Here is a 116,778-nt window from a genome sequence, read left to right as displayed (position 1 = left end):
ACATTATACATGGTTGGACGGGAGTTGACAATCATGGGCATGTGTCAATCACAGGACAGGAATATCTGATTATTTCTGTGTTGTCTTGTTATTCTCCCTTATCAGCATGGCGATGGCCGGCCTTTCTGTGCCAGGAGCCTCTGGTCCATCGTTGGGGTTTGAGGACTATTCTATCTACACCAACCTGTCTGATGAGGAGCTGATCCAGATAGCCATCGAACGCAGCCTCTTCAGTGAAGACCACAATACAACTCCATCCACGGATACCAGACAAACTCCATGTCCGCCTAATCCAGAAGTCAGACAGCCCAGCACCCCACATCTTCACAGTACCAGCACTCAACCAGGCACCCCACACCTTCAGGGCACCAGCACTCAACCAGGCACCCCACACCTTCAGGGCACCAGCACTCAACCAGGCACCCCACACCTTCCCAGCACCAGCAGCGCTCAACCAGGCACCCCACACCTTCAGGGCACCAGCAATCAACCAGGCACCCAACACGATACCAGCACCAACGCTGAGCCCAGACCACTAAAAGATTACGTACATACCGCCCACTACAGTCCGCCCAATCCTCCAACCACAATGCGTGCCGACCGGTAGGTGCCTGACAGATACATTAATATGCACAGGGAGGGAAAAGGTGTCAGAGCGTCTGAAGCTCCAAGGGCACTCAGGGGAAAGAGTGGCCAATGGAATGGCAGGACAAATATAGTCTCACTTCAGTCATGCAAGTGTTAAAGATTGACATTTTGTAAGGGGCACTATTGACTCATTATGCACCGTCCATTGTCGAGACCCATACAATACGTACATTTTCACCAGTGATTTATTGGTGCAAGCAGGAATACCCCTTACATTTCAGTAGGGTTTCGCAGTGGCCCAGTGCTTGGGTCCTAACCAAAATAAATAAATACAAAATCTGAGAATCATAAGAGCTTCAGAGCAAGAGATCCATATAATCGTTCCATCGTCGGCATTAAGAGTCAGTGTGATGGTAAAACATTACAGTGTATGTGGTGTATTGTTTTCTAGGGTGGAGGATCCTCTGTTGGAAGCGATAAAGACTGGTGACGCCGACAGAGTCCGAAAGCTAGTTTACGTCGCAGGATGCAACCTGGTGTCCAGTAAGCCTGGCTGGCTGCCAATCCACCAGGCAGCCGCCTATGGCCAGGAAGCCTGTCTCAGAGTGCTGCTGACAGGTAACACAGACACCTGTTTTGTTTTTGTCCTGACAGACGTGGTTCTACTGCATTATCTTATATTAACGGGCGGCTGTGGCTCAGGAGGTAGAGCAGGTCGTCCAATGACCCCTGGGTCTGTTTGAATCCCGGCTCCTCCTGTCCACATGTCGAAGTGTCCTTGGGCAAGACACTGAAACGCTACATTGCCTCCAAAGTCTTGGTCGGTGTTTGCTTGCCACCATTGGTGTGTGAATGTGGGAATTAAGTGAGGGAAGTGAGGACCACCTCCCAACGTATGAATGAATGAACCATTGTAAAGCCAAAACCGCTTTGAGCACTTGAAAAAGCACTATAAAAATGCGATTCATTATCTCCTCTCTGTTTGTATGTCTCGTTTCCTCCAGCCCAGCCTGGTACGTTGAACGAGAAAGCATCAAAGAAACAGACGGCGTTGATGTTAGCGGTCAACGATGATCACGCAAGCTGTGTCCGTCTGCTGCTGGAGAGTGGAGCTGATCCTGAAATTGTGAATGAGGATAAAGATACTCCTCTCTATAGAGGTAAAACGCCATCATTTGTTAGTCATTGATAATGCAGAAATTAGCAGTGTTATGTCTATTCAGTGGTTCCCAACCCAACCCTGTTGGTTTTCTCTCTCCTATCGGGACTATACTACTGGTACGCAGAAACCAGTTGTGTATAACTGAACTGTAAATAACTGTAAATGAACAAGCTACGTGCTCAACTAAAAGTAAAAAGTATAATTCTTGAAGATGATTAGATAGTATATTGACTTCTGAGTAACGTTTTGTCTCGGAAGAAAGGCAGTATTTTCAAAACATTAGCCTCTGCAACGTCTGCATGTGACGCCCTGCAGGATTCGGATTTGGGTCTCCCTTGTGGAAAGCCAACATCCACTAGCTTAAAGGGGAATTCTCCTTTGGATGGGGAGATATATGGCTTTTGGTCATCATAGGCACGAAGCTCTGAGCCACTACTTCTACACATAGTAAGAAAGTATAGAGAGAAGAAAATACCAACATAGACTAATCATCTAATCACAGACAAACTGTACATCCCAATTCAACAGCAGTGTTGTTTTTGGCAGCACATTTCTATTTTAGTTTTAGTCCTATAGTCTCTTGAATAGTTTTCATTTAGTTTTAGTCAAATTTTAGTCACCCGGAATGTTTTAGCGTTAGTCTAATTTAGTTGACTAAATCTACAGTTCATTTAGTCGACTAAAATGTATTTTGGCGGGCCTTGATGCCGTCGTAATGGCTGTTTTTACACTATTTTCACCAGGCAAACAAGTGTAAAATGACTTATACTGGATCTCTTGTCCACTAGTCCCTTCCTGACATTTTAGTCTCAGTTTTTATTTTTTGACGAAATTGTCAGTATATTTAGTCATCGTAGCTTAGTTTTCATTTAGTTTCCATTTAGCTTTCCTCAGTGAAAAAAGGTAGTCGACGAACATTTTTCGACTTAGTTTTAGTCGACGAAATCAAACACTGTTCAACAGAAGCTATACGTTTAACCAAACAGTGTGTGTTCTCCCCAGCATGTGAGAAGAACAACACGGAGCTGGTGGCTATTTTGTTAAGCCACGGCGCAGCAGTCAACACCCCATGTATCAATGCACATACAGCGCTGCATGTAGCTGTTTCTCAGAACAACGTGGAGATCTGTGAGATGTTGGTCGACGCCGGAGCCAAAATCAGTGCGACTAGCAACTTTGGAATGACTCCTCTGTCCACTGCTGCTCTGAGTGGAAGTTTTGATACGCTACGCTTCCTTCTCAAACACGGTAGGTATACATGACACACCCTAGTACTGCTGGTTTTATATCCTCCTAGGATCTACAGTGGGGTTCTTTTCGTCTCTTCCTCAGAGGTTTTGAAAGGTACCTTTGCCTGAAAGGTACTTGTATAGTACTCCTGGTTTTATATCCTACTATAGGACCAGAGGTCGTATCATATAGGTTGTTGGTCAGAGGGGAAGACAGGCAGACCGACAGACTGAATATGTTCTACTGTGTGTCCAGGTGCTGATATTAACGGTGCTGCAGCTGACGGTGCAACGCCGCTCTATGAAGCGTGCAAGAATGGTCATGTGTCCACCGTGGAGGTGCTCCTGTCTCTAAAAGCAGACGTCAACAGATCCACCAAGTCTGGTCTTCTGCCCATCCATGTGGCTGTGCAGAATTCTCACTCATGGTCAGAACACTTCTCTGGTTACAATCAATCCCTATATATGTTCCCCAGGTACTATGTTCCCCGGGTTGTTGTAAGCGTGGAACGAATAACCTTTTTTGCGTGGTGGGATAACATAAAACCTATACATATAGGTACGGTCCCCAATCAATCACTTACCTTCTGCTATGAAGTTGATTTACAGTAATGAAAAACACATGTGTTCCTGTGGTTTTAATGTCTACTTAACGTTCCTTCAGTATCGTGACCCTGCTGATTCCCGTCACCTGCCGGAACAGAATCATGAGAAGCGGCGTCAGTCCGCTGCACATCGCCGCAGAGCACAACCGCAATAACATCATGGAACTTCTCCTGGAGGTGGGATTCGACCCCGACTTCCAGCTTTCTATAAAGCGACGTAAGATGTACGAGGACAAACGCAGCACGGCGCTCTACTTCTCCGTCTACAACAGCAACCTGGAGGCCACTGAGATGCTGCTGGAGGCTGGAGCCAACCCCAACCTGGACCTGTTCAACCCCCTGCTGGTTGCCGTCAGGAGAGGTTCTATAGAGATGGCGTCCCTCCTCCTGAAGTACGGAGCTGACGTGAATGCCTACATGTCCACCCAGCCCTCTGCGTTTGCCTCTGCGGTGCTCCTTAGCATGGACCAGCTCCCCATGCTCAAACTGCTGCTGGACCACGGCTGCAACGCTCGCTCCTGTTTCACCTGCGTTTATGGCAGCAAGCCTCATCCTACACAAACACACAGTGAAGAGCGGAGGAACTGGAACCGTGATGCTCCATGGAGCCGTCTCCAGGTGAGACCACTGTTATGTTTATTATATATTATATGGTGGAGACATTTCTGGCCTCCTTAGAGCTCTGCAAAGCGTGGGCTTCTAGCAACAGGGATCTAGTTTTTTGGCCCAATTATGATTACCTCAGTTTTGTCATTGTTCAACTTCGTCATTGAAAATCTTCGACATCCAAGATTTTATGCCATTTTATGGCAGAGACAATCTATTAGTGGGGTGAGTGAGACTGGGTTTAATGTAATGGGCCAATGGATACATTTGAGCATCATCGGCATAGAAATGAAAAGAGATGTTGATAGAGTAACGGACCAAGAATGGAGGACACATTCCCAACCGCGAAAGTTCTGTCACTTAAATATTACTTAAACTACTTAAGTGCTGGGCTAGTCACACCCACCCAATTTTCCAGACAATCGATTAAAATATTGTGGTCAATTGTGTCAAATGCGGCCGAAAGATCTAACAGCACCAACACTTTTTGTCCAAACAACTTGCTCTCTAAGGGGCCTGAAAAATAATGTGTTGTGCTGTTCCCCCCCCTCTATCTGAAACGTTTTCTAAATATGAAATTAGTCATCGTCATGAATCCCTGACGTTAATTTGTATTTATTTATTTTTGCTCTAAATAGACCACTCTCTCAAGTTTTTCACACCTCCAGACCACCTGGAGAGGATGAATACGATAATTTGCATTTCACTGTCATCTCGGAACCTGGCAAATTGATTTCTACCCTATAAATAAAGATGACAACTGTGTTTATAATAACTAACCTAACCTCTAAATGTTGTGTCAGTCAAAAGATTTAAAAAAAACATTGCTGTCCATCTTTTGTAAACTTTGTGCTGGCAGCGGTCAACAACTTGCTTGCTTTCAACAACAAGGCCTCTCTCGGTAAAATCCTCAATGTTCATGTCTCCAAGTAATAGTTCCAGGCACTTCCGCATAAGCGGAAGTGCCTTTTAGATCAGGTATATTAACTACAGTGTGGTAGTGTGCATGTATAGTCAAAGAAACCTTGTACGAGGGCTCCTGTTAAGGTCTTCAAGGTTTTTTTTGTTGACCAGTGAGGAGATCCAGTAAAGGAATCTTGTTCTTTGGTTGACTTTTTTGATTACGTTGGTGGCCACTTTATCACCGGAAAGATTGGCCTCCAGGTTGGAACCTAGGTACTGTAGGTAATTTCATCTTTACGTGTGGACGAGTGTCCTCACCATAACAGTGTTCTTTCTACTGACTTGTCCCTAGTAAATAGCGGTCCATTATTTATATCAATGAACAGAAGAAACTTCTTGTTTACAGAACATATATCCATACAAACGTCGGAAAGGCATGGTTCTCTGGATACATTCTTCTGACGTTTAAAGAGAGACATAGTTTGTATGCACAGCATGGTCTGGTATCATCATCTCGTCAAACGTCAGTTGTGACTCAGCTTGCTTTTCTATCCTGTGTAGTTCTGTGAGGCTGTGTCCAAGCCGTCCATCAGTCACTTGGTGGGACCTCTCATTTATCTGCTGTTAAACTACGTCAGCCACGTCAGGCTGTGTTCCAGACTGATGGAACATCTGGTCTCTTCTCCACTCTGGACCGAAATCAAGATCAATGCAGGTACGTTTATTATTTGGTCTCCAATGAAACAGCTGGTCCACGTGGTGCTGGAGATGGTCTTGGTCACGTGTGTGTGTGTGTGTGTGTGTGTGTGTGTGTGTGTGTGTGTGTGTGTGTGTGTGTGTGTGTGTGTGTGTGTGTGTGTGTGTGTGTGTGTGTGTGTGTGTGTGTGCGTGCGTGCGTGCGTGCGTGCGTGCGTTACAGTGCCTCCTCATCCTCTCATGCAGCTGTGCAGACTGAGGATCAGACATCTGGTTGGTGCTGGCAGGTTAAAGCTCCTCAGGGATTTAGATCTTCCTTTCAGACTCATCAAGTTTCTCTGCTATGAAGTGGACTGTTCACTGGACCTTGACATGTAAACAGACGGATGGATTAGACCACTGGTTACTCAAAGATCTCTGCCCACTGGAACGTCTGGGGAAATCATTATCTGATGTCATGTGATCATGTGATATGACCTGATGAAGAACCACATCAGGATCAAAACGTTGTCAGCTAAATAAACATGTTTTTGTATAGCGGATTTGAATGTTATCAACCCATATAAAACAGTATGTTACTTATCAAGCCCATTTAATGGAGCCAGTAGGCTCTACTGGAGCAGAGACGTTTTGTTGGTCGCATTGTCCGACTACTACTAACCCTAAATTTAACCCTAACTCTAACCCTAACCTCTGCAGTCTTAACCAGCCACGTAAGAACCCTAACAATATCCTCAGTCTTAAAAGGCCACGTAAGTCAGTTTCACGATGTTTTCTAGTTTTCGGCAGCAGTAATTTCACTTTCCTAATCGCAGGCAGTAGACTCCAGTAGAGCCTACTTGCTCCATTGCATGGTCTTGATGAGTAACCTACTGGCGATTATGGGTTGATACTGATAGCATTCGAAGTGGGTGTTTTGTATTTGCTTTGGTGTGCGGGCTCTACCCTTTTTCAACATTGATCTTTATTGTTAAAATGTATATTTAATAAACATATTTGTACATCTGTGAAAAGAATGAAAAACAAAAAAAACAAGTTAATCCTGGTCCTTTTATTTATTGTCTAATTACAGAGGAGTATAATTACCTACTGTTTTCCATAGAAATGGTCTGTTCTCCGTAATATGGTTGTCTTGTTGTATGGTGGGAAGAAAGAGAGTAATATGTAGCAGAGCTTCAACACCAATAACAGCATAGGAGTCCGTTGCTCTCCCCATGTCCCCCATATATGGGGACTAGGTTGGCGGAGGGTGTGTAGAGCTCAGGATCACATTAGATAATTGACACAGGGGTGAAAAATGGGTTACAAATTCGTGGGATAAAAAAAAGTAAAAAAAAAAAAAAGAAAAAGTATCAATGCTGCAATGTAGCTATAAGTAAGTAGCCTTGCTGAGCCATGGGGCCCATAGGGCAGGAGCATATCTCCTGTTTCTGTAGTGTGAGGCAGCTTGATGTAAAAGTACGTCGCCTGCAGTTGAGATGGACAGACGTGTTTCGTCTCGCTCCTGCGCCAAGTCACAGAATGTTGACAAAAAAGCGCATTTTCTCGCTCATTTTCTTTTCATACTCCTGTGGATTATGGATTTCTACTCCAATTCACCCTGGTTCTACCATCACGTGGATATGAGGAAAAGTGATTACGAGAACAACACCAGCGTAAACAACGAAGAACACAGCACGTTCTATCTCCTCGGCAACAACAACAATGGATCGACCGGTAAACATCTCGGGCACGGCGCGGCTGGAATCCACGCACTGTTAACCTGCAATCCGGCCAAAAGAAACAAACCCCTACTTGGCAAGATCGACAGACGCCTGTTCTGTTGTATATTCTTGTTAATGGCAGGAGACATCCAACCCAATCCTGGTCCTGTACTCACTAGACTTCAGGCGAAGAAACAAACTTGCAGCCTGATGAACACGGACGCAAGGACAACAAAGGAGACGGTCGCGGCCACACAGCCAACTCAAGGTACAGGCACGGAGCCGCCTTGGGGACCCATCGCAAGGACAACACATGAGACGGTCACGGCCACACAGCCAACTCAAGATACGGGCACGGAGCCGCCTTGGGGACCCATCGCAAGGACAACGCATGAGACGGTCACGGCCACACAGCCAACTCAAGGTACGGGCACGGAGCCGTCTTGGGGACCCAACGCAGATCCTCCAAGGCAATCAAACAAAGGAACGGAGCTGAACGTGAATCTTCCCCCCCCCACCCCCACCCCCACCGAGGACGCCCGCTCCCTTCCCCCTATTCAACCCATGGCTACTAACAAAGACAATGGACCTGATCAACTCTTCTCAATTGCTGACATCAACAAATCAATCCTCAACAACAATGGTATTCATCTTTTTCATCTCAATGTAAACAGCCTTTATTCCAAACTGGCCGAAATTAGAGAATTATTCCTTACCGGCAAGGCAAACATTTTGTGTTTTTCTGAGACCAAACTAGATGAATCCATCAGGGACGCTGAGATTGAAATTGAGAACTATTCTTTGATCAGAAACTACAGAAACAGGCATGGTGGTGGCGTGTGTATGTATATTCATAAAGACACTGAATATGTTACTCGTACTGACTTACAGCATGATGAAATTGAAACTGTGTGGGTTGAATTAATTTTCAAAAAGGCTAAATCGGTATTAGTGGGCACCGTCTACAGACCGCCTGACCAACATGGGTTCTATGATATACTTGAGGGGTGCTTAGCTGAGGAGGAATGTGTAGAGAAAATCCTGATTGGCGATTACAACACAGACATGCAACGTAAGGAAGCACCTGTGTTTAAGTCATTCAGTAAGTTCTGTGATCTACATAGTGTCAGTCAGCTAATTACCCAACCCACTAGAGTGTGTAATTCTACTCAAACTGTCATTGATCTCATTCTGTCCTCGGACAAATCCAGAATCTCCAAGAAAGGGGTTATTGTATGTGGGCTTAGTGATCATTTTATGATATTCTGTACCCGCAAAATACAAAAACTTAAGACCGGCTGCCACAAAACAGTCATATCAAGGGACCTCAAAACCTACTCTAGTGAGGTTTTTAACCAAGTATTGGAGAGTCTGGATTGGTCCGATGAGCTTAAAAGCACACTTGTCGAAGAAGCTTGGCTTGGCTTCAAAACCAAATTTACATCAGTACTGAACAACATGGCTCCTTTGAGAACCACCAGGGGCAAAACCCGCTCGGAACCATGGATGAATTCGGACATACTGGCTGCAATGAAAGCCAGAGACAAAAAATGCTCTGAATTTCTAAAATGCAAGTCAAAGCAAGCCAAGCGCTTCGACAGTGTTCGCCAAGCTCGTTTGAACAACCTAAATACCCAACGAATCAAGCTAAGAAACAATGTAACTGCCATGACCAAATCAGCTAAAAGTAACTTCATTAATGATAAAGCTCAGGAAAACAAAAACAATCATCATGAGCTCTGGAAGCTACTAAACAATCAACTAGGCTATGGTCAGAAACTAAAAACCAGATTTTCAAACATAAACATCAAATCGGACAACACTCTCATCACTGACAACCTTGATGTGGCCAACTACTTGAATATCTTCTTTACAAACATAGCAACAACTCTGGTTAACAAACTGCCCTCCCACTCTGGGCTCTTTGGTGTAGAGCACATTACAACCTTCTACAGAAACCTAGGTGTTTGTAAAGACGATTTTAAACTAGTTATGGTAACAACTGATGAGGTAATTAAGAAACTGAGTGCCCTCCAACCCCACAAGGCCACAGGCCATGACAACATTCCCTCCAAATTTCTCAGAGACTCAGCCATCTCTATAGCTCCAATCATCACCCACATAGTAAACCTCTCCATCAAACAGGGACAGGTCCCCCAAGATTTCAAACTGGCCAAAGTAACCCCCTTGCACAAGAAAGGGAGTAAATTAGACCCCGGCAACTACCGCCCTATTTCTATTCTTAGTTCCATCTCGAAAGTGATGGAAAAAATAGTCTATGAACAGGTTGAAAAGTATCTTGCCACTAATAAATTATTGTACGAGTTCCAATCTGGCTTCAGAACATCCCACTCCACTGACACATGCCTTCTCTATTTGAGCGACCACATCAAACAAGAGGTGGACGCTGGCAAATACTGCGGCATGGTCATGCTGGACCTCCAAAAGGCTTTTGACACCGTGAACCACTCCATACTGGTTAACAAGCTAAAAGCAATTGGTTTCGATAGCACATCAGTGAGCTGGATGCAATCCTACCTGGAGGGGAGAGAACAGATGGTGGAAGTGAACGGAACACTGTCCCCCCCCCTCCCAGTGAGCTGTGGCGTTCCACAAGGAAGCATACTAGGACCTCTACTGTTCCTAATATATGTAAACGACATGACTTCAGCTTGTGACTGCAACTTGTTCCTGTTCGCAGATGACTCAGCACTGCTGGTCTCGGACAGGGACAAACTGCAGGTTGAAAATGCCCTCAGCTCTGAACTCGGTAGAATCTGCACCTGGCTCGCTGATAACAAACTATCTTTACACCTGGGAAAAACTGAATCCATTCTCTTTGGCTCTATTAGTAATCTCAGCAAGGCAAATGGCTTCTTGGTTAGAGTGGGTGACAATGTTATCACACGTAAAGAGGAAATTACCTACCTAGGTTCCATCCTGGAGGCTAATCTTTCCGGTGATAAAATGGCCACCAACGTAATCAAAAAAGTCAACCATAGAACAAGATTCCTCTACAGGATCTCCTCACTGGTCAACAAAAACACCTTGAAGACCTTAACAGGAGCCCTTGTACAGGGTTTCTTTGACTATGCATGCACCTCCTGGTACCACAGCACCTCAAAGGCCCTTAAAACCAGGCTCCAGACTTCCCAAAACAAACTGGTCAGGCTCCTACTTGATCTAGCCCCCCGAACCCACCTCACCCCTGCCCACTTCGACAGGCTGGAATGGCTTAGGGTCGACGACAGAGTACAGCATCTTGCAATGGGTCTGGTCCACAAGATTCGATACACCACCAAGATACCCATGTACCTGTCTAGATACTTCCTTAATGTTAACGAAGTCCACACCCACAACACCAGAGGGAGTGCAACGAACCATGTACAACCCAGATTCGGCACAAACAAGGGACTAAATTCTTTTCGCTCCTATGCCACCAAAATGTGGAACACCCTACCAACTGTCATTAAGACATGCGAATCCCTTGACTCCTTCAAAACCGCTCTCAAAGGGCACCTACGGATGGCTGCAATTCGAAACTGGCCCCCGTAAAATCTGAATCCCCCCCCACCGCCCCCCCCTTTTTCCCCTCACTGTATATATTTCTTTTCCCTTTTTACCTCCTTTATGATGAATTCCTGTTCTGTCTATAGAAGTGTCTATTTGTACGTCTCTAAATGTTTTGATGATTTGAACATGGTGGACCCTATTGGAAACAAGTGTAATGCTTAATTGGGTCGTCCACTCACAGTTAACAGCCTTTGTATTGAGTTTGTGCTTGAAATGTACTGTAATTCTGCAAACTGTTAATAAATTCTTCAATCAATCAATCAAACCCCCTGGACATGACACTAGTATGTCACAGGGACTTACCCCCAAACCAACCCTACAAATGTCGGAAAGGCATGGTTCTCTGGATACATTCTTCTAACGTTTAAAGAGAGACATAGTTTGTATGCACAGCATGGTCTGGTATCATCATATCGTCAAACATCAGTTGTGACTCTCTGTCCTGTGTAGTTCTGTGAGGCTGTGTCCAAGCCGTCCATCAGTCACTTGGTGGGACAATGTAGCTATAAGTAAATAGCCTTGCTGAGCCATGGGGCCCATAGGGCAGGAGCCTATCTCCTGTTTCTGTAGTGTGAGGCAGCTTGATGTACAAGTACACCCCCTGGACATGACACTAGTATGTCACAGGGACTTACCCCCAAACCAACCCTTGATGCTGAGTGTCAAGCAGGGAGGCACTGGGTCACATTTTTAGAGTCTTTGGTATGACCCGGCCGGGAATTGAACCCCGACCTCCCAGTCTCAGGGCGGACACTCTAACCACAAGGTCACTGAGTTGGTATAGATATACTATATAAAAATGTACTTAAAGTACCAAAAGTAAAAGTACTCATGTCTCATTTCAAGTTTTCAAATGTATACAAATATTTTGCAGATATACAAGCTCACAATGTGTCGCGATGCAACGCATGCTTGTGAGCTTGTGAAGCTGTTCACAAAATGTTTACCTAACTTTGCTACTAGCATATATACGGGGAACATGAACATATGTTACTTTTGTTTTTACTCTTTCATTGCTCTTTCTTGCACTCTTTATTCTTTGTTTGCTGTGCTTGCTGTGTTTTTGTTGTTTTGAATGTTATGCTATCTATGCTTAGTTTAGTTTAGTTTATTTGATGCTACTGCATTGTCTGATGGAAGCCAAACAAAAATTTGTTCTACTCTTATGTACCTGTGTACACAATATGTAACAATAAAGTACAACCTTGAACCTTGAGCTTGTACTGTAGATCGGCTATTTTAAAATGGCCGAAATGTGCATTGGGCTGAAATGGTTCATGTATGTTTTGTAATAATAACCCACAAATCTACTACAGTAGCAACTAAAGTTTTCAAATAACTGCAATGGAGTATGTGTCTCTGAGATCTAGTGAAGTAGAATTAAAAGTAGGAAAAAATAAAATTGGAAGTATAGGCCTACTTAAGTAAATGTATTTGGTTACTAGGCCGATCCACCACTGGAGATTTCCAACCTTGGCATTTTATTTATTAATTTTGTATCACATGTGGAGTGTTGATCACAGCAGATTTAAGTGCTGGCAGAGGTTGTGTGTGTGTGTGTGTGTGTGTGTGTGCGTGCGTGCGTGCGTGCGTGCGTGCGTGCGTACGTGCGTGCGTGCGTGCGTACAGTGCGTGTGTATGAAGTGGCGATCCCAGCAGATTCCAGCAGTAAAGTATACCTCCCCTGACTGCATGGGAAGCTCATCATATTCATCAGAATGTATACAGCAGCTCTGTGTGGATGGAGAGCAGACTGCTACACTGCTGCATCTACACCAAACACTAGAGGTAGGTTCATCACACTGGGAGCATATTATACTACTACTAAACTAAAGCATGCTGTCGCTGTGTTTCATTCACCAGCGGTGGAGAAATGTACTCATGTCGCCCTGGGGGCGACAGCAATTTTGAATTTGAAAAAAAGTATGTTTTTTTTTGTTTGTTATTTTGTTAAAGCTCTATATTGTGATAGTAATGCTATAGTGTTTGTGTTTGTTCAATAACAGTATTAAATAGCATACTGTGATGGCAATCAGAGTGTTTGTTCAGTAACAGTGTGAAATAGCTCTACGTACATTGTGACAGTAATCATTGCTATGGTGTTCAGTGACAGTGTGAAATAGCTCTACGTACATTGTGACAGTAATCATTGCTATGGTGTTCAGTGACAGTGTGAAATAGCTCTACGTACATTGTGACAGTAATCATTGCTATGGTGTTCAGTGACAGTGTGAAATAGCTCTACGTACATTGTGACAGTAATCATTGCTATGGTGTTCAGTGACAGTGTGAAATAGCTCTACGTACATTGTGACAGTAATCACTGCTATGGTGTTCAGTGACAGTGTGAAATAGCTCTACTGTACATTGTGACAGTAATCATTGCTATGGTGTTCAGTGACAGTGTGAAATAGCTCTACTGTACATTGTGACAGTAATCATTGCTATGGTGTTCAGTGACAGTATGCGTATCTTGTACTAGGACAACACTGTCCTCAGAGGATTCTGTGACACAGTAGCAGGCTATTGCATATAGCAGGATATGTTTTTCTTTTTGTATATAAAGAGTCTATACAAAGTGGTGGCATCCTACAACGGTTCTGGGCCTCTGTTTGACACTTGGTTGAATAGAGATGTCGTAACAAACTTGGCTGTAGTGTGGATGGTTTGGTAGAAGATTTTATCTGAATGTAAAGACAATTGTGCATACTGTCTTTTGTGATTTGAGTCATTGCAGATAATACATAATTATTGTAGGCTTACATTTCTGTGGAGGGAGCATGTACAAAAAACACAAAAATCCCATTGAAAAGCATACCGACCTATTTAATATTAAATTAAGTAAAAACCGACCACTTGGGGGCGAGCCCAACTCTTTTGTGGCGTTTTTTGAAAACGTTATGCCCACCAAATCATGCCGGCCAATCAGAATTTGCGTCCTCACTTTTGTCGTCAATGTTTGTGTTTACACACCTTTGTCTTCAATGTTTGACTGTTTTTTGATTACACAAACACTCAAAGATGGACATAGAAGGGGCTAGCACCCCTCAAAAACTTGAGTCACCAAAGGCCAATTTTTTACGAGTATCTCCCCAGCTAAATCTATGGTGTTGTGGTTGGGGTTGACACACCTGCACTCGACCAGATAAGCGCATGCACTGCTGAATGATGGGTGATCAAGTGGATAACTAAGTATAATAATTAGTTATTATTATTATTAATAGGGCCAAGAGAGTGATTCGCTATATTCTGATTGGTCGGCTTCTGTAATCATACATCTTGATTGGTCATCTGCTATTATACAATGGTGGACACATTATACATGGTTGGACGGCAGTTGACAATCATGGGCATGTGTCAATCACAGGACAGGAATATCTGATTATTTCTGTGTTGTCTTGTTATTCTCCCTTATCAGCATGGCGATGGCCGGCCTTTCTGTGCCAGGAGCCTCTGGTTCATCGTTGGGGTTTGAGGACTATTCTATCTACACCAACCTGTCTGATGAGGAGCTGATCCAGATAGCCATCGAACGCAGCCTCTTCAGTGAAGACCACAATACAACTCCATCCACAGATACCAGACAAACTCCATGTCCGCCTAATCCAGAAGTCAGACAGCCGAGCACCCCACATCTTCACAGTACCAGCACTCAACCAGGCACCCCACACCTTCAGGGCACCAGCACTCAACCAGGCACCCAACACGATACCAGCACCAACGCTGAACTCAGCCCAGCTCACTACAGTTCGCCCAATCCTCCGACTACAATGCGTGCTGACCGGTAGGTGCCTGACAGATAAATGAATATGCACAGGGGGGGAGAAGGTGTCAGAGCTTCTGAAGCTCCAAGTCCAAGGGGACTGAGGGGAGAGAGTGGCCAATGGAATGGCATGACAAAAATAGTCTCACTTCAGTCATGCAAGTGTTAGATTGACATTTTGTAAGGGGCACTATTGTCTCATTTTGCACCGTCCAGTGTCGAGACCCATACAATACATACATTTTCACCAGTGATTTATTGGTGCAAGCAGGAATACCCCTTGCATTTCAGTAGGGTTTCGCAGTGGCCCAGTGCTTGAGTCCTAACCAAAATAAATAAATACAACATTTGAGAATCATAAGAGCTTCAGAGCAAAATATCCATATAATCGTTCCATTGTCGGCATTAAGAGTCAGTGTGATGGTAAAACATTACAGTGTATGTGGTGTATTGTTTTTTAGGGTGGAGGATCCTCTGTTGGAAGCGATAAAGACTGGTGACGCCGACAGAGTCCGAAAGCTAGTTAACGTCCCAGGATGCAACCTGTTGTCCAGTAAGCCTGGCTGGCTGCCAATCCACCAGGCAGCCGCCTATGGCCAGGAAGCCTGTCTCAGAGTGCTGCTGACAGGTAACACAGACACCTGTTTTGTTTTTGTCCTGACAGACGTGGTTCTACTGCATTATCTTATATTAACGGCGGGCGGCTGTGGCTCAGGAGGTAGAGCAGGTCGTCCAATGACCCCTGTGTGGAAATATCCATGATATTGATATTGTTCAATAATGAATAGGTACTATACCAGTGTTGACTCACAAGAAGTCACCATTACTGCTAGCACAGACATACCTAAAAATGGACCCCCGCCTGTGAAGTCCCAAGATAACAATGGGGGTAGGGGTTGAGGTGTGAAAAGGCTCCCTCTCAAGGGAAGAGAGGATGTCAGTGCTTAGTTATAACCTGTTGTATGTATGTATCAATGATTATGTGTTTACTAACCAAGATATCAATTATCCATGAATGTCTAGTCATTGTAAAACAGCAGTTGCCTAATCTGAAAAGGAACCATGAAGCAAACCTCTTAACAATAAGAGAGGGGGCAAACTGCCATGAATAGCTGAAGTCAACAACATAACCACTATTTCCTCCAAACTGCATGGATGGAGAGATAGCACCTCATGGCTCTCCACTCTCATGGTCAGCCGAGCACTTCCTGGTCTTTCGACAGATAGTAAGGTTCCACAGGAAGGACTGATGCCATAGTGCTCAGCAGCCAATTGAATGTAAGCTGGTTTAAACCGGCCCACAAGGCGGTCCTGTAAGAAACAGAGGTCTTATATACCACTTCGGGAGTGTAGAGAGCAGATTCAAACCAACTAAGATGAGTCCACCAGCCTCGTGCATCACTGTACGATGAACCAACACAGCGCACATTGACCAATGGTAAATATTGATGCATATGCTATTAATAAGAAATGAATAATGCGTTACCCATGTTACCTGTCTGTAATTGTGACAAATGTATGTATTCTGTCTCCAATCTGTACAGGTTTTTTACCTAAACGAACCACTAAACGAACCACTAACGAACCACTACTAACTACCAACTAAATAAGCTATAGTCCATGTGTTTAAATGTAAATGTTTGTTGAACGACAATAAAAACTATAAAAGACACAGAGTTATATTATTTAGACCGTTTGAGTAAAGACATACTCGGTGTGCAGCTGATGACCCTTCCGGAGGGGTATAGTCATGACACGATATGCTATCAACTTAGCAAATAAATCGTAGATAGCTATAAATCTGGACACCCTGGGTCGACGGTTTGAATCCCGGCTCCTCCTGTCCACATGTCGAAGTGTCATTGGGCAAGACACTGAACCCTACATTGCCTCCAAAGTCTTGGTCGGTGTTTGCTTGCCACCATTGGTGTGTGAATGTGGGAAGTGAGGGAAGTGAGGACCAACTCCCAACGTATGAATGAATGAACCATTGTAAAGCCAAAACCGCTTTGAGCACTTGGAAAAGTACTATAAAAATGCGATTCATTATCTCCTCTCTGTTTGTATGTCTCGTTTCCTCCAGCCCAGCCTGGTACGTTGAACGAGAAAGCATCAAAGAAACAGACGGCGTTGATGTTAGCGGTCAACGATGATCACGCAAGCTGTGTCCGTCTGCTGCTGGAGAGTGGAGCTGATCCTGAAATTGTGAATGAGGATAAAGATACTCCTCTCTATAGAGGTAAAACGCCATTTGTTAGTCATTGATAATGCAGAAATTAGCAGTGTTATGTCTATTCAGTGGTTCCCAACCCTGTTGGTTTTCTCTCCTATCGGGACTATACTACTGGTATGCAGAAACCAGTTGTGTATAACTGAAATGTAAATAACTGTAAATGAACAAGCAACGTGCTCAACTAAAAAGAAAAAGTATAATTCTTAAAGACGATTAAATAGTATATTGACTTCTGAGTAACGTTTTGTCTCGGAAGAAAGGCAGTATTTTCAAAACATTAGCCTCTTCGGGCTTGGGTCTCCCTTGTGGAAAGCCAACATCCACTAGCCTATTCACTACTCACTAGTAAGAAACCACACCACTGTTCAAGATTAGGAGTATTTATTGCACAAGTAAGATGTGGGTGTAATGATGAGGAGCCCGGGGAGGGCGAGACTCAGGGTGGGGGCGTAGTCTCGGGAGCGTGACGACCGACGTGCTCTGCCCGGGAGCGGTCGGTCACCTATGCTCGGACGCTTAGAAAGTAGCAGAAAGGAAAATACCAACATAGATTAATAATCTAAACGCAGACAAACTGTACATCCTAATTCAGCAGAAGCTATTGTATACGTTTACCAAACAGTGTGTGTTCTCCCCAGCGTGTGAGAAGAACAACACGGAGCTGGTGGCCATTTTGTTAAGCCACGGCGCAGCAGTCAACACCCCATGTATCAATGCACATACAGCGCTGCATGTAGCTGTTTTACAGAACAACGTGGAGATCTGTGAGATGTTGGTCGACGCCGGAGCCAAAATCAGTGCGACCAGCTACTTTGGAATGACTCCTCTGTCCACTGCTGCTCTGAGTGGAAGTTTTGATACGCTACGCTTCCTTCTCAAACACGGTAGGTATACATGACACACCCTAGTACTGCTGGTTTTATATCCTCCTAGGATCTACAGTGGGGTTCTTTTCATCTCTTCCTCAGAGTTACCCTTGCCTGAAAGGTACCTGAAAGGTACTTGTATAGTACTCCTGGTTTTATATCCTACTATAGGACCAGAGGTCGTATCATATAGGTTGTTAGTCAGAAGGGCAGACAGGCAGACCGACAGACTGACTATGTTCTACTGTGTGTCCAGGTGCTGATATTGACGGCGCTGCAGCTGACGGTGCAACGCCGCTCTATGAAGCGTGCAAGAATGGTCATGTGTCCACCGTGGAAGTGCTCCTGTCTCTCAAAGCAAACGTCAACAGATCTACCAAGTCTGGTCTTCTGCCCATCCATGTGGCTGTGCAGAATTCTCACTCATGGTCAGAACACTTCTCTGGTTACAATCAATCCTTATATGTGTTCCCCAGGTTCTATGTTCCCCGGGTTGTTGTAAGCGGGGAACGAATAACCTTTTTTGCGTGGTGGGATAACATAAAACCTGGGGAACATATAGGTACGGTCCCCAATCAATTTACCTTCTGCAATGAAGTTGCTTTACAGAAAAACATGTGATCCTGTGGTTTTGTTTTAATGTCTACTTAACGTTCCTTCAGTATCGTGACCCTGCTGATTCCCGTCACCAGAATCATGAGAAGCGGCGTCAGCCCGCTGCACATCGCCGCAGAGTACAACCGTAATAACATCATGGAACTTCTCCTGGAGGCGGGATTCGACCCCGACTTCCAGCTTTCTATAAAGCGACGTAAGATGTACGAGGACAAACGCAGCACGGCGCTCTACTTCTCCGTCTACAACAGCAACCTGGAAGCCGCTGAGATGCTGCTGGAGGCTGGAGCCAACCCCAACCTGGACCTGTTCAACCCCCTGCTGGTTGCCGTCAGGAGAGGTTCTATAGAGATGGCGTCCCTCCTCCTGAAGTACGGAGCTGACGTGAATGCCTACATGTCCACCCAGCCCTCTGCATTTGCCTCTGCGGTGCTCCTTAGCATGGACCAGCTCCCCATGCTCAAACTGCTGCTGGACCACGGCTGCAACGCTCGCTCCTGTTTCACCTGTGTTTACGGCAGCAAGCCTCATCCCACACAAACACACAGTGAGGAGCGGAGGAACTGGAACCGTGATGCTCCATGGAGCCGTCTCCAGGTGAGACCACTGTTATGTTTATTATATATTATATGGTGGAGAAAGTTCTGGCCTCCTTAGAGCTCTGCAAACCGTGGGCTTCTAGCAACAGGGATAGCGCCGGTCTCTAGTTTTTTGGCCCAAACATGATTACCTCAGTTTTGTCATTGTTCAACATTAGAAAATCTTCAACATCCAAGATTTTATGGCATTTTATGACAGAAGATCTAACAGCACCAACACATTTTGTCCAAACAACTTGCTTATCTCTAGGGGTTGTGAAAAAAACGTGTTGTGCTGTTCCTCCCCTCTATCTGAAACGTTTTCTAAATATGAAATTATAGTCATAGTCATGAATGCCTGACGTTAATTTACGGCTTTGTATTTATTTATTTTTGCTCTAAATAGACCACTCTCACCCTTCCCCTCAGGTTAAGTTTTTCACACCTCCAGACCACCTGGAGAGGATGAATGCGATCATTTGCATTTCACTGTCAGCTCGGAACCTGGCAAATTGATTTCTACCCTATAAATAAAGATGACAACTGTGTTTATAATAACTAACCTAACCTCTAAATGTTGTGTCAGTCAAAAGATAAAAAAAAACATTGCTGTCCATCTATTGTAAACTTTGTGCTGGCAGCGGTCAACAACTTGCTTGCTTTCAACAACAAGGCCTCTCTCAGTAAAATCCTCAATGTTCATGTCTCCAAGTAAAAGTACTTTTAGATCAGGTCAAATTTAGGTCTGTTTGTGGTAGTGTAGGGTCACATAGCTACTTGAAGCTGAAAGCCTTTTCAGTCGCATGATTTCTTTCTACATACGCTTTAAGACATAGACCCGCCCTTGGTGACGCCCCGCGCGGCCCGCCTGCCTCTGATTGGGCGCGAACCCTCTTATTGGCTAGCTATGCTGCTGCTGTCAGAAGAAGAGTAGAGGAAGTAGGGAGAGAAGTAGGGAGAAGCTTAGCGATAATAATACAAACACTGTAGCCTATTCATTAGAAAACCCTACATCGTCGCCGCATGACAATCATAATCATGACATGATTCATGACGGTGAACTTATGTTATGAGTCTTTATGACAAAGTCAATAACAGTATCCATAAGAAAGCACGCTAGAGATGTCATTTATTAGAACACCCAACATTGTGATCAAATCACAATTCAATCAAAGCAAACCGCGTAAACAATATTAGTAAATACGGACACACGCTAATCACCACAAACACTTTATTTATTAGAACACCCAGATCGAATCACAATTCATTCAATCAAAGCAAACCGCATAAACAATATTCGTTTGCCTTTAATTCTGGAGCATCATCTGTGCCTTTAGAATACTACGCCTATCGCCTGTCATCATCTGTCACAGGGCGCCGCCATCTCTGACTGTTTCTGACATTGACAACAACGAGCTCTGGCCAATCAGACACGCGGGGCGTCACCAAGGGCGGGTCTATGTCTTAAAGCGTACGTAGAAAGAAATCACGCACTTCGAGTCAAAAGGCCCAATCGAAATACACCACTTTAGTGATAGTGACACACTAAAATCAGCCCCTCCCCTAACCCCTCCCCCGTTATCATACAACAACAGCTGTGGGCATGGCTTCAGTTCAGGTGGGTAGTGCTACTAAGGTGAAAACCAGATATACGTAATATTGTGGCCACATAAAAACATAATTTTCACCATTTCTGTACAGCACTCCATCTTTAATCTGTAAATATCGTTTACTCGAGAGTATAAATGTAACCATTTTCGAAACCCCATTTGTGTGTCTAATTCAAGCACACCGCTACAGTTTAACATTTTTACATCAATTTACATGTTGGATTTCATACCATTCCCATTCCCAGTTATAGCCTATATTATTACTTTGCTGCCTGTATGTGATCAAATGAAGCCTATAGCCAACATGTGATCAATTTGATCTGAAGTCCATCTGTGTGGTAGTGTCAGCCGTCATGCAAGGGTTAAAGAGCTTGCACAGTGCTCCTGATTTTCACACCTGAGTTGCAGGGGGGAGAGAATACAGTGTGGATGAGTGCACCTCACCATAACAGTGATAAGACTGTTCTTTCTATCAATGAACAGAAGAAACTTCTTGTTACAGAACATAGATCCAATACAAACATCGGAAAGGCATGGTTCTCTAGATATATTCTTCTGACGTTTAAAGAGAGACATACCGGTAGTTTTTATTTATGCACAGCATGGTCTGGTATCATCATCTCGTCAAACGTCAGTTGTGACTCAGCTTGCTTTTCTATCCTTTGTAGTTCTGTGAGGCTGTGTCCAAGCCGTCCATCAGTCACTTGGTGGGACCTCTCATTTCTCTGCTGTTAAACTACGTCAGCCACGTCAGGCTGTGTTCCAGACTGATGGAACATCTGGTCTCTTCTCCACTCTGGACCGAAATCGAGATCAAAGCAGGTACGTTTATTATTTGGTCTCCAATGAAACAGCTGGTCCACGTGGTGCTGGAGATGGTCTTGGTCACGTGTGTGTGTGTGTGTGTGTGTGTGTGTGTGTGTGTGTGTGTGTGTGTGTGTGTGTGTGTGTGTGTGTGTGTGTGTGTGTGTGTGTGTGTGTGTGTGTGTGTGTGCGTGCGTGCGTGCGTGCGTGTGTGCGTGCATGTGTGTTACAGTGCCTCCTCATCCTCTCATGCAGCTGTGCAGACTGAGGATCAGACATCTGGTTGGTGCTGGCAGGTTAAAGCTCCTCAGGGATTTAGATCTTCCTTCCAGACTCATCAAGTTTCTCTGCTATGAAGTGGACTGTTCACTGGACCTGGACACTTAAACAGACCAATGGATTAAACCACTGGTCACTCAAAGATCTCTGCCCACTGGAACGTCTGGGGAAATCATTATTTGATGTATGGGTCATGTGATATGACCTGATGAAGAACCACATCAGGATCAAAACGTTGTCAGCTAAATAAATATGTTTTTGTATAGCGGATTTGAGTGTTATTAACCCACATTAACATTACGTTACTTATCAAGCCCATTTAATGGAGCCAGTACGCTCTACTGGAGCAGAGACGTTTTGTTGGTCGCATTGTCCAACTACTACTAACCCTAACCCTAAATTTAACCCTAACTTTAACCCTAACCTCTGCAGTTTTAACCAGCCACGTAAGAACCCTAACAATATCCTCAGAGATTAACCACAACCAAGTAAGAAACCTGTGGTTTGTTATGAATGCTATTACTTGACATTAGATAGTTCAGAACTTTTTAACTTAAGCTATATGAAATACTTGCCGTTAATATAGGGGTTGCAACTGTATTAATTGATTTCCCGGGTCCCGTGGGGAAATCTTAAAAGGCCACGTAAGTCAGTTTCACAATGTTTTCTCGTTTTCGGCAGCAGTAATTTCACTTCCGCATTTCCTAATTCTAGCCAGTAGGCTCCAGTAGAGCCTACTTGCTCCATTGCATGGATCTTATTGATGAGTAACCTATACTGGCGATTATGGGTTGATAGCATTCGAAGTGGGTGTTTTGTATTTGCTTTGGTGTGCGGGCTCTACCCTTTTTCAACATTGATCTTTATTGTTACAATTAATATTTAATAAACATATTTGTACATCTGTGAAAAGAATGAAAAACAAAAAAGTTAATTGTGGTCCTTTTATTTATTGTCTAATTACGGAGGAGTATAATTACTAACTGTTTTTCATAGCAATGGTCTGTTTTCCGTAATATGGTTGTCTTGTTGTATGGTGGGAAGAAAGAGAGTAATATGTAACAGAGCTTCAACACCAATAACATTCTAATATTATATTATATATTATGTACACGTTTTGAGAATGAGAATGGGCAGAAAGGTCATTTAAGTGACAGCAGACCTACAAGCTCATAGTGTGGTATGAAGTGGCACGCTGTGTGAGCTTGTATATCTGCTATTTTTGAAAAGCCAACCAAAGTGCTGCTATATCTGTAGCTAAAATCTAAAATGACATATATGTTTTGTCTGGGGGGTTAACTGGAAGGAGTGTCAACCGGTGTGGTGATCTGCTGCCATAACTGCCTCAATGTTCAACCCGCTGCGTGCATCCAGAGATGCCCTTCTGCAGTAACTCGGTTGTAACGAGTGGTTAATTGAGTTACTGTTGCCCTTCTTTCAGCATCAACAAGCCATTTCTTTGGCCACAGCACTGCTGCTCACTGGATATTTTCTCTTTTTCGCATCATATCTAAACTAAGATGGCTGTGAGTGAAAGTCACAAACCGCCATACAATGTTGTAGTGCAAGTAAGAAATGCCTAAAAAGTGGTAGGCACAACAGCCGCACAAGGGGCAGCTTGCAAAATAGGGTCCCATGTCTACAGGCCCAAATGCTTTGAGTTGCTGCCATGTGATTTTCTGATCAATGGCACCAAGTTCAGCTGACCTTCCCTGAGATGAGACTCAAGGAAAGGGGGGGGGGGGGGCTTCTCTCTATAGCCCTCAAACTTTGGAACTCCCCCTCCCTCCCGCGTTTTTAACTAGTGTGACTAGTAACTATATTTGTTTTATTGTGCTTTTATTTTATTTATTAAAATAATACAGAACTTGGACCAACTACGTCGTTTTGAAATACAGTTTAGGATTGGACTGGATTGCATAAAGTGTCCGTATCATGTGACAGTCTAAGAATAAAGTCACAGAAACGGAGACAGTCCTGCAAGTCTGACAGAGAAGAGGAGAGAGATTAACCACAACCAAGTAAGAAACCTGTGGTTTGTTATGAATGCTATTACTTGACATTAGATAGTTCAGAACTTTTTAACTTAAGCTGTATGAAATACTTGCCGTTAATATAGGGGTTGCAACTGTATTCATTGATTTCCCGGGTCCCGTGGTGGGAGTTCTGCTCTGGTTTTGGTGAAATATTAAGTAGTTCCGGTCATTTTGTTTGGGGGCACAGATTAAAAGTAAATGAATTCACAAAACTAGCGTCATTTGTATTGTTGGCCTATTTATTTTTTATCATAATAGTGCAACTTTCGTTCATTTTTGATCCCTCTATCACACAGAACTATGTTTGTTGTGTCCATATCACTACGCCCCAAAATCGTTCCATGGGTCAAAGTTGCGCTAATATTTTAGAAATAGGTCAACAATACAAAAGACGCTCATTTTGTAGATTGATTTACTTTTAATGCATGGCCCCAGTGCCCCCCACAAAATAACTTATGTTAAAAAATTGTGAACTATCCCTTTAACGCTGTGGTTAGTCATGAATAGCATGGTTATTTACCATGAGCACTCTTGTTAGTTATGAATACTATAACGTTAGGTTAGTTATTGTTTTAGGGAAGGTTCGAACAGCCTTTTCTGTTAATGACACAGTGATTGATTGATTGATTGATTGATTGATTGAAAAATGTATTAACAGTTTGCAGAATTACAGTACATTTCAAGCACAAACTCAATACAAAGGCTGTTAACTGTGAGTGGACGACCCAATTAAGCATTACACTTGTTTACAATAGGGTCCACCATGTTCAATTCATCAAAACATTTAGAGACGTACAAATAGACACTTCTATGTAGACAAAGAACAGAACAGGAATTCATCATAATGGAGGTAAAAAGGGAAAAGAAACATATACAGTGAGGGAAAAAGGGGGGGGGGGGGGGCGGGGGGCGGTGTGGGGGGATTCAGATTTTACGGGGGCCAGTTTCGAATTGCAGCCATCCGTAGGTGCCCTTTGAGAGCGGTTTTGAAGGAGTCAAGGGATTCGCATGTCTTAATGACTGTTGATAGGGCGTTCCACATTTTGGTGGCATAGGAGCGAAAATAATTTAGTCCCTTGTTTGTGCCGAATCTGGGTTGTACATGGTTCGTTGCACTCCTTCTGGTGTTGTGGGTGTGGACTTCGTTAACAAGTATCTAGACAGGTACATGGGTATCTTGGTGTAGTATCGAATCTTGTGGACCAGACCCATTGCAAGATGCTGTACTCGTCGACCCTAAGCCATTCCAGTCTGTCAAAGTGGGCAGGGGTGAGGTGGGTTTGGGGGGTGAGGCCAAGTAGGAGCCTATTTGCCTTGCTGAGATTACTATTAGATCCAAAGAGAATGGATTCAGTTTTTCCCAGGTGTAAAGATAGTTTGTTATCAGCGAGCCAGGTGAAGATTCTACCGAGTTCAGAGCTGAGGGCATTTTCAACCTGCAGTTTGTCCCTGTCCGAGACCAGCAGTGCCAAGTCATCTGCGAACAGGAACAAGTTGCAGTCACAAGCTGAAGTCATGTCGTTTACATATATTAGGAACAGTAGAGGCCCTAGTATGCTTCCTTGTGGAACGCCACAGCTAACTGGGAGGGGGGGGGGACAGTGTTCCGTTCACTTCCACCATCTGTTCTCTCCCCTCCAGGTAGGATTGCATCCAGCTCACTGATGTGCTATCGAAACCAATTGCTTTAAGCTTGTTAACCAGTATGGAGTGGTTCACGGTGTCAAAAGCCTTTTGGAGGTCCAGCATGACCATGCCGCAGTATTTGCCAGCATCCACCTCTTGTTTGATGTGGTCGCTCAAATAGAGAAGGCATGTGTCAGTGGAGTGGGATGTTCTGAAGCCAGATTGGAACTCGAACATTAATTTATTAGTGGCAAGATACTTTTCAACCTGTTCATAGACTATTTTTTCCATCACTTTCGAGATGGAGCTTAGAATAGAAATAGGGCGGTAGTTGCCGGGGTCTAATTTACTCCCTTTCTTTTGCAGGGGGTTACTTTGGCCAGTTTGAAATCTAGGGGGACCTGTCCCTGTTTGATGGAGAGGTTTACTATGTGGGTGATGATTGGAGCTATAGAGATAGCTGAGTCTCTGAGAAATTTGGAGGGAATATTGTCATGGCCAGTGGCCTTGTGGGGTTTCTTAAGTACCTTATCAGTTGTTACCATAACTAGTTTAAAATCGTCTTTACAAACACCTAGGTTTCTGTAGAAGGTTTTAATGTGCTCTACACCAAAGAGCCCTAAGCTACGGGCTATACGTGCTGATTGGTCATTCTATTCTACTGTTGGTCATCTATTCTATTCTACCGTCTATCTTGTGTTTGGACGGCAGTTGACTCGATCATGTTTTTGGAACAGGTCAGGCATATCAGATTATTTCTGTGTGTCCCCCCCCCCCCCCCCCCCCCCTTATCAGCATCACCATGGAGACAGCTGGACCTTCTGGAGTCTCGTTGGAGGATTATTCTGTCTACACCAACCTGTCCGATGAGGAGCTGATCCAGATAGCCATCGAACGCAGCCTCAGCGAAGACCACAAGTCAACTCCATCCACAGATACCAGACAAACTCCATGTCCACCTGATCCAGTAGTCAGACAGCCGGCCAGCACCCAATGCCTTCGGAGCACCAGCGCTCTACCGGGCACCCAGCGTCTTCACGGTACCAGTGCAAAGCCCAGCAGCGTCACCGCTCACTACAGTTCCCACAATCCTCCGACGACAAGGCCTCCAGATGTGTAGGTGTCGTGTCTGTCAGACAAACTAATGAGCACTTCTATTCATTTCAAATGACATTCCAACAGTAGACACACAAGTATAATCATTAATATTCATTAGCCTAGTCTGGCTAGACTAAGTTGAATACGGACAAAAGGGTCCCTATTAAAACAATATACAAAATAACAAACAACAAAGAAGAAGAAGCGAATTTGGCAGTGGCAGAAACATTCAGAACAACAGATTCATAATCGTTCCATGGTCGGCATGACGATTCTGTGTCTTTGTTAAAGTATAATTGTCTGAAGGAAGCCAAACAAAAATAAGTGTTACGCTTATGTAGCTGGGGGTGCATACTTAGGGCTGTACACAAGATGTACAACAATGACAACAATGAAGTACAACCTTGAACCTTGAACTAATGTGGTGAATTGTTTTCTAGGGTGGAGAACCCTCTGTCTGCTGCGATAAGGACTGGTGACGCTGACCGAGTCAGAGCACTAGTTGACGTCCCAGGTTGCAACCTGGTGTCCAGTGTAAACCCTACCCATGGCTGGCTGTCAATCCACCAGGCAGCTGCCTGTGGCCAGGAAGACTGTCTCAGAGTGCTGCTGACGGGTGACACAAACACTTGTTTTCTTGTTGTCCTGCTTTAAAAACATTTTGACACAGGAGACACGATTAAGTTCAACACTTTTAATCCCTATCCAAGTGGATCAAATTTAGATTGTGGGTGTTAAATACAGTTTTATTTTTTTATGAATCAGAGCTATAAAACTAAATTCTCTAAAAAACTAAAAACTCAATTGGATCCTCAAAGTGTCAGCAACAACATTAAACTTCAAACTCTTATGATCATTCTATGATCACAGGTTGGATATATGATTGTGATCCGAATCCTGTTTTCTTGGTTTGAACGACGCAAACTCCAAATCTGATCCACTTGGATAACAGGGATGAAAGGTTTTGTGGGATTGTTTGATCTTCTTTCAGGTTTGTTTAGTCTGTCTTGTTTTCTTCCAGCCCAGCCTGGTATGTTGAACAAGAGAACCGAGAAGAAGGCGCAGACAGCACTGATGTTAGCGGTCGCTAAACAGCATGCAAGCTGTGTCCGCCTGCTGCTGGAAAGAGGAGCTGATCTTACGATTGTGAACAGCCATCGAGATACTCCCCTCTATAAAGGTATGAAACACCACACTCTGTGCTTCAGTTTGCCTTTGACGATTCAGGAATAGGCCTATGTCACAGCCCCCTTCCGGTAGCTAGTGGTGTCATTTAACATTAGCATTTACAAAAAAAAATTCTCTGGAGAATCTAAGTACATTTCCTAATGTAAAAATGTGACAGACCAATATTATTATGAAGCAAACAAGATTGTAAATCACCTCGAACAGATAGAACAAACCTTACCTTGAGAAAACAAAAGTTGTAGACTTCTTAAATCTATGGAGTGACGTCACGCTATCACCACTAGCTCCGAAAGGGGGGCGTGGAAAGGGGGCGGGGAAATTCTGTGAGATAGGCCTATTAGCAGTGCTATATCAGTAAATTGTCTAGTTTAGTGGTTCAAAACACTGGTCCATAGTGACCTGTAAGAAGGCAGTCTTGTCAAAACATTAGCCTCTGCATTTTAAGAAAGTACCTAAACAAGGTGTCCACCATTGATTTAAGTACTTTAGAAATCAAATAACAGTATGCAGCTTGCTTCAACAGAAGCTATTTCATGTGTCTCTTCTCCCCAGCGTGTGAGAGGGGCAATGTGGAGCTGGTGGCCACACTGTTGAACCATGGTGCATCGGTCCACACCCTGTGTGCCCTGGGATTTACAGCGCTCCACGCAGCTGTGGTACAGAACAACGTGGAGATCTGTGAGATGTTGGTCAAAGCCGGAGCCAAAATCAGTACGGCCAGCATCTACGGCATGACTCCTCTGTCCGAAGCTGCTCAGAGTGGAACTTTAGAAACACTACTCTTTCTTCTAAAACAGGGTAGGTACTAGGCACGTGGCATGCTAGTACTGCTTCTATCCTACCACGACCTCAATTACTGCTGGTTTTATATCATACCAGGACCTCCAAGCTGATAGTTCTTTATATCCTACCAGGGCCTCTAGTACTACAGGTTTTATCAGATAGAAAACCAGCAGTATTAGAGATCCTGGTAGGAACCAAAGTGAGGTCTATCCTAGGACTAGATGTCTATCCTACCAGGTGTTCTATTAGTACTAGAGGTTATATCATAGGTTATTGGACAGATGGGCAGACGGCCGGGCAGACAGACAGTGTTCTACTGTGTGTTCAGGTGCTGATATTAACGGTGCTGCAGCTGACGGTGCAACGCCGCTCTATGAAGCGTGTAAGAAGGGTCATGTGTCCATCGTAGAGGTGCTCCTGTCTCTCAAAGCAGACGTCAACAGATCCTCCAAGTCTGGTCTTCTGGCCATCCATGTGGCTGTGCAGAAAGCTCACACATGGTCAGAACACTTCTCTGTTTACAATCACTTACCATCTACAATGAAGGTGCTTAACAGCAATGTAAAACACCAGTCTCTCTGTGTTTTAACGTCTACTTTTCGTTCCTTCAGCATCGTGACCCTGCTGATTCCCGTCACGTGCCGGAACAGAATCATGATAAGCGGTATCAGTCCGCTACACATCGCCGCAGAGCGCAACCGCAATAACATCATGGAACTTCTCCTGGAGGCGGGATTCGACCCCGACTGCCAGCTTTCTGCAGAGCGACGCAAGAAATACGAGGACAACCGCAGCACGGCGCTCTACTTCTCCGTCTACAACAGCAACCTGGAAGCCGCTGAGATGCTGCTTGAGGCTGGAGCCAACCCCAACCTGGACCTGTTCAACCCCCTGCTGGTTGCTGTCAGGAGAGGTTCTATGGAGATGGCGTCCCTCCTCATGAAGTACGGAGCTGACGTGAATGCCTCCATCTCCACCCAGCCCTCTGCGTTTCCCTCTGCGGTGCTCCTTAGCATGGACGACCTCATCATGCTCAAACTGCTGCTGGACCACGGCTGCAACGCTCACTCCTGTTTCACCTGTGTTTACGGCAGCAAGCCTCATCCCCCACAAACACACAGTGAAGAGCAGAGGAACCGGAACCGTGATGCCCCATGGAGCTGTCTCCAGGTGAGACATGGTAAAAAAATGGTTTTCAATTGTTAGCAAGGTAATAATAATCCAAGGTTCAAGGTTACCTTATTTTGACCCTTGCCATACCTCCGTGGCAAATGATCCAACACGTGCATCGGAACTATATCCAGGTAAATAATCGTGCTGATTGTTGCTAAGAGACAGGGCAAGCTGCACACTGTGCACAGCTGTTATTCATGCATTCAATCCGATCATTGAGTGGGTGCATGGGGCCTGGCTCTCAGGACAAAGAACAGTGCTGAGTGATCATCATGACGTATACGGGACGCTCGTCTGTAAGGTGTGTTTTCTGACAGGCTATCACAAGAACGTTCTTACGTTGGTGGGTAATTTGAAAAGCGCGTAGCTACCTTAATCAGTCTTCTCTGTGAGGTGGTGAGAAGACATTCACTGCTATATTATGTCAGTGTGTGTGTGTCAATTTAACAAAGGTACAGACGATCAGAAATCAGCAGAGAGTGAGCGATGTTTGCGCTACTCTATGCCGAATTAAAGTGGACTCGGACCCAGACTTTTTTTTTCTCCCTGGAAATAAAAACGTATGGGTTTCCGAGGCTAGGCATGCAGTGACGTGCTCCTCAACCTGAGTCACAGAGGGATACGTATACAGTTGAGTGTCATTAGCGTAACAGTGATAGCAGAGCTTGTAAGGTGAAATGCCCCCACCATACATTCTTGTCCTTTTTCGCCTCACATTGTGTTTTCTAGCTATCTAGTTGTGTGTTTATTCTATCCTGTCTAGTTGTGTGTTTTCTATCCTGTGTAGTTCTGCGACGCTGTGTCCAAGCCGTCCATCAGTCACTTGGTGGGACCTCTCATTTCTCTGCTGTTAAACTACGTCAGCCACGTCAGGCTGTGTTCCAGACTGATGGAACATCTGGTCTCTTCTCCACTCTGGACCGAAATCAAGATCAAAGCAGGTAAGTTTATTATCTGATCTTTTTGGAGAACTAGTTACAATATCATATTATATACTCTGTGTGTGTGTGTGTGTGTGTGTGTGTGTGTGTGTGCGTGCGTGCGTGCGTGCGTGCGTGCGTGCGTGCGTGTGTTACAGTGCCTCCTCATCCTCTCATGCAGCTGTGCAGACTGAGGATCAGACATCTGGTTGGTGCTGGCAGGTTAAAGCTCCTCAGGGATTTAGATCTTCCTTCCAGACTCATCAAGTTTCTCTGCTATGAAGTGGACTGTTCACTGGACCTGGACACTTAAACAGACCGATGGATTAAACCACTGGTTACTCAAAGATCTCTGCCCACTGGAACGTCTGGGGAAATCATTATCTGATGTATGGGTCATGTGATATGACCTGATGAAGAACCACATCAGGATCAAAACGTTGTCAGCTAAATAAATATGTTTTTGTATAGCGGATTTGAATGTTATCAACCCATATAAAACAGTATGTTACTTATAAAGCCTGAGACGTTGTTGTTGGTCACTTCGTCCGACTATTACCAACCCTAACCCTAAATTTAACCCTAACCTCAGTCTTAAACGGCCACGTAAGTCAGTTTCACAATGTTTTCACTTCGGCGGCAGTATAATTTCACTTCCGTGTTTCCTAATTCTAGCCAGTAGGCTCCAGTAGAGCCTACTTGCTCCATTGTATGGTCTTCTTGATGAGTAACCTACTGGCGATTATGGGTTGATAGCATTTGAAGTGGGTGTTTTGTATCTGCTTTGGTGTGCGGGCTCTACCCTTTTTCAACATTTAACTTTATTGTCCAAACTAATATTTAATAAACATATTTGTTTATATCTGTGTAGGAGGATAAGACCCGGATACATTTCTACTTGCAAAAAATAGATTTCAACCTTACTACTACTTTGTACTACTAGGACTTATGTTAAAAAAATATGTAAAAAAAATAATAATAATAATAAATTAATAATTTACATTAGGTGGATATCTTTCACAATAATACATGATACATGTTCTAGACATTCTAATGATCACACAAATATATGTATTAGATGCATTTTAGTTACTTTTATCAGGGTTAAAGATTAAAGGTCATAGGTCAATTTTGATTAGAAATTGCACTGAGTCCAGAGATTTTGAAGTTGTGTAAATTTGTGCCTCTGTGGGGGGTATTTATATGCAAATATCATGACCAATGGCATTGCAAGACTAAACAATGAACATCAATGATGATGTTTAGGTAAAAAAAATAAAAAAAATAAGTGATTAATTAAAATAAAAATGTTACTGAGAAGCATCGTTGGGTCTTACAGAACTGTTTTTTTTTTCTCATAGCAATGCAGGTCTGTTTTCCATATTAAGGTTGTCTTCTAATTGCATGCTGGGAAGAGTAATATCATATGTAGCAGAGCCTGAACACCAACATTCTAATATGATGTACATTTTCAGTCAATATGTGAATGAGAATAGGGACGAAAGGTGATTTAAAGAAACAAAAGGTGGAAAATGGAATCTTCAGGAGTACTGTAGCAGCAGAAAAAGTGTTTTGCAAAAATACCTGGCTATTTTTGGCGGAGGTGTTTGGAGGAGATTGTTTCCTGCTGATTGGTCCAGTGGCTATCACCAAAACAGCCAATCTACAAGCTTGTAGATCTGCTATTTTCAAAAGATGTGTACACTTTGAAACCTGAAATGGGACTTTTATGCATAATGAATGAGTACATTTACTGTTGATACTTTAAGTACAATTTGATGCCAATACTTTTGTACTTTCACTCAAGTAAAAGGTGAATACAGAACTTTCATGTGTAACTTGAGTGTGAGTATATTTCTCTAATATTGTGATATTGGTTACTTAAGTTCAAAACGTGCGTACTTCTTCCACCACTGGAAAACAATCCAATCAGCTGGGGTCGTTTGGGCACGGGGCAGTATGTGGCCACAGGGCATATCAGGTTATGAGTGGCGGGGCACAGCGGCAGCCTGCATGGCCTTCGTGAAATCACTGCCCAGCTGGTTCCGTGCATGTGTGCTGTGGGAGGGCCAAACGCAGATCAGGTATCTGCGAAGTCACATGTGTCGGCCTAAGAATAGTCACAAACAGAGACCGTCACCACGTCTGACACAGAAGAGAAGAGAGATTATAAAACCACAACCTTCAGTATACACGTAAGAACATCTAACGTAAATACTGTGGTTATAGTTATGAATAGCATGGTTAACATTGATAATGTGGTTCGTTTTAGCCAGGGTGCTTTAGGGAAGATTTGAACTGAGTGAACACTAGTGAGTGGGATATATGGGTGTGGGTTCGGACCATGTCTAGCCCCGTTTGTAGCCTCATATCTACTCTCCGAGGAGAGGTTTCGTAGCAGGATATCCCTGCATGCACAGGTGGAAATGGGGTCGAGCCGTCCACAAACGGTGGCGAAAACCCCTTTCGCAGCGTAAACGTACGGCACGTACATTTTTATTAACCCGTTTAGGCCTGACATCGAAATTTAAAATATGTCTTCTAAATCCTCACAATATTCTGTTCAATATTTCATGTCAAGGACCCCAAAAATGATATGTAATTGGCCACCGACCCCCATCTGAAAATATGTTATTCCAGGAACCCCTCAGAAGCAAAGATTTGAGTTAAAAACATTTGCTCTGAAAGAATATATATTCAAAGATTTGTGCCGCATTTTCACGATTTTTCAAAAATAGCAGACCTACAAGCTCGTAGCGCGCCACTCGGTGGCGCGCTATGAGCTTGTAGATCTGCTATTTTTCATCAGCTAAAGCACAACATAATGCTTAAAGCACCAAAATGGGTTCCCGCCATAGAGTATATAAAAGGATAGAGACTGAACTGGCGCGAAGCTCCGCCCCCCCAGCTATTCATGTCAGTGGAAGTTGCTCAGTGGTGTTTTGAAGCACCCAGAAGACTTATATATCCTGCCACGAAAGCTCATCTCGGAGCTAAAGCGTAGCAGCGTATATAGATATTGAGGTTCCAAACGGAGCTAGACCATGTCATGGGTTACAGCAGGGGTGTTATGCTTTTCATTTCCTTGTAGGAATTCAGGAGAGCTTTGTACTGCCTGCGGGCAGCAACCAGATATATACATAATGCAGATAGCATGTATATAAAACATTATACAGCATGCATCACATGTTTTCGATCACGTTAAAATGGAAATGGGAAAAATATTTTTTTGTAATGTCTCACTGACAAAGTTCGAATTAAACCATTCATTCATTAATTCATTCATAATGTGATGTCATAAGGCTGATGGGCAACAAAAAGACCAGCCTTGCTGCTTAATTCTGGTTCAATGAGTATGCCGGGAGTTGCACCACTTTATTAGGTACAGGCAGACATGCGCGACAAGTTGAGCCAGCTGGTCGCAAGCCAGCATCTACCATATGTCCGTTCCTTCGGTTTTCTGGAATTGTAGTTTTTTTGACTATTATTTGTAGAAGTGAGGATCAGAGGAATGTATAGACTACCCAACATGAAAATATATGCACGTGCAAAATAAAATATTAATAATATATTATATATATAATATGTTATCCAGTAACATGAAAACATTAGTGCATCATCTTGACAAAATATGAAAACATCATTACATTATGAATAGCATTAACCACATGAACCCCTGCTATGCCTATAGTCTGGGGGTAATAATGAGCCAACAATATCTGATCTACTGTGACACGTGAGCTGGACTATTTTTGGTAAAGAGCTTTGGTGTTGACAGAAAAAAGCAGGCCTAGAATTGTTTTTTTACTGAGAATGGAGGGTTTAAGTAGGCTACAACAGGGGTTCTCAACCCGTGGGTCGCGACCCCTCAGGGGGTCGCCAAATTATTTTAGGGGGTCCCCAAATTATTTTAAAAAAAAAAAGAAGAAAAAAAAAAGATTATTTTTTTAATTTTATTTTCACGATTTTTCAAAAATAGCAGACCTACAAGCTCGTAGCTTGTAGATCTGCTATTTTTCAATAGCTAAATTATAACAATGCTTAAAACACCAAAAGGGGTTCCCGCCCAAAATGGTTTAAGGTTATTGTAGCAGTCAATTTATATTGGGGGTCGGGAGGGGGCGGGGCGGGGGTCCCGAGACATTGCCAAAGCATTTCCGGGGGTCCCCGGCCAAAAACGTTGAGAACCCCTGGGCTACAACATGACCAATAATAGTAGAAGGGTGCAATTTATGACAATAAAGCTAATATTATGTTTTGTATGTGATTATGTGAAACTGGAGAGGAGAGAGGTTAAAAACCTTTTTTTTCTGCTATTCTTTTCACCTAAGCTATTCAGATGGGGGTTAACATGTAGTACAAAGTACTCAGGCCATTAAAGATGTTTACATTTATTGAAATACGAGTGCAAGTGTTGTGTTTGTTCTGGATTATCTGTCTTGCATTTGGAGTGCTGGATAGCCACGGCACCAGCCTTACTCATCAGTGCTGGATCACTGAAGAAATTAAACTACCAAGTGAAAAACCAGCCCAGTAATGTGAACACAGGATGTATTGTATACGATCTGTCCCATTGGCTAGTGCCTATCACTGCCAGGTGATAGTTCAACAATGAACGCGATGCGTCGTTCTTCACGCTAGTGCACTCGCATCAGCTCCGTCAACTTGTCGCATCGGGGCCTTCTTTCTGTTTTTTCCCCATATAATGGGAGTGGGTGGAAGGAACGTCCGACCACTTGTCGTGTGTGTGTGTGTGTGTGTGTGTGTGCACGTACCTTATCCCCTACCTTATGCCCAGTCACCTTAATGTGAATAGTCACTGTAAACACAGTTTTCAGAAGGTGGCAGCTTGCCCGCTTCCTTAATTTCCCTATAGAGGCTACTGTAGCATCATTTGATTGGCTCAGCAGCAGATTTGAACTGGAAACTCGTGTGAAGGGTAAAAACTTGCTGCTGAACCAATCAAACAAATAAAGCTATTGGAAAAATGAACTGGAACAGGAACAGCTAGGTATGCCACCTTGTGAAAAATAAGACTACAGTTATGCAAATATCCTATAGTCAAACCCAAATATGACTGGGATCCTGGATAAAAAGCTGGGCAGACTCCCTGATGAAGAAGGTTCAGATTTAATATGAATTGTATTTATTTTCTGCCTCCTCTGCTTCCTCCGTCATAATGTCTGCCAAAATATGTGACAACAATCGTGTATAGACATCACGTTTCCGAACGTAAATCATTGCTTGTTTGTTTATTATAGCGGAGTTCAACCGAGCGGTATTAGGTCACGTATTTAAGGACCTGGCTCCAAGTTCATGTGAAGTCCACAAGATGAGTTTTTGGCAGGTCACCAATTTCACTGTAACACCGCCATGCTGGAGGACAGATGACGGAGGAGGCAGAAATGTGAGCATTGGAGCTTCCTTTTCACCTCTCTGTGTCTGAAATTCGGTACGGGGGGGGGGGGGGGGGGGGGGGGCAGCAGCAGTATAGGAGCAGTATAGGTCAGGTGAAGAGGGAAGGGGTGGGGTAGAGTCAAGGGGCCAGTGAGGCGCTCTAACGTTGAAGCACTGGGCCCTAGTGGTAAGAGGAAGGACTGCAGGCGGACCCGTGGATTCATGACGAGGAAACCCCGTGCAGCTGGGCTTTAACATTGAGCGCTCGGTTGCACTTCCGCATTTGACCACCAAAATGTGGTGGTCAAATGCGGAAGTAGACGTTCTGAGACGGTCCTTCCGGGTGCTTCAAAACGCCACTGAGCAACTTCCACTGACATGAATAGCGTCTATCTTTTTATATACTCTATAGAAGAGGGGTGGTGGGGAGAGGGGAGGGGTCTGGGAAGGTCAGGTGTGGGAAGTTGTGTGTGTGTGTGTGTGAGAGAGATGAGGTCCATAGGGGGGTTTGTGTGGTGAGTAGAGGGTAGCCTGGAATCAATACCATTTTCGGGTTTCAATTCAGATCCGGTCGGAGTGGAAATAACGTGTGGCCGGAACAAACGACCAGAACCACTGGCGCCGTGCACCGCCAAAATTACTCCCCCTAGTTTAAAGCGTTGTTCAGTTTGGTATAACAGTTTAGTTTAGTTTGTTATAACGATGTTTGTTATAACTTGTAGCGCTTGTGGTATAATCAGGAATATCTCATTGTTCTTGTGGTTCTTGTGGTTGTCAGCCCTGAGATTGGGAGGTTGTGCCAAAGACAATGACCTCCCAATGAAAATGGGAACTAATGCTCCTCCCTGCTGTATACGCTTGTGCGATAATACTAGCATCACGCCCAGCGCACCCTCTGGACGTGATGCTAGTACAGTATGTGTACATAGTGACTGGGTGATGCATACATCAGTATGCCTCACGCAGCTCACGCTACAGAAACAGGAGATGGGCTTCTGGCCTATGGGGTCAACATGACTCGGGACGGCTATACTTACTTGTTGTTTTCCCTTATCAGCATCGTCATGGAGACAGCTGACCTTTCTGTGCCAGGAGCCCCCGGTCCATCGTTGGGGTTTGAGGACTATTCTGTCTACACCAACCTGTCCGACGAGGAGCTGATCCAGATAGCCATCGAACGCAGCCTCTTCAGTGAAGACCACAATACAACTCCATCCACGGGTACCAGACAGACTCCATGTCCGCCCAATGCAGAAGTCTCTCGGCGCAGCACGCCTGCACACCTTCACAGCACCAGCACTCAACCAGGAAGCCAACGTATTGACAGCAGCAGCACTAAGCCCAGCCCCCTACAACAACCCAGTGTCACCACCACCGCTCTCTACAGTTCTCCCAATCCTCCGACTACAAAGCGGGTTCAGCGGTACGTGCCAGACAGACAGACAGACAGACAGACAGACAGACAGACAGACAGACAGACATGCTGACTATAACTCCCGGGCCATGTGACAGGAAGACGTTTAACATGCAGGTGAGTAATGTCACGACGCGTTATGGAAGACAATTGGTGGCGTGTCGCAACCCTAATGGATTCTTTTTACACAGAAACAATCGACAAAATATCACTAACAAATCAATAAACATCAACACATCAGTAACACATCAATAACAATGCACAGAAGTAACACAGCAGTGCATCATGTATATGAAACTGTGCAAATTATGTAGGAGGGAGGGAGGGCGGGACACTATTGAGTCCCACCGATTTTCGAGACCCATAACATTCGTAAACCTTTACCCGTTCAGAAAACAAAACAAAACAATGTTGCTTTTTGAGCATGTTTAGAAAATATGATTTATTTGTGCAAAGGACAATTCCTTCCATTTCTATTTGGCTTCGGACTGGTCCAGTGCTCAGGCCCTAATAAACAATAATACAATAAAATAAACCTAAATAAGAAGAAGACTTTGAAAAACATATGGATTTCAACAATCAAACCCTAGTCAAACACACAGACTTCATTATTTTTCTGGCCATAGGTCTCTTTAAGCCTCTCCAATTGATCCAAAATGCTGCAGCTCGCTTGGTCTGGACCAGCCAAAAATCTTGTGTCCCCACTTAATCTGCTCCCGGTTGCTGCCCGCACAGAGTACAAAACTCTGATGCTGGCCTTCAAAGCAACCAAAGGTATGTCACCCCCATATCTTCAAAGTCTGATCGGAGCCTATATACAAGATTTTTCTGGTAACGCCCTTTGTCCAAAAGGAAAGGAGACACCATACCACTGTGACTGAATGGCGGCAGCAGGCTGGCGTGGGGGAGCCAGCTCCTCCAGCCGTACTAAACCTGAAGTCTATCGAACCACTGATAATAAGGTGATTGTGGAGGATGAACTTTTAAACTTCCTTGTTATTAAAATGCGAACTCTGAATCATGACGACATTGTTTTATTGGCCGCAAACAATTTCAACTCCGAGTGGATCGAAGCCTCGAAGAAGCTGCTGTTTGAGTTGTGCCCTCAAACAACGCAGCGATGTGTTGCACACAAAGGGGCTCAGAGGGATGCTAACAATATCAAAGCGTGCCTGAAGCTGTTAAATGAATGTGGGGAGAATATTCCAAGATTTGTATCCCACTATCTGGATGATCTCCCCCCGGTCTCATACGATCACATCGATGTCTCCGCGTTACTGGGACGGATGGAACAGCTGAACAAGGACATGTGTTGTGTAAAAATGACGCTTGAAGCCCAGACGGATGCATGTGAAGGCTTACGGGCAACAACCATGGCTATTGACGACCGGTTGACAGCAATTGAGAGGCCCCCTGGCGTGGACCTAGGGGCTGGGAGTGAGCCGCCAGGCAAGAGAGCGAGGACAGCGGCCGTGAGCGCTGATCAGGAGGCGGTGGCTGGTGGAGGCTTCGGCAACGCTACGGGTTCAGCGTCCACACCAGTGACACCACATACACTAAAGTCTCCTACATGGTCTCGTGTCGTGAAGGAAGGACGCCGACGCAGGGCGACACCTGAGCACAAGTCTGCACCGCGACAACGGGGTGGGCTAGCCCCACAGCCACAGCAACGGGAGAGGAAGAAGACTGGCATTGTGGGCACAGGCACAGTGAGCGCCAACATCCAAGTTGTGAACACGAAAATGGTGAGTGTGTTTGCCACTAAGTTTGCCCCTCAGCTGGAAGCTAACACGCTAACTATCTATCTCAATGAGAAACTTGGCCGAGAAGTAACCTGTCGGAAGATTGACTCGGCACAAAGTCGGTTTAGTTCATTTCACATCACTGCCGAATGCAAGGATGTGTCAGAAATGTATGACCCAGAGCTGTGGCCAGCGGGCACTTATGTCCGACGCTACTATGAGCCAAGACGGCCCATTAGTGGGTCGCATGCCGGAGTCAACATAGCTACTACGGTAGTCGCTCCTGTACAACTGGGGAATCATTCATCTGCGGATGGACATGACGGCAGTCATAACCCCAAATAGAAATATGCGGGTGGTGTCATATAACACGCGTGGCCTACGTGTGGGGCACAGTGACGGGGACAAAGCAAGGCGGATCGTTGTTGACAAACTTTTGGAGGAATGCGACATTTTGTGCTTACAAGAGACATGGTTACCTAAACAAGACCTGGAAAGACTTAACTCATTACATTCATATTTTCATGGGGCTGGAGAGTCCACCACTGATCTTCGGGATAAAATAGTGCAAGGTAGAATCCCGGGTGGTGTAGCAATTCTCTGGCACAGTAAATATGATTCGGTGGTTACAGTGATAAGATTGGAGGTTGACTGGGCCATTGGTATAGAGATAAAATATGACAATAGATATTTTATTATTTTAAATGTATACACACCTTACGAGTCATATCAAAATGAAGATGAATTTCGCAACAGATTGGCATTTATTAATGCTTTCATTAAGGATAATACTACAACCTGTGTCTATGTAATGGGGGACTTGAATTCTGATATATCAGATAAGAAATCCCTGTTTGGTAAATGTTTACTGCACTTTTGTAATGATAATAATCTAATCTTGTCAAGTAAATCTCTACTACCTGAGAAAAGCTACACATACATCAGTGAAGCATGGCATACTGTGTCATGGTTAGATCACTGTATATGCACAGCGGACGCCCATGCTTCTCTTGACAACATTAATATCTGCTATGAGTTGGCCACTTCTGACCATATTCCATAGGCTGGATTGGTTAAAACTGAGTGAGAATGATATTGATCACTATACCTTGCTTACTGACCAAGCTTTAGCCTCTGTTGTAATACCAAGAGATGCAATGCTCTGCAGAGACACCAACTGTAAAAATGAGCAACATGCTAGAGACTTATGCCTTACTTATGATATTATTGTTGATGTCTTAAATGCTTCTAGCAAGTCCTTATGTAAGAGTAAGAAAAAGGTGCACACCATAAAACCGGGATGGAATGAGCATGTGACTGAGCTACATACTGCTGCTAGATGTGCTTTTAAAGTATGGGCAGATTCAGGTAGGCCCAGGCAGGGGACCCTATTTGAACATAAACAAGCCACAAATGGTAAATATAAATATGCGGTCCGCTTCATTAAAAAAAATGAGGATAAAATGAGGGCAGACTCTCTGGCCAGAAAGCTGCGCAACAACAGCTGCTTTGATTTCTGGCAAGAGGTCAAGGTGCTAAACAACAGTAAAACACCCTTACCGTCCTCCATTGATGGAGTGAGTGGATCAGTTAATATTGCTGAATTGTGGCGACAACACTATCATGATCTGTTCAACTGTATTAAAAGTGAAGCATTTGAGGTTGATATGGTTGACTCCACTGAGAACCTGGCAGTTAGATCGGAGGACGTATACAATACGATATTGAGTCTAGAACATAATAAATCATGCGGCCCGGATCACATCTCAGCTGAACATTTAAAATATGCCAGTCTTAAACTTTCCCCTTACTGGGTTCCTGTACCATGGTGTTTTACCAGTTTCCATGTTATCTGTGCTGCTCATACCTGTCATAAAAGATAAAGCTGGGAAAATTAATAATATGGATAACTACAGACCTATTGCTTTAGCTAGCATACTGTCCAAAGTGCTGGAGAAGATCCTGTTGAACAGACTGGAAAAGTATATAACCACAGCTGACAACCAGTTTGGTTTTAAAAGAAAACACGGAACAGATATGTGTATCTTTGCGTTAAAGGACATTATAGCAAAATATAGGAGTCATAACTCCACTATGTTTTTATGTTTTATTGATGCTTCCAAGGCTTTTGATAGACTTAACCATTTTAAGTTATTTGTTAAATTGAGCCAAAGAGGGGTACCCAAGTACATTATCAGGATTTTAGCCTTTTGGTATTCACATCAGCTGATGCAGGTGAAGTGGGGCAATACTGCATCGGAACCATTTCATGTTGGGAATGGGGTCAGACAGGGGGGGATTTTATCTCCTTTTTTATTTAATTTGTACATGGATGATCTATCTTGTAACCTGAACCTCTGTAAAACTGGCTGTGTTATTGGTAATACTGTTGTGAACCATCTTATGTACGCGGACGATTTGGTTATCATTTCCCCGTACAGTGCAGGCTTACAGCAGCTTTTGAGGATTTGTTCCCAGTATGGTGTGGACTTTAATATTAAGTATAATGCCAAGAAGAGTAGCATCCTGTTTGTGCGAAGTAAAGAGGATAAAAAGGCAGTTTTTCCTAACTTTATTCTCAGTGATAACATTCTCCTGGTCTGCAGTGAGATTAAGTACCTTGGGCACTATATCTCTGATGACCTCACAGATGATAAAGACATTCATAGACAAAGGTGCAAACTGTATGCCCAGGCAAACATTTTAATGAGGAAATTTCATAATTGCTCTTCAGATGTCAAGGTATCACTGTTTAAAGCTTTCTGTACACCGTTGTATACTGCTCACCTGTGGAGTAACTACAAGATGAGTAGCATGCAGAAACTTAAGGTTGCATATAATGATGCATTACGTTTACTAATGAGGGTACCAAGATGGCACAGTGCCAGTCAGCTATTTGTGAACTTGGGGGTGCCTACCTGTCAAGCCCTTCTGAGAAACCTAATGTACAAATTCATGTGTCGACTAGAGGAGTCTGACAACTGTGTCATCAGGTTGTTAACCAACCCTGTGAAGAGCTCTAATAGGTACTCTTCCATGATTTGGAGACATTGGCGTAACTGCCTCTACAGGCTGTGAGCTTATGTACTGTGTATGTATATATGTATATTTTATTTTTTCTATTTCTTTAATTTGTTTTATTATTTACTGTCCTTTGTTCCTCTGTATGTGTTCTGGACCGTGAGTCTGCAATAAAGATTGAATTGAATACAAACCTCCCGCACCTTCCTCAGATCATCCACCGCAGGGAAGCTGGAAGAATATCCACGAAAAACGCTGGGACAACACTCCACACATCCCAAACTATTCTCCCTTCTGGCTCCAAAACTATGGTTGCACTTCCCATTGCAATCAGAACTGCAGACTCACTCCCAATCTTCCACCGTAGGCTGAATTAGGGATGTGCCGATGAGACATTTTGGCAGATATCGATATCCGATATAATGAATTGCTGTTCTAATAATTTTGTCCATTCTGAAAAATACATTTAACAGGGTATCTGCACTGCAGGCTTAGGCAAGTCAGATTTAACTTAAAATACCTTTATATTTAATATTGTGAGCTTGTAGATCTGTTCAAGCTGTTACTTTGGGCTTGTTTATTTGTAAAGACAGACTGATTAATCGGACCGATTCATTAATCGGTCTGATTGATTAATCGAACCGATACCGATTAATCTAAAAACAACTAAAATCGTGTTTGCCGATTAATCTCCCATCACTAGTCTGAATACCCACCTCTTCAGACTCCTAGCCTCGACGACCTTACAGCCGTATGCAAAGGCTCAACTTAATTTAGAATATAATTTAGATAGCATGTTATGTAGACATATAGCACTCTATAGTGTATACACATATAGTTTCATATTCCACTGTTAGACGGATGTTAGGTTCTTAGCTTACATATGATTCTTGATGAATATTTGTATGTATTTGAAGTATTACCATGTGTTATTCCTGCTTACTGTAAATCGCTCTGGATTAAGAGTGTCTGCTAAATGCCTAAATTGTAAATTGTATATGTCCCTATACTGTTTGGGGTATGAACAGCTGCAATACCACTGGGTGACCTGAAGTGGCACCGTTGAGCAGCCTACAGGCCCAATCACACTGAGCACTAACAAGTATAAAACTGTACCGCACAGTACAGAGTACAATACAGTACAGTAACTGTCCCAATAAAAGTTGCACCGCTCAGTTCACACGGGTATGATTTGTTTCTCTTCTAGGGTGGAGGATCCTCTGTTTGTTGCCATAAGAGCGGGCGATGTTAACAGAGTCAGAAAGCTAGTTAACGTCCCAGGATGGAAGCAGGTGTCCAGTATAAACCCTGATTGGCTGGCCATCCACCAGGCAGCCGCCTATGGCCAGGAAGCCTGTCTCAGACTGCTGCTGTCAGGTAACCCAAATACTTGTTTACTTGTTGTCCCGCTGAAGAACACTTTGACAAGAGACGTGGTTCTTCTGGAAATGGGCTCTATGCACGCGGAATAACTCTTCCTACTTCCGGGCCGCTTATTTACTTCCTTCACAGGTGTTACCAATTAAGGTTCTGTTCCATTTAGTGTGCAGTGGTTCTCAAACTTTTTTCATTTCAAGGACCATAACTCTGAGACTGCACAAATGGAAACAAATGGACCTGTACACTCTCAGAGTTACCCACCCGTACGGGGCCATTTTGAACCCACTCAAGGACACTTTGACACCCACTGGTGTAGCAGAGTGTTTCCAGTGAGCCAACACGAACAATAGCAACACCCTGAATCTGTTTGACCAGAATGGAACAGAGCCTTGCGTGTGTGCATTATTAGTTTGTGTCTTGTTTATTTCTTCCAGCCCAGCCTGGCATGGTGAACAAGAAAGCAGAGAAGGAACAGACAGCGTTGATGCTAGCGGTCGATAATGAGCACGTAGACTGTGTCCGCCTGCTGCTGGAGAGTGGAGCTAATCCTGAAATTGTGAATGAGGATCGAGAGACTCCGCTCTATAAAGGTATAGAAAACACCACAGGTGGTGCTGCAGTTTGTCCTCTAGTACTGTTGGTTTTCTATTTTACAATCCCCCGTATTGCTGGTTTTCTTTTGGGCCATGATTATTGCTGCATGGTTTTCTGTCCAACCATGATGCCTTGAGCTGGTTTTGAATCCTATAGCCTACCAGGATACCATTATACTACTGTTTGTATACAACCAATATGTTCATGTACTGGACTGCCAAGGGACTAGGTAGACCTGGAGCAAAAAAATTATGCAATTAACTAGCTGGTTTGCAGGAACCACTTGCAGACTATGGTCGAAAACCACTGGTGAATCTTCCTTTACTTCATCTGTATACACCTTATCACCCTCTTAAGATCAACATTACTCTGCATATCAATTAAGTAGCAGAAATTGTCAGCCCACCTCAGTCAACCGTAGCTATGGCATAAGTTACCAAACAGTGTGTGTTCTCCCCAGCATGTGAGAGGAACAATGCGAAGCTGGTGGCCACATTGATAAGCCACGGCGCAGAACTCAACACTCCGTGTATCCTGGGATTCAGAGCACTGCATGAAGCTGTCGTCCAGAACAACGTGGAGATCTGTGAGCTCTTGGTGAAAGCCGGAGCCAAACTCAGTCCGGTCAACAACTACGGCATGACTCCTCTGTGCGAAGCTGCCCAGAGTGGGAAGTTAGAAACGCTACGCTTCCTTGTCACACACGGTAGGTGATAATGACCCCCTAGTATGGCTGCTTTCTAATATCCTAGCAGAACCTCTACTACTGCTGGTTTCTCATCCCAATACAGGACCTATACTGCTTGTTTTCAATCCTACCAGCAGGTCTTCTAAGATGACTAAAAGGTTTATATCTGACCAAAATTTAAATTGCATTCACCCTTGTATTCTACAGTTTAGCTTTTGAATAGACAGACAATAGTCCCGCGGACCATTAGGAATATATCTAGTTTAATGTGTCCATATTTGTATATTATGTTTGTATTTTATTTTTTGGTTCGATGTAGGTAATGGGTATGTTTATAACCGTGTCCTTTGTTCCACAACGTGTCTGAGCTGAGCTGTCTGTTTTGTTTTTTGTTTGTTTTGTTTTTGTTTATTTTTTCCTGTCTTGTCTTTTGTCATAAAATGGAAAAATTAATAAAAATATTATTGAAAAAAAAAGAAGAAAGATATCTAGTGACTATTGAATAGGTTTAGAGCCGCCCCTTAACCCTATACTAAACCCACATTTTGTCACACCATCACCAACATAATATTAGTTACAACAATAGGCTACATGGGGGAAAAAAAGAAAAACAGATATCACATGGGACAAAATTGGTGAAAAATTTGGATATATATTTTTTTAATATTCCTTAAAAATAATACTAATGGAGCTGGGATGATCTTCTCCTTTCCTGGGAAATGTGAGAATGGTCCAGTGGGGGAATAAAAAGCCTGTCGTGGGAGTATGGGATTTTTTTGAATTTAACAAAGTTATAACAACATTATAAGCTTATAAGACTAATTATGTTTTATGTGCAGTGAAACGCATCTTCATCAATGTGCTGGTGTGTGGCTCCGATGTTAATGTTGTTGCATTCTAATGATCCAGGTGCTGACATAGACAAACAAGCATCCGATGAATCGACAGCCCTTTACGAAGCAGCAAAGAACGACCATGAAAACATCGTAGAGCTTCTTCTGTCGCTGGATGCTGACGCTAGCATACCAGGAAGGAGAGGCCTGTTGCCACTTCATATTGCTGCCCAGAAAGGAAGTTATAGGTGCGTACTACACTCACATGCGCAACTGCTGAATCGCCTTCGTGTTTGACCCCCACCCAGGGACGTGCATACATAGACATCAAAGGGGGCTTCAGCCCCTTCCCATTTACCCGTCTGTAAAACAACTGCCCTTTCCAGACCACGAATGCAGCATTTACTATGGTGTAAGAAATGCAAATGCCACTCCTTTCCATGCCATGCCGGAAGGCAGCATTCAGGAGAATTGCTTTTTTTCCGAAGTCTCCTGAACTTGAACGCAGCATTTTGCATTGAGCTGTAAGAGGACTGGGATTTGGACATGGAATCTCTGTGCTGAGAGTCGTACAAACACTAACACACCACCACCACGACTGCTACACTCAAAACACATTGCCAATTGTACACTTTCTCCAATGCTGATTTGTGTATCGCATCGTTGCTTTTGTCATTATTCATTTCCAGCATGGTGTCCATGCTGATGTCGGCCACCAGTAAAACGAGGGTCCGTCGAACCGGGATCAGTCCTCTCCACCTGGCGGCGGAAAACGACCACGACGACGTTCTGGAGCTCCTGATCTCGGCCGGCTTCGACCCCAACGCCCAGCTGTCGACGGAGTGGACGAAACTCTACGAGGACCGCCGCAGCACGGCACTCTACTCCTCCGTCTTCAACAACAACCTGGAAGCCATCACCATGCTGCTGGAGGCGGGAGCCAACCCCAACCTGGACTTCTTCTGCCCTCTGCTGGTGGCTGTGAGGCAGGGCTGCGTGCAGACGCTCAGACTGCTGTTGGAACACGGAGCCAACGTCAACGCCTACGTCCCCTTACATCGCACCAGCTTTCCGGCCTCCATCCTCTTCAGCTTGAAGCAGCTCCACGTGCTCAAGTTGTTGTTGGACAACGGCTGCGACGCCCGGTCCTGTTTCACCTGTGACTACGGCAGCGGGCCTCATCCGCCAATCAAAGTCACCCGCTTTGAGAGATTCGGGTCGGACGACACGCGCGACCATTATACCCAGGTAAGACCACGCGCGCGCCTGTGTGTGTGTGTGTGTGTGTGTGTGTGTGTGTGTTTTAAACATTCCAGAAAGTCCTTCATATCCACTCAAAGCTGTAGGGATATCTATCTATAAATTCACAGTCACGTACACTGTACATACGCGTGTACGTGCGTGTTTAATCCACGCAACTCGAGAACCGTTCGCCCCACCGTTCGCCCCACCGACTTCAAATTTGACGCACACGTTCCACACCGTCACAGGTAGTGCAGTGCCTGGTGCCGAGTCCGTTGGATAGCCGGTTGTCGAGAACCAGCACAACCGCCTCTGTCCGGGATCCGGACAATTGCTATAGACGAATAACAGTCTAAGTCCAAAATGTATTCTGACCCCTCCACGAAAAGGCCTAGTTGTCCTGACCCCTTATCCATCATTTATACATTATGGATAATTAGTGTGGACTTAGACTGTCATCGTCTATAGTAGGCCTACTCATTGATCACACCTGATCACCCCTAGATCTCCATATATGGAGCTGGCCTGTTCTGACATCACAATGATGTTCTGTCTGTCATTTGCATAGACTCCATATTTGAGCATGCCTGACAAAGAACTCCATATATGGACATAAAAGGGACACAGAATAAAATAAAACAGCGCACATCCTCCGACCTTGGTGCTGAGCCAAACTGTTAAACTAACAGATATCATGAAGAAAAGCAAAGGGCTCGCAACTCACTTTGTAATGCTCCAAATGCGACATATCTTGCCTGCCCAAAATGTAATTCCTATAGAAACTGTGAAACCGACCACGGACACCCAAAATCTCTGGACCCATACTTTTCCATACTGTGCACGTTTCCCCCCCACCCCCTTTTTAACTTTCTTTGACTGTAATGATTTCCTTTTTTTTTTTATAGTAGTGTATTTTTGTAAGTCTTTAAATGTTCTGATGAATTGAAAATGGAGGACCCTGATGTAAACAAGTCTTAGTGCTTTATTATGGTTTTATCCTCGTAGCAGTTTTTGTAAGGACTTGTGCTTTCGTTTGCAATGTACCCATTCTACAAACTGTGAATGCAATTTCAATCAATCAATCATACATACATTATAATTTGACGACTGCATGGATAATCCAACACTGTATAGCCTCCTTTTCAGACTCATGAAATGAAGGAAATTGACCCCATGTTTTGTATATTGTGTATATTTGAATCATTTACATATATTGCAAGACAGGGTGAAACATGACTGATATCACATACTACCATGATGGACAGGGATGACCCTGCCGCCCGCAACACCCATGATGCAATTCTATTGGCTGTTACCACTATAGCATGCATGGAGAACTGGCGGCCCGGGGGCCACATGCGGCCCCCACCTTCACTTAATGCGGCCCTCAGGTTAATATCAGAATACTGCTATAGTATTGATTTCAGCTGTTACAATTCCAAACGTGCAAACATGACCCGCTTTTGTATGTCCAATGTGTTTGGATTTAGTTCATAAAGTTAACATAACTATAACTAAATTAATTTGAAATTAAATAAAAAGGTTATTCTTCAGAATTCCAATAAAGAAAATGGCCAATTTTTTTTCTTCAGGATTTCAATTCAAATATAGCAAAAATAGCCGATCTGCAAGCTCAAAACGCGTCGCACCGCAGTAATATGCAATGTGGCCCTCTGGAGTGAGGGTGGAAATATAGTGGCCCATGGTCAAAGTTGCCCACCACTGCACTATAGACACCTAGCCGGCGTGGATACGTTATCCATTGTGCCACAATTTACAATTACAATTTTACAATTTAGGCATTTAGCAGACGCTCTTAATCCAGAGCGACTTACATTAGGCAGGAACAAAAGTATGGGAATACATCACATATATAGCCACTAGCCCAGTGGAATGCAGTACAGTTCAGTGCCCCAAAAAAGCTTTACATTTGCATGTCTGACATCTGACAAAGTCAACCACTTGAATTTGATGGGGCGCTTGGAACCTGTGTGGGATTGTATAGCATGGAGTGTACAATGCAGGGAAGGCAGATTTGCTCTCTCACACATGACTTGTGTGAGAGAGCAAATCCCTCAAAGCTGCAGGGATATCGTCTGTATGCAGAGTAAAAGCAAACTGCGAGCTAGCCAGGAGTCGAACCTAGAATCTTCTGATCCGTAGTCAGACGCGTTATCCATTGCGCCACTAGCCCACTGGAATGCAGTACAGTTCAGTGCCCCAAAAAAGCTTTACGTTTTCTGTCTGACATACTTTTCTGAAACCATATAATAACAATTGCACTCAATAACAGTGTCATAATCACGGGAAAGCATTTTAGGCTATCCCACATTGAGTACTCACCACGATACTGTACGATCACGGCAGGCAAACAGAGGTGTGGAATAGACACACAGATGCCAACCCCTATAAACATTATTGCAATTGTCAGTATGAATGCATCAGAACCAATACAGAATGAGTGGATTAACCAACCTCTTGACATTATTTCATACATCATGCAGGGCTGGACTGAGTCAAAAATCTTGCCCTGACATTTGGCCCAGACCAGCCCACCACAACCGGCAAGCAGATAGCAGATACATCATAATTAAATAATTAATTCATCAATCAATCAATCAATCAATCAATCATTTACCATTTGCTCTCACACATGACTTTGGACCATTTTCCTGCAACGGACTTTTAAGCATTCCAGAAAGTCCTTCATATCCACTCTGCAGCGATATTGTCAGTCTGTGGAGAGTTAAAGCAGGGTGGAAACAGTGAGAAACTATTTATCTGTTGTTCTATAGACTATAGAGCGTCGCAGTCACGCCCCCTTTCCGAACGACGAGGCACTGGAAATAATTCCTCATAATTTCTTTCCCATAGGCGTTTCAAAAAGTATTTACTTAAATATATTTAAGCCTTGGACAAAGCCAACAGCCGAGTTGACAAATCATGACAATAAACACATTTTTTGGGGCCGAACAAATAATTAGAAAGAAGAAAAAAGGGGCATGGTACAACACTTCTTTTAGTTTTTTTTTCTTTTTTTTCTTGGGGAATTATTTCCTGATGCCCTCGTCGTTCTGAAAGGGGGCGGGACTGCGACGCTCTATATAACAATGTCGTTTATTTGTCTGTGAATTTTCAGTTCTGTGAGATCATCTCCATGGACAGCATCAGCCGGTGGGCAGGGCCCATTATTGACGTTCTATTGGACTATGTGGGTCATGTGACTTTGTGCTCCAGGCTTCAGGAACACCTGAACAGCTACCCTGATTGGCAAGGCATCAAAGAGAAAGCAGGTAACTGTACAGGACTGTACAGTAGAGGCCCCTTTTCCACGGGGGTTGAACCGGTGCAGTTCTTTATTTCCTGTCTAATATTGAACCAGTTCAGAGTGTTTCCACAGAGACCCCTTTTCCACCAGTTGGTTCCCAATGGGAAACGGTTCAGTTATTTTTGTTCTTAGTACATGAGCCAGAGCTCCAAAATTGGAATGTTAATTATGAATAATAAGTGGGCAAAACTATACCTGTATTACATTGTTTATAGGATCAATATAAGTAAATTAATATATGATAACCCTTCCACAGTAGTAGCTTTTTCATATTTTCTATTTTTTGCATATTTTCCTATATAATGCCTCATTTGCATATTTAAAAATGTAAAATAAATTATTGTCTTCAATAAGTAATCAACTTGGGAATCTTCATGGTGATAACAATCATGGTTTTGCCCACTCTAATTACCGTTCCAATTTTGGAGCTCTGGCTCATGGACTAAGAACCAAAAAGAACTGATACGGTTCCCATTGGGAACCAACCGGTGGGTAGGGTGACCAGATCCAAACTGTTCATTTGAGGGACAGAAGTATCGCTTGTGTGGGACAAGTGGGTCCCCCCATCCCACTTGTCCCACACAAGAGATACTGGAGTACCGGGTTAGCAACTTACTACTTGAGTTGCTATTAAATGCCTTGATGTCATATTCGCCACATTCGTCACATTTTGTTTTAAAATCATGCTTTATGTTTATTTGTATGCTATTTTAACAGGCTTAAAAACACATCTTGCAGGAAGAGACAATGAGAGAGCTTTACAACAGAATGCCAACTATTAGGGGACTAACTATTAGGGCATTTGAACACTGATGCCACACTGTGGGACAGACAGGGTCTCAATGTGAACACTGATGCCTGTCAGTCACAATGTGGGACAGGGTCTCAATTTGAACACTGATGCCTGTCAGTCACAATGTGAGACAGGGTCTCAATGTGAACACTGATGCCTGTCAGTCACAATGTGGGACAGTGTCTCAATTTGAACACTGATGCCTGTCAGTCACAATGTGGGACAGGGTCTCAATTTGAACACTGATGCCTGTCAGTCACAATGTGGGACAGGGTCTCAATTTGAACACTGATGCCTGTCAGTCACAATGTGGGACAGGGTCTCAATTTGAACACTGATGCCTGTCAGTCACAATGTGAGACAGGGTCTCAATGTGAACACTGATGCCTGTCAGTCACAATGTGGGACAGGGTCTCAATTTGTGGGACGCCTGAAAAGTCTTGGAAATGAGGGACTGTCCCACGCAAAGAGGGACATCTGGTCACCCTACCGGTGGGAAAGGGATCTGAGTGAAAAAGAATTGGTTTAGAACCCTGAAAGTTGTTTTGGTACTTGAACCAAAAAAATGTTCCGCCGGTTCTTTTGGTGGAAAAAGGGGCCACAGTATGTCCCCTCATGAGAACTGATAATAATGCTATTAAACATAATATAATGCTGGAAGCTTCACATTAACGGCGCGTCAAAGCATCAATGCAAAAGGTGAATCTATCTGTTGAATCTAGTAAATGTAGATCGCAGCTGCTGCTGTTCACTAGACTAGAGCGATATGTGCCACATGGCAGCCTAATTCGTAGGAAGAGCCTCTACAATTACAATCACTCGCTGTCTGAATTCTCAAATTATTTTCAAGCAGTTTGGTTTGTCACAATGTCAAATGTGCTATGTTATGATATGATATACAGTAGGATACTTGGATGTCTATAGGTCGGATACCAAATGTATATGAAAAATCACACCCGTGTGAACTGAGTGGTGTAAGGTCTTATATAGACTGATCAGCTGTGGTCTGACGTAATGTCTGACGTAATGAAATCACACCCGTGTGAACTGGGTGACCATAGCAACCATGCTCATTTTTGAGTGGTGTAAACCACTCCTACAACTGGCTTTGTTAGTGCAGAAAACATGAGCATGGTTGCTATGTTCACCCTGTTCACCCGGGTGTGATTTCATTACAACTGGCTTTGTTAGTGCAGAAAACATGAGCATGGTTGCTATGTTCACCCTGTTCACCCGGGTGTGATTTAATTACGTCAGACATGATTTCATTACGTCAGACAGGCTATATTACACCACTCAGTTCACACAGGTGTGATTTTTTTGGGTGCAAACAGACACGGGTAAAAAAAAAATTGGTACGAACAGACACGGGTACAAAGCCAGTTGTTGGAGTGGTTTACACCACTCAAAAACCCTTTCTTAAAATAAAGTCACCACCAACTAAAATAATAAAATAAAGAAACCTGGTATAGCCTCTGCTTCATGTGTGGTTCCCAAACTGTTCAGCTCAAGACGCAAAAGAGAAATTAGAAGTTTGCCTGGGACCCGAACCAGTGAAAATAGCAGATATAGGCCTACAAGTTGCACAACACTTCACGCCATGTGTTGCGAGCTTGTGGAACTGCTATTCACTGCTTCTTAAACTTAAACAAATACATATGTTAATTATTATATTTATCTTTATTTTATTTTTGAAATATGTTGGAAATGTGATGAAAACGTTGTCTAGGGCCTACTCCAGTACATCGCAGAGGCAAATATTGTTCTTTTACTACACTAAATTTGTTTTGAAAAATGTAGTTGTAGTTACTTACTTACAACATCAACCACTTCAGCTATTTTCAAAATACTTTTTGAATACATTTTACACTTGTCTTATACTTATACTTTCTCTAATAACAATCTAAAACATGAACCTTGGTTGAAAAAAACTAAAGAAGTTCCTTTAAGTAAAGAAATATAGTACTTTTTCCACCACTGTGTGTAAGTGCAGAATGTTGTGTGTTCCAGCCCCACCGTGGAGACTCATGCAGTTGTGTCGACTGAAGATCAGACAGCAGGTTGGAATCCAACGCCTCAGAGATATCGAGACCTTACCTCTTCCTGGAACTCTCATCAGGTTCCTCCAATACCAGCAGGAAGCTTCTGTGGATGAACCCCAGGAATCATGGGAGCATTGGCAGGACATGAACTCATGGAGCTAAGAATTGTGGGGAAAAACCAGCATTGACAACAAAGATCGTCCTGTTTCTCGCCATGGACTTTGAGATCTATGGAACAATGACGTCTAGCCACCTCTGGAGGTTCTGCGTCTCTGTACATTTAGATTTGGCTGACCGTTATCAACAGGTTGCAGTATAAGACATTCTTAATTGTGTAATGCAGGGGTAGGCAACCTTAGGCACGGATGCCAACATTGGCACAGCAGAGGGTGAGAGAGATGATTTTTCTTTTAAATTTAAATGTATATAAAAAAGGTTTACAGTTAAATTAAGTCCACTCACATCTGTATGCAAATTACATCCTGCACATAATTCTACATTCATTTAAACTCACATTCATTGAACACTGACTGGAGAGACAGTGGTAAAAATAATAATTGAGTCTAAAAATCATACATGCTGATGTGAAAGAAAATGTTTCTAAAGAAGAAGAGAAAAAATAAAGGTTGCTATGTGTGTATATGAACAATCAAAATCGGATGGAAATATATCATTTGGATGTGGTGTCATAATTAAACGTAATGTCGATATGGCACGGCGACTATCAAGAAAATAAAGACAAGGCAATTCATGTCGAAAAGGTTGCAGACCCCTAATGAATGTATTTGTGAAAAACATGATCATACTGTACATCCAGTCTCTTACCACTAGATGTCAGCAGTCTGCAGGAAATACCGTCGTCATCGTCAAATAACCCATGGATCCACTTGTTCACAAGCTATATCTGATCAGATTCTGGCTGATTAGATTGGGTCAAATCTTGAAAATGGGTTGTTCAAATTGGAGAGAAAAAAATTGAAACATTCTAAAATCAGATTAGATGACATAATCAGGGTGGATTTCAGGAACAAAATGCAATAAAACGTTCACGTTTGTCAAGTAAAACATCCACAATATATGTATTAATGATATGTGTTTGTGAAATTAAATGAAATGAAATCTATATTTACCCAGGGTATCTGGGCTAAGCTCAAGAACTTGTTTCCAGCCAGGCCCTGCTCATAGAACACATTTCATCGTAGTGGTTCAATGCCTTGTTCAAGGGCACTTCAGCGGTGGTAATTTTAACGTGTCGGACGGCTGATTCGAACTAGGAACCTTCCGGTATCAAGACCGCGCCGCTATCCGTTCGGCCACCGCTGCCACTATGAGCCTATTTGTATAGGCCTATTGGTTGTGGGTCAGATTTATCCATTTTATTTATTTGAAATTTCACTAGAGAATAAGCTGTAGAAAAAAAGCTTCACACACCTGGAGATAAGGCGTATGGATGGACAGGTGCGTAGGCCAGGGCACATTCAGTGGCAGCGGTGGCCGAACGGATAGCGGAGCGGTCTTGATACCGGAAGGTTGCCAGTTCGAATCAGCTGTCCGACACGTTAAAATTACCACCGCTGAAGTGCCCTTGAACAAGGCATTGAACCACAACGATGAAATGTGTTCTATGAGCAGGGCCTGGCTGGAAACAAGTTCTTGAGCTTAGCCCAGATACCCTGGGTAAATATAGTAATCATTTCATTTCATCAATAAGAAGAAGAACGATACGTCAGCAGAGCACACTGAGTATCTGCTCGTGAGAGAGAGTGTTACATTTATTCCAAGGCTATATGGATTTTGGAGCCATCACCCTTCAAGAAGTTCAAACCCTATAAGCACTATAAATCAGAACCTCTTGCCTGTTTGAGTGAATTTGGTGTGTGTGTGTGTGTGTGTGTGTGTGTGTGTGTGTGTGTGTGTGTAAATATATTCTATTTTTCCACTCAATGTCTTATATGTCATGAGAGCAGTACCTATTTACTTTTGTCTCTTATTGTTGACTTGTTGACTTCTTAGTGTACAACCAAGTGTCTTTACATAATTTTTTGTATAATGCTTTTAGAATACATCTAAATGATGTCAAAGTTCTCTGGGGTCCTTGTGCCTTTAAATGAGGTCAGCAAATTGATGATCAGCATTCATCACAAGCTGCACCTCTTTTCTAATCAGACTCTGTCTAGTGATTGGTTGATTTCTCTCAAATGTTTGTATATAAGTAACTCTGTCAAAATGCTATGTTATGGCTGAAGACGGTCAGTCGGGACAGAAACATTGCCGTCTGAATAAATGTAACACTCTGACTCTTGTACCGAGCATATATGTGCGGGCCTTCTTACTAGAGAATGAACCCCTTGAGTTGCAGCAACTTGTTTTCTCAAGGGGCAAAGTTGTATGTTGTCGAAAACAATCCAACAAGACAGAACAAAACAAATAAGGACATATACAAAGGCTCATCTTCCACCATCTCAAACCCCCTATACATTTATCCTTAGGTTCTTTGAATAAAAAAATATATATTTTGAAATACAAGAAGTAAGACAATTAATGCAAATAAACTATAGAACTATGGTGCCAATATAGGTTTGTCATTAAAAACATGTTGAGTATGCCTTACAAAATATGTTGAGGGGGTTGACTGTAAAAAAAGAAAAAGAAAATCAAAGACCAAACTAAAGATGAATGAGGATGTTTGTATAGTATTGCTTACTGTTTTCTGTCTCTTCATGAAGTGACGCCACAGTTATGTTACAGTAGCTTAACTTTTGATACAACTGGCCCCAGAAGAGAGAACCAGACAAGCATTCAGCAATGGGTTAGAAAACAAGACAAAAACAGCAATACAGTCTTCTGGTCCGTGGTGTATTGGGCTGGCTGCTCAGTTGCTCAGTGGGTAGAAAGGCTGTCTGGTAATCATCAGAAGATCATCGGTTCATCTCCTGTCTTGACCTTGGCCTGTTATGTGTCAAACTGCCTTTGACAGGCCTGGAAGTTCTGTTTTTGAGGGTGAAAACAAGGCCCAAATGCCAGGGCCACAATGTCATCAAATTCAAAAACAAAGTTTTTAAGACCACTTCATTATATTAAATATACAATATGAGTTGAAATTCTTTATTGGGAATGACCCCTTGAGATGAACCGTCTTGTTTTCACATACAGAATACATATAATACACATAATTAGAAAACAAAACAAAAGAACACAGGACAAACAAACATAAACAGGACAATTCATACATACAAAAAACACAACAATACACAAAGTGCATACATGAAACAATGCGTTATAGATCTGTTACTGTACGATAGATAGACCTATATGTGATGTATATTTGGATAGCTTATGCCTCTCAAAATATGTCACAATATCTTCTCTAGAGATCCTTTGTGTTGAAAAGACCCCTGGGGGTTTTATTGGGGGGTTACAGTAAAGCAAATGGTTGGCAACTGTTATCTGAGGACAGACGAAGGGTCGGTTTATAGGCAAGCTCTGTCCACACACACACACACACACACACGCACACGCACACACACACAAACAACCACGTGGGCCTCCTTAGATGGCACAGAAAAGGTTTTAACACTGTAAATATTTCGGCTGCCAATTGCCTTGTAATTTAATCACTATTCTGACACTATACATAATCTTAAATAATGAATAATGGTAAAATGGAAATAGTACAAATATCTGACATTAAAGGCCTGACATCGAAATAAAAAGAAAAGTATTCTGAAAGAATATATATTCAAAGATTTTCAGTTTTTCAAAAATAGCAGACCTACAAGCTTGTAGCGCGCCACTCAGTGGTGCGCTATGAGCTTGTAGATCTGCTATTTTTCAATAGCTAAAGTATAACATAATGCTTAGTTAAAAGTTAAAACACCAAGGGGTTCCCACCCAGAATGGGTTACATTGTCGCTTCAGCTCCATTGTTACAAGAGCAATTTTTGGATATGCAATAACCTACATGTTCATACTTTTATAAACTCTGCCAACCCAAGGCTATAAGTACATAATAAATTGACAATAACAATAAAAAGTAAAAAGGAAATAACATTAAGAAGCCTTTACGTTAAGTTAAGTTTAATCTATAATAACACATACTCTTCATATCTTGGCTATACTTATGACCAATGTATCTAATTATACGACAAAACATACAATCAACATAATGCCTTTTAATTTATGTTGAACTAACTAACGCCGACGCACAATTTGAAACCAAAGTGAAGGAATGATCATCAAAGGAATTCTTCTGTATTGCCGCTTTTCCTAGTTACCTCGAAAGTTCGCTCAGCCACGGATCGAATGAGGCTGAAATTCACCGCTGTTTGAAAGTTTCTCCAAGCAAACTCCATCACTCCCAGCTCAGACACAAATCATGAGCTGAGAACTTCATCTGCTGTCTGCCGTGTCGCAAACTTCTCTCCGTTCAGTGCTCTTCCAGTTTTTAGTCAAGTCTTTGTACACGGTAGGGACTATAGTGTCCCACATAATTTACGACAAAAGCATGAACAGGAACTCTCAAAGTGAGAGGACAATGAAGTTAAGGACAACTTTAGTTTTTTTCAACCAAGGTTCATGTTTTAGGTTGTTATTAGCGAAAGTAAAAGATGAGTGTTCATTTTTTTTCATTTGCTGCTTTCTTTCGTTTTAGGGATTGTAGCTGTTTTTGACAGGGGGGCGGGGGCATTCGAGCATGGTGCTAAATATGTATTTCTTTACAACATTTTATAGCCATTTATTTTTTTATTATTTACTATAGTCCTACCAGATCCCAGGAAATTACATCTGGCCACAAAAGATCACTGAATGTGAAGGGGGTGACAAACTGACCTGTGAGCGTATGGCAGCCCCCTATAGTACCCCCCCTTCACATTCAGTAGATCCTGTGATAATTTGTAGCCAGATGTAATTTCCTGGGGTCTAGTAGGACTATAGTAAATAATAAAAAAATACATTGCTATAAAATTGTGTAAGAAAGTACATATTGAGCCCCATGTTCGAATGCCCCCGCCCCCTGTCAAAAATAGCTAAAATCGCTAAAGTCAGCTTATACTTTCTCTAATAACAACCTAAAACATGAACCTTGGTTGAAAAAAACTAAAGTTGTCCTAGTTGAAAAGATGTTATTGACCGAATATAATGGGGAATATGGTTCCAGTCAGAATTAAGGAGCTTTGAACCTAAAGGATCTTTTGGCGACAGATGTTGGAAGTTGGAACATCAAAGTGGACCTGTGAACAATGTCTCAGTTGATGTCTAGAGGTATAATGCACCATTTGTAATGTACTGTTTGAGGTACTGTGGATCATTCAAATAAATGCATTTAAAAATGAACTGTAACCAGTTCATCGTCTCACCGAGGGAGGTGGCAAGAGTGGCAAGAGTTTCAGACATCGTGCAATGATGAGTCATGTATGGACAGCCAAGAACAAATATGCATAAACGTTTGTATACAGTATATGGTATTAAATGGAAGGTTATTTTTAGGTTACGGACTTACGGTAGAGAACACCAGCACTATAGTTTACTTTCCTAACAATGTTATCAATGTGACCACATTTGAACACATTGTGTGCCCACACAACACTTTCAAAATAGTAACCCAGGGGGCCCACTTTTTACATTCATTTTTTTTGCTAAGACGTCCACAGACGTCTTGGGCACTACATAGCGGGATTCCCCAGGACGTCTGTGGACGTCTTGGGCTCACAACTGTTAAGAATCAAGCCAGAGGTAGGCTATTTGACGTGACAATGTGGTTGCCTCTGCGCCAGCGGTCGGCAACATGTTTACATGTTTAACTTTCTTGATAGTCAGTGTTCGATATCAACATTACATTGAATTATGACACCACATGAAAATGTAATAAATATTACATTTTCACAATAAAACCTTTAGAAATGTTTTCTTTCACATCAGGATGTATGATCATTAGACTAGCAATAACCCACCTAGTCAAGAGTTTGAATGAGTGTAGCATTATGTACAGGGTGTAAGTGGAATATTTACACATTAATATAGGCTAATATTAATATTTTAGTTAAAAAAAAACTCTCCCTGACACTAGACATTAGGCATAAGGTTGCCTATCCCTGCTCTAGGCAGCCAGTTGTATTGTGGCATACACATGAGTCATATGTCAAATTGACTGGCTTCATCTGGAATGGTGTGCTTGACTTTTTCTAATCGATATGTTTAATGTAGTTCAACATTTATTCTTGATATAAACAATCCCATAGACATCAATGTGAAAAGCTGACAGCTCTCATTCAAGTATTTTCCTCTCAGAAATAATCACAGCTACAGTTACCACACTTTATAGTTCGCACACTTACAGGTTCTGATTTTTTTTTTTTTTTTTAAGATATTTTTTTTGCGGCTTACGCCTTTTATTGGTTTTTGAAGGGACAGACAGTAGGCTGACAGGAAACGGGAGAGAGATGGGGGAAGACATGCAGTAAAGGCCGTGTCGGGCTCGGGAGTCGAACCCGCGGCACACTGCGACTGGATTACCAGTCGGGTGCCCAGACGGTTACGCCACCGCCTGGGCCTGATTTATTTATTTATTGATTTGTTTATTGAAAATTAATTCAAAAGGATACAAACACAAGAAAGCCGGCAGGCTTCTTTCCATTTGGGGAAAGAGCAGAACAGTAAAGGTGAAGAGAATTTTTATGGCGGGACAGACAGTAGGCTGACAGGAGAGAGATGGGCGGAAGACACGCAGTAAAGGCCGTCGGGATCGGGAGTCGAACCCGCGGCACACTGCCAGACTGGATTACCAGCCAAGGTGCCTGGACCACTGAGCCATGGCCCAGGCCCAAACATCGTTTTTTATAATAATTATTAGTAGGGGCCAAGCCCGAAGGCGAAGGGGAGAAGGCCCCTATTGTTTTTCTACTGTTTTTTGAGGGGCACCAGCCAGCCCCTCCTATTCCCAGCTTTGTGTTTGTACCATGGAAATTATTTGATTGGCTGAGCACGGAATGTGATGTATGATGATGTATGCTGATAAGAGTGCCCCTCACTTCACACAAGTGTGATTTATCTTCTTCCGCCACTTTTTGCAGTTCTGTGCTGTCACTTTCCACGAAATTCAGCAATACGGTAGAGGGTCATCTCCAGTCTCCAACCATGGATTGGCCCAGTCTTATCGCTGCTTGCAGCTATACAGTATTTATCATTGTTATATTTCTTTTTTTCCCCAGGCAACAATATTTTTTATTTAGTCTTTATCATGCCTCACCACACAGTTCTGTGTTGACACTTCTGTTGTAGCCCTAATGGCTCACCTGCCATTGACGAGCTTTCCACCAGGATGTAGCGCCTTCATGCTGAGCGCTCGCCGCCAACTCAGCGTATGAGTAGCAGCATGGCTTGAGTGCGAGAAGTCGTGCGGTAAGTACTGGGAACGCTGATGGTTGGTGTGGCGCTTAACCTCGGAAATCCACCTTCCCGGTTCTGCCGCATTGTAACGGGGATAGCCGCCCGCATTCTTGGCTGATACCGACAGTAAGCCTCTCCCGACCTACTTGCGCACTCCAAACTTGGTCCTCCAGCTTAACATGGAAATCGTTGTCCTTGTTGTCCCAAATGCTAATATGCTTCTTGGAGGAGCAGAGACCAGGGAGCGAGCAAGCTTGCAGCGTCAAACAGCGAGTGTACAACCAGTGTTCACTCCAGCCTGTTCTCATCTCAGATGAGATGGTATCTTTAAAAAAAAATGAAGCTATGCTGTGTTGGGGACTTCAAAGGGATGTTTCAGAGATGACAAAGCTTTGATATGCGTGCTCAATATCCTAACTGCAAACACAACATGCCTGCATGAAGTGCCTGAAGTGCATTCATATACTGTATATGGGCGAGGGTGGAAATTGGAAGTTCAATAGAGCAGACGCTCGGCCAAAACATTTCACCACGGTAGATTTGAACCCTTAGACTGCACAGTGGTGGACAGGTTCTTTACCCCTGTGAACCCTTAGACTGCACAGTGGTGGACAGGTTCTTTACCCCTGTGCCACACCCAAGCGCGCCCTTTTTGTCAGCATGTTTTACTAAACTCCTCCTCCTCGGGCCTCCCGACCTTTCCCTGTCCTCTGCCTTCTTCTGCCTCCTTGCGGAAGGCGCTGGTGATCTCATCGATGGTTCGTCCCTTGGTCTCTGGCACCTTGAGGAAGGTGTAGGCGAAGAACGCCACCAGCAGCACGGTGAAAATGAGAAACACGTACGGGCCCATCAGCTCCTCTACGAACGGGAAGCTCATGCTCACAATGAAGTTGGCGGTCCAGTTGAATAGACCGGCCACGGCCATGGCCGAGGGCCTTGGCCCCTGGGAGAAGATCTCCGCGGTGATGAAGAAGGGGATGGGCCCCGGCCCGATCTCGAAGAACGCCACAAAGGAGAACACGGCCACAACACCGACATACGACATCCACTTCAGCTTCTCCAGCAGATTCAGAGCAATGGTGATCATCACGGCGGAGCCGGCCATTCCCATCAGCCCCACCATCTGCAGGGGCCTGCGACCGACGCGCTCCACCAGAAACAGCGAGACGACGGTGAACGCCGCGTTGACCACGCCGACTCCGATGGTGGCGTAGACAGGCTGCTCCACCTTGGCGTTCTCAAACAATCGGGTGGAGTAGAAGATCACGCCGTTGATGCCCGACAGCTGCTGGGAGAGCTGCATGACGATGGCGATGCAGATGGGCTGGCGGTAGGCGGGCGAGCGGAACAGCTCCAGCACGCTCACGCTCTTCTCCCTCGCCATCTGCCTGTTCTCCTCCTCCATCTCCTCCATGTCGTCGATCACGTCCTCGGCGCCGCGCAGCCTCCTCAGCACGGCCCGCGCCTCGTCCTCCTGCCTCTTGTTGATGAGCAGGAAGCGGGGGCTCTCGTCGAAGAAGGGCTTCAGGGCGATCTGCAGCAGCGCAGGCACGGCGGTGAGGCCCAGCAGCAGCGGCCACAGGGCGGCGTTGCCCATGAGCGACTCGAGGCCCATCACCTGCGCGACCACGATGCCTATGACGATGGCGAGCTGGTGGAGACTGCCGAGGGCTCCCCGGATGGCGGTGGGAGCGATCTCGCCAATGTACATGGGCACGAAGCCGGTGGACAGGCCGCAGAAGAGCCCGGCTACGAACCGGCCACTGATGAGCATCTCCCAGGAGCCCGCCAGCTTGGAGCAGCCCATGAGAGCTGCGGAGGCAAAGACCAGGGCGTTGGCCATCAGCATCGAGTTCCTCCTTCCGAAACGGTTCACGAAGAGCCCCACCGAGAAGGAGCCTATCATGCCACCGACCACGAATATGGTCACGGTGACGGCCCAGAGGGCCTTGAGGGCGCCGTCAGGGATGGCTTCCTGGTAACGCCCGGACCAGACGCCACCGAGGAACGCCTCGATGACCTTCTGAGGGGCATTGAGCACGCCAAGGTTGTAGCCGTTTAGGAAAGACCCAATGATGGCTATCAGCACATTCAGCATTAGCTGGAACGTCAGTTGCTTCTTGAAATCCATGATCACTTTATCTGCTTCTTGGGGGAAGGCGACAACTAAAGGCTTCTCAACACTTTATATAGACTGCCCACTGGTCTGGTGTGACGTCGCACATAAAACAGACTGTTGCCAAGCAACAGTGTACTGCATATGTACTGCATATTTCCCATATTTGGACATGTGAATAACTCACAAATGTCTTCGTGTGATAGGACAAAGCTGGGTATTGCTTATCAGCAGATTCGTGAAGGCTGGCCAAACATTATTGACCCATATAATTAAAATAATTAAAATGGTGGCGCTATACATACCTTACTTCTGGTTTACAGTAGGTCAAACAACCATGCCACTGATCATTGGTCAATTGCCCAAATCTTACAAAAAATATATATTTTAAAACGCTGAACACGTTTCAGAGGTCACATATGGGAAGGGGATTTCCATTAAATGAATGAACCTGTAGAGAGTCCACCTGAGGGTGGGGAAGCAGAGCATCAGCCACCGTGGACAACGGCCTGCAGCTGGAGAACCCACCAACAAGCCACCATCGTGACTCCACTGGTGAGCCTCCTCCCAGCCTGTCCAAGCAGCCCCTGCAGCAGCATAAACCCAGAACCACCTCTGCCAACCTGGTCAGCAGCCCATGCCTCTGGTCTCCGGGAGTGAGGGGGAGGGTGGGGCTGGACATTGGGGAAGTGTGTGGGACAATGTTGTTTGAGGGGTTTTGTTATTTTAGGTATAGCAACCCTGTTTCAGAGTCTGTTGTTGTTTATGTTAGGAATGGTAACCCTGTGTCAGAGTCTGGTGTTAAGATTTTTTGTTTGCTTGGTATGGGGGGGGGGGGGGGGGGGGGGTAGGTTTCGGCTGGGGATTCTCCTCAGCCTCAGTTTAACGAGGGGGGTATGTGAGAGGGAGGATGACTGATTTAAGCAGTCACACCTGGCCTGAGTCAAACTAGAACTGGACTCAGAGCTGGGTGTGGCTGCGCACCTGTTGTGCATGGACTTGATCAAGGCACAACAGGATAAATCAGTCATCTCCACAAACACTCAGGGAAGAGGCTCTGTCCGGACAGTGGAGAACCATCTGCTCTCCTGTGTAAACTAATATTGTGATGCTTTCAAAGTGTTATTCCCTTGACTTGGAGGAATAAAGCTACAAACGTAAGAAAGCTGCCCTGGGTAGTGACTAGTCGGTCACACCTACTAATTAGGTAAATGGTGCATTTATATAGGCGCTTTTGTCCAAGGCGCTTTATGTAGATTGTGCATTACATTCACCCATTCACACACATTTATACACGATGGCGGAGGAAACCATGCAAGGCACCAACCTGCACATCGGGAGCAATCAGGGGGGTTCAGCGTCTTGCTCAAGGACACTTTGACACTAACTCTGGGAGCCCGGGATCGAACTGGGAACCTCACGTTCAGGGACATGCAGAGAGTGTTAGAGGGGCAGGGGCTGAAATCCCATAAGAGGGCACTTTTGGATATTTTCGGGGCGCAACCCAGCACTCTTTAGCTAGTGGAGATGCGGTGTACGACATTGGATTTCTAAACACATTTGTGTTCAAGTTCAGGAGACTTCGGGAAAAATGCAATTCTCCTGAATGCTGCCTTCCGGCATGACATGGAAAGGAGTGGCATTTGCATGTCTTTCACCATGTATTAATTAAACGCTACATTCGTGGTCACGTTCCCAGTGGCGTGCACAGATAGACACTAGGGGGTGCTAGAGCACCCCCTGTCCTTTTGGCAATGTGCCCTTTTGGAAAAAAAAGAAAAAAAAAAACTTTTTTTTTTCTTTTCTTTTTTTGATTTTTCAAAAATAGCAGACCTACAAGTTCATAGCGCGCCACTCGGTGGCGCGCTATGAGCTTGTAGATCTGCTATTTTTCAATAGCTAAAGCATAACATAATGCTAACACCAAAAGGGGTTCCCGCCCAAAATAGATTAAGGCAACCGGCCGGTTCCACGCGCTGCACAAGGTGCCCTTTTTTAACTTGAGCACCTGCCCCTCTAAATGTCTGTGCACGCCACTGTCCTGAACCACTGCCGCCCCAAAATGAGATGCAGTGGAGTAGAAGTAGCCTATACTGGAAGAATGGACATACTCAAACAATGTTAATCGTACCTCTTATTGTACTCAAGACAAGCCACTTTTATTTGTAAAGCATTTTTAAAAACAACAGAACGTAACCATTCAAAATAACATCATATACAATAGACATACAATACAGCATATTCGAAAGAAACAGACAATGAGTTAGTTGCGCTCAGACTGAGCTAAAAGAAGAAGAAGGTGATTTGTTTTAGGGTGGATTTAAAAATGTCAATGTGGGCTTTATGTGTAATGGGAGATTGCGTCCATGATTTGAGGCATTTAAGCCACTCCTGCAAACTTCATTGGATGCCAGTCTTAGCCAATCAGGATGGAATATGAAACATTTGACAGCTTCGTTTTGATGACTATAGAGATAATGTGATTTGAGGCATTTTTGTTCAGAGCAGACCACTCCTGCCTTTCTGTCAGAAAGCCAAGGAAGGAGGAAAGGGGGCGGTCCCCGGGGGATGCATGTGTTTGGACCGACGTACTAACAGTCCTACAGGCCTTAGTCCGACACCGTACCCCAAACCCTAACCTAACCTCACAGGGAAGCCACGGATGAGTTTTAACCGGCAACGCATGTCAGGAGCCATGGGTGAGTCTTAACCAGCCACGCATGTGTTCGGACTGTGGCATGTCGGACTGTACGTCGGACCAATGTATGCGCCCCGGCCCCTGGTCCCTATCTCTTTCTGACAGAGCCTTGACGATGGATTTCTACTTTTTGCCTGATCTTTGTCGTCAACGCTGGTTTTTCCCCCCACAATGCTTAGCTCCATGCGTTCATCATGTCCTCCCATGATTCCTGGGGTTCATCCACAGAAGCTTCCTGCTGGTATTGGAGGAACCTGATGAGAGTTCCAGGAAGAGGTAAGGTCTCGATATCTCTGAGGCGTTGGTTTCCAACCTGCTGTCTGATCTTCAGTCGACACAACTGCATGAGTCTCCACGGTGGTGCTGGAACACACAACATTCTGCACTTACACACTATAGAGCAGTGGTTCCAAAACAGTCGGTCGGGACCCGGCTTTGGCCCGCGGACAAATTTGTATGGGTCGTAAATATGTCCAATTTTCCGGTTTCTTCCATTTAAACAAATTTATAAATATATTATTTCAAAATATTTTAAAAAACGCTCGCGGCAGGAGTCTCTTCCTGGTTTTTAGACAGCTGGTGGATCAAAATGAAGCTCCACCGAAAACCGGAATCTCTTTGCAGACGCTGCAAATTGCCGTGTGGGTGGAGCTTCATTTCCATCCACCAGCTGTCTAAAAACCAGGAAGAGACTCCTGCCGCTCGCGGCATTTGGTATCTTCGTGAATCTACTGTCTCTGGATGCAGTCAAAGTCTGTCTAATACGGCTGGTTTTCTGTTACCTGCTTTCTCTTTGATGCCGTGCCAACCAGGATAGCTGTCCAGTTGTTCCTGAAGCCTGGAGCACAAAGTCACATGACCCACATAGTCCAATAGAACGTCAATAGTGGGCCCTGCCCACCGGCTGATGCTGTCCATCGAGATGATCTCACAGAACTGAAAATTCACAAACTACGTTAACTTGTTATATAGTGCCTTTTATTCGAAGGATAAGCCCCTTGACAGTCCTATATGCATCATCTCATTTTCGAGGGCGTTCTTAAATAGAACATAATATAGACTCAGTATAGAATAACACATTAATAGCCTCCAATACAGTACATGGCTTTTAAAGATTAAGAGATCATATGGCAGTCAAGTCTATGGGATTTTTAGGATTTGTTTAGACTAGAGCACGTATGACGTAAATGGTTTGCCAGCCAAGTCTATAGTGGTCCTAAATGTTTAGAAGTTCCATACCCATTTCCTGTTCTGGTTAATTTCCCCATAGCTTTGTTTGATTTGACTTGGCTATACTAGTTTGAACCGGAAATACACGGCGCCTTCACACGTGTTTCCAGTTCAAATCTGCAGCAGTCAATCAAACAAAGCTATGGGATAATGAACCGGAACAGAAAATAAATGGGTATGCACCTTCTAAAAACATTGGACTATAATTATGCACAGAGCCCATTAACTAGCTGGTAAGGAAACACACACCTGGTAGCAATGGTCGCGCGTGTCGTCGGACAGGACTCTCTCTAGGCGGGCGTTTCTGATTGGCGGATGAGGCCCGCTGCCGTAGTCACAGGCGAAACAGGACCGGGCGTCGCAGCCGTTGTCCAACAACAACTTGAGCACGTGGAGCTGCTTCAAGCTGAAGAGGATGGAGGCCGGGAAGCTGGTGCGATGGAAGGGGACGTAGGTGTTGACGTTGGCTCCGTGTTCCAACAGCAGTCTGACCGTCTGCACACAGCCCTGCCTCACGGCCACCAGCAGAGGGCAGAAGAGGTCCAGGTTGGGGTTGGCTCCCGCCTCCAGCAGCATGGTGATGGCTTCCATGTTGTTGTTGAAGACGGAGGAGTAGAGCGCCGTGCTGCGGCGGTCCTCGTACAGCTTGGACCTCTCCTCCGACAGCTGGGCGTTGGGGTCGAAGCCGGACGAGATCAGGAGCTCCAGAACGTCGTCGTGGTCGTATTCTGCCGCCAGGTGGAGAGGACTGATCCCGGTTCGATGGACCCTCGTTTTACCGGTGGCTGGGATCAGCATGGACACCATGCTGGAAAGTAATCACATTCATAATCAATAATAGTAATGACAAGAAAGGTGTCTGGGCCATGGTGGGTCGGTAGCACTGTCGCATCACAGCTATAGAATGGTCCCAGGGTTTGGTTCCCGCTGGGGACTTGTTCTCTCCTCCCAGACCCAGACCCTGGGTGGGGTTGGCGAAAGGGCCTTTGTTTGCATGTTCTCCCCGTGTCCTCCAAGGTAGGTACCCTCACAAAAACATGCAGTAATCCTGGTCTCTCTACTGCCCTTCACGGGGACTGGGTCACTGCCCATAAGTCAGACCTGCGTGGCCGGTTACAACTAACCCGTGCTGCAGGTTAAAATACACCTGGGGCTTCCTGTGAGGTTAGGGTTAGGTTAGGGTTTGCGATAGTGTTAGTAATGGTCTGAAGGAGGGGAAAGGAACTGGTTGGAACGTGTTCTTTCCTAACGGGGAACCCCCCCCCCCCCCCCCCGTGAGGTGATAAGGAGCAGACTGCTGCACTCCTCATGCATGGAAGGAAGTATGAGCTCAGTTCGGGGCTCTCCCCAGGTTGGCAGAGGGAGAGTGGATTATAGGCAATATTGGTATCGGGTGCAAAAATGTGTTACAAAATTAGTTGAGAAAAAAAAACAAAAAACAACGGCGGTTGTGCGGAGAGTTTGTACGACAGATGGTGAAACTGTTTGTGTTTGCGGTGCTCACGATTATATGGGCAGAAGTGAAAACGGTTTTGGATGTACCCTCTATAGCTTTGGATCAACACTGTCATTTGTGTATCGTTTGTTGTGTAGAGTAAAACACACATACAGTAAAACCTCATCCTACTATAAATGCGCCACGTCTCTGCGTGCGTGCGTGCGTGCGTGCGTGCGTGCGTACATGTGTGTACGGTTGTAATGCACGTAACTCGAGAACCGTTTGACCCACCGACTTCACATTCGACACACGCGTTCCACACCCCCACAGGGAGTGCAGTGCCAGGTATCGAGTCGGTCGGACCCGCGGTTCTCCAGAACCACCACAAAAGGCTCTGGTCAGGCTCTGCCAGTGGTCCTAATGAGGCCAACTCCTTTCACCTGTGGTGTCTTTGGGGACAGTAGTGAGTGGGGGCAGTGTACAGAGTACTGTACGTACATGTCACTTCCTTTCTGGGCGGCGATGTGAAGTGGCAGCAGGCCTCTCTTGCCTGGTACGTCAGCGTCTGCGTCGTGGGACAGAAGAAGCTCCACAACGTCCCCACGGTCGTTCTTTGCCGCTTCATAAAGGGCCGTCGATCCATCGGTCGCTCTGCTGTTTATGTCTGCACCTGGATCATTTCAATGTATAACATTTCATCCACACAGGCACATGGATAATGACGCTTTATACATTCCCGGCACAGAATATACAGTTTACCTCACGTAATGCTGTGAGTTAAAACATCGTCTATAGCTGCCCTTGCCGGCGATTTCAAGCATTTAATAACCTTTGAAGACCTATTAAGAATATTTGTCTCACACTGTGTCAGTGTCAGACACCGATGAAGGCTGGATAGCCGAGAAACGTCTGTCTCTCAAGTTATGTAAAAAATAAAAGATAATATAAATGTACTCCTGCCACTGTGTGCGATCCTTTGTTTTGTATGTGCCTGGTCTGACATTCAGTACCTACTGTAGAATAAAAGGTTCAGTGCAATGGATATAAAACCAGAGGTCCTGCTAGGATAGAAGACTAGCAACAATGTTGATCATGGTGTATAGGATAGAAAGCCAGCAGTCCTAGGGGTGTCACCTCTACCCAGTGGTGTAAAGTAACTAAGTACTTTTACTTAAGTACTGTACTTACGTACAATTTTGAGGTATTTGTACTTTACTTGAGTATTTCCAATTTCCAGTACTTTTACTTCTACTCCACTACATCTCAGAGCCAAAATTTGTACTTTTACTCCTCTACAATTATTTGAAAACTTTAGTTACTAGTTTTTTATTTATTTTTTTAAGAAAACATACATTAACCACTTCAACCCTATACATTTCAGCCATTTGAAAATAGCATTTTCAATAGATTTTGTATACATTTTGAACTTGGGACATTCTGCAATATGAATACTTTTAGTACTTTAAGTACATTTTGATGCCCATACTTTTGTACTTTTACTCAAGTACATTTTCAATTCCGTACTTTTACTTGTAACGAAGTAGTTCTAAATTGCAGTATTGGTACTTTTACTTAAGTAAAACAATTGAGTACTTTTTCCACTGGTCACCTCTACCTACCTACCTACCTACCTACCTACCGTGTTTGAGGAGGACTTGTGTGGCTTCACACTTCCCGCCCTCGGCAGCAGTGCACAGAGGAGTCATGCCGTAGATGGTGACGGCGTTGACTTTGGCTCCGGCTTTGACCAACATCTGGCAGACCTCCACGTCATTCTGCATGGCGGCTTCGTGCAGCGCCGTCCATCCCTGGACAGTAGGGGTGTTGACGGCTGCACCGTGGTTCAACAGCGTGGCCACCAGCTCCGCATTGCTCCTCTCACATGCTGGGGAGAACAGCATCAGAGTCAGCTTTGTTGTGCTTTATTTATCACAGTTTTGTAAGTAAGAAAATTTAAATCGTTTTGTGTGCATAGTTCCCATTGTGTCATTTTGTCCAATAAAAAAAACTGTAGGAGAAAGCTTTCGCACACCTAGAAATCAGGCGTATGCACAGGTGCGTAGGCCAGTGGACATCAATGAAAGCAATAGAATACACCCGCACACTGTGTATTTGCTCGGTACATGAGTATTTTCTTATTTGTGCCTGAGGAAGGTTTGATTGATTGATTGATTGAAGAATTTATTAACAGTTTGCAGAATTACAGTACATTTCAAGCACAAACTCAATACAAAGGCTGTTAACTGTGAGTGGACGACCCAATTAAGCATTACACCTGTCTCCAATAGGGTCCACCATGTTCAAATCATCAAAAACATTTAGAGACGTACAAATAGACGTACAAATAGACACTTCTATATAGACAGAACAGGAATTCATCATAAAGGAGGGACCAAAATGTTGCTTCATTAAATAAGAAAATACTCATGTACCGAGCGTACACAGTGTGCGGGTGTATTCTATTGCCAAAAGAAAGGGAAGAAAATGTTACCACAAAAATGTAAAGAGTATTCTTCTGTGTGGGTCTTTGGATATTTACAAGCTTTTCGCTACAAATTGTACAACTGAAATGTCTCTTAGATTTTCCCACAAAGGTGAACACATACAAAATAGGCTTTGAGCAGTGTGCTTAACTGTAGTCCCGCCACGCTTCCAAAAGGTGTCATACCCGTTCCCTGTCCTGGTTCCTTTTTCCCATTGCGTTGCGAGAAATGAACTGTAGAAAACTATACGAGGTGAATTAAGGAGGATTCATTAGTGGCTTTCAACCTTGGTCCTCAAGTACCATAGAGTATATAAAAGGATAGAGACTGAACTGGCGCGAAGCTTCGCCCCCCCCCCCCCCCCCCCCCCCCCAGCTATTCATGTCAGTGGAAGTTGCTCAGTGGCGTTTTGAAGCACCCGCGGAAGACTGCCGGAAGTACCGTCTCAGAACGTCTACTTCCGCATTTGACCACCAAATTTTGGTGGTCAAATGAGGAAGTGCAACCGAGCGCTCAATGTTAAAGCCCAGCTGCACGGGGTTTCCCGGTCATGAATACACGGGTCCGCCTGTAGTCCCTCCTCCTACCACTAGGGCCCAGAGCTTCGACGTTGAATAGCCTCACTGGCCCCTTGTCAAGTACCCCTGGTCCTGCGGCTTCCTGGTTCATCTTATAACCCCATGCAGCCAGGTCTAACTAGTAGTCCCTTAGTAGTCAGTCTAAATAGAATGACAAGAAACAGCAATACTATGAGTCCTGCTATAGTACACAAAACCAGCAGTAGTCGGAAGCGCTAAGGAATCGCGTTGGGAACCACTTGAACTACACAGACATAACACTGACAATTCCCGCATCCTCAATGACATGTTCTACCTTTATAGAGCGGAGTCTCTCGATTTGCATTCACAAGGTCAGGATTCGCTCCACTCTCCAGCAGCAGACGGACACAGCTTGCATGCTCCTTATCGACCGCTATCATCAACGCTGTCTGTTCCTTCTCTGTTTTCTTGTTCAACATGCCATGCTGGGCTGGAAGAAACAAGACACACTAAACTGAACGGAGAGAAGATCCAATAATCCCCAGAACAACGTGTTCTTTAGCAGGACAATAAGAAAACAAGTGTTTGTACGGTGTTACCTGTCAGCAGCACTCTGAGGCAGGCCTCCTGGCCATAGGCGGCTGCCTGGTGGATTGGCAGCCAGCCAGGCTTACTGGACACCAGGTTGCATCCTGGGACGTTAACTAGCTTCCTGACTTTGTTAGCGTCACCAGTCCTTATCGCTTCAAGTAGAGGATCCTCCTGCCTAGAAAACAATACACAACTAGAAATGTGCACTCCTTGCAGTGCATACCTCCACCATTCACCCCCCACCCACCCCTTTTCCCCCTCACTGTATATATTGTTTTCCCCTTTTTACCTCCTATGATGATTTCCTGTTTTTGGCTATATAGAAGTGTATATTCGTACTTGTAAACAAGTGTAATGCTTTATGGTATCATCCACTTAACAGTTTTTGTATCGAGTTGTACTTGAAATGTTCTGTAATACACTGACACCACGGCGCGTAATCAGCACCTCAAACTGTGACTCCGCCCACCCCCGGGGGAAGTTGTGATTTGCGCTCGTTCACTGCAATGCAATTTGCGGCATTTTCAAAACAATATTGAGCAGAGTAGCGATTATCAAACGTATTTGCAATGCCATACGTTGAAACATCTGTTGCCCGTGGACAAGGCACGCTACCTCCGCAAGTTAGATAGCATCGGCATAGATGTTTGTCCGTATGTGATTAAGGATTGGACCAAGTTGCATTGGCAGCCATAGAAAATTCTTACCCCAGGCTAAAACCGGATGTGACGTTTTTTGGGCGTTCCTGTCTAGCGTGGTGTCAGTGTATTCTGTCAAACTGTCAATAAATACTTCAATCAATCAAAACCAGGCAGGGTTGCTTAACCAAGGCTGTGTAAGTAATGGGTTGGAAAAAGTGAGAAAAACGGAAGGTCGTCGGTTAACGGGACTCGAACCCGCGAGTACACGCTGTCAGGATTACCAGCATAGGTGCCTGCATGGACCACTGGGCCAGAAATGTATACAGAATCACAGAATCGACACACTCAAGAGCACACGTACACATGGTACGTGTGCTCTTGAGTGTCTAGATTCTGTTCTTACCTTAAACAAAACGCAGCTAAGAAAACATTGGTGAATGTCAGAATCTTAATGAAAACTGTGTAAGTGGGTCTTAAGAAGACATTTCTTCCTAAGAATGGATGGTGATGAATGAGGCCCAATGTCCTCCATCACTGCTGCTAAAAACAAAACCATTTCTGTCGGCCACATGGCGTCTGACGTTGTCATTTAGTGCCCTAAACAAATATTAAAGTCCATAGACTCGCTGGCAAACGATTTATGATTATGTCATAAATCACACCTGTGTGAAGTGATGGGCGCTCTTATCATCATACATCTTCATGATGTAAAACAAAAACAGCAATTACACTAGTTGTCATGAAATGAGACACAAATACATATTGACGTAAATTATCCATTCATTGTCAATGGCATTTAATGTTTGTGTTAGGACAAGAATCGACACTTATAGCTGAATATAATAATAAATAATATATAATAATAGGAGGGGCTACAAACATTGTAATATCCTCAAAGTCCATAGACTTGACGTGATCTTCAAAAGCCATGCATTGCCCCTCAACAAGTATAATACAACAAAAATGTATGCAAAAAAATGTAAACAAACAAACAAACACTATATAGTCACTGTGCAGTACAAAAGCATTATATTACACAGACCTGGGTAGGCCGCCTGTATGGCAGAGAGACGCGCTCCGCAGAGCGGCCCTATAGTTATTCATGCCATTGATTTTGTTTCTGTGTTATTACAGGTGTGTATTCATGCCATTGATTTGTTCTTTGTTACAGGTGTGTGTATTCATGCCATTGATTTGTCCTGTGTTATTACAGGTGTGTATTCATGTCATTGATTTGTCCTGTGTTATTACAGGTGTGTATTCATGTCATTGATTTGTTCTGTGTTACAGGTGTGTATTCATGCCATTGATTTGTTCTGTGTTATTACAGGTGTGTATTCATGCCATTGATTTGTTCTGTGTTACAGGTGTGTGTATTCATGCCATTGATTTGTCCTGTGTTACAGGTGTGTGTATTCATGCCATTGATTTGTCCTGTGTTATTACAGGTGTGTGTATTCATGCCATTGATTTGTCCTGTGTTATTACAGGTGTGTATTCATGCCATTGATTTGTTCTGTGTTATTACAGGTGTGTATTCATGCCATTGATTTGTTCTGTGTTACAGGTGTGTGTATTCATGCCATTGATTTGTTCTGTGTTACAGGTGTGTGTATTCATGCCATTGATTTGTCTTGTGTTACAGGTGTGTCTGTTTCAACTCACTCCTCGGTTTCTGGTTCGACGCGTATAATGTTTCCAACAGCGTTGCGATACGCCACCATTCGCTTTCCGTAACCTGTTGTGAAGTGACTCACCCAGCCCCTGTCACATGAACAAGGAGTTAGCCAGCATGCATGTAAGTCTGTTCCCAAGTTAGTTCCCACACTTTTTAGCTCGAGGCCAAAAGAGAAATTAGACGTTTGCCCGGTGTGATTAAAAATCACACCCGTATGAAGTGAGGGGCGCTCTTATCATTAGGTGATGTAATGATGATGTAAAACAAACGGTGTCAAAACAAACATTACATTCTCTTTATTGTTAATGGGATTTAATGTTTGTGTTAGGGACAAAACACATTTCTCTTCATTGTTAATGGCGTTTTTAAAACAAACATTGAACTAAAAACAACCATTAAACCTGTTTATAGGAGGGGCTAGCTCCCCTCAAAATAGCAGATCTACAAGATGATAATGCGGCACGTTGTGAGCTAAATTGGCTAAATTATGGAATTTCTTTGATTTCTTCATGAAATTACTAAAACAATCATTGAATTTTGTTTTTAATTCATGAAAATGTTTGCTATTTTGGGAATGTTTATTGAAAATGTTTTGAAGAAATAATAATAACAAATTTAAAATAAATAGAGGAAAGAAAGGAATAAAGGGACCCATAAAAAATAGGGGTGGGACGATATGGGTTCCTAACGATACAATATATATCGCGATATTAGGCCCTCGATAACGATAATATCACGATATTCGATATATTGCGATATTTGCGATATATCGATATATTGTATGAAATTTCATCAAACATATATCACGATATCTGCAACTACAAAATACTTGGAACTGAAAAAATGCAGCATTTTGTATTCCCACAAAGCTGTTTGGAGACTTTGGACAAATCACCATCCAGTAATTCAGTACTTCTGGTTGCTGTGGAATCTGAGTGGGATTTGCTTTATTTTAGCTGTCATTTCCTCCTTTTCTAAACATGTTGTTCATCACTTCATTATGAACAACATTTCAGATGGGAGCAGGAGGGGTTCCCCCCTCCTGCTCCCATCTGGGAACTCTCAGGCAGACTTGATGCTCCGGCCACAAAACGGCCTGGCCAATCAGCGGCAGCTAGAGGCGGGATCAAGGCATACACAGTGCTGCCTTGATCCCGCCTCTAGCTGCCGCTGATTGGCACTTCACCCATTTTCTTCATATAATTGGTCCTCACTAATTAAAGTCTCATTGGTACATATTGTTTGTCTACTCGGCCTGTGTCTCAGAGGAGGGCTGTGGACAGTTCAGAAACTTAGTTGCCAACAGTAAGATTGTTGATGGAGAATCCAAGCTTATGCTAGCCTGGCTCCAGCCCTGAATCGCTAGCCACGCCCATTAAGAAAATATGTTCTGAATAATGAAGTGAAACGAGTGTCAGGCTAAGCTTATGCCCTTCGTGCTTTCTAATAGGCCTATCTCACAGCCCGCTTTCCACGCCCACTTCCGGTAAATAGTGGTGTCTTTAACATTAGCATTTACACGTTTTTTTCTCTGGAGAATCTAAGTACATTTTCTAATGTAAAAATGTGACAGACCAATATTATTATGAAGCAAACAAGATGGTAAATCAGCTCGAACAGATAGAACAAACCTTACCTTGAGAAAACAAAAGTTGTAGACTTCTTAAATTACCTCTGTTAACATGTAGTGTCTATGGAGTGACGTCACGCTATCACCACTAACCCCGAAAGGGGGCGTATTAAGGGGGGCGGGGAAATTCTGTGAGATAGGCTTATTCTATTACTGGAAAGGTAGCATGGTATAATAGAGGCCATTGCTATTGTGTCAATTAAAAGATATAAATACAAATAAAACATTGAAATCTCGTTTGAAATGACCAAACCTGCCTATACCTGATGTCACTGGTAGGCAGGTTTCCTCCGAGACAGAGTGAAGAGACAAAAACGGTACCATATGTTATAATGAGCATTCGATATGTTGAAACTGGGTGGTCCTTGGTCTGAGACAAACAAAACATAATAACATAAAACAGGCAATGCAACAATAAATACAACACTATATATATATAAACAACTATAATGCTTTCTATAATGATCACTATAATGATTCTAAGCAGTTCAACTACAGCTAGTACGTTACCACTTAAAGGTATATTCAGTGATTTGACTTAATTCAAATATCACTTATTTTTTCTTTTTTTCTGGATAATCCTCCCTACTATAGAGTGTGCTGACCATATAAGGAGTTCTTCCCTGTCCCCAGTGAGCCCCTGGGGTAAAACAAACCCTAGTTTCAGTTTTGGTGGCGGGTGGCAAAGCCTTCATCCAATCAGGATGAGAGGGGCCTTCCTCCAATCATGATCGAGTGGGGGCGGGCCTTGGTGCACATGCTGTTGGCCTGTTGCACTTCCCCCCACTGTAGAGCGTGCATGTGCACATTTTGTTACCGGGGCGGACTGGGTGGTTTTCCAAATCACCCAAATCACTGAATGCTCCTTTAAATGGTAAATGGTGCATTTATATAGCGCCTTTATCCACGGCACTTTACATAGATTGTGCATTACATTCACCCATTCACACACACATTCATACACCGATGTCGGCGGAAACCATGCAAGGCACCAACCAGCACATCAGGAGCTAGGGGTTCAGTGTCTTGCTCAAGGACACTTTGGCACTAACTCTGGGGGAGCCCGGGTTCGAACTGGCAACCTTGCGGTTACCATCCGGCCACTCTACCCCTGAGCCGCCGCCCTCAGACTTGAACCTTTGCATTGTTTGTACAGCCTCTTCATATTGACTGATGCCTGGAAAGTAATTATTAATGATCTGACAGACACCTACCCGTCTGGAGGCTTCAAAGCTGGAGGATTGGGAGAACTGTAGTGAGCGGTGACGCTGTGATTCTGGGCGCCGGGTTGAGCGCTGCTGGTGCTCTGGAGGTATTGGGCGCTGCGCCAAGAGACTTCTGCATTGGATGCACATGGAGTCTGTCTGGTATCCGTGGATGGAGTCTTATTGTGGTCGTCACTGAGGCTGCGTTCGATGGCTATCTGGATCAGCTCCTCGTCGGACAGGTTGGTGTAGACAGAATAGTCCTCAAACCCCAACGATGGACCGGAGGCTCCTGGCGCAGAAAGGCCGGCTGTCTCCATGACGATGCTGATAAGGGAGATTAAGAATCAGCTTTACAGGTCAAAACGTGGGTGTAATTTGTTTTTGGGCGTAGTTCCCATCGTGTCATTTTCTTCCAAGAAAAACTAAGAAGGGGAAGAAGAGAGGGGGGAGATCAAGGCAGGAATAGAAGGTTTTCCTCTGTGTGGGTCTTAGGTATTTACAAGCTTTTGTTACAAACAGTAGGACTGAAGGGTCTCTTGGCGTTTTCCACCAAGAATACAAGTAGGCACCCTGTGTGGGTTCACATATTGACAATTAAGCCTTTGCTACAAGACCAGGGCCGCGGGAAGATGTTTACACTAGCAGGTGCTGAACGTTCAGTAGGGGGTGCGCGTTCAGTAGGGGGTGCACGAGGTGCGTGCACGCGCATTTTCGCGCAATTTCACGCAGAAAAGTGGCTTTTACTTTCCCTCTCCACACGCATGAGAAAACTGACACAGGCAATTAACCAGGATAAGGTGCTGATACTGTGATACAGCATATTTATTAAGCCTAGTAACAGAAATCTGTTTTAATTAAAATTATTATTGCTCCAGCCCCCCCACCACCCCTACTTCCCTCAGCCATGTACAAGACTCTAAAAGTACAACTAAAAGGTTGTTTTTTTCCTACAAGGTCCAAAAACAATATTTACACAGTACATAAGACATAAAGGTGCATGAGCATAACAGCCACTGGGTACTAATATCAATAGTTACTGCAATGTAGAAGTATACTCTGTTACAAAGTAAAAGTCTGGAATTCAAAATGGACTTGAGTAAAAGTATACAAAAGTATTGGTATTAATATGTATACTTAAAAGTGCCAAAAGTAGAAAGTATTCATAATGCAGAATGTTCCGTTTCACAAGTTTTCAAATGCGTAGAAAATCTTTTGAAAATGTCTGTGTGTGTGTGTGTGTGTGTGTGTGTACTATGGCGACACAGTCTTCTTTGTGTCTCCATAGGGAAGCACTGCTTCAAAGTCTCAACATACTGCAGTCACATTTTCTACCAATATAATTAAAACATCTCCATTATGTAACTAAAAAGTAAAATGTTATACATCGTTGGTTAATAATGCATACATGTTTCATCGTTTCTTCAACATTTAACACTACATTTGACATACATTGTAACTTGTGGGTTGTTGGTAATGAATACGATATTGGAAATATTGGAAGGGACACTTGGGTTTTAGAAAGATCTCGAAAAAGACCTTTGACTTGTTTTATTTTTTTATGACACAAAATATTTTAAATGTTGGACTACCTAGAAGGTGCTTAAACAGATTTTCAAGCTATATTAACATTTTTTGCTGGGGACCCCCTGGAACCCCCCCCCCCCCATGGACCCCTGGCGTGGCAGTCCCCGGATCCCACAGTGGGAACCAGTGCTGTGCGGAAATGAAAAAAAAAAAACGGACTATACCACATTATTAATTTTGAGTAACCATACTAACCACATATTAACATTAAGCAACCGTAGCATTTATCCACACACAGTATATTCAATTCATGTTATCATAAATTCTTACCTGTGTATACTGATCCTCTTCTCTGTCAAGACTTGCAGACTGTCTCTGTTTATGCGTCTTTATTCTTAGACAAGTCACATGACTTCACACTCGGGGCACATGAGCTATGTTTGGTCCTCCGTCCCCGACTCCTCCCCACATGTCTGAAAGCAGCGGGGCTGACAGGCTGTGTGCCCCTTCAGGTCGGCCTTATGCCCTTCAGTGATATGTATGGCCCAAAGCCACAGTGGCCTTGGGACCCTTTATTTACCCGCGCTGACCCATATCCCATTCTGGGCGGGAACCTCCTTTTGGTGTTGGCATTATGTTATGCTTTAGCTATTGAAAAATAGCAGATCTACAAGCTCATAGCGCGCCACCGAGTGGCGCGCTACGAGCTTGTAGGTCTGCTATTTTCATAGCTTTTTCAGAAAACTGTCAGGATGTAGAAGACATTTTTTAGAATCTGATCTCAGGTCAAAATGGGATATACTGCATATGGGTTCACAATGAACTCAATATATCCCAACAAAAAGGAAGGGGGGGGGGTCACAGTAACCCACTGTATAGGGCATGTATACTGTAGTGTATGTATGCCCACACAAGGATATCGCTACGTTGACTTAACGTTGTATAACACTTTAGGACCGGAGACCAGATTCTAAATGTCTTCTTAAACCTTGACAGTTTTCTGAAAAACGTATCGGTATGCGGTGCTCAACTTGTTCAAGTCAAGGACCCCCAGAATCATCTGTATTTGGCCACGGACCTCTATCTGAAAATATGTGGTTCCAGCCAGGGACGCCCCCACAGAAGCAAATATTTGAGTTTAAAACATTGGCTGTATGAAAGAATATAATATATAATTCAAAGATTTGCACACATTTTCAAGATTTTTGAAAGAATTGCAGATCTACAAGCTCGTGAAGTTTAAAATAATGGTTTAAAGTGGATAAAGGCTAAGCTGACACAGACGCGTTACAGGTCTTAATATAATCCAGCCATCTCACACACTGAGGGCAGCGATGGATGCTGCCTTGTGGTCCCCGGGCCGGTTAGGCACGATCATGTGTGTTTGAAATGATTGGCATTGAAGTCTGTAACTACTACAGAGAAAAGGGGGGTCAAATCCAGGAATTTTACTTGCATTGCATTTGCAACAAAGCATTTCTATACTGTGGTATTTTAAGTGTCCCAAGAAATCGGACACCGTCACCATCCACTGTCACCCCCTGGGCGGGGGGGGGGGGGGGGCATGGAGGTGAACAGCCTCCTTTGGCACTGTCGAGGTGTTATGGAAGTCCAGGTTTGCTTTGACAGCTGCAGTAATCTGTATTGAGTCCAGTGTCTAGTATCTTCGTCTTGACAATACAGCAGATTATTTACTGGGTTCACATCAGGCCAGTTGGCTGGTCACTCAGTCAAGCACAACAAGCAATAGCATGGTCAGGTCAGTACACCAGTTACTAGTAGTTGTGGCACTGTGCGTATAGGTGCCAAGTCCAGCTGGAAAAGGAAATCAGCATCTCCATAAAACTTGTCAACATACGTTAGCACAATACTCCATGGCGTGGCAACAAACATCATGCTACTGTTCTACAGGGCAAACATAGAATCTGTTATCCGTTATGGCATCACCACATGGTTTGGTAACCTGTCCGTCAAACTCAAATCCTAACTTCAAAACCTAGTCAAGAGGGCTGGGAAAATCATAGGCACGCAGCCCCCATGTTCTCTTCAAGAGATATTTGAGAGTAGTGAGGAAGCAGGGCCTCAAAATCACCCGAGACCCGAACCACATCCTCCATAAGGAATATGAGTTGATGCCGTCTGGCAGACGGTACAGATCACCATTTTGCAGGCTAAACAGATATAAATTCTCTTTTGTTCCACTTTCAATCAAAGCACTCAATAACAGATAACTAACTACTGGGAGAGTGCAATACTGCAAGTCTGCAATACTTGAACCTTGATATATTTGCACAGTGTAGGTAGGATAATTATGTATTGTACTATGAACTGTATTTTTTGTACTATGAACTGTGTGTGTATGTATGTATGTAATGTATAAAGCTGTCTCTTGGTGCCCAAGACAAATTTCTCCTCGGAGACAATAAAGGCTATTGAATTGAATTGAATTGAATTGAATTGAATTGAATTGAATTGAATTGAATTGATAAAACACAGTGGACCAATACTAGCAGTTCACACTGGCGTCAACAGATTAATCCCGTTTTGCTGCAAATGATTCAGGATAAACAATACCACTGGCCGCCCCCAAAGTCGGCGATTAAAACTCACACCTTGGTGTCAAGAGCTGTTGATATTAATACCGTAGTACAGAAGTTACTCAACATTCTTATTTTATTTGTGAAAGTGTACAAAGGATGGAGTAGAAACAAGACATTGACTCCCAAGCGGCATGGTTAAGGGGGGGGGGGGGGGGGGTGTAGTTCTATCATTTTCTCACCAAAATTAATGAAATGAATGAAGCCTTGAATTTGAGATTTCTTTGTTTTTTCCCCACAATCCTGATATTACAATATCCGCTGAATTGAAGTAAACACAACTATATATATAATTTCCTTTTTCTACTACAAAAACAACTCTCACAGTGTAATCCAGGAAGGACTATACTGTCCTGCTTATAAGTGATCATTTTAAATATAGTATTGATCGTAAGATTGGCCCCGTATTTTCTTTGGTTTTTTACATGATTATACTTTAATTACTTAAAGGAGCATTCAGTGATTTGGGTGATTTGGAAAAAAACCCGGTCCACCCAGTAACAAGATGTGCACATGCACACTCTACAGTGGGGGAAGTACAACAGACCAACAGCACATGCACCAAGGCCCGCCCCACTCGATCATGATTGGAGGAAGGCCCCTCTCATCCTGATTGGATGAAGGCTTTGCCACCCAAAGCCCAAACCGAAACTAGGGTTTTTTGACCCCAGGGGCTCACTGGGGACAGGGAGGAACTCCTTATATGGTCAGCACACTTTATAGTAGGGAGGATTATCCAAACAATAAGAAAAAATAAGTGATATTTGAATGAAGTGAAATCACTGAATATACCTTTAACTGAATAATTCAATATTGTAAAATTGAATCAGGACTGTGACAGAAACAAAAGTAAATCTCCATGAATTGAAGACTTTATGGGCTGATAGGAAAATAAGTCATTTGTTAGCTGAACTACCCCTTTGAGCTCAATGTGTTTCTACGCTTCAATAAAAAGGTACAATCCACTCAACTCCAATCCACAAATACATTTTAGAATATAATCTATGCTACATTTGGCAGGGAACATAAAATGTGATGCCAACAAACAGAAATGACCCAAGCTTGGTTTCATACACTTATAATCCACAATCAGACAGATGTGGCAACATCCATAGATAGACCACAAAAACCGAGATACCGCATTCGCCGCTGCAGTTCATTAGAGCGACATGTCATCTTATGGAGGCCGCCATATTGGAGTTCAATATGGCACGCTGCCACTCAAAGTGACTGCTGGCCAATCACAGCGGCGCTGTCCTGGAGTCCAGGAGTAAACACGCTGTGATTGGCCAGTAGTTTGAGTGGCAGCGTGCTGCATAGACATTAAAAAAAAAATAAGATGCCTCATTGGCCGCTGCAGTTCATTGGAGCGACGTGTCTCCATTGAAGGCAGGAAGTCAAGTGGGAAGTGCTGAAGGCACGCTGCGTCGCTGCCCAAGTGTCTCTCGCTGCCACTCAAGAGACTACTGGCGAATCACAGCGCGACTTTTCCCGGGACTTCTGTGACGCACGCGGAAAGAAGCTCATGCTTCCGCTATGCTTCGCAAGAAATCTCAAAAAAAAATTGTGCCTTCAATTTTGAAAAACGCGCCCCCAGAGGAGCCGGAAGAGGCTTCCACCTTTTTATGTCTATGGCGTGCTGTGCCTTTCTACAAGCTCATATGAGCTTGTAGATCTGCTATTTTTGAAAAATGAAAATGTGGTGCAAGTCTTTGAATATATATTCTTTCAGAGCGAACGTTTTTAACTCAAATCTTTGCTTCTGGGGGGGGGGGTCCCTGGAACAACATATTTTCAGATGGGGGTCAGCGACCAAATACATATAATGTTTGGGGGTCCTTGACATGAAACAGTTTGAGAACCACTGACAAAAAACGTTTTTAGAAGACATGGCATGTGGCACGGTGATTGGTTTAATTAATGTAACACACCTATGCATAATGTAACGGGTAGCGGAGGTGTTTTAGGGATTTAGGCTGTGGCACAAGATAGCCAATTTGACGGGGGGGGGGGGGGGGGGGGGGGGGGACACCTCTTACACAATGCTAAACCCCCAAATTACGGATAAAGCGTCCCTGGCACAAGATAAGGCCCTATAATGTCCCAGAGCCAGGGGAGGCGTCTACCCCAAGGGGCCAGTGAGGCTATTCAACGTTGAAGCTCTGGGCCCTAGTGGTAGGAGGAGGGACTACAGGCGGACCCGTGTATTCATGACCGGGAAACCCCGTGCAGCTGGGCTTTAACATTGAGCGCTTGGTTGCACTTCCGCATTTGACCACCAAAATTTGGTGGTCAAATGCGGAAGTAGACGTTCTGAGACGGTACTTCCGGCAGTTCCGGGTGCTTCAAAACGCCACTGAGCAACTTCCACTGACATGAATAGCTGGGGGGGGGGGGCGGAGCTTCGCGCCAGTTCAGTCTCTATCCTTTTATATACTCTATGGTCTACCCTTCTGTCTCCATTATATGGAAACATCTGCAGTGACAAACTACAACACAGGTTCTCAAGCCTTACAGGTCTGTAACTCTGAGAGGGTACAAACAACTCTCACGAGTTAAAAGGGCCACTTCATTCAGCCTTTTTCAACCCATCTTCATAGAATTGATCCTCACCGAGGCTCATTCTAAAATGGCACCATCTTTGTCTCGTCACTCGTCCCATCGGTGGGCTGTGGACAGTTCAGAAACCTGCCCATCACCAGTGACACTCGGTATAGGCAGGTTTGGCCTTTTCAAACTAGAATTCAACCTATTTTAACCCATTTTGGGCGGGAAGCCCTTTTGGTGTTTTAAACATTATGTTATAATTTAGCTATTTAGCTGAAATAAATATTTTCACGATTTTTCAAAAATAGCAGACCTACAAGCTCGTAGCGTGATTTAGAAGATTTTTTTTTAAATTTTGAGGTCAGGCCTAAATGGGTTAAGTTTCCAACGTATGACTTTTGAAATTGCGGCACATGGCAGTCAAGTCTATGGACTTGTAGTGTTTGTTTAGCGCACCTTTAACAAAACAAGGCAGCCAAAGTCTATTGACTTTTAATGTTCGTTTACAGCAGTAGACATCATGTGGTACAATATAAATACCAAAGGAGTGAGGCACCCCTTACTTCAAATGAGTGTGATTTTTGTGGCAGCCAAGTCTATGGACCTTTTGCCGGGAAATGTTTATTAATGCGAGAGCATAGAAACAGAAGACTTTGGCTTTAATAAGAACAATCATGAAAACGGTTGAAAATGTTGTTTGAAATGACAAAACCTGCCTTCTGATGTCACTGGTAGTAGGCACACCTACTGAGACACAGAACCGTTGTCATCTTATTATGAACATTAGTGAGGACCAATTATATGAAGATAGGCTGAAAATGGCCGAAGTGTTCCTTTTCAACTAACAGAGGATTTCATAGTACAGTGGTTCTCAAAGTGGGGTCCGGGGTCCCCCAGCGGTCCTTGAGGGAGTTCCAGGGGGTCCCCAGCAAAATGAAAGATAACCCAATGGAACTGGGTCCAAATGAAAGGACCCTTATGTGTACAAATGAGTTAAATTAACATTGATTTTACAATATAGATTGGTGTCCCAGAGATAGAAATGCCATTAAATGGGGGTTAGTAGCCTAAGTCAAACTAGGAGTGCTTGAAATTAAAATGGTTGAGAATCACTGCTAGAGCTGTAACAATATTATCTTATGGGGTTCTCTGGCATATATTTTCAAATGGGGGTTCCGCAGGCTAATAAGTGTCACTTTGGGGTAGGCATGCCACGGTATGAGATTTTACAGTACGGTACGGTGCCGGTATTGAAAACCTATACCTCGGTATTCCACGGTATTTATATTTTTTAAAAAAAAGAACAAAAAAGATTGCCCCCCCCCACCCCCCCTATGTCTAGGGACTACCCCCACCTCCTTATAAGCCTTTCTTTGTTCCCCAACCTGTAGGTCTACATATCTTATTTTTACCTTTTATGATAATTTGAATTTTGTTATTTGTCATGTGACTTGTCATGATTATGAATTGATTACCCAGGACCGAATGGAAACAAGACTGCAAGGACTTTTTTCAGTGATCCCTTTGGACATGTGTTTGACTGTACCCTATACTGATTACATTTCTGCCAATAAAGTATTCAATCAATGAATCAATAGCTATTCCCCACTGTATTTCACTGTACTATGGCTCCCCCTAATGGCCGTTTTGTACCCTGCACGCTGGAGCGCAATCTGGTACAATCTGGTAGTGCAATCTGCGCATGCTCACAACTGCGTGCCTCTGTGTTGACAGTTCACACTTTTAGTTTAGTACATGTGGAAATATGGAATATACAATTGGATCTGGGTGTCTTTCAGCAACACTAACTCAAAGGTAGGAAGCAACTTTTCAATCTACTGCAGCTGTGTGGTGAAAATAAATGTTTTGCCTTAGTCTGGGAGTGGAGTTGCACTGCATGCGCAGCATGCGCCGTCCACCAACGCTGTATTAAAATACCATAAACTCGGAAATCTCACGGTATCAACACCGTGGCTGTTCCTGTCGCGGTATTACCGAAATTCGGTAAACCGCGGCATGCCTACTTTGGGGGTTGCTTGACATGAAAAAGTTCGAGAACCACTGTCATACTGTACATTGGGGGTCCCAGAGATGGAATAAAAGGTATCAAATGGGTGTCTGCGGGATAGTGTATTATCAAACTTGGGGGGGGGTCCAAAAAGGTTGAGAATCACGGAAATATCCCAAACTGCATCAACAGACAGACGTGACAGACGAGGAGAGAGAGGCAGCTGGATGCTGCAATGCAGTCCAATACACTGACACCACGGTGCGTAAACAGCGCCTCAAACTGTGACTCCGCCCACACCCCGGGGGAAGTTGTGATTTGCGCTCGTTCACTGCAATGCAATTTGCGCCATTTTCAAAACAATATTGAGCAGAGAAGCGATTATCAAACGTATTTGCAATGCCATACGTTGAAAGATCTGTTGCCCGTGGACAAGGCACGCTACCTCGGCAAGTTAGATAGCATCGGCATAGATGTTTGTCCGTATGTGATTAAGGATTGGACCAAGTTGCATTGGCAGCCATAGAAAATTCTTACCCCAGGCTAAAACAAGGACTGTCTAAAGAGGATGAGACGCGAAGACCATACGGGCGACGCCATGTTGCTTATGGTGCTCCATGGAAGGAAAGAAACATGCGCAATGGGCTATATGCAGCCAACACTTCCGCGTTCAGCTTCCTTGGTCTCAACTGCGCATGTTTCTTTCCTTCCATGGAGCACCATAAGCAACATGGCGTCGCCCGTACGGTCTTCGCGTCTCGTCCTCTTTAGACAGTCCTTGGGCTAAAAGCGGATGTGACATTTTTGGGCGTTCCTGTCTAGCGTGGTGTCAGTGTATGGCCCTACGTTTGGGCGTTCCTGTCTAGCGTGGTGTCAGTGTATGGCCCTACGTTTGTACGTGCCTTACCCCATATCCCTAAACGTCTTTATCTTTTTTTCATTTTTTTTTTACTATTTTGAAAAACATTGTAATATACTTCAAATAGCCGATCTACAGCGACACGTCGTGAGCTCCTTGTAGAACGGTTATTTGAAGAATTTTAAAATGTTTTGTCAAAAACAAAATGGCGAGGGGCATGTACGAAAATAGGGTCCCCCCCCCCCCCCCCCAAGTGTTCAGATGTGTGGCGCCGCACGCTCCAGGTGTTCAGCTGCAGTAGAACTGTCCGGGGTTGGCGGCGCGGCTTCGTTTCCGACTCTGCTGCTGCTCAAAGAACTGTCTGATGTCCTCGGGAGTCACCACCTATCAAGAGGAGACGGGACGGGCAGATGTCAGCGGTGGTGTTGCGTTATATACAGTACATTAACCCATTTTGACCCGAGGACGATTCTACAAATGCCTAATAAATACCGTTTTCTGAAAAACCCACGTTTCTAGGTCAGTGGTTCTCAAACATTTTCATGTCAAGGACCCCCAACGATATATGTAACTGGCCGCCGGACCCATCTGAAAATATGTTGTTCCACGGACGTCCCAGAAGCAAAGATATGAGTTTAAAATGTTCGCTCTGAAAGAATATACAGTATATTCCAAGATTTGCACCACATTTTCACGATTTTTCAAAAATAGCAGACCTTGTAGATCTGCTATTTTTCAATAGCTAAAGTATACTGTAACATAATGCTTAAAACACCAAAATGGGTTCCCGCCCAAAATGGGATAATACTCCCCAGTCAGTAGGGTAATATATTATTCTTTTTGCCAAAACAGTACAGTAATATTATTTACATCATGCTCCCTTTAAAAGGTCCATTATGTATTTTTACAGTCTATGATGGAAACTGACTTTGGCAGCCAAATACTTCTTTGCGTGGAAAGGTTTGAGCGCCACATGGTTTTGAGAAAACTGGTGGGATTTAGTAGATGAATTGGCTTAAAAGGACAACTGTAGTGTTTTTCAACCAAGGTTCATGTTTTAGGTTGTTATTAGAGGAAGTAAAAGATGAGTGTTAAATGTTTTTCATTCAATTTAGCGATTTTAGCTGTTTTTGACAGGGGGGGCCGGGGGTTATTCGAACATGGTCCTAAATATGTATTTTTTTTTACAAAATAAATATGGTGATTTATTTTTGTATTATTTACGATAGTCCTACTAGACGCCAAGCAATTATATCTGGCCACAAAAGGTCACAAAAGGATCTATTGAATGTGACAAACTTCACATATTGAGCCGAATGTAATGAGTATTACGAATCATGTTCTGTTGTAAGTAGGATAGGCATTTATAAGCTTTTAGCTTCTGCCTATTCCTTTTGATCATCTTCATGTTTTGTTTTGTTTTTGTAACAGCTTCCATTCATTGTCTTTAAATATTGTATTTGAAACTGAAGGATGATCAAATAATCTAAACTAACTAACATATTGAGCCTACGACACACAGTATGGCCTCTAGTACCTAGCCCGGGCCTAACATATTGAGCCTACGACACACAGTATGGCCTCTAGTACCTAGCCCGGGCCTAACATATTGAGCCTACGACACACAGTATGGCCTCTAGTACCTAGCCCGGGCCAAACATAGGGATTGTCATACCAGACATGTCATATGTCATATAACCCAACGTGCTAGTCGGATATCCCCATGTATGGAGACTACTGTAAATATAATATAACTCTCCCAGCTCCGATAATATGAATGGAAGTGAGAGTCTTCGATACACTGACCTTTCCTTCCGCTGCGAACGTCTGGAGAAAGTCCTTCAACTCAGTCTTCATATCGTTGTATCCTGTCAAAACAAAATGCAATAGTAGTAGGACTGTCCGATACGAATACTACGCACGCACACACACACATACTCTATTGTGTCATTCTCACCAATAAATATGCTTTAACTAGCAAATGTTGTACTGCATGGACAGTATATATCCCCCATACTTTTTCTGCCTTTATTGATAGGTTGAAAGTAGACTGACAGGAAATGGGGAGAGAGATGGGGGGGGGGGGGGGACACGTGGCAAAGGCCGTCGGGATTGGGAGTGGAACGCGTGGCACGCCGCCAGGCCGGCTCAGCAGCCTATTTGCCCGGACGGGTGAGCTAACCGTCCGGGCCACCCATACTTTAGTTTGGCTTGTGTGTGTGTGTGTGAATTTATATGTATTAATATTTATGTTAATTAGTACCATGAATGATCTCCAGCTGTTGGACTCGGTTCAGGTTGTCCAGGGCTGACATCAGAGGGTCGTGGCCACTCTGATCGTCGCTCTTTCCTTTGTTCTCATAGGCCAGCACGGTGTCCGACTCGTCCAACAGGAAACTGACTCCGCCGGTCGAGTACAACTCCTGCATAGCAACATGCAGGTTAGCACACACATACTTTCTGATGAAGACTATGATTTAGACCAACATTTAACAATATAAATAATTGTTTTCCGTTACAGCTACAACATCGACTTCCCATGGTTGGGGGAGCGAGTAGCGACGGGTCCTTGTGCACGCGCGCGTGTGTGTGTGTTTGCTGTGGGTCCATGACACAGCGACGGGTCCTTGTGCACGCAATGTTCTGAGATTTCAGATTGTGTTATTAGAACACATCGCTCAAAGAGCTTAAACATCAACATCCCATGGTTGTGGGAGCGACGGATCTGTGTGCACACACGCATGTGTGTGTTCGCCGTGGGTCAAACTTGTGCGTGCGTGCGTGCAACCTGCTGTGTGTTTGTGTGTGACTGTGTGTATAACTGAGCGGGTCAAACGCTTCCCTTTGTGAAACACAACGCGTAGACCAGAATTGTGTGTGTGTGTGTTTTGTAACTGTCGCAGCTAAGCAGACATCGCCCCATACAGTAGGAACGCACATCTGGCCCAGGCTACTAACTACAAGTCTGCAAATACCTTAGCCTCGGAAACCCAGACGTTTTTATTTCCAGGGAGAAAAAAAAAGTCTGGGTCCGAGTCCACTTCAATTCGGCATAGAGTAGCGCAAACATCGCTCACTCTCTGCTGATTTCTGATCGTCTGCACCTTTGTTAAATTGACACACACGCACATATGTACACACACACACACTCCTCTCTGTCGCTCTAAGTAATTAGTCTCATGTCGCGCAGCTGCGCATAGTTTCTCCCGGCGGATCCTGCCGGGAGCTGCCTATGCCATAAAAAGCATAGGTGAGTTCCAGGCTACAAATACCTTGACTGCTCACATCCCCGGGTAATGCAGCATTCGCTGGGGTTGCTCTGCCTCAAATAAATAACCCACAGTCTGCAAATACTTTGAGTGTGCAATATCCCCAGACGGATATGGACTGGTGAAAAAGAAAGTTGAAACTAGACCCGAGGACGAAATTTAAAAAATGTCTTCTAAATCATGAAAATTTTCTGAAAAACGTCATGTCAGTGGTTCTCAATATTTCATGGCAAGGACCCCAAAAAGTATATGTATTTGGTCGCTCGCTGACCCCCATCTGAAAATATGTTGTTACAGGGACCCCCCCCAGAAGCAAAGATTTGAGTTAAAAACGTTCGCTCTGAAAGAATATATATTCAAAGATTTGCGCCACATTTTCACGATTTTTAAAAAATAGCAGATCTACAAGCTCATAGCGCGGCACCGAGTGCCGCGCTATGAGCTTGTAGATCTGCTATTTTCCAATAGCTAAAGTATTTAACATAATGCTTTAAAACACCAAAAGGGGTTCCCGCCCAAAATGGGTCAAAGAAACAAAATCCACCATCTTTACCTGACAGGAAGTGCAGGAGCAGAGTTTGGAGCGCCAGCCGGACGGCCAGAACACGGCACCCGATTGGCTGCTTTCTCCACCAATGAGCTTTAGCTCCTTCAGCCTGCACGCCAGAACCTGACGAGCTCGTTTAGAAGGAACCTCGTCGCGGTCGCTCTGGAAGACACAGAACAAACACGCCGTCTAATTATCTGCTTTTGCTTAAGCCTGTCACAATTATTTTGTTTACAAAGAACAAAAGGGCAAACAGAAATGCATTCATATTCGTTGCTGTCGGGAGGAAACCTCATAACTCCATTTTTGAGGTTTTTGAACCAATGGAAAGTAGTAAAAAGTGCTTTGGACCAAACCTCTCAACTCCATTGGACCCTCAACATGTCTGCAAAAGCAACTAACTCCACCACCTCTCCCCCTCTCATGGAAGTAATTGACAATATATAATTACAATTTCCAGAAAAATAAATATTTTTCATTTCCTGAAAAATGAACATTTTGGAGTTATGAGGTTTCCTCCCGACAGCAGAGATATTCATGTATCTGTGTATATTTATTTCTGATGTCGTTGTAGTGGTGTTGCTTCCAGGGGTGAAAGTGTCTTGAAATTCTTGCCGGAACTCCCAGAAAATGTCTATCAATCTATCACGGCCGGAAAAAAAAAAACTCTGGGGGGGGGGTCAAAACCTCCGAAATGCATAGAAACCTGGTCAGACACAACAGGTCTTACACCTACAATTTAGGCATTTAGCAGACACCTGCATTAGGCTACTTCATTACACTTTGACTGTAAAATGTCCTATTCATACCATAATCACAAGGAAACGGTGGTCCTGCTGCCATGTTGCACACGTACTATTTGGTGAGATTATTTGTAATGTTGCTGGTTCCAAAGGAAAGTACGCACATCTACAAAACACTTTCAGGTGCTGAACAAAAAGATACGTACAGGAGAAGGAGAAGTAGTCCCCACACTGTTTGTACCTGACGAAGACCCATAAGGGGTCGAAACGTTGTCATCCTTATATTCTAAATAAAATTCCTGTGGGAGCTACACACAGTGTGCGGACTCCTTCTCCTAATGTTGCTGGTTCACATGTACTGTATGCTGGCCTGCCGCTGTCCATCGGCGGTGGTGCTGAACTGAATGCATGTAGATCAACATGGATATTTGATACATTTCCAGCAGTGATGCTGTGTTCACATGACGGACGCAAAGCCTCACCCACACGTTGGGATCCTGTAGATCTGCTATTTTCACAACTGTTGTTGTTTTGGAAATGAAAATGTATGGATTTTTCTTTTTCGTTTATGTTCCCAAACGAATCGCCAATGAATAAAATATATTTACACCTGACATGCTCATCATGAAGGATTTTGCAGTGTGTGTGTAACTGTGTATACGCGCGCGCGCGTGTGTGTGTGTGTGTGTGTGTGTGTGTGTGTGTGTGTGTGTGTGTGTGTGTGTGTGTGTGTGTGTGTGTGTGTGTGTGTGTGTGTGTGTGTGTGTGTGTGTGTGTGTGTGTGTGCGCGTGTGTGTGCGCGTGTGTGTGAGAATGTTGGGACTTACAGTTGCCTCCTCTGTGTTGTGCAGGCTGGTCGAGGCCTGCTCCACCACCACTCCTCTCTTCTCCTCCTCTTTCTCCTCCTCTTTCTCCTGCTTCACCTCCTCCTCGCTTCTCTCGCCCTCCCTCTTCACCTCCTCCACTCCGTTCTTCTTCTCCTCCTCCGTCTTCACCTCCCTCTCTCCGTTCTTCTTCTCCTCCTCCTCCTCCTCCTCCTCAGTCTTCTGCTCCCTCTCTCCGTTCTCTGAGCTGGCAGCTGAACACCCTGTGCATACAGTCACAAACCTTTCTTTACAATGCAGACATAATACACATCACAATGTACTTGGTACTAACAATACCAACAGAGTATGTATAGAGGGTATGCGCGTGACATCATCATCAAACCAGGAAGTTATGCGGGAACGCCTACTGACTTGAGTGCCAAAAAACTACTTTCTGGCCTTGACAGCCCATACATCCAAACAGAAAAGTCCAATATGATTGCATTAAACGACGTTAAACTCACTTTGCCACTCGATTTGCCATTCACTTTATGCATGTGCATATTGTAAGGCCACAGCCTTATGCCTCATCTGCACAGGCAAGGAGCGGTTGTTTCCGACGGAGATATTGCACGAAAAACTGTCCTTATATGGAGCACCGGCCATTGCGTCGCGACGTAGCCTACGCCAATCAAATAAACCGATAAATAGTAGCGTGTAGATCTCAACCAATAAAAAGTCTTTGGGGCCGCAAAACCTCACTCAAACAGAGACTCTGCGAGCGAATATAGGAGGGGTGGACGACGTCACTGCACGGCGCGTTGTCGCTCGCGGTACGTCAGGACAGTCTCATTGAAAAACATGTATTCTAATGACATTTCATCGTTCGCTTGCTCGCATCGCTGGCAGTGCGGATGGGGTGTTAAGCCCATGACCACCTAATTCCAACACAATGTGTTAGTAACTCTATCAGGACTGTGTTACGGCCTGGTATGGGAACTGGCATTGCCTCAGAAAGGATCAGCCTACAACGAGTAGTGCGATTAGCAGAGTGCATGTTGGGAGGCGAGCTCCCCGAGCTCCAGGAACTGTACAACAAGTGGTGCGTACTGCGTAGTCAACTCAAAGCCCAGCGCATCATCAAGGACAAGCACCACCCCAGCTTCAAACTGTTCAACACCCTGCAACGACCGCTCCTTGAACCTACCTGGATTATATACCAGGGACAAGTGACTTGGATTTAGCTCGTCCAATCGTTAAAGATATATTCAGTGATTTCACTTAATTCAAATATCACTTCTTGTTTGTTTTGTTGTGATAATCCTCCCTACTATAGAGTGTGCTGACCATATAAGGAGTTTCCTCCCTGACCCCAGTTAACTCCTGGGGTCAAAAAAAACTTAGGTTTCGTTTTTGGCTAGGTGGCCCAGCCTTCATCCAATCAGGATAGAGAGGGGCTTTCCGGCAATCATGATCAAGCGGGGGCGGGCCTTTGTGTGCGTGGTGTTGGCCTGTCACGTACCCCCTCACTGTAGAGCGTGTGCACTGTGCATGTGCACATCTTGTTACCTGGCGGACCGGGGGGTTTTCCAAATCGCCCAAATCACTGAATGCTCCTTTAACCCATTCTGGGCAGGAACCCCTTTTGGTGTTAGCATTATGTTATGCTTTAGCTATTGAAAAATAGCAGATCTACAAGCTCATAGCGCGCCACCGAGTGGCGCGCTACGAGCTTGTAGGTCTGCTATTTTTGAAAAATCGAAGAACGACTGACATAGAAACATAGCTTTTTCAGAAAACTGTCAGGATGTAGAAGACATTTTTAGAATCTGAGGTCAGGTCAGAATGGGTCAAGGAACTGGAATCCTTGAAATCCTGAAATGATCCCAAGTTCCTAGCCCATAGCTAGATGTGTGTGCGGTGAGGATGAGGAGCAGGTGAACTTGGTATACCTTTGATGTGAGTGGTGTACTTCCACAGGAAGGACTGTTGGTTCATACACGTGGAACAGACCATCTCCTGAGTCTCCACTGAGTCAGGAACCGTACAGCCCAGGTGCTAAAAACACACACGCACACACGCACACACTAGGGCATTAAGCAACTAGTCGACTAGTTTTTTTTCCCGATTTTGTAGGCCTCAAGATAAGGTATGATTATAGTTATAGTCACCATGTACACAGTTTTTCAATGTACAAATATGTATTTAAAAAAAATAAAAAAAAGTGTATTTTTTTAATTTATTTTATTTTTTACATAATAGGTAGTTAAACAACTAGTCGACTAGTAGTAAACTAGGCAACTAGTAAAAATGACTAGAAGTGAATGCCCTAGCACACACAGTATGTAAGTAACTGAATTTCCCCCTGCAGCACCCTTTTTGTACGAAATAACATACAAGAATGAACTTCCCGGGTTCCCAAATGAATACTAGCACTGTGGCACCTCTATTTAAATTTGCTTTTGTATTCACAATTGTGTCCTGGTCAAACTAAACGCTTTTGTTTTCTGGTTTCGGAAGGGTCTTGCTGAACTGAAGAAAGTGTGGCGAGGACGGAAGAGTTTTACACCAAACGTGTTATTATTTCTCGGTCCACAACACAACAGAAGTCGCCAGACACAGAATGTGTGTCTGGCGACAGACACACAGTGGTCAAAAGTGTGTACTAGTCAAGGGAATTGTTAATTCAATACTACATCCATTGTGTAAAAGGTAATGGCTTAATTGCATTATGTGAAAACTGAAAATAGATGTTTTTAAATAGCAGATCTACAAGCTCAGCTTGTATTTTCAAATAGGGGGGGTTAAAGTGATGTCGATGCTATATTAAGTAGTGAAGTACCCACGTTGAGAAGCACAGCACTAGTGTAATGTCACCAATTTACACGTGCGTAGTATAGGGTGGCCAGCAGAGGGAACTAGAGGCACTGCAGGAAAGTCAGCAGCTGTTCAGTGTGTATTGTGTATTCTACAGGGGATAACAGACTTTACTAATTAGCGGTCAATTAGCAGCTAATTAGGTATGCCCTGTTTTTTGCATCACAACTTTCTCTACACAACACATTTTAGTCAACACTTTTCCGTTTTGCCCACAGCCGATACCGATTGCTGATGACCACAGGGATGAGCACAGGTTCTAGCCTGCTGCTACCGATTTAAATCATCGATATCACAATAGAGCTTCTTTGAAAATAAACAAATAATGTAATGTATAGAGATGAGGTATTACCCTGCCGTGAAACCAGTCCTCACAGATGATACACTGAATCATTTCATCTTCCACCTGAGAAACACATGGTCAATATTACCGATAAGGGTTACTAATATAAGCTAATGCACAAGTTATGATAGGGTTACAACTAATGCTACGATTACATACTCATTGTGTATGGATTATTAACATCGCTTAGAATATATTTTCGGTTAAAAAGGTTTATCTGGTCATCATCATGGCAATACTACTACTACTACTCCTACTCCTACTCCTACTACTACTACTACTACTACTACTACTACTACTACTACTACTACTACTACTACTAATAATAATAATAATAGTACCGGGTCCTCTGGGTCAGGGTAAGGTCTCTTGCAGGTACAGTACAATCCAAAGAAGTTGTGACTGTATTTATTAGCGCCGTTTGACTGCTGCTTCTCCTGGAAAAAAAACACCATTACAAAGACATCTTGTGTGTGTGTGTGTGTGTGTGTGTGTGTGTGTGTGTGTGTGTGTGTGTGTGGGGCTGTGTGCGCATGTCCGTGCGTGAACTCACTGAATGTAATTTACACTCCAGATCAGTGAATCTGCCGTTCCCACAGTCACAACAGAAGTTTCTATCAAACAAACACACACACATTGACAACATTGATGACCATTATAAACAACATAGGGGTGGGCAATTCACCGGAGATATATGAAAACCGATATTTTTACATAACCAATAACCCACTTAATCTTGCTCATATAGGTTAATGAAATAACATATGAATAACATATATGAATGTATCAACACAAAATAATTCTAATAGATTCATTTTTTACGACTTGACGGTTGACGCGGTATTATTATTACTTCGTCGTTCAATAATGATGTACAAAAAAAAAAGGTAAAAAATAGCCGATCTACAAGCTCACAACACATCGCATAACAACGCATTGTAAGCGCGTAGATCTGCTGGTGGCTACAATTTAGGCATTTAGCAGACGCTCTTAATCCAGAGTGACTTGCATTAAGCAAGAACAAAAACATGGCGATACATCATATACATAGAGACTAGTCACGAATCATACGTAAGCTAAGAGCATAACGGTGGAATATCTATATAGGTTTGAAATAATTGGAATGTACAATAAATAATACTAATCACCTTTTAGTGTAGAGTTCAAAGAGGTCGTGACCTTCGTGACATTTATAAGAGCAGGCCAGACAGATGCCGGCTGGGTCAACGTGCGCGGGCGTGCACGTGTTACAGGCATACAAGGCCTGTCGCTTCACATAGCCCTGGAAACACACACACACACACACACACACACACACACACACACACACACACACACACACACACACACACACACACACACACACACACACACACACACACACACACACACACACACACACGATTGTCAAGAGTCATTAACTTATTATTACGACATTTCAAGCTTTTGAAGATCCATCTGTTTACAGAGTGATATTTGCCAGGACCTCAGTCAACGTCACAGGATAAACATAACAGAAATAATACACTTCTGGACTAGCGGTTCCCGACAACCTCCTTTACTTGGAGCCCCGTGTTGTTTTTGTCGACTAAATTGAATAGTTTATTAAGACAGAAATGTAAAAGTCACACTTGTGTGAAGTGAGGAGCGCTCTTATCATCATACATCACATTCCGTGCTCAGCCAATCAAATCATCGCTATGGGGTACACACATTGCTCAGCCAATCAAACCATCGCTGGTACACACAGACACACAAAGCTGAGCATAGGAGCCCCTCAAAAACAGCAAAAGTACAGTCAAACACTTAGTCTAAAAGGGATACCAAATAGTCCTTGTGGTCTTGTTTCCATGTAGGCCTGTTACCTGTGGATATAGGAGGGCAATGGGCATCTCTCTTTATTTGTGATGTTATTGTTACCTGTGGATAGGAGCATCTCTCTTCATGTCAGATGTTATGGTGGATATTGTTACTTGTGGATAGGAGACATCCCTCCATGTTAGATGTTATGATAGAGGTGTTATGGTATTGGTACCTTTGTGGATATGAGGCATCTCTATCTATCTATGTTAGATGTTATGCTAGGTGTTATGGTGGATATTGTTACCAGTGGATAGGAGCATCTCTCTCTATGTTAGATGTTATGATAGGTGGTGTTAATATGGTGGATATTGTTACCAGTGGATAGGAGCATCTCTCGTGGTCTGATCCTCCTAAAACAGCAGTGGCTTCCTCCTCCAGCTCCTCGTCTTCCTCCAACACCTCCACCAGAGACACCGTGGCCTCTTCAGTCTCCTTGTCCGACATCCCTCCTAGTCCCAACTAGAGCAATGATACTGTATGAAAATATAGAACTGTTAATGTAATCCTGCACAGTGAGTGTGTCTGTGTTTGAACTGAGCACAGGAGAAAACAAAAACACAACGGTCCGTTCTGAGCGCGGGAACGGCTGTCAACTCGTACAAATATAACTTCCGTTTCCGGGCTTCAAAATAAAAGCAAGTGTATATTATTATTATTATTACATGATGAATACGTTAGGATTCTAAGACGAAACGAAAAAGTACAAAAGCCACGTACACCTGATAAATAAACTAAATAAATAGATAGACATTAGACAAAATAAACCAGTCTACAAATCATTAAATACATAATATAAGATATTTGTGTTTTATTTATTTATTTTTATTTTGACGACGGGCGCAGTGGTCGCTGGGTGATGACGTCGTCAAACCCAGTCTTTCACTTCAGAGGGAACAACATGGCGGCGGCTGGCGGCGTTTTGACAACAACAAACAGAGAACACGTTTGAATTTAAACAACTAAATTACAACCACCAAAACTAAACAAATATCTACATAAATAGCCAAACAAGGTGAACAACAGCGGTCATGTCGGCCACGGCGGTGCGAGGCGTGCTGACCCACAGGGACGGCGTGACGCAGCAGAGTTTCAGCGTGGCCGTGGCGGCCACCACGGAGGGGCGGCAGAGTCTGACGGCGGTGATGGGGGCCGTCAGACAGCTGAGTGCAGAGGTCTCATCTGCACTCACTGGCCTCATGGAGGCTGAGAAACACACACACCATCATGATGATGATGATGATGAGGAGGAGGATGGTGAGACTGACACCACGCTGACATTTTGATTGATTGATTGAAACATGTTTTAACAGTTTGCAGAATGGGTACAGACAGTTGATTGATTTTCAGATTTTCAGATTTTAAGGAAGTATCTAGACAGGTAGCCTACATGGGTATCTTGGTGGAGTATCGAATCTTGTGGACCAGACCCATTGCAAGATGCTGTACTCTGTCGACGACCCTAAAAGCCATGCCAGTCTGTCAAAGTGGGCAGGGGTGAGGTGGGTTCGGGGGGTGAAGCCAATTAGGAGCCTGACCAGTTTGTTTTGGGAGGTCTGGAGCCTAGTTTTAAGGGCCTTTGAGGTGCTGTAGTACAACATCTGGTACTATGCGAGGATATCACCAGGAAAAGCAAGACACTTGTTTACACCAGGGTCCTCCATTTTCAGATTAAGAACATATAAAAGACATACAAGTACACTTCTATGAAAAACACTAAGTCATCAAATTGATTGATTGATTGAAATTTGCATTCAGTTTGCAGACTGGGTATAGTTCAAGGAAAGTACAGGTCAATAGAAAATCTGCTAAGAGATTCAAACCAGAAAAAGCACTGAGACTTGTTTACAATTGATTGGTTGTATACTGTATTAGACAGAATGTTCCGATGAATTGAATACACAGGAAACAAGCCATAGGTTTTCTTGGGTAACTGGTCCCTTTCAGCATCCTTTAGTATGAATCTCTACTAGTACCAAACTGTTAATAAAGTACTCAATCAATCAAAACAAAGACATGTAACACCACTAAGGTACAGTTAGACATGTTGGCTATAAGGACGACACAAACACAGTCCTGGGGACGTGTTGTTTCCATTGTGGTCATGTATTCAAGTTAGTAAAAAAAAAAGAAGGGAACATCTCCTTTCTATGGGAAAAGTGAGTTTATCACCTCCCCATGTGTGGTTTCCTGAAAGATGGATTTTCTTGCCTGTTTTGAAGGAACATTTTATACGGGATGGTGTCAGAGTAGTAGAAAGAGATGTCACTTGTAGCTGGGTTTTTGAACTGTCCACAGCCCACCAATGAAGACACAGAGTGAGTAGACACAAATTGTACCATCATATAATGAGCATTAGTGAGGAGCATTAGTATTAATAACATAGTACGGTTGGAAATGGGTGGTCCTTTAAAGTTTAAGCAATGTTTTTTGTAATTTGGGTCAATAAAAACGCAATAATTTGCGTTTTTCTGTAGGTCTAAAGGTTTGGGGAGCCCCCTGAACTATGGGGCGGCTGGAAGGTTCCCAGTTCGAACCCGGGCTCCCCCAGAGTTAGTGTCGAAGTGTGCTTGACTCCTTGAGCAAGACTCTGAACTGAACCCCTAATTGCTCCCGATGTGCAGGTTGGTGCCATCGGTGTGTGAATGTCTGTGTGAATGGGCACACTCTATCAGATATTAAAATAGGGTGCATTTTGCATCCCAAAACGCAGTTTATAGTTAACTCTTTGAGAGTTTCATGGATTTCTATATAGTTTTTAGACTTCTCTATGGCAGAATGGCGTTTTCACAATGTTTAGTTGTGGTGTTGGAAGCCATTTAAAAGAGCCTGCATTTACACTGGGTAGTGTTTCTAGGACAACAAAAAAAGTTATGACCGGTTGAAGTTTTATTTTCTAAATAACTTTTTTTCTGCTGGGCGTACATAGCCATGCAATATCTCATTTTAAAGGGTGAGTTGTCTAGTTCAATTAAAATAAAATAAAAAGTTTCTCACATGTACCACTGTAGATATTTTGCCATCTATAAATAGCATGGTCAGTCATGATCAATCTGACCTATCCAGCTAAAAGTCCCCCTAGCTCTGAAATGGAACATCATATAAACTCAATTCTTTTTTGGGGTAAAATTAGACATTCTAACGCACATTTTGATATATACCATGTTTACATAGTCTTACCAGTACCGTGTCTATTCATGCATGTATCTCAAAAACCTGTTGTGAAGAAACAGTTTTGATAAAAAACTCATCCAAGGACATTGTTTTGATATGACTTTGTGCCCATGATATGTATCAAAATATAGACTTGAATGTATACTGTATTATAACAAAAAAATTGGGTTCTTACCATCTACCGTTACAGAGTAAATCACAGTTGAAACTCGCTTAGTCAAACCATAAACCTCAGACTAGTGAACAAAATAGCCATGACAGGTCTAACTCATTGTAAAAGCTTGTCTTTTATTTTTTATGACTACTAACATAATACAATTATAATAAATATTACAGAAAATAAATAGGCCTACATACAAAACAGTTGTCCCCAAAATCCCCAGTGTCCCCAAACCACTGCATTCCAGTTGTTCTTGACGGTGTGTGTGTGTGTAGGCTAAATTTAAAAAAAAACAACAACTGAAATGAATGAATGCATCCGGTTCAGTGTCGGAGAACTCCATCGCAGTCTTGACTCTTCGTCTTCATCATCATCATCATCATCATCATCCTCCTCCTCCGATGCCAGTTCTAAATATATAAAAATAAACATTTAGCTGTAGTCAGCCCGGCCAATAGCCAGTTGGGGGGGGGGGACGTAGGCTATCTGACATCATCGTCATCATCATCATCACACGGAGACACACTAAACAATGTACAATCATGATTGTATACAATATACAATGAATGCAATTATCATGCAAGCTCAGACGTCAATGAAACGTCATACAGATCTTATATAATACGCTACTGTTAGCTTCACTCCCCGTCCCCCCTCCGATCCTTGTAGCAACGTCATCATAACCACGCGTTGCTTCAGTAAACGATGCATGTTTGTTCTCCGTCTTTGTAGACAGTAAATAAAAGGAGCGAACATTACTCTAAAGATCAGATCGCCTATAAGGCACGCTACAATATAAAATACTTGTACTGCCATGCGTGCATGCCTGCTACGATACATTTGTACTGCACCAACCAACCGATCGACACCAACCCCCCCCCTCCAGCCCTTAGCCAGCACCAATGCACCGACCAACACCATTAGCCAGCACCTTCGGTGCTGGCTAATGGCTGGGGGCCATCGTGGTGAGTCATTCTGGCGTCATGATCTGACTAGTAGTAGTAATTATCCAAGCATCTATTTGTAGCGATCATCTTATGATTTCTGATCACTATAGAAGGGCATTTTCTACAATAAGATTACCTCAAAACATTCCGGGTTGATCGTCTTCTTCAATGGTTTCCCGGTATAGCTCATCGGACGACGATGGGGAGACAATGAAAAAAGGAGGGAGGGAGCAGCGAGTCTCGCTGTAAGCACTGGACCAGGGCTACTCCGCCTGGAGAAGGCGACTGGGACGCGTATGGATCAATACTACTACCACAAAACTCGCTCAAATAAATAGTACTGCTTTCAACTTTTTCTGCTAGAAAATCGCTCGGGCGAGACGGCAAACAGGCAAAACAATGAAAACTATGAAGACTCCCTCTGCCCCCACTGTTTACAGGGGGTGGGACCAGCTTCCAATGGCAACACGTACACGTGTGTCACGTGACACGGGTTTTCTGGGTAATGTAGTTGGAATATAAGCTCAGGAATTTAAACAGCGCTTCGGAGCATATTAATATGTTTAGATTCATCAAAAACTGTGAAGACGCCAATTGGCGTCATTGATCATTTACGGAATTCTGATGAAGACGCCAATTGGCGTCTTTCATCTTCTAAGGGTTAAGGGACACAATAAAACAACGACCTCTGCGTCCACGGGATGCACTACTGTACTGTTTTTTTATTCTGGTTTATTTTGCTAACTTTAGTTAAAAATAAAATGGGAGTTAAATGCTGTAAAAATGGCAAAGTATGACTCCTAATGTCGTTGAAGTGGGACTCATCAAATGTCCCTGGGACTCATCTAAATTCTAAAAGACCATCCCTGCATCCCGGGACTCATTACATTGAAAACCTATTTACATCACATTCTATGTAAAGCGCTTTGGATAAAAGCGCTATATAAATTTACCATTTATGGGATGGAATAAATAACGCGGGTAACCGTTTGTGTTCCAGATGAGGAGGACAGTGATGAAGATGAAGCCACAGCGCCCCCTCCAGAACCTCCACCTAAAAGGTCCAAAACCAGCGGCTGCAACTGACACTCTTCCGCTGTATATCTCCTATCAGACGGGCTCACACTGGATGGATAGCAGCGCAGGCCGGCTTCAAAGGAACCCCGACCGCTCATAAAAGGCAATGGAAAAGTGGCCTTCCTCCTCCCAGTGCGGAGGAGGAAGGCGGTTTAGGATGTCAAATGTGCTCTCTCCTTGAAATCCATCTCCGAGAATGGCAGAGAATACCGTAAGCAGACCTACAAGCTCATACATAACGGGTCACTTAAAAGGTATATTCAGTATATCACTTTTTCCCCATTTTTGGGGATAATCCTCCTTACTATAGAGTGTGCTGACCATAAGGACTTCCTCCCTGTCCCCAGTGAGCCCCTGGGGTAACCCCCCCCCCCCCCTAGTTTTGGTTTTGGTGGCGGGTGAGAAAGTCTTCATCCAATCAGGATGAGAGGGGCCTTCCTCCAATCATGATCAAGTGGGGGCGGGCCTTGGTGCACGTGCTGTTGGCCTGTTGCACTTCCCCCCCACTGTAAGAAATCACCCAAATCACTGACTGCTCCTTTAAGTTACAAGGCGCGATATGAGCTTGTAGGTCTGCTTATTCTCAGCGTGACACCATCACTCGGAAGTATGAATCAGACTTCACTTCACCTCGGGAGTTCCTCACCAGCCTACTACACACAGGATGTGTGAACGCACCTCAAAACATCAGGTTCGGGAATCCATCCTTAAAGCACAAAAAAAAGAATGATACTAATCTCACAACATTTTTGTTCCGTCGTCCCAATCTGTGATTTGTGAAACAAAAAGTGTGGAGGGCCCTGGGGTCTAGTCTATTTGGGTTTAGTGGAAGATGATTATGAACATAAAGAAGTGACTGAAATCATGTGTGACGACTGAGGAGGACTTTTAATCCGTGAGGATTCCGTTGGGATTTGATTACATGCAACTGGCACCTGCGCGTGCAGTCGCAATTGTACAAACTTACACATTGTTCAATCTCTGTGTACTTAACGTTTTTTATTAAAGTGGTTACTTTTCATATCCGTCAGTCCTTTTACTTTTATAAATCAACACACACCTAACTAACCAGCATCCATTCGTCTGGGGGAACATCCTCCTATATTAAAATTCCAGGGGCCACAGTCAGGCACAATGTTACTCCAATCCTCACCAAACTTGGCACAAACACTGTTCAGGGTCAGGCTACAGCAGTGCCTTAACAATTAAAATGGCCACAAATCTGATCAGCGCAATATAGGATTGGATCTAGTTAGCCAAAAAGCTTGTAGATGGGCTAAGAAATATGTTGTGTGTAGCACAAAATGTTCGTCGACTACCTTTTTTCACTGACGAAAACTAAATGAAAACTAAGCTATGATGAATAAAACTAAGACTAAATATACTGACATTTTCCTCAACAAATAAAAAAGTAGACTAAAATGTTAGGAAAGGACCCAGTAGAGAAGAGATCCAGTATCAGTTATTTTACACTTGGTTGCATGCTGAAAATAGCCAATCTACAAGCTCACTAGTACGCATTGCAGCCCGACACGTTTTTTTTTCAGTCATTACGACGGCATCAAGGCCCTCCAAAATGCATTTTAGTCTAGATTTAGTCGACTACATTTTATGATATTTAGTCGACTGAAACTAGACTAACTAAAACATTCCAGGTGACTAAAATGTGACAAACTAAATGCAAACTATTCAACTAAAATCTGCCAAAAACCACTAGTGTGTAGACTGTAGGGAGCAAATAAAATGCTACAACTGACACTTTAAATTCATATCTACAGTATATGTACAAGTTTGATTAAAGTGTATTACTTTTCATATCTGACAGTCCCTTGCTTAAGGCCTATTCATAGTCATAGGATTTTCGGTGGTGAGGTGACCACCGCTCCAGTGGTGAGCTGACCACCGGAGCTGAAATAACGTTGAGCGGTGGCGAGTAAAAACAGAGAGACGGGCTGGAGCGGTGGCGGTGGTTTGCTCTTCACCGCGGCTTGTGACGTCATGTTGTAGTTCGGTGGTCACCTAACCACCGTAAATCTAGACTATGTATGAGCCTTTACACACTTCCATATTTATTTGACCAGCGTCCCGCAGGTCTCTATAACTCCCCCTCTTTTCTTCGCTGTACACTAAATATCTTAGTCGAAAATAGCCGATCTACAAGCTCGCATGGATTGGCCATTTTCTCTCTTTTAAAATAAATAAGCAAATTTCCAATAATACATGGCCAGTGTTTTGAAAAGTATTAACAAGAGCTTGTGACTAGTTATATCCATTGGAAAGATGTGTCCATTTCTTTAAAAGTAATGATTCTAGACATTCGGCGGTTACACAACCGCCAAGCAACGCTTACTGTAGGTTTTATTCAAAATAATGGCTAGTGTAGATTTCTTGATATATATATATATATATATATATAGCTATAGCAGATCTACAAGCTCAATGAGTTGCAGTAGATCTGCCATTTGTTGTGAGCTTGTAGATCTGCTCTAAATGAAAACTAAGCTATGATGAATAAAACTAAGACTAAATATACTGACATTTTCCTCAACAAATAAAAAAAGTAGACTAAAATGTTAGGAAAGGACCCAGTAGAGAAGAGATCCAGTATCAGTTATTTTACACTTGGTTGCATGCTGAAAATAGCCGATCTACAAGCTCACTACGCATTGCAGCCTGACACGTCATTACGACGGCATCAAGGCCCTCCAAAATGCATTTTAGTCGACTAAATCAACTAGATTTAATGGCTAGTGGCTAGTGTAGATTTCTTGATATATATATATATATATATATATATATATATAGCTATAGTAGATCTACAAGCTCAATGTGTTGCAGTAGAGCTGCCATTTGTTGTGAGCTTGTAGATCTGCTCTATTCACTCCTTTTGCGCAACTTAATGTGTCTTTTCCAAACCGTTCAATAAAGGAAGTAGAAGACAGGAATGCATTATAGTCTTCAAAATCACAGTGTATTCAGATATAGAAAGGCAAGGAAATCACAAGCACCAACATAAATAAACACCCATTCTGTAGAAAAGTTCAAATAAGGACAAGCCCTTTTTTTTTTTACACACAATCAATCACAATGATAATAATTCATCCGATGTGAAGAAACATACATCACACGTAGTTCAATTTTCAGTTCATTTTCCCCCAAAACAGAAAAGTCAATACTTTCAGTAAAGAGCTGGTTGATCTAGAAAAGTTGTTCTCAAACTTAAGTACCCAGAATTATGCATTTGGCCGCAGACCCTCATCTGAAAATATGTTGTGCCAGGGACCCCCACCTCCATACAAGATTTGTCTCGTTTCCAAAATTCCAAAAAGTTCAATAGCTCATGAGACACAAAGCCGCTGAAGCGCGCTGTGAGCCTGTAGATCGGCTATTTTCGAATAGCCGATGTATATAGGGTTACAGCTATATTAACCACATTAGCTGGAGACCCCCTGGCACCTCCTCATGGACCTACGGAGGTCCCTGGACCCCACCTTGAGAACCACTGGTCTAGAGAAAAGAAACACAAGCAGTTTGACCCTGGATTAAATTTCCAAATTCAGGAACTACAGAAATAGTCCAAGGTGCTGCATCTTTTTGCTTTTGTTTTGTTAAAATAGTTCTATACTCGCATGGTAATCATTGCTATAGTGTGTGTTGTTCAGTAACAGGGGTCTCCCCGTTTCTCCGGCTCTTTAGTAACCACTAAATAACGTTCATCTAATCAGGAGAGATAACCTATGTAGGATAAACAAGTCAAATTGGAAGTGATTAACCCATTTAGGCCCGACGTCGAAATACAAAAAACGTTCTGAAAGAATATATATTCAAAGATTTGTGCCGCATTTTTACGATTTTTCTAAAATAGCAGATCTACAAGCTCGTAGCGCGCCACTCGGTGGCGCGCTATGAGCTTGTAGATCTGCTATTTTTCAATAGCTAAAGTATAACATAATGCTTAGTTAAAACACCAAAAGGGGTTCCCTAAACGAGCAGACAAAAGTGGAACTGGAACACAGGCGTATTACATTAGCTTTCTATCCTGATCGGGTGAAATTTGTTACTGAACAAACACTATATAGCAAGGGTTACTGTCACAATATAGAGCTTTAACATTTTTAACAATAAACTTTAGTTTTAACCCAAACAAAAAATATATATCACTTACACTACCTTTAATGGGAAACCAAGCTCAGATAAATCCATGTAAACAAAAACATCAGGTCTAAGATGATCAAATTAAGATGAACCTAACCTAGTTTTATTTCTATATCTCTTGTCAGTTACAAAGTTGTAATGCGAATCTTCCATTATAGATAACAATGACCATTGAGGTTCTCAAACCGGGGTCCAGGGGGACCCCCAGGGCTCCTGGAGGGGGTTTCTATGGACCTAAAAATAAATGTACCTAAAAATAAAAGAAATACAATGTTTTCATTGTTTTGAGAACCACTCAGGTGATTCTTGATTAACAAATCAGAAAACCCAGAACGGGTCAAACTGGAGTGATGTAGCAATGGCTTAAAAAGAAAAAAAAAACATTTAAATCCATATTCTTTCATTTGTCACCTTTAGACACTTTTCTTTTCTTTCTTTTTACTTGAAGGTAAAATGGCAGGTCGTATTTATGACTAATCAGGAATGTCCTAGAAAGTAATGACAGTCTCTGTCTGTATTAGTTAACATTTGTCAGTATAAAAATAAAAGAAAGGGCAAAATAAGACATTTTGGGATGTAGGGTTAAGCATTGCCATTCCACATAAACTCATAACTTCAATCTTTAAGTTTAACAGTTCACCCAAAAAATTACTTATTTTCTATCAATCACACACCCCATGAAGCTTTGAATTCACAATGATCATCTTGGTTTTTTCTTTTAGATATTAATCATTGCTATAGTGTTTGTTCAATAACAGGGGTTCTCCAGCTAACCCATTTTGGGCGGGAACCCCTTTTGGTGTTTTAAACATTGTTATAATGTAGCTATTAGCAGATCTACAAGCTCATAGCTACGAGCTTGTAGGTCTGCTATTTTTTTAAATTTTGAGGTCAGGCCTAAATGGGTTAATAAACAGAAAATACATTTGAGGTGACAAAACTTCAGCCGATCAGGAGAGAGTAGCCATTTATCAGCTTCATTTTTATAGTGTTCCAGTTCCAATTTGTCTGCTCATTTCTTTGTGTCGTCATTTGCAATTCCACTCGTTTAATCTGTGTCCTGACTGAGTTCTCTATCCTGATTGGATAAAATTGGTATCCTGACCTGAAAATGCATTTTCTGTTTAATAAAAGGCTGGAGACGGGGAGATTCCTGTTACTGAACAAACACGCTCTAGCAATATATATACAATAGAGCTTTTTAACACTTATTTTAACAAAAGAAAATCACTTTTCGATTCATACTCCTATTTTACCGCTGTTTCGGCGCTGTAGTGCCGAAATGATTTCGGCTCGTCGGAAATTTTCAGTAGCACCGAAGAGCCGACTTAAGGACGGTACCCGCCCCCCCGAACCTCAAATGACGTCACATTGTAGGCTCTACAGCACCGAAGCGACTTTCATTCGGCTCTAAAATAGGAGTATGAATCGGCCCTTACTCTACCCTTAACATACAATATCGTCACTGTCGGTCAGAAACCTTGTATACTGCATCTTTATTTTCGTCGTACAACAGCGTATCGCAAAAGTAGCGACGCGCCGTGAGCTCGTAGGTAGAAGCTTTCCAGCTGACAGACAGTGACGATATACGTTACCGTAATGTGAAAACGTGTCTTCCTATATATGGTTCAAAAGGCACCAGCTGTTGGTTTAGTTTTCATTCCTTAACAAAAAGCAACACATAATTCATTGTACCAGTAGTTAATTAAATACTGAAACACAGGTAAAGGATCCAAACATTTGCAGTACTGTTGTCAGCTTCAGTTTCATGAATACATTCACACCCCTTAAAAAGAAAAACACAAAATATGTCCCATGATTTTATAAACATCCTTGAATCAGATTTTGCCGGCATATGTAGTGACTTTGGAAGGTCTTCAAACCTTCCAAACGGTCCACACCGTTATTAAAGCTGATCTTTAGGACTTAAGGACACACTTTTATATTAACTCAGATCTTTAGGACTGACTATAACACCATAATTCGCAAGTCATGAAATCAGATTTGTTAAATCAGAAATGGCCAACAATAGCAGCTCTACCATCTCACAAAGCTTGTAGATCAGCTATTTTTGGCAAGCAACACGACTAAATCCAGCCTCAGTGTCCGAGTGTGTCCGACTGAGACAATGTTGAGGAATCAGATTTGGATCTCATTTCAAACCACAAAGGGATCCCAAAAAATCCCCAAAACAGCTTCCTTTTAGCTGTTCAGACAGACAGTCAGTGACTCTTCACTATGGGGGCTGGAGAATAGCACAATGATCCGAGTGTCATAATTAAAGACTATATTATTCATTATGCAAATGAGGCATTTTGTATTGTAATTCCACCTACCTTTAGCAAAATAATTTTACAAAACAATGTTTAAAAATGTATTCCGACTTTGTCTTCACGTGACACTGTAGATAGGAATCGAAGGGTCCTCTGAACTATTCTCTGTCCTGTGTGACATGTGTATCTTCAGTGCAGTCTCGCGAGCCAGACCGTTGCCTTCCACAATGTTCAAGTGCTTCCGTCGTACAATCCCGAGCAACAACGGAAGTTCTGGAAATAATCCGGGCAGATGTGACGCCTCCTCCCCCGCTTCCGTTTCATCTTTACAGTCGCACAGATTTGTCCTATTAATCGAAATTAATCAAAGCTTGCTGCTTATGAGAAATAGAAATTCCCAAATAAAATCTACAAATATTTTAATATTTTTTCGTTGACAGATGACAGCTTCCTTTCTAGGTGTAGTTCCAGACACTATATATAGCATTTGGATATTGTGGAATAGTTTATCTTGCTACGCGAGACCAACTTCAGTGTAAACCTCAATACATTCAACCGCAACACAGTCTAGTGTAGTGTCTAGGATAGGATACATGTCTAGGATACAAGAGCAAGCGCTCCTGTCCTCTACTAAATCAAAAGATTATTATTTTAGGAAGATATGCCATCCTGTGCTTTGCCACTAGGTGTGAAAATGGTACACATAATGGTCTCCTAATTTGGCACCGTATAACAGCAGATGTCCCCACGATTACTGGCGCTAGGATCTTGCGCGAGTGTGTTGCTGGGAGAGAGGAAGGTCCATAACAAAGTCGATTTTTCTCCCGATTTGTCTCTCTGGAAAAACGTCAGAATGTTCGGAAGATGATGCGGCTTCTGAAGAACGAGTCCAATATTGTAGTTTAGTGAAAGAATGGGTCAGAAAGCTGCGTTCACTCTAGTCTGCTGAAGAGGCGGCCACCGACATCACACATACGGGAGGGAAACCGGAGATGACCGGTCTTGCTTTCCTATTTACTGTCTTGGGCCTAGTCTGCTGTGTGAACTCCTGCCTTGGACAAGAGGATACAAAGACCAAGTGCTCCTGCCCTCAACCAAAAGGTGTCAATCAAGTGCAGTCGGCTGATCTGATTGGGGGCCGCAGCGAAGGAGGTGTGTTTTTTTTTACTGAGGACAGCCAGATGGGTTTGAGTCGGCTGCTGATTCCGGAGAGTCCTTGATCATGGAATACAGAGTTGTTGTTGTTGTTGTTTTTTTTACAGATATCTTGTCAAAAATTGCTAAATTTGGAAAAGATCGTTTTTCAAAATGAGAAAACTAAAAAATGGCCGATCTAAAGTCGCAATGTGCTTTTAGATCGCCGATTTTTTTTGAAGTTGATGAAAACGTTTGAAAATTGTCACCTATGCCCAAAATAGTGACGGCAGGTTGAAAGATGTTAAAAATCGGGACACATCCGCTGAATAATTGCCGATATCAACGTAGTCAGAAAAGTCAAAATAAGGCCTTGTCTCTGGGGTGAACTCCTCCCGCCTGGGACACGAGCATGCAAAGTACCAACCGCTCCCATTCCTTAACTCAATTCAGGTGTCAATCAACTGGAGTCGGCTGATCTGATTGGATGCCTTGGTGAAGGAGGTGTGTCTGTTGCAGAGGACCGCCAGACAGACAGGCAGGATGCAGTAACCCAGGGTCTTTGGGTCGGCCCGCGTGCACGAGTACAGGAAGAGAAACACCTGCCAAAACGAAATCCATAATGGGTCAAATTATCAGTTTAAACGTTAAACGTGCATACTGTAAGCGGTGCAACTACACTTTTATTGTCATAGTTGTGTGTGTGTGTGTGTGTGTGTGTGTGGCAGTGGTCAATGGGTGTGTGTGAGAGAAACAGCAGAGTCAATAGGTCATAGTCTAAACAGCAGGGGTGAATGGGTCATGCTCATACATACATACATACATACATACATACATACATACATACATACATACATACATACATACATACATACAGAACTACACACTGGCTCACTTACCGTCAATGTGTGGTGCTCATACATAGACATACACACTCATACATAGACATACACACAAAGTCACCTAATGGAGGCGGTTGGCACCGCTCAAGAACAATAGTAGATCTACAAGCTCGCAACGCGCCTTGAGCTGGTGCATCAGCTTGATTGCTTTAATGTATGTTTTGTAATAGCAATCAATCAAATCTACAAAGTCGAGTTTACAAATCATTGCAGTGAAGAACCACGGAGCCAAGAAGATGCAGCAGGTATACCTGGAGGTATGGCACCAGGAAGATGGCCGCCCAGGCCCACGCGGGCAGCAGCATCAGGCGGCTCTTCACACTCTGACCCCACGAGAGAGAGGAGGAGGGTGGAGGAGGTGGAACAGGAGGAGAGGCTGCTGCAGCGCCCCCCAGTGGAGGTAGAGGAGGCTGCTCCACCACGCTCTCTACGACATGCTCCAGGCTGAAGCGCTGGATCTCAAAGACGTAGTAGACGGCCGCTATGCTGCACAGCAGGTACATGCACACCCCCATCCACCCCATCCTCTGGCGGAAGTTCATCATTCTCCATTCTTAACACCTGCAGCAGGGGAGGAGGAGCAAATAATAATAATATGTCAGCGATTCCCGAGGCGTCATTAACATGATGACAAAACAAAATAATGGGGTGGGGGGAAAAAAGTGACAACTTTAAAGCCTGATTTTTTTCAAAATAGCAGATTCACAAGCTCATAACGCATCATAACGCATGTCCCCCCTGCCCCGCGCTCAGGTGGCGCAGTGGCAAAGTGCCTGCTCACCACCACGGAGGATGTGGGTTCGAATCCACCGTGGTGCAACCGGCTTTGTCAAGCGTTATACCAGGGCTGGGCAACTGGCGGCCCGGGGGCCACATGCGGCCCCACCTTTACTTAATGCGGCCCTCAGGTTAATGTCAGAATACTGATATAATATTGGTTTCAGCTGTTTACAATTCCACAACATGCAAAACATGACCCGCTTTAATTACTTCAGTCTAAATTAGTAGCTCATTGCTCAACACAAGTATAATTAAAAGGCATTTGAAATTACATAAAAATGTTAATTTTCAGGATTCCAATTCAAAAATAGTAAAAAATAATTCAACATTTCAATTCGAATATAGCAAAAAATAGCCGATCTACAAGCTCAAAACGCGTCGCAGCGCGACGCGTTTTGAGCTTGTAGATCGGCTATTTTTGCGACGACAGTAATATATGGCCCTAGGGAGTGAGTGTGGAAATATAGTGGCCCTCTCCATCGTCAAAGTTGCCCACCCCTGCGTTATACTATACTATACTATACTATACTATACTATACTGGTCACTGCACGTACTCCTACGGGCGGGGGGGGGGGGGGGGGACTTGTCAGCGGGGAGGCCAGTTTTCAGAGTCCATCCATACATCCATCTTCAACCCAACCGCTTATCCGTAGTCGGACAGCTCCACCAGAGAGCTCCAGACATCCCTCTCCAGAGCAACATTAGTAACTTCCTCCTGGGGGATGCCGAGGCGTTCCAAGGCCAGTGAGTCGATGTAATCCCTCCATATGCGCCTTGGTCTGCCCCGGGGTCTCCTCCTAGTGGGAAGTGCATCGAGGACCTCCCTACTAGGAGACGCTCGAGAACAGTGACGACGACTACGTGGGGGCTGCGGGGCTCGAGCCCCCTTGATGATTTTAGGGGATTTTTTCAGATGGCGTGCCCCCACGGCGATTATAAGAACATTTCGTCCCTGCTCGAGAGGCATCCTAACCAGATGCCCGAACCACCTAAGCTGGCTCCTTTCCAGGCGAAGCAGCAGCAACTCTATTCCGAGTCTCTCTCGTGTGACTGAACTTCTCACCCTCATCTCTAAGGGAGATGCCAGCCACCCGTTGGAGAAAACACATTTCGTCTGCTTGTATTCGCGACTTTATTCTTGTAGTCATGACCCACACTTCATGACCATAGGTGAGAGTTAGCCGCAATTTGCAACTCTAGATTTTTTTATAATGGGATGAATCTAGAGTTGCAATACCCTCCATTGACTCCCCACTCATCATTTTGCGTTTGCGATCTGCTTGTCTTAAACGACGTTAAACTCACCAACATTGCAGCTGTAGTCCAAGCTTGAATTATTCTCTTTCAATCTGCAAAGCTTGTTTTTCATAAAAATCCCCCGTAGACATGTTATGAGCTACTTTCTGTCAAGAAGAAGAAATGGAGTTTGGAAGCGCTCGTTTGTATTAAGGGGTCGCGCTGCTGCCTCCTGCATTATGTGCAAATGCGAAACAGATGCATGCAGGGCCGTTCAGTGACTTACGACGAACGCTTCCGAACTCCAGCACTTAGAAAAAGAATCACTTGCACAGAATTTCTTGACAGAAAGTAGCTCATAACATGTCTACGGGGGATTTTTATGAAAAACAAGCTTTGCAGATTGAAAGAGAATAATTCAAGCTTGGACTACAGCTGCAATGTTGGTGAGTTTAACGTCGTTTAAGACAAGCAGATCGCAAACGCAAAATGATGAGTGGGGAGTCAATGGAGGGTATTGCAACTCTAGATTCATCCCATTATAAAAAAATCTAGAGTTGCAAATTGCGGCTAGGTGAGAGTAGGAACGAAGATTTCTCGGTAGAGAGCTTTTTAGAGTGATTGCAGAAAGAAAATGTAAACACTAATATTTTATTGGCAATATAAGAATAATGTTATAGTATAAGTGGAAAAATGCATTGTGAGACAGGCACATATAGGGGCACATGTAAAAGTCTGGAATTAAAAATGTACTTAGTAATTGGCATAACAATGTAGTAGTATAAATTACTACTATTATAACTAAGTTTTCAAATGTATTTAAAAATCCTTTGAAAATAGCAGATCTACAAAGTAACTAAAGTTTTAAATTAATAATTGCATCGCCTCTGATCTGATGCATAGTGGAGTAAAAGTAGGCAGTATAAAGTCAAATATATCTCAAAACTGTACTTTAAGTACAGTAGTTGAGTTAAAGTACTTAATTAATCACTTTATAGATTAGTATTTAACGCTTATATGTTCATAGTTATATTATTAACTATTAACAACGACTCCGAGTCTATTTATTCAGTTCAGTTGTATGTATTTCCAGCTGTTTTGGACAACAAAGTGCATATATACAATTGCATGAATGCAGATTGGAAGCAAAGTCCAAGGCACACCTTGATGTCAAGAAAGTCTTCGAGTTTAATTTATTAGTTCTTATGTAAACAATGCGTGGCCTACATTTGTCTTCATACGATGCTAACATTCTTTAGCAGACTAGCAGCTATCATGAACCTCTCTAGGTAAACGTTGTGTTAAATGACATGCATTTATTTTATGACATAAACAAAGTCTATATGATCTGACCTTCCTTCAGGTGTTGAGCTTTTTCTCTTCATTTCATTAAACAGTCGTTTTGTCACCAGATGAAAAACAACAACACAAAACACAACACACACGTCTGGAATACTTCCTGTTTTGTCATGTGACGTGTTGTTGAACGTCACCCCACGTTCCTACATAATGCTATGTAACGCTGGTACCACCTAGTGACCAAAGGGGGAACTACACCAGTACAGCCTCCTCAGACCCGCTTTCAACTCAATGCAAAATACCTTGTGCAAACAGAGAGAGAGATAGGGAGAGAGAGAGAGAGTGAGTGAGTGAGTGAGTGAGAGAGAGAGAGAGAGAGGGCGGCTGTGGCTCAGGAGGTAGAGCAGGTCGTCCAATGATCCATGGGTCGGCGGTTCGAATCCCGGCTCCTCCTGTCTACATGTCGAAGTGTTCTTGGGCAAGACACTGAACCCCAAATTGCTCCCGATGTGCTGGTTGGTACCTTGCATGGCTTCCGCTGCAATCGGTGTATGAATGTATGGGTGAATGTAATGCACAATCTATGTAAGCTATATAAATGCACCATTTACCATTTATTTACCAGAGAGAGTGAGTGAGTGTGTACTGTCACTGTATGTACAGTTATTAGAAGGATAAACCCCTTGAGATGCATCACTTTCGAGGGGGTCCTTCTTAGCACAAATTACCATTGAAGGCAACAACAAAATACAATCAAGACAAGACAAGATAAGAGTCCTACAGTACAGTACAGACATGCACAAATTGAAGCAGTTACATGCAACAATAGAGGGTATGCGCAATCGCATGCATAAAGTGAATGGCAAATCGAGTGGCAAAGTGAGTTAACGTCGTTTCATGCAATCACATTGGACCTTTCTGTTTGGATGTTCCCACATAACTTCCTGGTTTGATGGCGATGTCACGCGCATACCCTCTATATGCTCAGGCATAATATCAACATGCATCTCAGAACCCCCCACCCCTCTAAATGGCAAGCACCCCATACCCCCTTATTATATTACATTATATATTATTAAAATGTTCCCTATTGGATGAGATTCTGAAAAAGCGAATGATTTGTGATTTGATAATTCCTGCAAAAGTGTGCTTTGGGTGGTAACTATATGTGTTTATGAAGCAGTGCGTATACATGTGTGTCTGTGTCCTTAAAATATGTTTTTGTAAGCAGTCGTTTTTTGTGTATGATCTATTGCAAATTTGCAATACATTGCAGGTTGTAGTGGGCACTTTGCCAAGGCCTCTCTCTCCCAGTCTCACTCATATAGATATTTGCATAAGCAGGACCCCCCCCCAGTCACTATTTTCTGGAGCCGTCGCTGGTGTGTGGTCTGAATGCTGGTGCCCAAAAGTTTGGTATCACCATGTTCTTGACCCGCACCCTTGATGTTCTGTGTTTGTTTTATTGTGAAATGGTTGGCTGAGATTGGTTGGCCGATTGTCCGATTACTGTTAAGCAGTTTGACTTGATGTGACTATAGGCCTACTGGTGGCAGCTTTTTGTAACAGCCACTTGTGATATTGGTTAGATTAGAGTAGCTAGATTATATTAGATTTCAATTGCCATTTTTATTTTATTTTAGGTAAATTGGTGTTTACTTAAAGTTAGGTTAAGAGTATTTTTGATTGTTTTCTGTGTAGGTTTAAGTTTACTTTAATGTTATGTCTTGAACAATCTCCATTTATACATTTTATTTTAGGTTTGAAACCCGTTAAATTACCATCGTAGTACTTCATGGTTGTCTAAACTCTAAAGAGTACTGCAGGCATTTATTTGTAATTGCATGTGAACTCTGGACCTTATCAAAGGCAGCATGAAACAACAATTCACATGTGGCTCAAGAGGTAGAGCAGGTCGTCCAATGATCCATGGGTCGGCGGTTCGAATCCCGGCTCCTCCTGTCTACATGTCGAAGTGTCCTTGGGCAAGACACTGAACCCCAAATTGCTCCCGATGTGCTGGTTGGTACCTTGCATGGCTTCCACCGCAATCGGTGTGTGAATGGGTGAATGTAATGCACAATCTATGTGAAGCGCCTTGGATAAAGGCGCTATATAAATGCACCATAAATGCACCATAATGTTGCAATCCTGTATTCACCTTTAAGGATTCTAACACATACAGACAATACACAGAGAGTACAAAACATAATGTATTTGGCCACAGACCCCCATCTGAACACATTTTGTGCCAGGGACCCCATACAAGATTTGTGTTGTTAAAATGTTTCATGATGAAGTGTTTAGATGTCGATGCTACAATGTTTTGCTGGGGACCTCCTGGACCTGGACGACTGCTTTTAAGGACAGTTTGGTTATGGTTATCATCAGCATCATTCAGATAGTGTGGTCAGCTTTCATCTAGACAGTAAATCCAATCAGGCTTCTATTGTCGACACTGCAGATATAGACCATTCTGGGCGGGAACCCCTTATGTTGTTTTAAGCATTATGTTATACTTTAACTAATGAAAGATAGCAGCTCTACAAGCTTGTAGATCTTCTATTTTTGAAAAATCGTGAAAATGTGGCGCAAATCTTTGCTTCTGGGGGGGGTGGGGGTCCCTGGAACAACATATTTTCAGATGGGGGGCGGCGGCCAATTACATTTTGGGGGTCCTTGACATGAAAATGTTTGAGAACGACATAGGAACGAAACATAGGTTTTTCAGAAAACTGTCCGAATTTAGAAGACATTTGTAGAATCGTCCTCGGGTCTAAATGGGTTAAGGACAGTGTAGTGTCAGCTTTCATCTAGACAGTAAATCCAATCAGGCTTCTATTGTCGACACTGCAGGTGCATGTCTGGCCTGGCTTCTGCTTTGAACACTGTGCCTCATTATCAACACTGC

General features: G+C 43.5%; 7 protein-coding genes and 1 long non-coding RNA gene across 10 annotated transcripts in view; 3 read left to right on the top strand and 5 right to left on the bottom strand.

Annotated features, from left to right (window-relative positions):
• The window catches only part of LOC306941108 (ankyrin repeat and SOCS box protein 2-like), an 8,317-nt gene extending 1,782 nt beyond the window's left edge, over window positions 1-6,535 (top strand). The window contains exons 2-9 of the mRNA XM_079526423.1: window positions 106-603; window positions 1,040-1,206; window positions 1,593-1,748; window positions 2,753-2,998; window positions 3,236-3,407; window positions 3,644-4,202; window positions 5,655-5,808; window positions 6,013-6,535. Coding sequence (XP_079382549.1) covers window positions 107-603; window positions 1,040-1,206; window positions 1,593-1,748; window positions 2,753-2,998; window positions 3,236-3,407; window positions 3,644-4,202; window positions 5,655-5,808; window positions 6,013-6,167 — 2,106 coding nt within the window. The 5' untranslated portion in view covers window position 106 and the 3' untranslated portion in view covers window positions 6,168-6,535. The remainder of the gene's footprint in view (window positions 1-105; window positions 604-1,039; window positions 1,207-1,592; window positions 1,749-2,752; window positions 2,999-3,235; window positions 3,408-3,643; window positions 4,203-5,654; window positions 5,809-6,012) is intronic.
• Window positions 6,536-14,733: 8,198 nt separating this feature from the next.
• Window positions 14,734-53,273, top strand: LOC306941107 (ankyrin repeat and SOCS box protein 2-like; the record flags this gene model as incomplete). Its single annotated transcript, XM_079526422.1, has 16 exons — window positions 14,734-14,849; window positions 15,290-15,456; window positions 16,912-17,067; window positions 18,184-18,355; window positions 29,156-29,714; window positions 30,505-30,658; window positions 30,796-30,947; window positions 32,717-32,832; window positions 37,092-37,457; window positions 43,419-43,588; window positions 44,026-44,181; window positions 44,646-44,891; window positions 45,783-45,954; window positions 46,396-46,954; window positions 50,088-50,241; window positions 53,080-53,273. Exons 1-16 carry the CDS (start codon window positions 14,836-14,838, stop codon window positions 53,271-53,273), a joined length of 3,507 nt encoding a protein of 1,168 aa, XP_079382548.1. The 5' UTR covers window positions 14,734-14,835.
• Window positions 53,274-61,152: 7,879 nt separating this feature from the next.
• Window positions 61,153-62,628, bottom strand: LOC306941106 (solute carrier family 2, facilitated glucose transporter member 1-like; the record flags this gene model as incomplete). Its single annotated transcript, XM_079526421.1, has 1 exon — window positions 61,153-62,628. One exon carries the CDS (start codon window positions 62,626-62,628, stop codon window positions 61,153-61,155), a length of 1,476 nt encoding a protein of 491 aa, XP_079382547.1.
• A 2,657-nt stretch (window positions 62,629-65,285) lies between these two features.
• On the bottom strand, window positions 65,286-77,066 carry LOC306941254 (ankyrin repeat and SOCS box protein 2-like; the record flags this gene model as incomplete). Of its 2 annotated transcripts, none has more annotated exons than XM_079526596.1 (9): window positions 65,286-65,674; window positions 66,094-66,247; window positions 66,791-67,349; window positions 68,478-68,649; window positions 69,619-69,864; window positions 71,336-71,486; window positions 71,593-71,767; window positions 73,899-73,997; window positions 76,756-77,066. In XM_079526596.1, 9 exons carry the CDS (start codon window positions 77,064-77,066, stop codon window positions 65,487-65,489), a joined length of 2,055 nt encoding a protein of 684 aa, XP_079382722.1. In that variant the 3' UTR covers window positions 65,286-65,486. The 2 variants fall into 2 exon arrangements, with proteins under 2 accessions (XP_079382722.1, XP_079382723.1); XM_079526597.1 differs by having other exon boundaries at window positions 71,336-71,491; window positions 71,601-71,767.
• Window positions 77,067-80,928: 3,862 nt separating this feature from the next.
• LOC306940679 lies at window positions 80,929-82,506 on the bottom strand. Its single transcript, XR_013792033.1, has 2 exons — window positions 81,663-82,506; window positions 80,929-81,304 (listed from the first exon to the last, which is right to left on the bottom strand). It is a non-coding gene; the product is annotated as an uncharacterized lncRNA (long non-coding RNA).
• A 2,282-nt stretch (window positions 82,507-84,788) lies between these two features.
• On the bottom strand, window positions 84,789-97,313 carry LOC306940960 (putative E3 ubiquitin-protein ligase UBR7). The gene is made up of 11 exons (XM_079526245.1): window positions 97,048-97,313; window positions 96,018-96,151; window positions 95,423-95,483; window positions 95,211-95,306; window positions 94,879-94,932; window positions 93,602-93,707; window positions 91,671-91,930; window positions 90,107-90,262; window positions 88,548-88,707; window positions 88,091-88,152; window positions 84,789-86,668 (listed from the first exon to the last, which is right to left on the bottom strand). The coding sequence occupies exons 1-11, from the start codon at window positions 97,174-97,176 to the stop codon at window positions 86,573-86,575; spliced, it is 1,314 nt and encodes a 437-aa protein (XP_079382371.1). The 5' UTR covers window positions 97,177-97,313; the 3' UTR covers window positions 84,789-86,572.
• Window positions 97,314-97,596: 283 nt separating this feature from the next.
• On the top strand, window positions 97,597-103,108 carry LOC306940953 (uncharacterized protein). Of its 2 annotated transcripts, XR_013792086.1 has the most exons (3): window positions 97,597-97,986; window positions 102,011-102,341; window positions 102,640-103,108. XR_013792086.1 is itself a non-coding variant. In XM_079526236.1 (2 exons), exons 1-2 carry the CDS (start codon window positions 97,761-97,763, stop codon window positions 102,094-102,096), a joined length of 312 nt encoding a protein of 103 aa, XP_079382362.1. In that variant the 5' UTR covers window positions 97,597-97,760; the 3' UTR covers window positions 102,097-103,108. The 2 variants fall into 2 exon arrangements, 1 of the variants encoding a protein (XP_079382362.1); XM_079526236.1 differs by having other exon boundaries at window positions 102,011-103,108.
• A 1,928-nt stretch (window positions 103,109-105,036) lies between these two features.
• Window positions 105,037-114,045, bottom strand: tmem251 (transmembrane protein 251). The gene is made up of 4 exons (XM_079526845.1): window positions 113,922-114,045; window positions 110,803-111,112; window positions 106,036-110,251; window positions 105,037-105,964 (listed from the first exon to the last, which is right to left on the bottom strand). The coding sequence occupies exons 2-3, from the start codon at window positions 111,094-111,096 to the stop codon at window positions 110,099-110,101; spliced, it is 447 nt and encodes a 148-aa protein (XP_079382971.1). The 5' UTR covers window positions 111,097-111,112; window positions 113,922-114,045; the 3' UTR covers window positions 105,037-105,964; window positions 106,036-110,098.
• Window positions 114,046-116,778: the final 2,733 nt, after the last annotated feature.

Source organism: Electrona antarctica, assembly GCF_951216825.1.
Source record: "Electrona antarctica genome assembly, chromosome: 17".
NCBI lineage: Eukaryota > Metazoa > Chordata > Actinopteri > Myctophiformes > Myctophidae > Electrona > Electrona antarctica.
The sequence above is the reverse complement of the archived record's forward strand: the minus strand, read 5'-3'. Positions and strand labels throughout refer to the sequence as shown.

Coding starts and splice junctions, on each gene's coding strand:
- LOC306940953 (XM_079526236.1), top strand. CDS start 97,761: ATGTCGGCCACGGCGGTGCGAGGCGTGCTGACCCACAGGGACGGCGTG. Junction 97,987..102,010: donor TGATGATGAGGAGGAGGATG/GTGAGACTGACA, acceptor TTTGTGTTCCAG/ATGAGGAGGACAGTGATGAA.
- LOC306940960 (XM_079526245.1), bottom strand. CDS start 97,176: ATGTCGGACAAGGAGACTGAAGAGGCCACGGTGTCTCTGGTGGAGGTG. Junction 96,152..97,047: donor AGAGATGCTCCTATCCACTG/GTAACAATATCC, acceptor GTGTGTTTCCAG/GGCTATGTGAAGCGACAGGC. Junction 91,931..93,601: donor GTACACCACTCACATCAAAG/GTATACCAAGTT, acceptor CTGTATGCACAG/GGTGTTCAGCTGCCAGCTCA.
- tmem251 (XM_079526845.1), bottom strand. CDS start 111,096: ATGATGAACTTCCGCCAGAGGATGGGGTGGATGGGGGTGTGCATGTAC. Junction 110,252..110,802: donor TCCTGGTGCCATACCTCCAG/GTATACCTGCTG, acceptor TCGTTTTGGCAG/GTGTTTCTCTTCCTGTACTC.